Source organism: Oreochromis aureus, linkage group 9 (assembly GCF_013358895.1).
Source record: "Oreochromis aureus strain Israel breed Guangdong linkage group 9, ZZ_aureus, whole genome shotgun sequence".
Lineage (NCBI taxonomy): Eukaryota > Metazoa > Chordata > Actinopteri > Cichliformes > Cichlidae > Oreochromis > Oreochromis aureus.
The window spans coordinates 14,408,917-14,524,901 of NC_052950.1; the positions used below are offsets into that span (position 1 = coordinate 14,408,917).

The following is a 115,985-nucleotide window of genomic DNA, read 5'->3' on the forward strand; positions in this document are numbered from 1 at the left end:
CTCTTATGTTTTATTATTGTAAAGGTGTTTTTTGTTTTTTTTTGTTTCAAAGTTTTAAAGCAAAATGTCAGTTTTTAATTTTCTGTGTGAGCTTTTTAAATGTCATTATTTGGATTTTTAGTATTTTACATTTACTTTATTCCTGAAGACACTTTTCGATTGTGTTTCATAAGAGACATCCTGGCCTCCCAAGGTGCAATTCTGCCATTGTACAAACATGAGCGACTGTCCTGATTCCAAAGGCTTTCTCAACTCTGGCTTTTTGCCTTTCCCCACTCTGTGGCTCAGCATTATAAGACTGAACTGTCAGCTGGCATCATGTGCTAAGATGCTAGCATCAGACAGGACGCTTTCCACACCAAGGACTGGTAAAAGCTAACAAACCAACAAAAAGGATGGTCCAACAATACAACTGTACATAGATATTGCAACTGCACAGCAGCCAAAAAAGAAAAAAAAAAAAAAAGAACTTTTTAAAAAAAATGGATGGATTGTGTCATGTTTATGGGGACAGCCTTCAAAAGGTTGAAATTGGAATTGTTCTTTTGGATGTCAAAGGGATTTTCATGGCGCAATCATATCCTACACAATATGTACTCTTCAACATCTGGGTTACATAGGAAATGCACCCTGAGGTTTTAATAAGAAGAAGCCCCTATGGCTAAAACTTTAAATAAACTAAACCAAAAATGTTATTGATGTTTTATATATAGAGAGTAGTCGCATTAGTTTTTGTTACTGTACTGTTTGAGGTCTCAACTGTACCGTATCACGGTAATAACATGGTTTTGAAACCTTTTTTTTATTTTGTCACAGACCTGTTGTCATAGTTGAAATGACGTTTATTGTAGATGGTATTTGAACAACTTCTGGAAATAGTTCATCAAGTATGTTTGTTGCTCATTGTTGTGATACATTAAAAACTGTATCTGCAAACCAGTTTGGTCTCATCAAATATTGTTATTTCATTTTCACTAAGAACGCTTTCGTGGTTTTGCTGTGTTAATGTCGTCTCTTTAATTTTATTCAGTTACATCAAATGCAAAAAACAAAACGTCACGTGTTGCCAGACTAGAATTTCTTTAGTCTTTATCACTGTACTTGTGTCTTTTTCTTTTCAGTTGGATTATATTACAGAGGATGTGTTGGGTTTGAATCCCCCATCTGTGTGGAGTTTGCACATGCTCTCCAGGTATTCAGACTAGGTTAATTGGTGATTCTAAAATGTCTATAGCTGTGGATGTGAGTGGATGGCGACCTATCCAGGGTGTACTCCATCTCTTGCCTCGTAGCAGCTGGGTATGTGCTCCATCCACCCTGCAACCCTGAACTGGATAAGAGGAAGCTGATGGATGGACATGGTGCTTTGAATATCATTTGTTATAAGATTGGAAAGGTAAATTGGAAGAGTCTTTTAGCAATTATTGTTACAGTTTTAAATAAAAATTATTTTCTCTAAAATTTCTAGGGCAGTTCTAGATGCATGTAGCAATTTAGAACAAAACAATTTATTGACCACACATTTTGTAACAGGTTTGTAATCCAGGTTTCATAATATATTAGAATACACCTTTCTCAAAACTTTAAGGTATGCCTATGCCTAGGATTGTCATGTCATCTTACAATGTCATACTATTAGCAAAATACAGTCAAATGAGAAAGAAAGTACAGCCTCTTTAATTTCTAAGATTTAATGAATCAGGGTATAATAAAAAGAAGAGTTAATGACCAGGTTCTAAAATCTGGTAAATGCAACCTCACCTGCACTTGCATTACATAGCATATATTTATGCATTATTCATTTAACAAAAGCTAAGCCAAAATATAGCAGCATTGTGTTAAAAATTAAGTATACCCTTACTGCTTCCATAGGAATTAAGAGGTTATTTAGCAGCTGGGCACTTTTAATCAAATGAATGGAATCATCAGCAAGTGTGAACATCTGTATAAAGAGTTTTAGTAGTTTCTTGGTCTGAAGCATTCACATGTGTGTTAAGATACAAGGAAGAAAGATGTCATCAGTAATGTTAGAGAAGAAATTTTGGCTGCACATCAACCTGGGAAGGGTTTTAAGCCCATTTTCGAAGTCCACTATTCTACAGTGACCCAGATGGAAAGCATTCAGACACTTGCCAATCTTTCCAGGAGTTTATATCCCCGGAATTTCACCACAGTGTCAACCACTGCAAGGCTCAAAGAATCGCACAAAAAAAAGCACAAGAGCTACATTTTAGACTCTGCAGGGCTCACTTACCATGTTGAATTTTCAAGTTCATGACAGTACAATTAGAGAAAACACTGAACAAATATTGCTTGTTTGGAAGGGTTTCCAGGAGAAAGGCTCTTTTGTCTAGAAAGAACATGGCAGCATGCTTATGTTTGCAAAGTTGTCTCTGAACAAACCACACGATTTCTTGAACAATTTCCTCTGGATGGATGAGACCAAAGTGGAGACGTTTGTCCATAATGCACAGCACGATTATTGCTGAAAACCAAACACAGCACAAAGACCTCATACCAACTGTCAGGCACCTGGTTACCTGTCTGTCACTGGGTCGACCATGAACTTGTCAAAGTATTCTAGAGTCAAATGTGAGACCATCTCTGACAGCATGGCTGAAATTGGGTCATGCAGCAGCAAATCTACAATCGCTGAAATGGCTATTTCAGCCATTTCAGAATGGCTAGAAAAGAGAGGAATCAAAGTTTTGAAATGGTCCAGTCAAAGTCCTGAAGTAAACCTGATTGAAATGCTGTTTCGGCACCTTAAGAGAGCTGCGTATAAATAAATTCCTGCAAACCTCAGTGAACTGAAGAGTGGACCAAAATGCCTTCACAACAATGCAAGAGACTGATAAAGTCGTACAGACAGCACTTACTTCAAGCTGTTGCTGCTAAACGTAGTTCTACAAGCCACTGAATCATGGGGGTGCACTTAATTTTTTAGACGCTGTTTCTGCATTTTGGTTTAGTTTTTGTTAAATGAATAATGACACAGTGTGATACACGGCTGTTCATCTGAATTTTAAGACTTGATGTGTTGCGTCACCATCCCAGCAAGAATCATCATCATTCCAATCACTGACCAAAATCCGAAATCATATCAAGGATATTTCCTGTCATTATGCTATTTGTGATAATCTGACTCTAAGCAGATGTAGGGGATTATGCTGGAAGTGTCTGGTAATCTGGATTTGGTCAGGTGCTGTTCTCAAACCCCTACAGTCCAAGTCCACAACAATAAATCATGATGATCGATTAAAAGATGTGCAGCCACAAAAGAATGCCAAAAATATTTTTACTTGGGGGTTTCAGGTTGATCCCCTTCAGTTTGAAACATTAGCAATTAGAGCACAGAATCTAAGAGAAACATTTTTTAGCTTTGATGTCTGGATGGGTGGATATATTCTTTTCTAGAATAATATTAAAAAGTAAAATGGATACCAGTGTCAGACTGGATGCTTTGTTTTTTTTTAGATGTGAGGTCAACAGAAGCTGTCATATTAAAAATTGCACCTCAGGAACACCTCAACACAATATATCACACCCTGCCAGCGAGACGTGTCGGCCATCAGTGTCAGGGTCACGGAGAAAGCCGACATTCACAAGTTGTTAAATCCACCTAATGAAATTTCACTAGGGCGGCAAAAATGAAGGGGGAAGATGGGGATCTTTTCAGTCAGAATCAGTTGTGGCCTCCATTGTTTCACTTCACACACTTCAGTGTGCAGTGAAAGAGCCGCAACATGTAAAAGCCTGAAAAACAGCGTTTCTCTCCCCCACCCTCCCTGCCCTCCCCCTTCTGACTTCACCCCTCGCCCTTGACGAATGTGCTCAGCTCACAGGGTGCAACTGTTCTGCTGAATGGCCCTTTCCTGTTGCTCACCCTTAAAGCGCAGGCGGTTGCCGATTTAGCCCACCCCGCTTCCATATTATGGGATTGAATTGCGTTTGACCTTTGTGGAGAACAATGGCTGAAGGCCTTTCATTTTTCTGGCCTTCTCAGCGCCTAGAAGAAGGACCTCTTTACATTGTGTTTTCACTGTAGTCTGCCAGTAATTCACAGGCAGGATGACAGGGTAATCTGTGCACAGTAACATGTGTGTGTATGTTTGCAGTACTGAGGGTATACACAAGTGTGTTATTGTTTACTTTTTATAGGCCAAACAAAGCATAAAGCCTTAAAGCAGAATTTTGATGTGACCATAAAGGGGCCACCCAAACTGACTACCTAACTGCACTGTCCCAGAATGAAGAGGCCCACTGAATTGAAGAGTAGTTCAGAGTAGTTTAGACACAGCTTTGCTAAAGAGGCCACAGCAGTGAGCGCTCTTGCCCTGAATACACGATAAAAGGTTTACTGTAAATTCTAAATGGCGTTTTCTGAAACCCATACATCACTCATGACCATTAGGTTCCACCCTCACTGCACAGTGCACCCTTCTAGCCACAGCTTTCCAGATGATACAGTACAGAGGCTGCAGTGGAGGCAGATCTGGCTTTGAATAGCCTGCAGCCAATGGATTTTCTCTGGATAATACAATGTTTGGGACAGAGAGGCAGGGATTAGTCCAGACGGATACATCCACCACCCCCCACATGCCCAATCTAATTAGACTGGAATCAGTTTAAGATGAAAGCAAGCCCTAGCATCACCGCACTAAATACTGGAATTAGTATTCCCCGCATGGGAATTTAATGATGGAGACTGAAAATCCAATCACATTCAGTCGCAGTTTAGCCCCCTCATGCATTGGGCCTGGACAATGATGAAACGAAAGAACAACAACAATGATTTGTCTGTCAATAGATATTGACCAGCACCACATCTAAGGCCACTTGCACATTGGCGTTGCTATGTTGTCATCATTTAATGAGGATAAACAGCTTATAATCGGATATTTAGACAGTCTGTTTCTGATGTAAACCTTTGTGACATTTTGACTTTTCGAGAGATCATAACCAAAATGAAGACAGAGGGAGCGTGTTTTACAATAAACCCGTCAAATTTCGGTTCATTTATTGAATAAATATGTTCATGTAGCATCTGTCGAATTCAAATCTATACCGCATGTGTAAATTTCCATTTTCCAAGTCCCTATGTTGCGTTTTGGGCCTTCAAAAACAAGGGAAAGTTAACCTCTGTTGTTTGTCCTCTCTCATTTGTTCTTTTTACTCAGAAGACTGCATTTGCACATCAAATCCTTTAACAGGAATTTGTGAGGTTAGCTATTAATCAGCTCCTTACATCAAAGCCCTGATTGCTGCATAGGAGTTGAAACTATCAAGTTATTATCAGGCAGACGGCATCGGTTCTTTTTTAGTCCTTATTATGTTGCACACTTTGAGGCCAGACTTGCTGATAAAATGGAGCACATTTTGCAGCACACACACATATGAAACATTCTCATAGTCTCTTGACTTTATCTTGCCCTTATTATTAGTATTTCCCTACCTAAGTACATGCAGTCAGGGGAACTCTATTTTAAAACCGCTAAAATGCAAGCCATATTTCAGCGTCAGGTTGGTGATTAACTGCACAGACTGGAAATAACTCCCGCACCTGGGTTCTATCCACCACACAATATCTCCTACACCTGCGATTCATCCACAGAAGCATTACACCTGAGAAATCAGGAAACCATTGTCCCCTGTGCACAAATACTCAACATGAAATCTTATTATTTATTGCTAGCTGTATTTCGGGGTATGCACCAAAACAAAAACTTGTTGTTTTCTCGGTAACAGGTGTAATACAACTTTTTAGACTTATTCAAAAACTGATTCTGCAAAACTTTGCTATGTTTAACCCACAGGGGGGTGGGATTCAGTGGGATTTTTTTATGTTTTTTATTTTTGCAAATGAAAATATAAATGCTATTTATACAGTTGGCAGGGCTGCATCAGTGGGGAGGAGGACATTGAAAGAGGCGACAAAAGGCCCGATTCGTGTAGCAATGCATTCTTTAATGTAAAAAAATAAACATTAGCAGCATTTTCTCTGGATTTAGCCAGGTGTCAACAAAAGCCTCGCAGAAACTAACATATGAAAAAAAAAGGCAATCTAATCTTTTTTCTCTATATCTTTCCTTTGGCCTTGTTGCCTGTAGTGTTTACTGCTGCAATACCTTATTTCTGAGGTACAAAAGGGAAGAAAGAAGGTGAGGAAAATGGAGGGGGCAGGAGTACACCTGCCTTATTATTGCAATGTGGATGAAGGATACAATCACTGCTGGCATTTCTACAAAACGCGCAGCCAACTAACACATTTTTTTTTTAAAGTGAAAGAGAAGGAGAGGGAGGTGTGAGAGAAGAAGCGAGGGAGGCCCAGGAGAAAAATAAAGAGACGCAGACAGACAGGCCAACAGGTTGACAGAGACCGAGTGTCAGGGACAAAAGACGAACAGAGAGAATGAAAGAAAGAAAGTAGGTGATATAGACAGCGAAATGAGCAAGTGATAGAAGTAAAGTGAGAGTGAGAGCAGGAGAGAAAGAAAAGGAGGGGCGACCTGAGAGAAATCAAACATGGGCTCAGTGCAACTGAGGTACGTCGGCAAACGAGCATGTTATGGCAGCCCGCTGGGACTTCCCCGGCAGATCGTGCCGTTTCCCAATCTGTTCTGAGGAGCTGCACAGCCCCACATGGGGATGTGTGAAGGCGTCAAGATGGGATTGCTTAAGACAGATGAAACAAGGTGTTTTTTGATGCCATCTCGAGCGGACAAAAGCCTGATTTCCTGTTTTGCCTGTGACACAAAGGGTGCTGTGTAGTTTGCTGAACAGTTCAAGGCTTTTTGTTGTCAGGGCTGTAAATAACTAAACACATGAGATGTGAAGTTATGGAGGGGTTGGATCCACATGCCAAAAACTGAAAAATATGTGACACATTTTTTGGCACTTATAGCGCTTTAACACCTGTAACAAACAAACAGTATTACAGTCCTCTCATCGCATTTCTACATATTTTCATTCAGAGTGGTAATGTGAACACTGTGGCGCAGGCCTGCTTAATTTCAGACAGCCACGGCTCTCTTTGCATTCACTGGACCTCTAAAACAATAGCACAGTAATAGAGATCATTGTGTCAGGCTTTGTTATATTACTTTACATTTTAAAGGGTGCTGAGCTGCCAGGCTAAGGTTTTTACAAGGCATGCTGAGTCATTGGGGAAATAAGGGAGCAATGGAGGAGGGAATGAAGGAATTTTAAGGGGGTGATGGAATATGTCTCACTTTTTTTTGTTCACGGTCGCACACAAACTGAAATCATAGCATGTGCAGTGGACGAGCTGGTGGTGAGGAAAAAGAAGCTAAATGCGAAGTGACACCGTGCAATCCCCAGGTCATTCACAGGCCCTGCTCTTAAATCACAATGCACCACAGCTCGCAGAGTCGCACAAAGAAAATGATAAAACAACCAAATGAGAATGCCTTGTTATTTATGGAATCGCCGCCGAACAGTTGAGGAGATGCGTTGACATCAAATTGGCTCAGATGCTGGCCATTATTAAGGCCCTCTTTGTGTATCAACTCAGCATCCTGGCAGGGACATTTGTAACAAAAAGCTTTTTTAATGTTTAAATGAAATTTTTAATGAGACCCTGTGTTGCTTTTCCTTTCGAGTCTTTAAGAGCCCTCTAAATCATTAAAACTTGCTCTTTCTTTGATTTCAAGGTCATTTGAAGAAATAAGGCAGCCTTAAGTGGCCCTCGGACCAAAAGTGGCCTATATGCCAAAGACCGCAAATGAATGTAGCCTAATGCTTTTTAATTTGCATTCATCTTTAAAAACACAGAAGAGCTATCTCCAAGTTATAATAGGCTGAGATGGCAGTTGGAGGCCCTCTAGTCATTAGTACCAATGCAGCTCCTCTAAAATGAAGGCCTTTCTCATCTTGTTTTAACTTAGGCCCATTACTGCAAAGATGCATTAGCCTGTTGTCCATTTCTTGTTTGGCTATTCCCGTGTTATGCCCACATATACATGTTATGTTATCCATATGTTATATGGATCCACCGCCTTTTCCTTCCTGTGGGCGGAAAAACACGCATGCGACACAGCTATTCAACAAACACACGCATAAAGACAAAAGAGAAACGGGGACCTTAGGAGGAGACAAAATGCATTGTTTGCTTAATCACATGTTATGAGATGACTCTCTGTAATTATGTTGTCATCTGCCCGCTTCAACACGGGGAAAACTGGGCCGCCAAAGCATGCCTTGTTCCTCGCTCATAATTCCACACTTCAAGCTCTCAAAGTCAAAAGCGAGGATTCCTTTTTTTTTTTTTGGGGGGGTTGGGTTTTTTTTTTGCAGTCTTTCGTCTTTTCTTTTGTGTATTATTATAACACAACTGTTTAGAAACTGAAACTGTGTCACTTTTTTCCTCCCGCAGCATTCATATAAAAATCTATTTGACAGGCACTATGTGTCAATTTCTAGTGCATATGAGTGTAGAGCAACAGATGAGCGGTTTAAACATACTATATTGAACTGATGAGATGGCAAATACCAGGCTGTCCGATTAAACACATCGAGATGAGTCTTTCATATTTCCTTTCGCTCCTCCATCTTTTCATTACAGTTTTGCTCAGTTCCTACCTCTTTTGCCTTTTTCATTTCCTCGCCATTCTTTTTCTTCTTTATCTGCCTTTACTCTGTGTATGTGAGTGTCCTTCTCTCATCCTCCCCCCCTTTTTTTGTCTCTCTGCAACGATAGGTGGTGTGTCGGAGAAAAACTGAACATCTCCAGTGAAATTGGTTTTCTGTGGAGAAACTGATGGATCACTCTGTGTTCCTGACGGGAGTATAGGGGATTGTTTATGCCATGCAGACAAATACATGTATACACACACACACATACACATATGCAAGGGTGAGAGGATGAGGGGATTGTTTATGCTGAAGCAGAATGAATTTTATGGGGAAATACACTTTTAAGCTGCAAGAGATGTAATCTAGATTGTAGCATGACCAACAATGAATTACTGGGTTTTTTTTTTGGAGGCAACAGCTGCAGCAGCCTTCCTCTCACCCTCCATTTCCTCAGCACATGCACAAACACTGGAACACACACGGCACAATTCAGCAGCGCTAATGCCACTGCTCTTAAATGGCTTGATGCATCCTGTAAATCAGACAAATTCACATACAAACATAGATTAAAACGTGAACCAGGGGTGGTGGAGGGTGGTGGTGGTGACAGGCAGCTGATCTTCACAGACAAAAAAAGGTTTCTCTTTGTCATATTGTTGTTATGTTAACCTATTTCAAAAATCCATAGACCTAGAAGTTAAACAAATGACTTCTTCCCATTTTCAGGCTGAACTTATCATAATTTCTCTAATACCAGCAGCCTCTATTGCAAGAAATGAGAAATTATTCCATTACGAGCCACCTCTCCCCTCCTCCTCCTTCGTTTCCTTCCACAAATATGTGCATGTAGTATTAGACACACACAGCCTGTGCATGAAAGAGGAAGACCTTGCTTCAAATATAAATTTCACACCAACGAGCGCCAGATGCCTCTTTTAATCGCACACACGTGGACAAAGCCTATAAGACATCCTTAACACTAACATCAACAAGGCAAACCTTGTGAAAAAGACTTCAGCTTTATCATTTTCTCTGCTGACCTCTTCACAGCTTTGCAGCCCCCAAAATATTTTCTGTTATGTGAATGGCTACACTCTGGGCCTTGGAAACAGAAAATCTGCACTGACAAAAATCCAAAACTCTCTTATCTGCCTTGTTTGTGGTGAAATGTGACTGTAGAGATGATCGATTTCAGTAAGGTTTACCAAAAAAGCACAATGATAAAAATTTGCAGCGCTAAATATGCAGCTTCTTGTGCAGCCAGCTCATATAAATGTGTGTTTAGAGGGAAAAAAGTCTTTATTCAGTGATCAAATTCATTCCCTGTGTCTTTTCTCTTTTTTCCCTCTTTGTCCTGAGCTTTTATCAGCACTCATGCAATAACTCGAGCAGAGAGATGGAGCAAATGTATTCCACCCATATGTATGAACGAATGAATGAATATGATTACCAAGTCTTGGACCCTCTCAAGGACATAGTGGTATGCTTACTATGTGTGTGTTTGTGTGTGTGCATTTTTTACTTCTGCATCTTTTTGCGCTGCTTGTAATGCAGTTAAACACAGTGTTTACCGTTGTCCATGTCTCACTTATTGCTTTGAGTGAGATTTTTGTTTTATTTGTGCCTGTCTTCATGCGCAGTTAAAGGCTCGTGCATGATGGGTGTCCTCTACGGACTCTGTGCTTTCTTTTTGTTGCATAATTACAATCTACTTCATCCCCCGGTGCACACGCAAGCAAAAAACCCATCTTTTCCTGCTCCCCTGCGCTGCCTCCTCAGAGGCGGTCACAATCAAATGTAACCATTTGCAGGTGACGTACCCGGGAAATGCTGTCCTGTAATTGTGTCACTCTGTCTTCCTGTGATGAGGTAGCTGGTGGCTTGCTGCCTACCAGCCTGCGACTCACCAGAATTACCAACTGAGGGGAGAGAGGGGCGGAAGAAGGAGGAGGGGGGGTACCATTAAAATGCAAAATCACCACTGCGGTGCAGTGCGGCGCCTTGCACCCTCACTTTTTCTCCAAGGCAGCCATCTTATGATGGAATGAGTATGTGTTTGATGGTGTGCGAATGTGTGTCCCTTTGACTCTGTGCATGTGATTGCGCGCGCTCATGCATCTATATGTCCATGCGTTTGATAGAGTGTAGACTTGAGCTGCGGCGAGGAATGGTGAGATGGTGTGGGGTTGGCAAGCGGGTGTGTGTGTGTGTGTGTGTGTGTGTGTGTGTGTGTGTGTGTGTGCACGTGTGTGTCTGTGAGTGTGTGAGGCAGGGGTGATAAATCAGAACTAGGTAAAGGCTTTTTAATGCAGCGGACCCCTCTCCCAGCCTCCATCTTCTGTCAAGGCTCAGTAAAAGATGAGAGCCCCCTGGGGAACAGCACTAGCCATGCACCAGAGCAGGGCTATGCCTCAGGTCTCTCGTACACATGCACACACTCTCACACAAACACACACACGGTGACAAAAGCAAATCCACTGACTGGGCCTTGTGAATGAGTGAATACATGAATAACTGAATCTACAGAATAGTTGAATATATAAATAAAACTTTCCACAGGAGCCACATTTATTGATGAACACCTCCCCCCGAATAAATGTGTTTTCCAAATGATTTCCAAATGAGTTCCTAAATGATTTATGGCTGGTGATATTGCATTTAGATCAGAGAAAATATTTTCGCAGAAAACAGAATGAATATTTGGTTCATTCCTGCCTGTGCTCCTAAGGTCAAACACAGTCTTTGTCCATGATGTGCCTTGAGTCTTAAAGCGGCCCCAAGTTTCAGGGGGCCGGATATGAAAAATATGTGGAATTTGCCAACATCTGACAATACTTAGTCGGCAATATATCTCCTGTCTGATAGAAAAATGTGTTCTGAATTGCAGATATGCTCTCTTTTCTGGCATACCTTTTTAATTTGACTTTGAGGGAAAACAAGCCAGGCTCCTAGATAGACAAGGAGAGATATGACTGCTGAACGTTGTGTAGGCCTTTGCGGATGGGGCAAAGAGGACTCCAGCAGCTTGGCTTAGAAGACGAACACAAACACTTGAGAACATAATACTTGACAACGAGCCCAGAGTGTCTGTTAGGGGCCCTGCAGAGAAAAGTGTGCCGTGTTTGGGAAGCAAAAGAAATGCCATGATGCTGATTCTTAGCTGGAATTTTGGAAACCTGTGATCCTAATTTATGCCCCTTACTTTCATTTAAAAAAATCTACTTAAAAAACCATCTAGTATTAGTAATCTGTTAGCGCCTCAAAAAACCCACAAAAGTCTTATTCTTGGAAAGCCAACAACTTGTAAACATAAGTTTTATTTCAAGGATTCAGTTGAAGTTATTCAAACAAACAAATAAAACCCCACATTACAAGGTACAGACCAACAGCCTTCTAGGTTTTTTGACCATTCAAGGTGTTTTTATATACACTAAAGTCAAATTCATTACTTTTTGGTACATATAACATTTTGCTATCACACACACACACACAGAGTTCAGTATCGTGCCAGCAGACACACATATTAGAGAAGCCAGCGACTGAACCACCAACCTTCACATTAGTGGTCTTGCACTGCAACCCAACAGTTATACACAAATACAACCCCAGAATGAACTCTTGCTTTACAAGTATTTATAATGATATAATAGCAGTACTTTATTATTTTTTTTAGTTCACACAAGACTACTCTGAATTTAGAGCTAAAGCATCATACATGAACACATAACATTGATGAAATCATCCGTGCACTTCACCAAAAATTCAGGGAATGGTATCGCATGAAAGCATGGCAGGTAATTGTTATTACAGCGGTGAAAAACGAGCTAGACAACATCACACACAGAAACCCCTCCACGGCGGACGTTTGCACCTCATGTAGTACAACAGAACAGCATTACATTCGTTTCTTCTTCTGCTTACTGCTCCCTGTTCACTCAAGAGTCTAGCACCAGACCGGCTCTGACAATGCACAGCTCTGCTCGCAGCCATGCGCGCACGCTTAGCTGGCTGCAGTTTGCATTGTACTTTATGCCGAGACGAGGAACCTAATGCGCATGTTTGTGCGTGTTTATTATTCCGTCTTGTGCATGTGTGTCTCTGCGCATCTGTTGGACATAGCAGGTTAATGCTGGCTGACACATGCGGTTCACTGATCTCCACGAGGAGTCGGGACTCGCAGCAAAACCTTCATACGCAGGTATCCATGGCAACCACAAAAATTATATTTCTTCCTTCCCCCGGCAAGCTGGAGATTCCGAGATGCTGAAATGCACAAATACATTGTCATTACCTGGCTGCCTCATACTTAACAGGGCTAGGCTTTTTCTGCCTGCTGTTGTCTCATTGTTCAGTGTTGCCTACACATGTAATTTAGAAATTCCTCTTGTTACCTTCCCCCCAGACAGAAACTCCATACTATCTTTACATGATTTCTCTTTCCCCACATCAGACTCCTTTCCAGGAAAATGCTTATACTGTTGTGTTTTTGCATATTTTCCTCTTTAACTTGGCTCAAGATCTAGCCCAGTGATTTTAAATATCTAGTTAGGAATGCAGGACATGATCAGATATTCATGCTTTTTTGCACCATGTGCTTGGTGGTTCCTATTTAGGGCCTTGGAGTAGTAAATTTGATTGACATTTGAGGGGAAAGCTCTTTTTTCTCCTCACCATGTTGTTTTGTTGCTGACAGCTAACATCTGCAACAAAAAAAACTAAAGAGGATATTAATGGAAACACATCTATAGTTTTAACAATCTCAAACCAGAGATGAGTCAAGTCTAAACATTATATCCATCTTATAATTAAAGGAATGGTTTTCAGTCCAACCTCAAAACCACACGTACTGTAGAATTCCTTTTAAAAAGAGAAATATTGCACCAATAGGTGATCTAGTACTCGAAGTAAGCACATTCCCGCTTTTTCATCCCTTTGAGGGGAAATTGGAATAAGCACAATGCGTCCTGCACCAAATTCCTGAAGAAGCAGAGGTTCAATCACATTTGCAGAAGTTATCGAGACTTCCAAAGAGCTCAGCTGGTGCCTTAAGCCACAGGAAATTCACTGGGACATCTGGAGGGATGTGTGCAGATTATTGCCCATTTAGTCTGTTCTAGACATCAGTAGGAGGACAGAGATGGCCCAAGCACGCATGCACAGCCTAGAAGATGTATACACACACGCACGCACACAAACATAAAAACGGGCTTGGTTTTGAAAGATGCTACCGCAGGCACACAACACACCGGAGTATAATCCCCCATTATGAGACCCTCAGGTCATTTGTCCAGATCTCTGCTACACCTGTCCCAGCATCCAATCACAGGACAGGTACGGTAAGGCTGCTTTGATCTTTTTTTAAGTAAGTGGATGTAAAATATAATCCAGAAAATTTGAATTACTTGGTTGTTATATTTGAATCTCAAATATAAGTCTCTGATCGTTTTAAACCACTGCAGTTTAATATTTGTCCTTCAAAAGAAAAGAAAGAAAATACTGGGCTTGTAATGTATGCCAGAGCACAATTAGCTTGGAGAATATTTAAAAAAATATATATTAATTACAGTAGGAGCACAAAATGTCCGACTTTAAAAAAGAAAGGTAGATTAACAAAAAAATAGATACGCAGTATATCAAAGCATGTAATATTGAGTTTACAAGAATACACCCACCACATCCCTGACTGTCTGCATGCATGCTCTGAGCGAGATGCGCATTTCTGATGCAGTGGAGGAGGATACAGCTTTTTAAAGTAATAAAGTAGCACAACCTTTATCGACATGCATCATAAGATAGAACGCTTTTTTGTGTATTTTCTTGATCTTTGCATTTGCTCTTCTGTGCAGTACGTATTGGTTTGTACATATACGTCATGTATATATATATATATAAAACCCAAATTATCCTGGGTCTTCAGAACCAAAAACAAAAGGCCAATTTTATATATATATATATATTCCCAAACCAGAGCCGCCTCGTCTTTCTTTAGGTGTGAAATGCAACCAGACGAAACCTCAACACCATGATAAAAGCTCAGGAAATTACTTCCTTATTTTAGGTGTGATTGATTGTCCCCCTGACCTGTTAGACTGAAGAGGTGGTTAAGAAGAAGAGGCAGACTAAGATAATTGGGCCCGGTGGTATCCAAAGCCCGGCAGGTGTTGAAAGAACTCTCATAATACAGGTACCTGCAGCGGCTGCAGCCCTGAACTTCAGCACACCTAGGATTTCACTACCTTGGAGGAATTTTGCTGTTTTATGTTTGGCATGTCTTTTATTGAATAGATGAAATATGAGATACTTGTAACTCCTATTGACATATTGGACATGCCACGAGAAAAAAAAAAAAAACAACAAATAAAAAAAAACACAGGTGTCAAAAATCCTCTGAGGTGTCAACAAATAAATGGTGCGGCTTTGTTTCATCTTTTCTTGGCATGAAAATAATGTCATTCACTCTTTAAAAGCATTGTCAGTTGTTGGAAATATCTCCCAATACAAGAGGGATGTAATTCCCTTACCTGTTGAAAAGCAGGTAAAAGCTTTCACCAGCAGCAGCAGAGGGATCAGAGATGAAATTCAGCTGAAGTGAAAAAGCACGTGTTTTTACTCTTTAATTTAATTAGCAATTCAGAGGGCTCGGTGAGTCCTTCTAGCCATTTCAAATGAAGAGGTAAAAGCCAGACATCAGCTTAAATGATAACATTCTTTCTCAGAGAAAAATATGCATGTACTACCCTTATTATTATCTGCAAGCCAAGGGCTCTGTTCCAATTAAAGAATACCACAGATGGACCATTCAACAAGCATGCACACAAACGGACCTACAATAGGTAAAGTAAAGTACCCAGTATTACAGAGCCCAGAGAAGAGCTTTTTACTTTAAAAACTATTTAATCAGGAAAATCAACGCCTCACATCAAAGAAATGGAGATGAGGGACAGGCGGATGAAGAGGCTCATCAAAGGAGAAGATCTAGTTAGGGATTCAACGCCCTAATTCCCTTTCTCTTAAAACCATCGTCAGAGGGGGCACAGGGCCAATTTGCTCCCTAAATGGCTGCGTGTGAATGTGCAGATTGCTTTGCATAGCCGCTGGGAATCTGGGCTTCTTCCTCTTTTTCTTCTCCACATGGAGCCTGTGAATTAGAAGAGATCCAAAGACAGATAGGCTTAACTGAGCCCAAGCTACCTTCCGTAAGTCCAGAGCCCTGTTCCAACTTCCAACTAATGCAATCCATGGCCTAACTCAATTAATAGACTTTAATGCAGTGTTTCTTCTTTATCTTTTCACTTTCCTGGGGATTGGGGGACTTCAATTAGAGTTGTAGAGTAATGTCAGCGAAAAGGTTCGGATTTTAAGTCTGTCTGAACGTAAAGACAATGACCCGGTGTCCCAGTGGCATTAAGGTTGATCATATATGCATCCTTAATCTTAAACATCTCCTTAATCTCACTTCCTGGGACTTGCTGCACATTAATGTAATGCAGTGCATAAAATATTGACAACTCTCTCCTGCCCCTGACTTTATATGCATTAGTGTAGGATTCATTAGTCAAAATGTCCTTGATGTAAAGGAGGACTTTCAAGTATCCATGTGATGAGCCCTGTGTTTTTTACATAATGTCAAACTAATCTTTTAGGATGTGCCCCCCCCCACCCACCCCCCCAAAAAGGTGTACATTTTATTTTAATCTGGTGAAGGGCTACCTCAGTACTTCTGTAGGTGCTCTAAAAGACCCAAACCAAACCACACACACACATACAAAAATAATTAATTTTGGCCTTGCATTACCACCAAGGACATATACTCTAAAGACCTGCAGAAATACTGGGAGAAATCAAAATCACATTGGTCAGTAATAAATTATTTAAAATCAGCCCTTCCAGTGCAACCAGCTAGTATTCTTCAGGGAATTCATATACCACACGAGGACAGATATTTAAGTTTACCCTCTCTGTCCAAGGGAAACATTAACCTCATCTGAGTGCAAATGTCTTTCTGAGCTGGTAGATTTGAGACGAGCTCCTTGGCAATAGGCTTTCTATCACGCCTGCAGTTCCGATTGATCGTCTCAGCAATCAGCAATTAAGTACTAGTGATCAGAGCCTGGGAAGGGAGGAGGGGGTGGGAAGGAGAGTTAGGAGGTAGCCTCCCCACCCCGCTCCTGTCTTGTCAGCCCAGGAAAGGCTTCACTCAGCTGGGGTGAGTTTGGCCCGGGGCTGGGCTCACTGGTAGAGGTTAACTCCAGCATAAATAAGCATCTTTGGACTCATTACAGGGATTAGAGAGTAATTCGCCTGCGAGGAAGGAGACGACTGCCAGGGTTTTGGTACAGTTTACTACAGTCTTATAGGGGCGAGGGCCCTGGAGATTACAGAAAGAGAGAGATGGAAATGCAGCAAAAGAGAGAAAGGCCAAGGGAAAAGAGAGGCTGGCTGTCAAGTGTGTGTGCGTGAGTCAATCCAAGCCCCCGGCTGCCCCCTTGATCTTGAGCATGTTGGGGTGCTGTGAAAACGGATAATGGGAGTTAGAACGACCGGCCTGTCTAGAGAGAAGTGTGCTGATTGTTATAACTTTCCCTCATCTCTCTCTCCTCCACTTAACTAAATAAACACCCAAGAGGTAGCACTCTATCAATTTTAATGATGTTGAAATACAATTTAGGCACAAAATACACAACAAATGCTAATTTGGCCATGATGAGAGGCATCAGAAATTCCTCCCATTATTTATTCAGCTGACTTTTTGCATTTTTCATCAGAACAAATATTCCCATTTCAACACACACACACACACACACACACACACACACACACACACACACACACACACACACACACACACACACACACACACACACACACACACACACACACACACACACACACACACACACACACACACACACACGTCAGCACAGAGCCAATTTGGAGCATAAATCAACACGTTCACTCATCAAATATATGCTCTGTGTCGTTCTCTGCAGTCTGTCCAGTGCACCAAAGACAAATAGTTCCTTCCAAAGTCCAGTTGGAAAAGCAGAAGGGGCAGCAGACTGTCAATATGTGCACATATACATTAAACATCGCAGGCTGATGCGTGTTCAGAAAAGACATCATGGAGATAAGTCTAATCATAAACTTGTACATGACAAAATCTTTAAAAACAAAACAAAAGCCATCTTAAATTTCATAGCACCTTCATTTCATTTCTTCTGTGTGTGAGATGATTATCACCTGTCAGTCATCTCCACCTCCAGCTTAACCAGCTTGGGCTGCCCTGCTTCTGCCCCGCACTTGGGACAAGTGAGATAAGGGTCGGCAATGCTGTGGCTTTTAACGCAGTAGTAGCAGAAAACATGCTGGCATCCCACCGTATGAGGCATGGTTGGCCACTCTCCGCACAGTCCACACTCTTTCCACAACTCTTGCCCTTCCCTCGCTCCCTCCCCGCTTGCACTTTTCTCCCCAAACACAGCAGACAGTATTGTTGCCTTCAGTTTCTTTGTATTGATAAGTGGGAACAGGAAGATGAGGAACTCTGCAAAGCCATGCCAAAGTAGTTCTCGGTTCATGTACTTGTAGTTTACCTCCCGGGCCGCATTGGGCTTACTGAAAACCGTCTGAGCTCCTGTGATCCTTTCGGCGAGGATGGGATGCCGGCCATTCCTTAGGAACACAAGGAAGTTGATCAGATTTGTGAACTTAACAATACCAGCAACAAGCGTCAGCCCATTACGGAGACCCTGATGGAGCAAACCGCTCTCTCTATCAGACACAGATCCTTGTGAACTCAAACCCAAGTACGGCAGCAGCCTGTGGGAACGCTCTTGGAGCCAGCGGGGCCCCGCAGTGAGCACGGCCAGACCTAACTTCTGCCTGGGGGATAAAGGCCTGTAACGGGGAGACAGGGAAAATTTGCTGTGGTAGCGCAGGCTCAGTAAAGATTGCCCCACTGTGGCACTGTTGGAATAGAGTGTGAACCTCCATAGGAGCAAATGAAGCAAAACCCTCAGTTCAGGCTCCAGAGGAGTGAGGAAGCCTGGGCGGCAGTTTTGGAAGCACAGCGAGAACTGAGTCCACACTAGCTGCTCAAGGGCTGAGTCTAGCTCGAGGGCATCCAGCTGACTGATACGCAGTACCGGGGTCTGTGGGTTCATATCAAAGTGGGGGCCGTGACTTCTAGCTGTCTTTTTCTGGTCATTCTCACTTCCCAACCCTGCTGAAAAAAAACAAACACCCAAAAAACAGTAAGGACATATCAACATGTTCTTTTCAATATTTTAATCACTAGAAAAAAAGACAAAGTGACTGGGCTCTTGTTACAGCCTGAATGTAGTTTCTGTTCATGTTGGCCCATCGTTCTTAGATATTATGATACTATGATTCACCAAATATTACTCTGACAAAGCAAACTTTGTGAAAATGACATTTTCCTGGAGTGAACAAGGACAGCCACACACAAATGGTTAGACATGCTTTAAAAACAGAAATGGAAGAGTAAAAAAAGGACTGACAGTCGTTTTTTAAAGCCATTTCCCCCCAACACTGATAAATGTTTAAAGCCTTTACACCAGTTAATATGTTATTAATGTATAGACAATAGCATATTTAATGTATTCAAATCATGAACAGAATATACACCGAGGCTCAACCATTAAAAGGACAACTCGGTCATTGGGAGGGCTGAGGCTCTGGAGGTGAAGCCCATCCTGTTAGGAAGGTCATTTTGTCTTTATACACAGGAAGGGAAATCACTTTTCACATGTAAAACCCGTCCTTAATGCAACCTTAGAGCCTCGCCATGCAGAGGAGCAGGGGGTCTTAGACTGCTTTCCCCTGCATATAAACACACAATCCCCCCCTCACACACACACACACAGGAGCAGAAGCCCAGGGGCTCCTGGTGCCCGCTCCCTCTAGAGATAGGGGTGTGTGTACAAATCACATCACTAGGGATTAGGCTAACGGCACAGTCTCTGGTACACCGTAAACATCTGCCAAATGTGGAACAATTTTCTCCCCCCTCGATTCGACTCCATATGGGATCTCGCCATTGTGACATCTGGGCTATTTAGTGCTGCATACGTTTCCAAACCGCTCACAGTTCTCCAGTTTTATCTGCCATTTCCTCAAATGAAATACTTAAAGAAGTGAAAGACTAACTAATGCAGGGAGAGACAGAGCAAGAAGGCCACAGAGAGAGAGAGAAAGGGAGAAAGAGACAGAGAGGCCTTTTTTTGACAGTGACTTTTGTGTCTTGCCGAACAGGATTTGTCACGAGGCTTTAAAAGAGATTTCAGCTGGGTAAATATGGCAGTTTTGACAGAAGGAGAGAGATGATGGTCACTTTAGACGTTTTGAGGAGGTAAAAAAAATAAAACTCTAACGTGCGCAGGCAAAGCTTGGGTTTATTGTGGTGGTGCACACGACCATCTATGTATTCAAGATGTTTCAATAGGGCTAGGATACACGGTCCAACTAAGTTAGAATTAGCAAATGAATGAAAGGAGTGAATTCACGCTAAAGTAAGCAGGTATGACAAATTCATTGAGCTGTATTTGAAATGCTGCCATGTTTAGTGACTAGAACCTCGCCTGTGACGGGAATAGAGTTTGGATAAAAAAAAAAAAAGGAGTTAAGGGAAAGAGCAAGAGACATAGTCTGAGTGTGTTTGCTAACCAGTAAACAGGCACTATTTGTTTAGCCTAATCTGAAAGTTTTTTCCCTTGATGGGAGAAAATGAGCAGATTACGTGTCCTCATGTGTGTGTGAGAGACTATGTATGTATGTCAAGGATAGCCTTGATCTATGCAGAGCTCTAATGCAGCGCAAACTTAATCTATCAGCCCACAGTTACACATATACACACACATGCACGCAAATATACCGCCAGGTGGTGGAAATCCCTGTCACAGCAGCAGCTCTCTCAGGAGAGTAAACCCGGCCGGGTCCAATAGTCTTTTCAAAGCCTTTTATCGAGCAGTTTACAAGTTATGAATGAATATGTTTTATTTGGGGAAACACAGTATTGACAACCACCTATCAATAGTAATGTGACTATTGTCAAGGGTCTGTCAATATTAATGTAATTATGATGTAGAGGGATCAGAGGGATGCTGGAGTTGGGGGCCAAGTAACATCTCCTGCCCACTGCCATATCAATAGCTGGGATTGCTATTGACAGCTTCCTTTCAGACTTGCAGCACTTGCCAAATATATAACAAGCAGACACTTCAGTCAATGCCGGGCTGCCTATAAAAATTAAGCATTTGAATTTACAGGGCTTTTACCGCGGACAGCTGGAAATCCATGTTCCTTATGTAATAGTCAAAAGTCACAGTCAATGCCAGTGTTTACAGAGTAATGACACGGTGTGGGTGCGAGGACAGACAGCGCAGCATTTGCACGCACAAGGAGAAAATATACAAGGATTTGAGCAAAGAGACTCCTTCCATGATGTATTCACTCACACACACACACACACACACACACACACACACACACACACACACACACACACACACACACACACACACACACACACACACACACACACACACACACACACACACACACACACGATATATTGACTTTATAATTCTCTTGTGGGTCAGCCATCCAACTGACTAAGAGACAAAATGCCCTCTTTTGGAGAGTTGATAACTGACAACCAAGAGAGTCAGCAGGCAAGTTAGAAGAGGTCGTTGAAAAAAAACAACAGAAAAAATAACAATTAAATTAAAAAAAAATCACCTGATATTTCTGAGGTCTTGCTGTTCTATCAGAGCAGTGAAAAATGTTTTCAAAAGATTTTCCGGGGTATGTTAAAGGGTATTTTGATTCAGGTCATATGAGCGTTTATTTTATTTTTTCCCTTCCCCTTGTTTCCATAGCTTGTGCATCTTGTTCAGACAAAGATAGCGCACTGACTCAAGGCTGACTGCCATAGCTTACAGACAACCACAACAACAACAACAACAACAATATCCAATCTAACACGGAACACAGTGCAACACCGCTTCAAGGCAAAAGGGGCCATGACCAGTGTGAGGAAGGAGAGATGAGGCAACAAAAGCACACAGAGCATCAGTCTGAAGCCTTGCAGCTGCACTGGGTCGTCTGAAAACTAGACAATGGGCTGTAATGACAGCTACCCAACGAAAAAAAAAGACAGATAGGCAAAGACACAGACAAAGATGGATACGTCAGACAACGCGTCATGAAACTGCCAACTGGGAACTGTGAGCTAATGTCTACTGATATAGTGAAAGAAAAAAAAACTTGGGGAAACGATAGCCAAAGAGGGGAAAAAAAGCGTGGGTAGGTGGGCAGATAAGCTCAAACCTCTCTCTAGGAGCTGACCTTGAGACAGACAGTCACAATCATGGAGGAGGGAACATTTCTGAAGCATATGCGGTTCAGCCCTACTGAGGTGTGGGCATCCAGGGAATACCCTATAGACAGAGGAAGGCTGCACTTTCTTCTTGACCTTGGCTTTGGTGTCTAGGGAGGTGTGAGACTGTTTAGGACAAGGGGACCAAAGGCTGTGGGGGGATGCTGGGAAGGTGAGCGTCTCTTGGGGATTGCACTTTGCTTTTTCTGTGCTCATTGCACACCGGTTGGAAACTGCACAGCTAGAAGTCTGGATGTAGCCCCTCGTGTAGTGTAGCGCTGAGATTCCTAACCACTTAGCTGTGGTTGTTAGTATAATGTATTTGCTGAAATAATGCATAAATGTTCACTTGGCTTTCTATGATGCTTGTAGCGAGAAATAGGCTATGCATTGGCAAAGCATGCTGGATTACAACTTTACATTTTATTCTCTCGCTCATGTAAATTAATTTGTGTAAAAGCTCTGGTGGATAAAACCTATTTCTCTGAGCGCTCCAGTCAGTCAGTCCCCCCCCCCCCTTCTCGTTCCCGCTCCCTCGCTTTATTGCCCTTCTTTCGCCAGGAACGAGTGCGGGGCCTATTAGCCGAGGCTTGCTAATGTCCTCACTATGAAAACGGATGAGAATGTCAGATTTAGAACTTTTAAGAGAGTGATGTCATACAGCAGACCACAGGCATTACGGGGACACTAAGATTACCCAGGCGGTAACCAGACTAATTGTTATGAGTCTGTTTCATGAAAAATGAATGTGTGCAGATGCACAGAGGGGTCTTAGGGCTGTGTGTGTGTCACACACTAATGCTTTATCAAGGCTCTCCTCTTTCTCTAATCACCCAAAACTCCTCCAAGCCATTGGGGTAGGAGCCAAGTTAATGCCTGAATACAAAAAAAAAGGAGAGAAAAAAAAAGAGAAAAAAAATTACACATCAGTTAGAACACCACATCTGACACACAAAAAATGTGCTCCGCTTAATCTGGTTTGCTCAGAAGGTGAATTATTTAAGAGAATTAATTGATTTCATGAGTACGAAGGTTGAGTATGCTAAGGCTGTATGAGTAATAAGTTCAAGGGTTTGCAGAAAAACAACTTAAAAAGTCATGAAACATTTAGAGCACAGAGAGAGGCACAATGAATGCGGAAAAAAAAAGCAGAATGGCTAATAAATGAGAGAACCAAAGTTGTGTCTTTCAGAGGAGTCAATGAGAGAGCAACTCATGCAAATAAAAAGTGTTATCCTCAGGAATATTTGATCTGCACATTTCTTGACCTCTCTTTATGCATGAAAAAACACAGACAATAAAAGAGTAAACATTTTAGCTTTTTAAAAAAACAAAAAGGAAAAAAAATGTGATGGTTAACTGAGGGCAAACCAATAAAATCTACAGGAATGTGAGGGCTACTGCAGGATGTGTTTGTCAATCAAACTCATGGTGCTGGGGCTACATGTAAGTAATTTACACATATATATTATTATCAGACAACTAAACATGATATATAGACTATATTATAATTAGATTAGCATGCTGGAGTTCCAGCAACACATATGTAAAAAATGCAAATTTTTGTGCCTTCCAGTTCCTTTTAGTCTATTTGAACTTGTAAAATATAGATTGAACAGTAGTGCTAATCTTTTATTACTTTAAATTGAAAATGTGAACATTCTTTTTCCAAAATTCATTAAAAGGATTGACACTTTACATTGTAGCTTTTAGACTTTGGAATAAATTAATGTTGGATTGATTTTTTCCCCCCTCCTAATATGCGGTGATAACTATAGTGCCTTTAAGACTTGCCTTCATCTGGAAACTGTATAAAATAACCTTATGACCCCAGAGTGAGATCACAGCCTAGTTTAACTTGTGCGACTGCCTTAAAAAACACACTCATCAAAGTAAGTGTATGGCTCCAGAGGCACGCACACCACATCACACCACAATCTCATGCAATCAGCCGGTCCACATTCTCCTCATAATAGCATTGTCTGCTTAATTTTTTTTAAACATTTTTTTTAAGCTTGAGCCCATCAGTCTTTAACAACAACAACAAAACCCAAATCTGCTCCATTTTGATAATAAGGCAAGAGCATTATGTGATAATCACAGGAGGGATTAGGTTTTGGCAGAGAGTGTGAGAGCCATACAGTCAAAGCCACTGGAAAAGAGAGATATAACCAAGAGACAGATAAGAGTAGAGGAGTGATGATTGGGATGAGAGAAATGAAGTGAGTAGTCTCCTGAAAATCAATAAGATCAACTTTGCCTTGAATCTCAATGTGGAAGGTTTTGATCTCTGGCACTGATTATTTAGGGGAATAATGGAATTATGTGCGGAGTTGCACAACATACTCTTGAAGGTGCACACAGTCACAAGGTTACCATCCAAAGTTTCAGCTGGTATACACACCTGAACCAGACTCCCGATGAATACTAATTCAAAAACGGCAGGCTTATTGAACCCTATGCAGTGGTCACTATACACATCAACAGCCATCAACAATCGATACAATTTTAAATGAAAGCGTGCAGGAAAAGAGGGGGGACAAGCAAGCGGCTAACACAGAGACAAAATACTGATACAGCAGCGAGGAGCTGATAACATGTGACGACGAGCCTTAACAGCTCGGGGAAAAAAGCAGACATGCCGCTATTGAGCTTCATGTGAGCATAGAAGAAAATAATGCAGGCTTATGTTTTTTTTCAGCAGGGTAATGAAGGCATATATTGATATATTTACCCATCGCTTTTCGGGGTCGAATTCAATGTAACCCAGTCTTCCCTGAAATGTCAACAGCACTTGTATTTCCGGGTTGTACATTGTTATCCCGCCTCCTAAAGATAACTCACCAGTAGCGCGTGTGTACGTCACGTTTAAGAAACCCGTGATCAAAATGAGCCAATCGCATAGCGTAGCGCCAAAGCACTGGTTAAAACATGCATACCGTCTGGGGAAAAATAATTCAAACTCCTCAGTTGTAGCAACGGTACATAGCGACCAACTTGTTAAGAAAAGCCACGGCAATTATTTACTCAGTCTTAAAAGTCAAGTTCATTCAAAGTGCCGGGGTCTTGTTTTTTCCAGGTTACCGTGTACTTGCCTAAACTATAAGATTTTACCAAACCGAGATTATGACTGTTTTTAGCTAGCTTTTTGCAGGTCTCCATGCAGATGATTTAGGAAACAGGTGGCAGGAACTTTTTGGAGCAATGCGTGCAGCTTGCACACAGCCAAGGAAAAGCTCAACGTTGTCGGAAACGCTTAGTCACACTTCTCACCTGTTTTCTTACTCAGGTGAAAAAGAGCTCAAAGTAGCCAATCAGAGTCCTGAAACAGAGCTAAACATTATTAAAGAACTACTAAACGAGTTCAGAGGGCTTCACGAGCTGAGGTTAAGATGCTTGGAGGAGGACACCACTAGAAGGGGAGAACTCCCACAGGTGAGTAGTTCTTGTGCCACATGTGAATCACACATTGTGGGTAGCGTGGCCGAGCGGTCTAAGGCGCTGGATTTAGGCTCCAGTCTCTCTGGAGGCGTGGGTTCGAATCCCACCGCTGCCATTATTGTTAGTTCTGGCGTAACATCCGGTTTGACTCCAGGAGAAAGTTAAGAAGTATACCGTCAGATTTCTTGAGGGAAATAATAAATCCAGACTTTCTGTTCCCACTTTATACATCTACGTTGAAACACACAAATCCAATCTAGGTATTTAAAATAAAGACCTAGCTGCTTAATAGTATTGTGTTTTTTCCTATTAACACTGGAAAACAAATGCTAGTCGTCTTAATGACGATTCTGCGCACGCCCTTCCAGTAGTCTGGACCCTGGATTGTGAAAGATTGTTTTTATGGGTTCAGACAATTGCATAAAGTACGGGTTAGCAGACACAGTCTCTACAGCATGTTTAGATTTAGGCTAACATCTATTGTCATTAGGCTATAATCCATCCATTACAAATCATACAGCATCCTGTCCACCTTGACTCTAACATCAGAAGATGACCTTGTCTTGTCAGACAAATGACAGGAGGAAGCGCAGCGGTGCTTTCATAAAGCCGCAGCACTTGTAACAGGTGGCAAATTGCATTATGTTTCCATCTGAGCGGCAGAGATCAGGAACACAGAGCCACACTCATATTTAAAAAAGAGAGGTTTCTAATCATCGGGATCGTCATGTAACATCTTTTAGCAACAGAATGTAGCTCGTGTGAGCTGGACTGTGCATCAAAGCAAAAATAACAAGGTTTCAGAATAGGTTATGGTCAGCCGGCCCCAGTCGAGGGCCAGCTTAACAAGGTTATGATGTTCAGAACCCAGGAGCTCCCAAGTCCTAAAGGTTGATGGGGACACTTAATCATAAAGCGTGTCCGCTGAAAATACAACATCCATTATTCCATGAACCCATTGTAGGTTTATGATGTTTCTTAAAATGTCGAAATGTTTGAGCAACCTGCCAGTTCAAGAATTCATTTTTTTTTTCTTATGCTTTAGGGCACTTATCACAGCTAGCTTTTCCAAAAGTGAAAAGTAAGTAAGAAACAACAACAACAACAACAAACAAACAATGTCAACCCTAGAATGTTACCGTACTGTCACATTTGCCATCTTTGTAAAGTTACTTTCCCCGAAGCTAAACATCAGTATAATGTTATGCATCAGGGGACAGTATAAACTGCTTATTTACTTTTGGCTATAGGGGACAGATGTTTTTCAGCACAGATGTACAGGTGGTCCTCTAAGGCAATATACTTCTTCTTAGGTTTGTGGCACTTCCTTTTATCAGAGGGACAATCATTGTATGTGTAGGGTATCTGGAAAACTGCAAAAGCTCCTTAAGCTAAGTGCACACCTTCCAAACCTGGAATAAGAAAATAAAGAGTACATTTAGGTTATCAGTTTTTGTAAGTAATAAAATCTGAACATTGAAATGCCTTCTTGAGTCTGCCCTACACTTTGAGTGCATGGTCACTAAGTATTCCTTTTCTTATGATAGAGGGCAGAGGTCATCTATTGTGAATCTTAGGTGGGCTTCTGTGTGAAAGCCACAAGGATCTGGCCTCTTTGTCTGGCATATTCAGCATTATATAAAGGTTTTGGAAAATGAAAAAGAAAAAAAAGTTTTAAATGTCACAACCAGTTCAGTGAATAAAATATGTCAAGGATTTAGATACTCAAACAGTGCCATATTAACAATAAGGCTTACTGACTTCATGTAAGTAGAATCAAAATAGTCACTGGTGGCTTTTGACGATCTCTCTGTTTCTTTTTCTCTTTTATAAGCTGTTGTGTTTTGGCTCGTTCTTCAACTGTTTTATATGTCTCGGGTACTTGTTGGGATAGAATGAGAGCCTGTGGGCATCTCACCACCAACATGTTTTGCACTTGTTGTCTTTAGATGTATTTGTTTCAGTTTGTCAGAAAGTTACAAAGACCCCCAACCTGCCCGGCCATACAGTTGTTCATCATTTAATGTGTGTCAATGCTAAATCAGATTCTTCATCTGCTCTAAAGACGGGTAAGATGCAACTAAATAAGAAACACAATTTTACATTGTGTTTGCCTGGATTTTTGCCTTCCCTGTGAGGTGTCATTGGGGATATAGTCCCTGTTTTAACATCAAGAGGGAGTACTACATTTATAAGTGACATGCTGGATTGAGGGGATATATGTTGCTTAACTGCACTGTGGTTAGTGTTTGTGCACATTCCCATTTTGACTTTTAATGAACTTTTTATTATTGGATATTTTAATAATCTGCCCTGTTTATGGTCACCAACTCAGGCCAGCCACTCACTAATCTGTTACAGAATTAAAATTTTCCCAGAGAGTCTCTAGGCCTGTATGACCGGGGCCTAACAATTACCATAATCTGTGACTACTGTGTTGGATTATGAATGAGTTGCTGAGTTGCCTAGCTCAGCAACTAATTAAACATATAAACTGTCAGTTTATTAAACCACAATAATTAACCACTATCTTATCCTGTTGTACTGTTACTCTTACAGAAGAAAGTGGACTTCCTGCAGTCTTACGTGAATGACCTCACAGACCACATCCAGGTGCTTGTTCAGACCATTGAGGATTTGCAAAGGGGAGCTGGACAGAACCATGATCGTGTTTTGGCTGTAAGATTTTATAAATGGCTTCATCTTGACACAGATGTAACTGCGCCCAGTGCTTTTTTTTTCCTGGCTCAGAATGGGCTTACAAGAGGTGACTACCCATGGCAGTAAGCATGACTGATCTGCGTACTCTAAAGGCAAAGTTACCTTGTTACCTTATTTGACAAAAATCGATGCATTTTTCTCTTATTTCTGTTCATTCGATCAACAAAAATGCTATTATGCCTGACTAAAAAAGACCAAAAACCTCTCAGAAAATAATTTTATTACATGATCAAGGGTTGGAGGGCTCTTTTTGTGGCTGACTTAAACCTCCTCAGGTTGCCAAAAATTCCTCTGCGCATGAAAAGGCCTCTTGTCTTTGTTTTTAATATATATCTTCTGTAATTTTAGCAATTTTACAGTGTTCTTTTCTTCCTTAATGTGTCTTAGAATCTATCCTTCAGACAGATAATGAACTATTGCTTTTGGGTCTTTGGAAAAGCTGCCTAAAAAAGGAAAACTTTATTATAGGAGGAACTAACAACATCACCACCACTTGATGTAGTGACCTTAAGTCATTGTTCCATTTTAGTTACGGCCAGGCTTCTATCAATATTCTCTCCTCTGAGTGGATTTTACACACAGAAAAGTAATTATGGCTTATTATACATCAAAGTACTTACCTGCCATTATGTAGAAGGTCAGAGGGCTAGCTTTGTGTGCTCTCTACACCGTTACTACAAAGGTCACGCTAACATAATGCTTTGCATTTCTGAGCATTCAAAGCTGCCCAATTTTAACTTTCATCATTTTAAAACTTAATTCTCTTCACTGACATTGCTTAAGCAACACAAATACCGGCATCTCTGCCGTTTTTCTTCCATAGCACTTTCTCAGATTCCTTTATTGAATAGGTTCTACAATATATGTCTTTCTTGCAAATTATAGCACAATACATGCCTACAGGATAGTTTGAAAAGCAAAGACATTTGTTAATTTTCACATTTATTATCAGTAATGGAATTTTAGGAACTTTACTAATTTATTTTTCCATTTCTCAAGCTGATTAAAAACATACAGCTTAAAGGGAAAAGGTGAAGAACAATTTGTAAAATTTATTAAAGCGACATTCTCTTAGTTGCTGAGAGTCCTTCAGTCCATCCAGTCGCAGTTTTGCTATTGTTTGTGACAACAGCAGCTTCGTTTGGCAGCCAAAGAGACACGCTGTGAGGGAACATAATAGTTTGTTGCCGCTATCGACCCATCTTCTGAGCCTTTGAATCTCCATTTTCACCCGTCTTACACGATGCTCTCACTGTCTGTTTATGCTACTTTGTATGTTTTCAGGGTCTACATCGGTAAACAAATACAAACAAATGGAGCGTCTCACTCAACAGTCTATTAGGATAGTCAGGGGACAGGATAGTCAGTGTGTTTCTGCTCCGATGTCCATAATGCGAAATCCAATCAAATGAAGAGCATTTAGAGCTACTTATGGACCGTTCCACAATGTAAACGATGCAATGAGCTCTGTAATAGGAGCTTGGCTAACGTCTGATTGAATCGTAGTGTATGGTCTTGTTGATACACAATAGGGCTGAACTCTAATGGACACTAAACAGAGTTTGTTTTGTGGCCATAATATCATAAAATTCAAGGATTGTATTCTGAGTTCTAGACTGTTACAATTAGCCTTTGGTCTGTGCCATCTACAGACAGACGGACATGTCCCTTGCATACAATACAAACTTGTACTGTGTGAAAAATACTGAACCCCTGCTTTAACTAAAGGGGTTATAGGACAACCCAGGATTTTATATAAAGAAGAAATAGTCTTTTTTACTGTGGTTAACCTTAGTTAAACCAGTTAAACTGTACTAGGAAAACATCTGCAGTGACAGATATGTCTTTAATTTGAGACATGTATTTGTTAGCAAGTACAAAAATGAAGAGGTAAATTGGAATCAGCTGGCCTCTATTTGATCCACTCAGCTCGTCATGACACAATTTGAACACCGTCACCCTCAAAATGTTCCTACAATCATAGAGAAAAAAAACACCCACATGATAGGACAAACAGTTCAATAGCCTGCATTGGAAAACCTGCAGTCTTCTTTTGTGGTTGCTTAAACTGGAAGTCTCCCATTGGCCACGCTTGTTAATGTTTATAAACGGTGGTTAACAAAGGATTTTCTTTGTGTTATTTGTATCGGAGGAGAGAGCAAAATCAGTCACAACAAGTGATGACAACAAATTTGCTCACTGAATGCCAGCAATGTCTCCAGCTGTGATGAGAGGCTCCAACTTTTTTTTTTGTGTGTGTGTGTGTGATTCACAAAGCGACTATTTATGACATTCCCATAAACCACAGAACAGGGGCTATTAAAATCTTAAAGCCTGGGAACCAAATGATAAAATTGGTCTCATGACTTAATTCTTGCTAATGAGAGCATAATTTTTCCTGTCATGTGGAGCTTTCTTCATAGCAGGACTCTCAAGGCCCAGTTTTCTTCCTGGGTTGTAGTTACATGTAAATGAAACACGTAAGTATGCAGGCTACAGCGTATATCAGCCCTGCATTAAGAATGACCACAACTTTAGAGTTCTGACATCTGGTCTACTTGAAAATACATACATACCAGTGCATTAAGACTATCTGTCAAAAATATGCTGACGAAAATGATTGTAATACAAGTACTGGTGTAGTGTGCTTCCTAACTGATTAAGCTGTGGTTAGCTTGTATATGATTCATGCTGCGAACTTGGTGCAGTCAAAGCGTTTCAAAGAACACCTGTCCAACCCTACATAGCAGTGACTGCTGAAACTTAATTCAAGTTAGCATTAAAAACAGTCTATGATCTCTGTGACCTTTATCAACACCCCCAAACTCCACTTCCCCCAACAAATACATGCACACATGCACGCAACTCACGCACTCTTCAGCATTCGCGTTTGTGGCAGGTGCTCCAAGGGAACAAGGCAGTGAAAGTGAGAAAGCGAGAGCAGGGGAGGTCATGGGGGTCGCGGTGGTTGACTATGCTAATGCTGTTGTTAATGACTTTGCTGTGAGTGATAATTTATTGTCTTCATTACCATATTAACTCCATAGCACCCCTCCACACCCCAAGAGCCCTAAGTCTCTCTTTCTCTCTGTCTATGCAGTAATGGATGCCCCTGTTTGATCCTTGGAATAATGAACTAATTAGCTTAATTAAAATCAATATAGGTGCCAATACCAGGTTAGACCTTTCAGGGACGCCATCTCTATCTGCAGGAGAAGGGGTTTTCAGAAAGAGAGGGTGAAACAGGATGGATTGCAGGGGGTAGAGGGGCCACACATAAAATAAATAAAGAGATGATGATGAGGAGGACTGACAGGTAGACAGATACACAAGGCCATATGCACACTACATCAATGCTGTTATGTTTACACCTGTCGACCTACAGTGCTTTGGTATTTTAGGACCCATAAAACAGATCCACAATGACCCAGTTTTAGTTTACAGATGGAGTTTTGGAAACAGCGATGTCAACACCCACGTTTGCTGCCTGCAGTCACCGTGTGTCCATCCCTTGTGTCATGCACAAAGCTCACAATCCTTGCCCATAAGAAGACATAGACATCAGCTTTAACTAGAGGTGTTAAATTAAACTAGGATAACAAATTATATGCCAACGTCTGTTTGGTCAAGGAATATGCGTTTATTTAAGCGTTTTTCAAATGGTGTTATCAACTTTGCCAGTGTGGATGTAGTTAAAAGGAAGAAGAATGAAAAACATTGAATTTAAATGAGAATGAGTGACAGGTTCGAAAAGGTAAAATGTAAAAAAAAAAAAAAAAAGTGACAAGGGCGCGGACAAAAAAATGCATGCAAGAAGGGGCAGAAAATATCGGAGGAGTGGAGGGAGCCATAGAGAGGGGGGACTAAACGAGAGAGAGAGGGCGAAAGAGGTTCCTAATGCTGATTTATGAGTGCTTGACGGTCGTTAGCTGGAATAAATGGCTTGTAGGAGTGGCTGCAGCATTACTCCCTGTACAGGATACTAAGTGCATTGTAAGGTCAGCCATAAGGCCAAACTTACATATGTAGTGCTCTGCCCTTGTAAACCTTTGTTAATATATCAGCCACAGGATGGAACTGTAACAAGTCCGTCTGATGCACGGAGACGACAGTGGCTTGCTAAACTGTGTAGAAATGATTCTACTTGAGTTTTACTTTAAGAGCAACCGATAAGTTTAGTCAACACAACTGGTTGGGCAAGCCAAAATTAAAATCAGCAACTATTTGATATGAATGTGATTTGCTACAGTTTAGTCTTCTTTCATTGGGCAGAGGGAAGGTTTACAACAATGCATTTATAAATCATGCCAACAAATGCAGTTGAGGGATTGGTGTCACTTCACTAGTTAGGAATAAAGCTTACTCTCCCAGTCTTTATGCAACAAATTGGCAAAATAGGACATTTTATATTTGAAAGATTACAGAATTGAAGGACAAGTGTCATAAAGGGACGTCTCGGCACATACAGTATATTGGATAGGCTCTGCCAGTACGTTAGTTGCCACACTGTATCCCGTCAATAACATGTTCAGTAAGGCAGCAGACGTGTGCTTTTGCCTACGTGCTGTAGTTGCATCATTTGAATTAGGCTCAAGCAAAATTAAAGTAAACTTTTTCTTCTTTTTTTCGTCCGTGCTCACTAAACATGCAGGTCGTGACGTAGCAGAACTACACGCTGGCATGCTCCTTCCAGTCACAATCGGCTTGAGTTGCTTGATTCTATTATTCAGCCTTCGCTTTGTGTTGTGATCTGGTGACTCACGAGCACACGTTCCCGCTTTGTTTGTTTTTTGTCTTTTTTCTCCTCTGTTGCTTTTAGTTGACCCAGCTCGGGAGAAAAGAATCGGAGGGGAGTGGAAAAATGGAATGATTGCGTAAATTGATGACTATTTTCAGACAGAAAAGGAAACAAGAAAGGGGAAGTGTGTGTGTGTGTTGGGGGGGGGGAGTATGTTAGGGAACAGGAGGTGTGGTGAGGGGCAAATGATTGAGACAGGAGGGGACAAGAGACTGTGATGAGGTTTGAGGCTGAAAACAAAGAAAAAGAAATGATGGAAAATTGAGGCAAAAAGAGGAAGAGTGACAGTGGAGAAGAAGGAAAACAGTCCGGGAATGACTGTTGCTATTTTGCGCTTTCCTTGTATTTCTTACAGTAGAAGTCCTACTGCTGACCATTTTTGGTACTTACCAGCCATACTCCAACTACAAGTGCATTCTCTTTACATCGTATCTAATACAAATTTTTCCTGGGCATAGCGAGGAAAAGACCTGTAGTGATGATAGGACGTTTGTTGACTAGTTCTTTGCCTTCCTAATAAGAAATTGTGACACCACATTTGAAGTTAGTTTTGCTTGTTATGCCGAGGACATCGTGTAGAAGAATATATTGTATAAGTCCTCTCTGTGTTTGTTTTATAACTGGCCGAGGAAGCTAATTGATGTGATGCAACATCTGTGTAATGTGCTCTCTTTTTCTTTCCTGCTTGCCTCTTTTTCTCTCACTCCCCGGCTCTGATGATTTTCACCAATACTTTAAAAGTATTTTTCCTCGCCACTCCTTTATGATATTGTTATATTATACATAAAACAGCCAGCCAGGCAGACACACACATATATACCTACTGCTAACAAATGAGTTTACTGTGGTCATAACCTTCACAGGGCTCATTATCATAGATTGCAGGCCTTTTCATAAAGCTGAGACCACAGGTGACGGATTACTAACGATGGACACACACACACACACACACACACACACACACACACACACACACACACACACACACACACACACACACCGTGATCTGTAATGAGACCTTATTCCGGACACCCAGCCCAGCTGCCTGTAAATTTCAGCCGTCACTCTGCAATACATACTTAATCAGCTAATGTTGTTTTATTTCTTATTATTAATTTCCTCCTGTTTCTGATTTATCTAAAGCACCCTGCATCGCACCAATATTTTGTCTCCTTTACAGTTCAGAGAGGCAGAGAAAAGGAGAAAGCCGCACGCTTATTCATGTACTTAGGGGATTGCATCAGTAATGAATTGACTGGCTTTTTAGGCATACATAACACAGCCTACTACTCACCTTAATAATGTAAGCAGGTCGTAACTCCTGCTAACCCAAGGGTATATATAAGGCCTGCACGCACAGTCGCACACACTCCTAAACACACACAGCCTACCTATATTAGCCGCTGACCTCTACGTTTTCCAGGTCCTCTCATTGTCACATTGCAGGGGCATTGGAATATGAATATTTTATGATCTTGTGTGGCTTTTGTGTGTGTGTGTTTGTGTTTAAATTTATATTTTTATAGATGTGGTTTGGTAAACAGATTGATTACTTAGAGGACGGACCGCTTGGCTTTTTATATTACTTTCTTATAGACCAGTAATGCTCTCCTGGTATTATACAGCATAATATCCAAACGTGCCATCACACATGTGAGCGAACACCTTTTCTATAATCATCATTCACCAATCAACATCCTTAATTTAAAGTTTTCTTAAAGTTCATAGTACAGTGGTGGCAAAAATGAGGAAGATCCAGACTCTGTGTGTTATTTAATGATTAGCCTCCTTTAAAACAGCAAAGGCGACCTGTTTACTTGTCTTTCACCATTAGGCCTTAAATACTACACATTAAATGAACCGAATCTTATCTTTACAGATGCTTCAGATCCTTTTTTTGGATGGTTTAACTTGATATTTTATGCACTCCATATGTGCTCTACTGCTCCATATCTTATCTCGCATGCACACAAACGCACGGTTATACACATAAACACACTTAACATATGCATAATTGAAAAACACACACACACGCACACACTCATGGCCAAAAGCAAACGAACAGACACACATTAACTCACACACGGGGGATATGTGTTGACCTGTGAGTCATTGCTGTCAGCATTGATTTCCTTTTCCCGGAGTGACCCCTGTCACCACGGCGATAGAGTGGCCGATATTTTACCAGCGGTGCCGGGTCTCTCTGTTTCCGTGCAGCCTCCTGCCGCTCTCTCCTTCTCTGCAAGTCTTTTTCATGTCTCTTTTTCTTTGCTCTTTTCAGCTGTTGCTTATTGCCCTTGTTAATTTGGCCCTGTCCTGTCTATTTCTTCCCTCTTTTTAATAGTCTGGCCTAATAAAAAACGCTGGACAATCAGAACTATTTACTTTTCTTTTGAACTCAGTTAATTCCTTTGCCCCCCTTCTATGCTGTTCTCTTTTTTGCACAGTGTGAATTGACCTCACAATAACTGTGCTGACACATTTTTCACTCGTCCTTACAAATTTTCATTTGAAAAAAAGAGACATGCAGACAGGCAGACAGGATAATGGCAAGGGGTATTTTGAATTGAAACTATATCTGAGAATTGTGTGTGTGTGTGTCTGTCTGTGTTTTTGCATAAGCTTTTGTCTGCATATGCTCTGTCTTGCTTTCTCTGTCCTCCTTTCAATGCACTTGACTTCCCACACTGTATTGCTTTAAATATGTTCTTTTTAAAAAAATCTCTTAGGAGAGAAGTCGAATTATTAAATCAGTTCTATCTCCATTTTAATCTTGGATTCTGGGTTTGAAAATGAGGAATGATTGTTTTCCTTCAATTTTATTTATGCAGTTGCTGTATATTAATGTCTTCTTTCCTCATGATAATATTATCATGCTGCTGCGGTCAACAAGATGCAAATTCTTAGCAATTAGTCAGGGGTGACACACTTCACACCTTTACCCCTGGGCGCTGTCGGACTTCATCACGGTTTACACCTGAGAAAATCAATTTCTACAAAACTATTTTCCTTTATTTAGCAGTGCATATCTAATAAACAGAAATTTAGGTTGTACTGAAGTGAATATTGAACTATTTGGATATGTTAGAGTTCAGAGAGAACGTATTATTTCTTGGGTGTACTACTTTAGCATTAAAATTCATTTCAAGGTGTACGGTACTGCATTATAATGCTGCAGTTACTGCAAATACACTAAACAGAAATAAATAATCAGGATGTCATTTTCTGTCTATCCTAGGTGTCTGGGGTTGGGTTGAAGCCTTTGTTGCTGGATGAGGTCACTGGACCTGTGGCTCACATCCCTCGCAGGTTTGTATTACCTTTGCTTCTCATCAGCGAGGCAGATTTTTTCTTCGGAGAAGTTTACTTTTGACTGAAATAATGATTAATTTCATGATTCGGCCACACAAACTCACTCACACACATGCGCAGGTACCCCACTGTTGAGAAAGGTAACAGAGCTGGCCTCAGGGACTGTGTCTATCCTGAGGGAGCTTGAACTCTTTAGGGAGTCACTGCAACACCACTGTCCCCATGGCAATATGCAAATCCCTATATGATATTTCCCACCATGCAATGCTCCAAAGCCCCTAAAGACGTGTTCTGTTTTTACGTTAGATCTTCCCGGAGAGACAGATTTTTATTTTTACATTCTGACAAAACTAATGAAAGTAGCATTTTGGAATCTTCGTGCTCATACATATTTATCTAGTTCACACTTTTTCATTGCCAGCTAGGCACTTGGACTCACTTGACCAGTACGAAGTTTGATAGGAAAATCAATTGAGTTGCATTTGGATACAATGAAAACAACCATCCAAATAAAAACTCATTCAAATTACACCTTGCTGGAGCTCTACTCTGTCACCTTTGGTATTATTGTATTATCACATATTTCCAAATCAGCTTTCAGTTTCTGTCTCGTGCTGTACATAGAATATCATTGTTTTTGTTCTTTGCCTTTATAAAACAGCTGCTGTAGCATCACACAGCTGTTTGATGCTACAATACAACTCAATCTCTCGATGTCCCGACACTAAGAGATTGGCCGTCTGCAACTTGCGCAGGTGGCACAGCAGCAGCAGTAATTTCATTAATTATTTATATCTTCTGACATGCCATTGTGATCTTAGGTATTAACCCAAATGCTTTTCTCTAAGCAAGCAGCTGAGCTGCTGTGCACAAATTCATAGTTACCCTTTGGCAACAGAGCAGTTATGCTTAGAATGAAGTCAGCATTTTTATCCACAGCAGAAGAGTCAAAATATAGGTTAGTTTCATCTAGAGAATGACAATATGTTTTCATGGTGTATCAAGTGATTATTGCAGGAAGTAGTCTGCTTTGATTTTTAAAAGCAATGATGTATGCAGTAGAGTTATTGAAATGTATTGATTATGTTATTGAAATTACCAAAAAAGTGAATAATCTACCCAAATTTTAACTAAAGACATTGTCCCCGTTTCTACTGCCTGCAGTAGATCATGTGTTCCTGACCTCACTACACAAGAGCTCCTCCTCATCTCAAACTCGAACTCAACCCCTGCTGAAAAGTAATGCCTTTGTCCTCAAAGGTGACATTATAATATTTACTGACATAAAAGAAAAACAGTTAATTTCCAAACACATGGGTATTACTGCAGTTGATATTTATTTTTCACAAGTTGTCATATAATAGCTAAAAAAACACATCCAAATATGGTCAAAAGTGACAGTCAGTGGTTTGACAGCCTGCAGCCCAGCCAATTAAAGCACCCAGCTAAGCAGGAATCAATGGTCTGGCACAATGTGGCACAGCCGAGTTTGTGGCTATACGGGGTTTCTATGCCGTTCCTGTAAAAGGCACTGAAGGGTGTGATGGATCCTCAGTCAGCGTACTTGCTGTCAGAGATGCGGGGCTTTGCATCACACCTTGAGCGTTTTAAATGGCTGCACATATAATAATAATAAAAAAATTAAATAAATGAAATGAGTAAATCAGGTCTCCTGAAATGAAATGACAGGCAGGTTGAAACAGCGGGTGAGTGTGTGTGTTTCTTGCCACCAGCGTCAACATTAAACGCATCAGATTGAAGCCACCCTCCAGGGTAGCATCACTCAGCCAGGTGTGTGTGTGTGTACGTATGCGTGTGCGTGGTGAAACCTAAGTCTTTTATCTACTTTTCCGTTTTCTCTGTGTTTTTTTTTTGTTTATCTACAAATTTATTTATATATTTCTGTTGAAATGGTGTACATAACACACACACAGACACCCCCCCCCCACACCCACACACACACACACCCATACACCCACACACACATTGATCTATCAGTGTATTAATGTGTGAGTGAGTGTCAGTTTTTATCCCAATTATTTTTTAAATTATTTCCCCTTAGTATAATCTCCAGCAGAGTTTTTTTTACACAGGAGTTAACTTGAGTGCTGTTTTCCTTTGCCAAAAGCAGTCAAATGCTGAAAGTTAGTTAGGAAAGAGAGAGAAAAAAAGCTTTGACAGAATATCCTGATTCTCATTTGGGAAAGGTAGGAACTTCACTTATGTGAAACTTAGGCGGTATCCCTCAGTGAGACTGTTCTAATTCAAAACTCCAAACTTTTCTCTGTTAACAGAGTGATGAGATACACGGGCTTCAAGAGACTAGGGGGCGGTTCATCATTGTTATATTATTATTTTCTTCTGGCGCTGGTTGTTTTTCTGTTGTCCAGCTGGTTTTCCAAAAAGCTACACACTCTTCACCATTTTCTTCAGCACTGACAGTGTACAGTAGACTCTCTACCTCTGTATCTATCTCTTCTGTTTCTCCCTCTTTCTCTCCCACTTCTCTCTCAGGACGGGAGGAGGATATGTCTCTTTTTCTCCATATTGACTTTCCCAGGTCAGGCTCCTCTTCTCCTATTAGGCCAAGCTAACTGATCAATACGAAGGCCTGGTGGGCTGCTGTACGGACATGCAGACATGCACACACAGCGGGCCGTGCCGCGGCCAAGTGCCACGCTCATTAACAAACAAACACACAAAGCAGAACACGCGCAGCGCTCGTATCTACCCATTTACGAATATAAGCACACGCACCTCTTAACGATACAGCTGATTATTAAAGCCACGGCTAACATTTCTATATGTATGAAAAAGTCGCCGACATTAACAAAAGTCACGAAACGAGCACATTGATTAGTCAGTCGTGCGCGAATATATAAAACTTCATCCAGTTGGTTGCTTTTCTGTCAAATACTGAGATGCATGAAAACTCCTCCTCTCCTCTAAAAAATCTTCTCTCTTCTCCTCCCCTGCTGTTCTCCCAGCTGATGAGTTGTGACATCTGCAGCGCTGCGACATGGATAAGCAGCTGCCAGAGATGGAGCTAGGGAGGAATGATGGAGAGAAGACAATGCAGGAGAAGGGTGAAGAAGGGGGGCGGGGGTGGTTTAGGAAGGGGTGAGGGACGCTGACAAGCAGCAACAGTTAGATGTACAGTGGGGTGGGGCGGTGGGGGGCATGATTGCATTGCGTGTGCATGTTCCTAAATGTGTATATGTGCATGTCTCTGGGCGTGAGTGTGTGTGTGTGCATCTGTGAATGAAGCTGTGTGGGCATATGAGCATATGTGTCTGTGCATGGCAACGTGCCAGGCAGTGCCATCTGGCTGCTTGACAGAACTCCTCTCATTAACGGGGAGGTTAATTGCTGTGGCAGCGCCCAGGCTGTGTCAAACACCACCCTGGGGACACGGAGGCAACAGACTATCTACATGTTGGTGTGTGTACATGCACCGACACGTGCGCGCTTGTGTCTTAAGCATAAAACGCGGAGCGGGAAACCCCAAGCCTTTTTTTTTTCCACAACATAAAAAGGTTAAAGCGAACCTGCTGTACTATATATGAACCCCATCGTGCGAAGACAGTCACAAGGAGGACTTGTGTCCTTTTTTTGCATGCCAGGTTACATAGATGTTCAGATTATTCTTATGAATTATGCCTTGTTGCTGTAATGATGTAGAAAGAATTGGGTTTACAGAGCCAATGTCTATAGCCCTGGGGGCAAACACATATGTATACACGCTCACACACCCACATGCACAGCGTGTTGGGGGGGAGTGGTGGCAATTTGCATTTGTTATTACTGCATATTCATGACTAATTTTGTTAGCCTTGCTTAATAGGGCTGAATGACAGGTTGAGAAATCGAGAGCCTGCTTTAATATCACATACAGTCACAGTAATACACACACACACACACACACACTCTTCAGTCACATTCACTCAACCTGCTCTCTCTGTCCACACAGTAATCATAACAACACTTAATGCTTTTAATAGGAATTCTCTGTTCCTCTGGTGGTGTGACATTGTGTCATTTGTTTACCACAAGTACTTATTGTATATTGCAGTATAGCAAGCCATGCAGCCTTATTTGTTGCATGCATAATAATGACCTGCAATATTATGCACACACGCACGCATATGCGTACGCACTTGAATGGCATGAATAAATTTGCATGTTGACTTGTTGCAGATCAGGATTTGCTGCGTGTTTTCATTTTGATTTTCCCAAAAGAAGCAAAACTGTTGGAAATGAAGGATCCTCCTCTTCTTAATAAATTCAGTTCCATCCAGTAATGGTGCAGAAAATAGAGGCTTATGTGTCGTTAAGTAATACAAATTATACGTATTTTATTATTTTTATTTTTTTAATCCTTTGACTCTGCATTAGTTGTGTGTTTATGAGTTCTTGGACAAGATAAGCACAGTGTGGTTTTTTAAAAAATCTTTGTTTCTGCAGAGAGCATATGCTTGCACGCACTCACATTCATTTTCTAAGTGTCTCCTTACATTTGTGATTTTTAAGTGTGTTTCTATCAATTCTATAGGAAAATAGGCTTTAAATTAGCTTGTTTTTACACCAAAGTTTCGCATCTTTGACTAAAAGGACCTAAAGAAGTCATCTTATCATAAATGATAGCATTTCTTTTCCTTTTGGTCTTAAATGACATGTTTTGGGACAAAAAACATCCTTCTACACATACCTATTTTTTACTTAGGCTTCTATATCACAGGTTGTGTGTTGTAAATTATCACCTTAGCTCGGTGATTATTTACAACAGAGGAAAACTCTACTTACGATTAAATAAAAAGACATCAAGTGGATTAATAACAGCGGAACATACACTTTCCCATTCTCCTATCGAGGCAGAACCAGACTATAATCTAAAGTCAGCTTTCACTATTTCCTCTGTGGCTTTTACTCCATTTGACTGAAAAGTTGGGTTTTTTTTGCCAAAGTGAAAGATTTAACTCTCAGCGCTCTCTATCCACTCACATGTCACTTTTGTCAAATCTTGCCTTTCCTTCTCCACTTGGTGTGAAAGTGTAGACACGCTTGATCAAATGTGAGTTTAACATTTTTAATCTGTGCAAAGTTTCATCAGAATAGCTCATCTCATGAGGCTGGTAAATATGAAACTGTGTGTGCGTGCGTGTGCCTGCGTATGTCTTTGTACGTGCCCGTGTGTTTGTGAACAGTACCACACAGTGCCGTATGATCTGGGGTTTTTTCTCTCTCCTTCCATCTTGGGTGTGTGACAGCTGTCACTGGTGACTCAGAAAGGTGTCTGGGCAGAGTTAACGTATTTTCACCGCTGGGAGACACACAGACTCATACACACGCATGCACACGCGTGCGCACACACACACACTGACAGAGAGGAACACATATCAGCTCTGGTTGCTGTCACCTAGCACAAATTTCAACAGGCTCAGCATCTCTTTGCTGCTTTTGAATTAGATGTTTTTGAATTTTACACCTTATACATGTGCTGCATGTTGCTTACACATTCCTGTTTTATCCTGCATCAGTTGTTAAAACAATTTGATTAAGGATCAAAGCTTATACACGGTGATGGAAACAATTATATACACTGCCATATGCTGTGGCTTTCATCTCTGTAATTCACATCACTTATTAATGCGCTCTGTACTCACTATAAACCTGAAAAGAGATATTTTCCCTCTGTGTTTTACATGTATCTGCTTGTTCAGTAGTTCACGATTTCCTTCCTCTTCCTTATGCTTTTCCGCTATAGCAGTGGTTCCGTGGACCAGATGACGTCTGAGACGGAGGATGTGAAAATCCAGCTGCAAACCAATGACACGATCATCTCGGATCTGGAGAGGGAGCTCGCAGAGAATATACAACAAAAGCAAAAGGTAACCGACTTGACTTGACTTGATTTTAGCACATTCCAAAGAATGAGTTACCAGGATCACGCCACAAAAATGCAAACAAGACGTTCTGTCGTTTGCACGTAATTGTCTGTAGTTCCCCCCAAAAAACAAGACAATGTAAACAAATCTTTTCTTTTTTTTTCTCAGAGCAATTGTAAGGTTGAAACAATTAGATGGTTTGCTAAGAAATTGTTCCTTTTTTTGCAGCATTTGTTCAGAAGGCTGTTTAAAAGGTGGAGGAGTCTTTTTTTTTACGATATTGGTTTGGCAGCTGTGCTACAAGCGCTCCATGTGCAGTCAGGTTTAACAGGAAGCCATGGCGTGTGTGATGAATTACCAGCATATCTCAGAGCCCTGGGTAACAAACATGGCATCGCCGGTCGGGATTAAAAGGGAGAGATTTTTACAACCTTCCCACACCTCCTTACAGGGTGTCACTAAATTATACCCACTGCTGTTTTACTGTCTTCTGTGGCTTATGGTTAAGGCACACGTAAACACACACAGGCTCGCAGAAATACACACATGCATTTGTGCTTGTGGTAAACCCAGACTTGTTGGTTGTTTATGTGTGTGTTGGCTGGTTACTGTTTGTTTATGCTGCTTGTGAGTTGACTCATTTGCACTGCCGCTAATTAGTGGTTTGTGTGATTACAGACAGATCCGTAGAGAAACAAGTGGAGTAACTGGAGCTTGTTCTGTTAATCACATTTTCAACAAATGGCTATATACTTTCTATTCCACTTGTGTTTCTGTTTAGCTGGTGCTTCTGCAATGCAGATGCGCAAACATATCTACTAACAGAGGACACACAAACACACATGGAGCCTTGGTACATGTGATCGCCATAACTAAAAAATACTGTTTGTTAGCACCAAGACACTATCAAATGAACGGCTTTCCAGAACACGTGGCCAAATTAAGTGTATCCTCATAAAACTATAAATGATATATATTTACAGTATACGTTGTATTTTAATCTGCAATATGTGAACTTCTAACTATGAATTTGTCTTACACAACCCAGGCAATTATCGCTCGTGCTCTTACAGTTGTAATTACATGGACTTCTATTTTAAAATGAGACATTAAGAATTGATATAAAAATGTAATTTTATTCATTCCAATTCATTTCAGATTATTGCGAGACATTTATGAAAAAGTAATCAAAAGCAATTTGGAAAAATTGTATGAGGAGTATTAGCCAGTGAATAATTCTCAATGAAAATAAACCTTTGTCTCTTTTGGGGAAAAAAAAATCAAATTTTAATTCCTTTCTGGCGAAGACTGCGACGCAGGTGCTGGAAAGCAGTGAGAGGCTGGTGCACCTGCAGAGCGAGCTGTCTTGTCTGCGGCGGATCCACGAAGACAACATGAAGGAGATTGCTGAGAAAGACATCTGCATCACCAAACTGCAAGCTAACATTCAGCTCCTGCAACAGGAGGGGGCTGACACGCGTGCTCAGGTGTGCAAAGGCTTACACGTGTACTATTCGGGACTGCTGTTTGCACACGTACACACGCATGTGCCACGCATATTTCACATGCAACAGCTATTAATGTGTGGTGTAATAAAACATAAACTTGCTCACTTACTGCCAGTCAATTTAGCCATCTTTTTCCATGACCCACTTTTTCTTTTGCTGCCTTGCAGGATGTTGTCTTGCGATGGGTCTCTTGATGTTTCAGATTAGTTTTTTTAGATTATGTGACTGGTACCTCATTTGTTCCACAGATTGCAGGGATGTGACTGCCTGCACATTTCTTTTTTTTCTTTTCTTCTCCTGTCTGTCTTTAGCTCTCCAAGATGAATGTAAGAACAAATGAGCTGCAGGAGGAGTTAAAGAAGAAAAGAGATGCTACGGAGGTAGAGGGAGGATGAGGAGAAAATAAAAGGAGCGTTAAAAAAGCAGATGAGAGGAGAAGGCAGGAGCAACTGAAGACAGAGGAGTGGATAAAGAGGGTGTTAGAGGAGAAGATGATGAAGAAAGAGTGGAAGAGGGGGTTTGAGGAAGATGGAAAAGACTGTTTAAAAGTGGGCTAAGAAGGCAGCTGTTTTGAATTCTGAGGTGAGTGTATTAATGCACTCTGTAACTAAACAAGAACTACTCATCAGCGGGTAAAACTGCAAACTGGGTTGCCAATAAGAAGTTACACACCTTCATCAAGTTTCAGGATGATTAGATTCTTTTGATCATTGATATGATTTACATGAAGTTTCTCTCTTTACAATTTTATACACGTTTATATCAAAATCCTAACTTAGTGTTTCAGAGTTAGGACTTTTTTTTGGACGATGGACATCCCTTTATTGAGCAGACTTGATATGTTTACCAAAAACAGTACAGCAGATAGCATATTTACGCGTATGCACATACACACACTTACACAGTCCTAGAAAAAACCCCCAACAAAACACTTCACCTTAATTCAGACCTCAGACACTCTCTCCTCTACACCTCCCCCCCTCCCCCGCTTCCTTCCATCCTGCCATCTCGCCACAACCGCTCCAAATTAATCTGCAAAATATTGATTTGAGGACCAAGGGGGTGGGGGGGTGGAGGCGCACGATTGCGGCCGCATATTAATACGAACAAGCCGCTCTTCATCTCTCCTCTATACTTTAAGATCCTCATATCTTCATAATTGATTAATGTTCCTTTGTGAAGTGGGGATGAATAATACATTAGTGGGCCTGCTGCACCCTCAGGCTGATGAGAAAATGTTTAATTTCAGTAAATGTAGCGCTCCTTCTCTCTTTCTCTCTGTTTCATTTCCCTCTCTCTGGTTATTTGTGAGTGCTGGAGTGTGTTTGTGAGTTTTCACTTGCTGACGACCGGAGGAGTGCTGTTGATTTGCTTCTTCTGTGTTTACTGTCGGCTTTAAGCGCATGTTGAGCATCACAAACAAAAGACAGCATCTGCATTTGCAAACACGAATGAATAAATTGGTGGTATGAGCTCAGCATTGTTCTATTAACTGATATAACTTCAAGAGCTGTGTCACTTTTACAGGGCTGCTTGCCTTGAGAGAGAAATCATCCCCCTCTGACTTTTTTTTTATGTGTGTGTGTGTGCGCACATTGCATCAAAATGTGCTGGAAAGACTTTTTGTTATCAGTCAGCAATCACTAAGGGCATGGAAATGTGCCATAAACCCACCTGATGAGGAACAAGTAGCCCCCTCCGCAACCTGGAAAAGTGCGAGGAGCCTGACATTTGTCAGCTGCCCCAACTGGCACAGCCTGGCTCCACTCAAGCTCATCTGGTTAACAGTGCTAATTATGCTAATCAGAAACCTAATGATGATGATGAGGGGGTTTAAGAGCCACAGCATAGCAAGCTTGGAGTGTTTGTGTGTGTTGGTGGGGGTGGTAGTGAGGGGTGGGGGTGGGGCTGGTGGGGCTGAAGTGCCTGGCACCTGATGGTGAGCATCTGTGTGTCGAACAGATAAATGATGAAATCAACACGCGCAGAGGCGCCCACAGGTCTCCCTTCATGCCTACTTAGCTTTGCCTCGTTTTCGTTTGAACTTATACCAGCGATGAAGGGGATCCATACACACGCACAGCCTCATACATACACACAGAGCGCTAATTGAATAAATAGCACTCCTCCGTTAACAAGGATCCTAATTAGTTATGCTAATCAGACTAGATAACCCAATTAACCCCACAGTGAGGCAGGGTGGGCTCCTCTCTGTGTGTGTTTATGTGTGGGTGTGGATTTATGTGCCTGAGAGCATATCAGAGACACTTAAGAAAACACGTTTGCCTAATTACTTTTCAATGGCAGAGACGAGCGTTTATGCTTTTTTCATGTCCTTATTGTTCTGCAGTTAAATGCAGGATAATAAGCTTTCCACACTAAAGAAAATAAGGATTGAACAGTGTTTGTTTTTGGGCTTTCATATGTGGGGGATATCTGCATTTATATGTATTTCTCTTTGCCTTCTGCCAGCCTGTCTCTCAGTTAGATCTACATTGACATGTATATTTTTACAACTATTATGGTTGTTTAAACAGAGTGTGTATTTGTTCAGAGAATGTCTGGCTGTTCCATTAGTTTATGTCCTTGGAAATACAATTTGGCCTCAAGTTCTCTCCGTTTATTTAAAACCTTCAGTCAGCGTTCCCCTCCTAATAGTGAGCTGTGTTTCCTCTCGTTTAGCTCCACCACTCATTATCCGGGCCATGTGGAAGAGACAATGTTTAGAGAGAAGAGAGAGGGGGAGACTTGGAGAAGGACAGCGAGAAACGGAGGGAGAGGGAGAGGGAGAAAACGGCTAAAAATAAGAGCGAACCAGAGAGAAAAAGACAGAGGGAATTAATGAGTGACTGAAAGAGAGAGAATGTAGATTGTCTCTGAACCTGGCCGCAGCTGCTCGTGCTTCTAATGAATGGATGAGGGGGGGGACACCCGGACAAGACTGTCTTTGTTGTGCCTGTGCCATAGAAAGAGTGAGAGCACAGCAGATTTATGTCTTACAGGAAGTCTCCTAGATTTGTGGTGTCACAAACCGCCTACCCCAAGTCAACTTCATGCTCTGGCTTTTAATTAATAGGCAGCATTCATGTATATGTATCTGTTTGCCTCTGTGGCATGTGCCTGTTTTTGAACATTTAGCCATGTAGTTGATCATGTGTGGTTTGGAAATGACTATTAGTTTTGACAGAACAGTACTCATCCTGTCTTCCAGTTTGGCCTCTGCATCTGACATTGGGAGACCTTTAATTAGCTTCTGAATAATTTTGCATTAGATTTATACTTTGTTTAGGGCCCTTAAAAGAGTGGCAACAACGACATTTTCACATACAAAGGCCTGTCTTTTGGATTAGCCTTGCTTTTAGTTTTAAGAACAGTTTCAGGGCTACCCTCACATTTGACTTAAGCTGCTTTAGAGAACAAATACTGTAAGGTATTAAATGCGGCACCCAACCTTAGCATTAGGTCGTGGCACCTTTGCTAATGTGCTAATGGAATTCACTGCGGTGCGCTTAACTGCTGGTCTTAATGTCCAAAGCGTGCACTTTTGTAATGGGAAGCCCAAACAGTAGAAGCTACTCCGTGCAGTGCAGGTCCAGAACGGGGGGCGAGATGCTAATATTAGCTCGGGCTCACATCAGCTGAGTCATCTCCTCTGTGTCCTTGGCTTATTAACTGATTTAAGACTGATTAGATCAGTCATGCACAGACGTGCGCAGGCACACATGCGCACCAAATTTGAATATCAAAATGGAATTGCTTGACCAGTGAAAACTAGATTAATTCAAAATGTTTGCATCAAGGTGTAGGTAAAACGGATGACTGTGCATATTTTTAATGCACCTTGCAGCATTTAGAGCCATTTATGACATTAACTAAAGCTCATGTTATGCAAACACATTTTGCAAGTCAAAGCCACTTATGTTGAGAATACATGATGCTCCTTTTTTCCCTCCTTCGCCTTGATTTGACTTCATGAGATCATCAGCATAAGTATTGATTTTGCACTCCATTAAATGGAGTTTGAGTTTGCTACAATGTGTCTCGTCTTTTCACAATACCATGCCTCAGTAACAAGAGTGTTGAACTGTTTTACGGCATTGTTATTTATGGGCCTTTTTTTAATCACTAGCTGCAGAGATACTTCAAATAGCTTGATAATAAGAAAAAAACAACAAAAAAAGATGATTAATTTCTGCACGGACACATTGTTGACCCTATACACCAGAGCAGCATTAGCTTAAATCCCTATTTATCACCTGTAATTGTTCCTTGATCTCACTTCATCAAGGTTATGTAAACAGATTAGATGTTGCTTCGCTCCCAAGAAATTGCCACAAATAGCTTTTCTTCTCTCCGGTCTCCAGAAAGCATCAAGAACTTGCACTGTTTCTGCCTGGTCAAATCTCCTGACAACCTGACAGCATGGGTGGCGGTGCACATTTGGCACAGAAACCTCCCTCGTTCTCAGTTTTAATTTGAAACAAATAATTTCTGTTGTTGTGGTTGATGTGAGAAACGACTGAAGTTTTCCACCTACTTGATCAGCCCTGAACACGATGTTACAGTTACACAGCTGTCCTGGTAAATAAGAGAAGGTTGTTAGAGTTGGTTGAGTCAGCCAGTGTTAAATGTGTATGCCTGTGTGTGCTCTCGCACAGGACTGATTGTTTCTACTTCTCTCTGTATATGTGGCAGTTTCCTCTCGAGATGTTAATTCCTCTCCTCCCTGTTGTTGTCATGCTTCCACCAGCAGTGTCTGCACCGGGGAGACGAAGACATATTGGTGTTAATGAAAAGCCCTCCTAAACTATCCTCCCCGCATGAATGTTTAAACATGCTTGTCATAACATTCATTCGCTCACACATGACAGCTAGCATCTGCAGCTGCCTTGCTCGCCCTCAATATTTTATCATACCATCTCCCCTAACCCCACACTAGCACAATGGCTGTGTGTTAGCAAACTGAATTATAATGACTGAAAACAGGCTGTGTTCAGACCCACTGCCAGCACAGGCCATGCATAATGGATTCAGTAACACCAAAGGTCTCATAATGGTACAATTAGTCAATCTTAAATATGAAAGTAATAAAGAAAGGCAAAACAAGAAGCCTTTTTGTTTTTTTCAAGTAGCAAAAGAAAAAAAAAGAAAAGGGGAAATGTACACAAAGATAATGAGAGAAAAAAATGCAAAGTAAGGGGAAAATGTGTAAAGAAGGAAAGAAAGAGAGAAATCCTTGTGTCCATTTACAGTATGCTATTCCAAAGTCCCATAACGCTGCAGGTCAGCAGTTGTGACCTTGGTGGTTTTGACAGAAATGATTCACCATGGTAACGGTTGGTCTGCAACCCTCAGTACACCCCCGCACCCCTCATCATTCCCCAACCTTCCTTACCGCCTCTTTTCCAATTTGATTGGATGCACAATTGAAATGTCATGCCTCAGCAAAACGCATGCACACGCACCCGATTAACCACAGTGAAAAAGTGGGGGGGATAAAAGAACTGGACATGTTATACACATCAAATTATAAATTAAGAGACAGGTCCAATGGAAGAAAAGAGGGGTTTTGGTCGAGCATCGAATCGCTTGCATTTCAGGTAGCAAGGATAAATATGCATATATGTGTGGTTGAAATCGTAATCAGAGCTATAGGGTTAATGTTGTGTGATGCACCAGGGGACATGGGCACAGTGCATCAAAGCAGTGAAGGGAGCCATAGTCACTAAATGCAAAGTCAAATGAATATTAATGCAGAACCAATTACCTCAGAGAAATGTTGTCTGTAGGTTAACTTTGCTAACGCGTGTGTCTCACCTTTACCGCAGTAGAAGCATTGGGGGATGGGTTGTTGAGGGGCAGCGCTGATGTGTTAGTTTTCTTCCTAACAAGCTTCTCTGTCCCTGCTAAAATAGAATTGTTGAGCAAACAGCTTCTCCTCTCCACTTATCTTATTTCAATACGATGCAAGGTCCAATTTTTAAAGAGAGGGAAAGTGCAAAGTGAGGGTTACAATTAGGGTGTTACTTGACTGTGGCATTTCTTTAAAATACTTCATAAGCACCACAAAAAATAAAAAAATGTATGTATTTTGCATGTCATACAGCAATGCTAAGTCTCTTCTTTGTCTTTACTTCAGTCTTTAGCGGTGAGCCACATACTTTCTTGTTGTATGAGCAGCTTAGCACAGAGCAGCACTGATCTATGCAGGTGCTGATCTGCACAAGTGACTGTGCCACACTTAAAGCCCCTTCTAAATCAGTGTTAAAGCCTTGATAATAGACCTCACTGACCAATTGATTGGCCTTCATATGTTTACAGCTCACTTTAATTGCCTCAAAAATACCATTTATCAGCCAAGTGTGTCCGCATATGCATGTATGTGTGAGTGCAAGCATGCCCGTCCATTGACAAAAAGGCTTATTGATTTATCAGCATCAGGATTTGTCCCGTTCACCATACATAAAACCCCTGCGTATGTGCTGTTCAAAATGGGAAATGGCCCCATTGATTCCCTTAAGTTGGAGCCCAAATGCTAAAGATTTTTGGATAAGCTTTCTCATTACTTAAGCTGAAATCAATAGGGGAGAGCATGGGTCTAATGAATGAACGGGCCACAGATCAGATGGGGTGTGCTCATCCCTGGCCTGTCCGGGTCGATCCGAGTATGTGTGTGTGAGTGCGTGTGTGGGAGAAAGAGAGGGAAAGAGACATACGCATGCACTCACACAAAAACGAGCTGACTATTTGGACATCACAAATCTTTTTGTCTGCCTAAAATTCACATTTTAGATCCATTTGTGTCTTTAGGTCTTTCTGCTCACTTGACCCACTTCTGTGCCTTTAGCTTCCACTGCTTCTCGATCCACATTGATGTGCCATAAATATGTTCTTTTCAGAACCAGAAGTGCCGCCAATGTGTTAAAATCATGCAAACCCTTATCCATGTATGGTTTGGAAATAGTTTAAGCCTCAAAAAAGTCTGCGTATGGAATTTCAAACATTTGTTTTTAATTATTATTTTAATTGTTCTACTTTCCCTTTGCACACTTTCTTTCCCTCTGTAGTTGGAGGCCAGCAGGAAGCAGGTGGAACGTCAGAGGAGGGAGTTATCAGAGCTTCACCAGAAGGAGGAGACACTTTTGTGTGAGGTACAAAGATAAATCATACACCCACATACACATGCATGCACGTGCACACAACACACACACACAGACACAGAGGAACTAACTCGGGATTTAAGATTTAAATACTCAGCATCTACAAATAAAATCTAGATTAGTCATAAATCTTCATGGGAATGTACAGTAATATCGAGTGCATGTGGATGTGTGTCAGCCAGCCAGCTGGTGGAACCAAGAATGTGGCTCACACACGCATACACAGAAACTACTACCCCTCTCAGTCGCAGCCCCTTTGGCTAACTATTTGGTTTTTCCACTTTCCACTCTTTCCACCCCTTTGAAATATCAAAACAGCACAGAGTGGTGTATCTCTTGAAAATTGTTTTTGGCCGAGTGTGCAGACGCTTCCTCTCAGAGTACATTTACCAGACAACTTCTAACAGTTTCACTTTGTGTCTTGGCCAATTTATGGAATTAACTCCATAAGCCGATATTACAAACAGTTGTCACTGCGATTAGTTAAGCCAAGCAGTTGTTAGCTAAAAATTAGAAACCTGCAGACACCTAACGCTGATGAAAAATTAATTAAATCATTAATTAAATAGATTTAATTAGTAATATTGCAGTTATTAAACATCACATACACATGAAGCAGGAAACTTAGGAGGAATTCGGTGGATTTATAAACTGTGGCTTTAAGTAGGATGAGCAGTCAATAAATTGTGCATATGAGCACTATCAACAAAGAACTCTGGATGATCACCACTAACCCAGCCCACTTTTAAAACAGTCAACTCCCTATCCCTTCCCCTAGTCTCCACCAAGGTGTCCCGCCTTTTCAACTCATAAATATGGAAGGCAAAAGATGATGAGATTCAGGGACAAGAAAGGAATCAAAATCTATTGTAGCGTGTCCTTTTCCCCGTGTAAAGTTTGGATTAAATGTCACACATTAGCATGTGAACTTTTAAATGAGCTTGTTTGCTCTCTACGGTGTGGGGCATGTAAATACCCATCTTGAGAATGGAATGGGGATTTCGTAGTGGAGGGGGTGGTGCTGGTGGAGGTTCTCAAGAGTTGCGGAGTGTAGGACACATTTGAGGGTTGCAACGGGCAATTAGACCCCACCAAGGGACGGGTGTACCAAACAGGTCTATTGACTGCAACCTGAAGTGACAGACATTAGCAGATGGGAAATCTCACTAAGGGATGTGGCTTCTAGTGATTTGTGCGAGACAGATGATTGACATGAGAAGACTGACACACACTGTCATGTTTATTTCTGGGCAAAATCAGGTCAGAGTGAAAAGAAATATGTAAATGTTTAGAAAACCATGGTAAGTTTGTTTGATCAAAAAAAACAGTTTAAATTTTTATGTACTTTTTACTTTTGCATTGTCATTCGACAACACGTTTAATATGCACTGCTCAAAAAGTTAAAGGACCACTTTGAAAACACATCAGATCTCAATGGGAAGAAATCATGCTGGATGTCTACACTGATGTGGACTGTGTAATGTGTTATGAATGAATGAATGAATGAATGAATGAATGAATGAATTGTTTGATGGAAATGAAAATGATCAACATACAGAGGGCTAAATTCAAAAACACCTGGAAAATCAAAGTGAAAAAAATGTTAGTCGATTTTGTTGAAATTTCTTGGGAGCAACTCAAAATGGTACTCAGTAATTGGTGCTTGTATTCATATCTGACAATACTGGACCACGCTCCTATGAGAGGACGGATGGTTCCTGAGGGATCTTCTCCCAGATCTGGACCAGGGCATCACTGAGCTCCTTGACAGTCTGAGGTACAACCTGACAGCGTTGGATGGGCCATAACATAATGTCCCAGAGGTGCTGCATTTAGCTCAGGTGAGGGTATCAATTCCTTCATCCTCCAGGAACTGCCTGCATATTCTTGCCACATGATGCTGGGCATCGTGAACTAGGAGGAACCCAGAACCCACTGCACCAGCATGTCTGACAGTAAGTCTAAGGATTTCATCCCGATACCTAATGGCAGGCAGTGTGCTGTTGTCTAACCTGTAGATATCTGTGCGTTCATCCATTCCTCACCACCAAATTGCTCATGCTGAACGATGAACAGGCCGCATAACGTTCTCCACGACTTCTCCAGAGCCTTTCACGTCTATTACATGTACTCAGTGCTTTGATCTGTGAAAATTAGAGGGTGCCAGTGGTGGACTTGCCAATTCTGGTATTCAATGGCAAATGCCAATCGTGTTCCACGGTGCCAGGCAGTGAGCACAGGACCTACTAAAGGACAGTGGACCCCCAGGCCACCCTCATGAGGTCTGTTTCTGATTGTTTGGTCAGAGACATTCACACCAGTGGGCTGCTGGAGGTCCTTTGTTGCTCCGTCAGTGCTCATCCTGTTCCTCCTTGTACAAAAGGAGCAGATACCGGTCCTGGTGATGGGCTAAGCACCTTCTAAAGTGTTAAGGCGCTCCTAAAGTAACTACCTGTGTCCTGGAATCTCCTACATGCGTGTTGGAAGACACAACAAGCCTCGTGGCTATGACACATATTGACGTGCCATCCTGGAGGAATTGGACTACCTGTGCAAGCTCTGTAGGGTCCAGGCATCAACTCCAGTATTATTTATAATTACCAGTAGTGACACTGACCTTAGCCAAATCCAAAAGTAGTGAAAAAACAGTCAGAAAAGATGCAGGGAAAAATGTCAATGACTTGGACCTTTAAAAACTATTTGTGGTTGTCTCATTGTTGCCCCTCTAACTGCACATGTTGTTAATTTTATTTACACCAAAGCAGCTGAAACTGGTTAACAACCCCCTCTGCTACTTAACTGACCAGATCAATATCCCAGAAGTTTGACTGACTCTGATTAAAAAGCGTTCCTTTCATGTTTTTTGAGCAGTGTATAAGTTCGAGTTGAAGTTATGGAAATAGCAAACATATGGTAAAGACCATAAAAAACAAGCATATGTCGCTAACACACACAGAACCTCAGGGTTGAGAGCTCACCAAGTACTATTGTCAGAATATGTGTGTGTGTGTTGATGCATGACCGTATTGTGTATCATATTTGATAACCAAACACCATAATATATGTGCACATATTTCATTGACTATGATTCCCTTTGTTTTAAAATGTGAGTCTGCTTATTTATTGACATAATTTCCTCTCACTGAAGGGCTTGTGTCTATAAAACACATTAAAATCATATTGCAATCTTTGGTTACCCAGGAGTAGCGTCATAGTTCTATTATACTCACTGAACAACAGCATCACAGCCTGTTTATCAATCCAATATCTCATAATGTGCTCTCTGCCTGGTCATTTTGAATATAAAAAGATCTCATACTCCCATTGTACCATATTTCCTATATTTAGTATTAATCTCTTGTACTGACATGAATCTGACACATCCAATATGGCATTTGATTAGTTGTTTTTGTTTTTTGTTTGTTTTATTTATTTTTTCTGAGTCTCCAGGTGATATTGGATACATGTGCCGAGCTAGTATTATGTTGGTTGTTTCATCTGAGTATAAAAATGATTTAGTGTGTACTCAGCAGGCAGTGTCATTGACTAGCTTTAATTTCACTGCAAGGGTGGGCTTTATTACTCTGCTACTCTCTAAATATGTGTATGTGAGTGTATGTGAGAGAAAGTGTGTGTGTGTGTGTGTGTGTGTGTGTGTGTGTGTGGGTGGGGGGTACAAAGAAAAAATAGAGAGTGCAAATGAATGTTTCTGTGGACATACATTCTGTCTCTTTTCATGCTTATTATCTTTGCGGCATGCAAGGTCTGTGCACACACGTGCTGAGACTCTCCTTCCCTTGTGTGAGATGTAGTTATGACCTATAGTTAGATTTAAAAGTTTAATGATCATGTGAATAAGTCCAAGCAAAATGCCATGATGTCGTTATTTTTAGATGAGCAGAGCTTTCCTAAACTTAACCAAGTAGTTTTCGATGCCCAAAGCCAGCAAAGGTAAGACAGTAAACTGCAAGTAAATATGAAACCTGGGCCCAGAGAAAACTCAATTTTCAGTCTCAGTGGTCAAAAATCAGGTGTGTCTGAAATGTGTCTGACCTTGTTACTCTTGGAGTGGACTCCGAGTCGAAACACCCCCAAAGCCACGTGAAAAAGTTTTCACAGTACTCTATGAAGTCCTGGGAAAACTAAGTACACCCCCCAACTCAGTAGCTCTTAGAGCCACCTTCATCAGAAGTATCTTGAATGAATGTTTTTTTGTGTTACTTAATTAGTCTCTCACATCATTGTGTATGAATTTTGGCCCATCCGTCTTTACAATTCTGCTTCAGTCCATTTGCAGTGATTTGTTTATGCACAGCTCAGTTTTGGTCCTGCCACAGCATTTTAGTCAGGTTGACGACTTTGACTGGGCCTTTTTTCTGCCAATTTTTGTAGATTTGCTGCTGTCACTGTTCTGTTGCATGACTCAATTTCACCCGAGTTTAACTATTAAACAAAAGGCTTAACATTTGCCTATAGAATACGTTGGAGCAACAGAAGGAGTTCATAGTTACCACCTGCAAGGTGCCCAGATCCTGTGGTTCCAAAACAAGCCCAAAGCCTGTGGTCACCCCTATTAGGTGTTTGGCCTGATAGGCTTTTGTGTTTGCTTTTGGTCAAACATGGCACTGTGTACAACTCCACTTGCATCTCATCTGTCCAAAATACATTGTTCCAGAAGTCTGGTGATTTGTTCAGATGTAACTTTGCAAACCTACTGCCATGTTCTGCCATGGAAGGACTGCCAGGAGAAGAGGCTTTCTCCTGGCAGTCCTTCTAAACAAACCATACTTGTTCAGTCTTTTTCTAATTGTACTGAAATGAACATTATCATTTCACATGTTAAATGGGGCCTGTAGAGATGTAGCTCTTAGGTTTTTTGCTGTTTTCCAGAGTCTTGCACTGTTTGACATTGGGGTGATTTTGCTGGGAGGTCCACTGCTGGGAGGATTATAGCGTTGTGTTAACATGCATCTGAATGCTCCAGACCAGCAAACTTCCCAAATGTCTGCTTTTATTAAGCAGCTGATGATCAGCTAATCAAGTGGTAAATGGTAAATGAACTACATCTTATGTAGTGCTTTTTTACTTTACTGGAGTACTAAAAGCACTGATGCATTTGATTAGCAACACCTGGCTACTATTTACCCCCGAAAACTTTCTTTTCCATGACTGTACGTTTCCAAAAGACTTTAATAGATTTTAGACAGTAGGAACATGCATCCATCCAGGTCCAAGTCTCTGGGGCAGCAGTCTGAGATGCTCCAATCTCAGTCTCTACCTCACCTGTTTCTTGAGGGAGACACAGAAGCATTCCCAATCCAGCTGAGAGACATTACCTCTCAAGTTTGTCCTGGGTCTGTCCTATCTGAAGCATGATAGGGGCATTAGCAACAAATATTGATATTCCATATTAATCTTTATTTGGAGGACATCTTACATGCACTTTTGTGCAGTGACAATGAACAGTGAACCCTTTGAAATAGGCTGGCTTTCATCAAAAAACATTTCAAAAATGTGATGAATCTCATTTGAGCCACAAGAACACAAACCAAATGTGCTAAACACATGCTAACACACAAACAATTATACTGGTTTCCATCTTTAAACTCATCCCTGATGTGAATGTTTAATAAATAAAAATCACCAGCTACACTGGTAAATAAGGAGAATTTAATAAAAAATTAATAACCACTTCAACTTCCAAGTACAGCAGTAACCACAAAAAACAGTGTTTGTGGTCCCACACAACATTTGGACTATTTACCGTATGCTTCATCTCAGCCATTTTCTTGTCCAATGTGACCAGCTTACTTGAAGTTGTCCACAATATTGTTCAAGGCTTGGGTTCTGAGTGGGCTACTCCAGAAACTGAGCTGTTAAGTTGCCTATTTATTTCCTTGTCCTTTTGCCTCACCCAGCATCTAGCTTGAGCTTTAACTGTTGAGCAGCTCTATCCTGTAACATATCGTGATAGACTTGGACTTCATTCATTTTCCCCTCAGTAATGAAAAGTTCTGTAGTACTTGAGGCAGCAAAACAGCCTAAAATTACACTTCACATGCTTCACATTTGGGATAGAACAATGAAACTTTCTTGAGTTCAAGGTTTTTTACATTTCTAAGACAGAGTTATACATAAATCCTGCTGTATATCTTTGTATATATCTCCAAACATGCTGTTTTTTCATCGTCTTCTGCATGCAATTAGCATTCACTGGACGAATCGGCTAAACCAGCACTTGGAGCCGTTCTCACATAACACTCTGGCCAAACTGGTGGTCCCGGTGCAAGAAATAGAGGAGCTCCACTTTGGCGTGACAAACCTTACTTCTGATCAAATGCTACAGAGCTATAATCATGTTTGTGCCACTGAATTCCTTAACCTTTCCATGACCTCGGTGAATGCCAGCGGCCCAATCACAGAACCTAATTGAATCTGCTCGGCGGTACCCCCCTCACCCCCCACCCCACCATACCCCAACCCAAATAAAATTGGAGGTGAAAAATGAATACAGCAGTATGCGGTAAGAGAGAAGAAGAAGGCAGGTGACACCAGTGGTGGTGGGGTTGGTGGAGTGGGGTTGGGGCGGTGGATCATACTGCGGCTTTATAAATACACAGACGTGCTCACAAACACACACCCAGACACGTACACGCAGTCACACCTTTTTCAATCCTGCAAGAGAATGGGGAGTGGGAAATGACAGAGAGCGAGAGAGAGAGAAGGCGGGAGCGAGGGAGAGGTTGGGCCTAGGTTTCTCATTACCCCCCTGGCCTATTTGGAGGATATTCCTATAAGATAATCTGATTTATTTGCAATTTTCCTTTAAGCGGCTTAGTGTTTACCTCCAAGATTAATATTTTTCTCTGTTATTAATATCAGACTGTAATTAGGAGTGATGTGTCTCGCTCGGCACGGTTCTGTGGCCGCCAGGCAGCTGGCTGGATGAAACTCTTGTTGCGACTCACTTGTTGTGATCCTGTTTCACGAGAGGCGGAAAAAAAAAAAACCAGAGATGGAAGTTTTAAAAGAAGAGACTGCAGGGTAGGGATGCAGAATTACAATTGGGGCATACCTGTCTCTATGTCGAAGTGTATGCGTAGGTGAGTGCGGGTGCAGGACCGTACAAATATGGGAGTTTATGTGCGCGCGCGTGTGTGTGACAGTGTGATGGCCCCCTCTGATTGATAAGGTGTCTGTGCCGGCTGCAGATTGCTCTTGCTGATTGCTTCTGAGAGCTCCAGCTGATTTATAATCAGAGCAGGATGAAGGATTGTGCTGTGGATTGCTTATCTGTTTACCCCCTCACAACATAAACTGACAAATTATCATGTTGAACACACACCCACACACACAGATGCAGACACACACGTGAAAGGGAAAAAAAAAACACATAATAATGTTGACCTTCTTATTAAATATACAGGGAAAGAGAGAAAGCGCGCGCGAGAGAGAGACACTGTCATACAATTTCACAGACACACACTGGCCATACGGAACATAAACAGCTCTACTCTTCAGCACAGTCATATTTTCATGATTGCACAAAGGAGTGCAATCAGTCTCAGTTGTTTATATACGAAAATGTCAACATGTCAACATCACATATCAAGTTACGTTGCAATTAGCATGTTTCAGGCACTTGGATTTTTTTTATTCGCTTCAATCAAAAAAAAAGTATTCAAGTATTATTTGGAAGCTTCTTAGCCGGTGATCTCAAATATTGATTTGTATTCATTTATGGCTTTTTGTTTCATTTGTGCAGGGCTTTTTTTTATTCCTTGTTGCTTAACGTGCCTCACTGTGTGCAACGGCATTTCTTATATGCACAATCAAATTCTTAATCTCTGAACCATGCGAAAACTGACTCGGGAAATAACAAATATGCCGACTTTTATGGTACTTAGTGAAGTGATTCTGATTGTATTTAAACTGTTGTGTTTAGTTGTAGTAAGAATAAAATAGCTGTTGCTTTTGACAAAGAAACTGGCATATGATGTGAGACTAATTCCAATTGGCAAGGCAGGGTACAAGCCGGTAGTTTTAAACGCTGACAGGTTTTGTATGCCCTATGGCACTGTGACAGCTCTGTGTGTGTGTGTGTGTGCCTCTGTACCTTTCTGTCTTTCTCCCTTTCTCTTTTCCCAGTCTTACCTGTCTGTCTGATGACGCTACTTTCTCTCTTTTCACCGTGCTTGTTTGTAAATGCACGGAGACAGAATTATGAAGGGAACACAAAAAACACAAAGTACAGGAGCGTATGAATTCAGACACACACATGTGCACGCACACACACACGCACACACTGACGAATGGCAGCAATTAGATGGGGAAACCAAGCATGTGAGGACAGAGGAGCGCTGAGGGGCTGCAGCCTGCTGTATGGAACGTGCGTATGTGTATGTGTGTGTGCGCATGTTATATGTTTGTGTGCATTTGGTAGGTTTTTATCCCTCTAATGCACCATCCATCTGTCTAAATATCAACACTGTTTCATATGTCACTGGACAGCGGCTGTATTAAGGTGTATTCGAATTTTAGCATTTGCAATCAAGGACCAAATGTGAAAAGGTCTGGACTGCAACAATATAGCTTTACAAGAGATAATTAGTCATTGTATAAAAGGTGAAAAAGAAATGATTGAATATTTGACAGCAGGCACATGGGGTAAAGAATTCAAGTTAAAAAAAGAAATAAATGTGAAATATATGTCATCTCTGTCTTCCTCTGGTTTCATGTCAGCCTACTGAATTGGTCTACCCACTGACACTGAGACCTTGGGCTTCCTTAGTTCTTCTTTTCTCTCCCATTTGGAAGAATGGCCTTCTCGCTTCAGTCAGAGCAGCAGTCACTTCTCATATTCCCTTTAAATGTGAGGATTCAGCTTTTCAGGAAATTCCTCAATGCAGCCTTCCCTCTTCAAATTAATCACATCTCTATCTACTCCAGTTGCTATCTAATAAACACTCCCCCCCTCGCCTGGATCTGTAACTGTCCCAGGATTTCTCTGATTTTTCATCGCCGGGTTGCATGTGGAAGTCAGTGTTAATTAGCTGCAGCGGTTAAGTAATGAAAGAGCTTCAAGGCAATTCAATTTCAGCTGTTTAAAAAGATTTGAGACACAATGTTTAACTTGTTTGGGACTAACTTTTAGTGCTGACACTGGTGACTTGTTTCCCAAGCATTACAGCTGTTAGGTAAAAAATATAATATAATATAAAAAAAACACCACCAAACCTTATGAAAACATATCATATGTCTGTCTTTTTGTGTTAGTTTCTGTATGTCTGTGTGTGTGTGTGAGAGCGAGTAAGAGAGAGTAGAGTCATATTTGAAAGGAGAGCAGAGGTATGATAGACAAAGCTGAACGATTCACTTCTTGCTTACATCACAAATCATCCCCATATTATAAGGCTTTACATGCAAATATGAGGCAGAGTAAATGTGTGTGTGTGTGTGTGTGTGTGCACATGTGGGAGAGAGGGACTGCACACTGGTCTGCAAAATAAAGCAAACTGTAATTTGCATATAAACTGAATGCATTGTGTGACTTCATATATGTAACCCATGTTTAGTATCAATGTATATCATGAATGAGTGAGTAAGTGTATGCGCCTGTGTGTGTGTGTGTGTGTGTGTGTGTGTGTGTGTGTGTGTGTGTGTGTGTGTGTGTGGTAACCCTGTATCACTGGCAAGCTCATTTCTCTCAGAAATCAAAGTTAAATGGGTCATCTATCATGAGAATATGTGACTGGGTCTCTTGTCTCTGCTCTGTGTGTGTGTGTGTGTGTGTGTGTGTGTGTGTGTGTGTGTGTGTGCATGTGCGTCTCATGCACACATATGCAAGGTGTGTGGTGCGAGAGCAGTCTGCGTGCACCGCTGCAGCTGCTCACACGTGTGTATGCGGCGGCCACTTGTCTTTGCCTATGCTATGATTAATGGTTTACATTGGGCTGTTCAGCCATGCATGTTTCTTGGTTTATCGTTTTATGCTGTCTCCAATTAAAGCTCCATAACTTGAGTGATGGCTTCACGCCAGTGTCCATCAATAGAGGCCATCAGCAGCCTCATGCATTCAGGATATGGAAGCCACACACTAACTAATATCCTTTTGTGTCAGAGCCAGTGGGCATCCTTTTTGTGTGACTCTACAAATATATACACGTGCGCGTGCTGTGCACATGAAATAAAAACAGTAATTAAATTTGAAGTGATCTATTCTTCCTGATAAATGTGGTTTTACTGTTTAAAATCTTGAAAAATGAATTACCAGTGGGATAAAATAATATTATAATTGTATTTTTTTATGTAATCAATGAAAACCATCAGGTGATCAATTAATTAATCATCCTGAAATTGTTTTTTCGATAAGGACAGTCTTTTGCGCCATGTCTGCATTCATGCACGATTTTGCATCTTTGTGTCTTTTTGTGCCAAAGAAGTGCTGGGGGCTACATACATCTGGACGTGGGAGCTTGTTCATGTGTGCGCCGCACAGACACGCATGCGCCGCACAATATCATTTCACGCAATATTATTTCTCATATAGCTGTAATGACATTAGGCCGATATGTTGATTATACTGTCGGCAAACAGCAGCCTGCTGATTGGGTTAGCATATAACCTTATATCACATCTCTCCATTCATCCCTGTGCTTTTTTTTTTATTGCCCTCATTTTTCCAAATCACTTCCCACTTCTCCAGTTTCCAGGGCGAGGTTCCAGGCTATGCAAGCAGGTGATGAGAAGTAATATGATGACAGGAAGGCACAACAACGTAAGAGTAGAAAACCCAGAACCTTAGAGCAGCCCAAGTTCTCTGAGTACAGGACAAAGAAGCCTAGTGGTAGGACAGAAAAGCGTTGTCTAAAAACATAAGAATATATGAATATTTAATCGCGCTGACAAAACCCAGTGAGCATGCACAAATTGTACACGTTATGGTTTCTGCTCAGCTTTTGTTTTTTGATTTTTAACAGTTGTATGGATTAATTAAAAAGAAGAAGAAAAACAGGGAGATTTTTTTGGTGTGGGCTACTGAGATTGTTAAAGAGACTGAGATTTCATTTGCAGTTGGGACACTTAGTGATGACACATGGACCCTTTCGTATCTGCACACACGAAATAAGGTTTTTCATGCATTAAGGAAGTTTTAATCCCCCCCATAGAGGTTTTAGCCAAAGCTAGGATGCTAAGATCACTGCTCATTGGGATTTAATTTACTCAAGGATAATAGGAATATTCGTTACTGTACATAGACGAATCTTGTTTACATTTGTGGTATGAACTGCAAGCTGTGTTTGGAGTCCACTGTGTAGCAGCTACAGCTTTAATATGTGTCCATAAGCAGCAGAATGCAAAGGCAAAAATCAGCAGAAAACACATTGTAGTTGTATACAGTCAGCTCTATTCCCCTTCTCCCTAGCTAACATGTACACACAAACATACATATGGTGTACTCTCAAACACAGACTGCATTATTATCTACAAGAAACAAACATTACACAAAACACCTCTGGCGACATTTGTGATTTGACGAAAAGAACACTTTTGGTGCTGTTTGGTTCTTAAACACAGCTGTGTGAGCACATCTAACCGTCAAGATTTTAGTGCAAATTACTAATGGTGGGAATCAATATCTGTACCACATGCACGGGTAATGATTTAGCCATGCATAGCATACAGCTGGACAGACAAGGAGCAAATGGAAAAAAGATAACAATAACAATAAATTCACATCAGCCATACCTAACGCATAAGATGCTACGCCATGTCAAGGCTAAATGACACTAGGAGAAAAATGAACCTAGGTTGTCTGGAAATTAAAAAAAAGGGGGGGTCTGATTTAGTATTCAGTAATGGCTGAAGGGGATTGGGGGGAGGGAGAGAAAGCAGACTTATGTATAGGGAAAAGGGGTGGATGTGATGAAGCTGGAGAAAATTAATCAGTGTTATCATCTCCCGGCAAGTTTAGTTAACACTATTTCTGCCAGTTACAAAATATTCCAGCAATTAGTGATTTCCCATCGTGTGATAGTGTAAAAAAATCAAACTTTCTGCTCTTTCTTTTCATGTATGGATAAAATATTGAGTGATTAGCAATACATTAGTCACTGGTAAGTTCAGAACCGTACTCTGGTTTGAATCTTAGTGCTTTAGTCTTCCTGTGAGGGAACTTCTGTTGTATCTGTGTAACAGCCCATTAAATCACCGTGCATATACACTGCACACACACAACAAAAGCACAGTCGCTTGTTGACCTCACATTAGATAAGCCGAGTGTCATCTGTCCAACTCGCCAATGTTTGTTTGCATTTGTGCGTGAGTTTAGCCTCGAGGCAGTCGCCGTGCTTGCATGTACATTATAATGTAATCTAAGTGTATAAACATATTAATGTGTGTGCAGAGTGAGAAAATCACTGTGACAAAATCATAGTGTGACATTTTTCAAGAATTTGAAACTTTATTTTGATTCTTTTTAAAAATCTACAACACTTTTGCTCATAACTGCTTCTCTCTATCAATTTTGACAATGGAAGAAGCAAAGTTGAAAGTAAACTGACTAAAACTTTGACTCCAGTTTATGACAATGACTAAATAATACTGCTCTTTCTGCTCCAGACCAAGGCCAAAATGGTGCATTTGAAAGACAAGCTCCGTGACGGTTTCAAGAGAAGGGCGGAGGAGAAAGAGGCGAGGATTAAGCAACTAACTGACGAGCTGAATGGAACGAGGCAAAAGGTAAAATGCACGCAAAGGGTACACAAGCACATACTTCAAATGCTTCTTTTATGTTTGTATAAAATTTAAAGAGATTTTACAGATTCTTCAATGAATGAGTCCTATTTATCCATAATGAATTGCTGCTTCGCAGTAAGAGCGTTTGTGAGCGAAGGCTGCCAAGAAATGGGAAAGAGTAACTTCAAGAGAAGACATGCTTAGTGTTTTTAACACGCGGGTCATAGTCTTTTTTGGTCAAACACATAAGTACACAAATAAACATACAGTACTGAAAAGCTTTTGAGTAAATGAATGATATTGCACTGTGAACCCTTGGCTAACATTATTGGTTGACCCCTGGGATTCTGTTAGCTAATTTAACTACGCCATCCTAGCGCTTCAATCACTTTTCCACCCACTTATTTTATACCCTTTCAATTATACAGATTACCATTGCTAGTAGAGCTTATTGAGCTGTACTTCTGATTCAAAGGCACACCGGCCCATTGAGGCACAAGCACTGACTGACGTGCACACACACACAAGTACACACCACTTGATCTGCATATCATTATGCTTTTGATCGAATGCCAAGGTTTTCGCTGAGAAAGACGTCAGAGTCAAATGAAGCGAGCATGTACACAACACCTGTAGGATTTGTGTGTGTGTGTGTGTGTGTGTGTGTGTGCGCTCGTGTGCGTTCATGCTCATGAGAGAGGCAGCTGTGAAATCTGCACCTGTTTAATTGAATTAGCCTCGTTAATGTATTCACACAGGCTGCCAAAAAAAGCGTGGCATTAACAAGCTCATTAGACCAATTAGTTAATTAATTGTCTGTATGGCAGAAGCTTCCCAAAGAGCTGCGTCTTCATTATCTGATAGCTGCTGCCTGTTGGATCACTGCTTGAGAGCTGATAATGCACTCTGTGTGTGCGCTCGCTTGTACGTCTCATCAAATGTCGTATATTTCTGCATATGTGTGTGTATATACTGTATGTACTCTGTGTGCGTGCGGTTATTTGGGGTGAAAACGTGCGTGTGCGCGCGTGGATGCTCATGTATTCATCTGTCTGTGTGTAGCATGCTCATAATATGGTGGCCAATATCAGTGTGCATATTGCAGTGAAAGGTTATGTGGGGGCCGTCACTCCCACAGGTAAAGACAGAGCAGTCCTCCCAGCCACTTTCTAATCTCTCTTTTATTAGAAGTTAATATCTCGCCTGCTCTTTCTCACTCCACACTCCCACCTGCTTAGAAATGGCCCCGCTCCATCTTTTTAATTCAATTATATTAGCCACCCTCTCTCTCTCTCTCTCTCTTTCTCTGTGCCCATAACTCTGCAACTCACATCTCTCCCTAACACACTATCTATCTCTTTTTTCCTTCTCTGTCTCTTCCCATCTTAGCCCTCCTTCCTTTGTCCTCAAATGTTCCATTTCTATTCGTAATCCTAGATGGAGGATAGACTTTGGCCAATCAAGGATTTGCGCAAGCCATTCTCCCTTTCTCCTCTTCTCTGCCTTGGTGGCAGAAATGTATGATGGCGAGCAGAGGGGGAGAAAAAAAAAAGGACAGACGGGAGGAGGTGGGAGGCAGGAGTTGAGGGGAGGACCCCAGGGGCGAAACTTTGATTGCTAAAGTAATGAGACTTGATCAGATTGAGGTTTCTCTCTCAATAGGAGCTCTACTAATATGAAAGTCCAGGGCTTAAGCACTCATTTGAAATAAAATCACAAATCTGATATTCTTTCTTCCGGACTCTCAGCCAAGGTCCTATACTCCTCCGCTGGAGAATTAAGACTTCACAGAGACCACATGGGAACTTTTAATCATCTCTGATGGTGGCAGATTTGGAGATGGGGAAAAAATGACCCTAATGTATTAATTATGTAACAATATTATGGAGAAAGTCAGCACTGTAAAGACCTTGAGCTATAGGAGGGATTTTGGCAGACACTGAGATCTTTAACTAGCTGGATCAACAGGCCTGACCCGCAGTGAGTGGGAATAAGAAAATGTCAACATCCTGTTATACAGACTCATAACAAATTAGATGTGACAACATAGGCTTTTTGAATTACCTTGTTTGTAGCCCTGTGAGTAACTCAAATTTGGATGTTTTTCCAAGGTAAATGTGACTTCGTTTCCAAGAAAGGCTTGATTGCTGCTGCAAAAATAATACTCAGTCTCTACTTGTTCACGAGAGCAGAAAGCACCATGATGTTGGCACTAGATAACAGGAATAAAGGCTATCAGTCACTTTACATCGCTCTTCCTTTTGGCTCCTGGGCACTTTACCATGAATCCAAGCTTCTTTTGTCGCGGCTATCACCGCTATATAAGCCTTTAAAACGTTATATTTCTCAAGTTTTAATATTGGATATTAGCGAAGACTTTGTCTAGTAACTAAGCTGACACAGAACACTGCCTTTAATTGTGTCTTGCATGTGAAATATGGCTATTGTCGAACAGTCCGGATTGCAGTCATAAGTAAGTATAGTAAAACATTTACAGAAGCTGACTTTTAATTAGATCTTATTGCTTTTACTTGGTTTAACATTGATGGCAATAATATTTAAAATGTGTAAAAATGTGCTCTTTTGCCAAATGTCCATTTTTCATTTGAAATCCCTCTTGCGCTGTAGATGGTTTAACATAAAGAACTTTTGCTCTCTGGTGTAATATGTTGAACTTGGCTGAAGCGCTGAAATGAACACGTTATTGTCCTAGTTTTTGTAAAACTTATTTCCCAATAGTCACACAAAAAATTGGGGCGAATAATCCAGATAAAAGAGAGATTTTAATTCATTATTGCAATAATACTGGGTGGCCCATTGCTTATAATTGTTACCATCCATTAGCAAAGCTGTAGATAATTTAACTGCATTGATGACCACCTTTAACTCACTGTTGCGCTGTGTTGGGTGGGACATATTAATGCTAGGAAGTGTTTCTGGGAGGCTCACTTAAGGAGGCAGAGGTAGGTTGTGACTGCGCCAAGACACATGCCCCTAACCACAGTCTGCTCTTGGTGGCCGTGCTCACTTTGAGTGTGTCTTTAGCTCCATATGTTTTTTGTGGTTATATCTGCATCTTGTTCTGACCTGATCTTAAATCATCCAGTTTGATAGAAATAAAAATATGCAGGCGTTTCGACTAGTGCGTGCACGTGCATACAAAGGTATTGTATGGTATCTCAAAGTGTGTTTACGAGGTAATGCTTGTGTATGCTGTGACTCTCTGCGGAGCTTCCTTGCTAATCTAACACAGGACCATTTAACAGAGTCCCAGTGAATAGAGGCTTTGATTTAAGGGGGATCTGAACCACGGGCCCACACACACTCACATTCATGTTTGGGGTGAGGAGTTCACCCACTGTCTGCTTCCTCTGAAATTATTGGTCTTTTTGTATCAGTAATTGCTCAAGCGCAAATTCATGTACAGTAACGCACACCGCACACACCAACAGTTACTTAGAGCGGCAGTGTGGTGCAGTGATGAGCAGTTTTGCTTCTCCTGGTCTCCAGGCTTTTCTATGTGGAGCTTGCACGTTCTCCTGGTGCTTGCCAAGGTTTCTCAGATTCAGATTTTTCCCACAGTCAAAAGACATGCATGCTAGGTAAGTTAGCTAAATCCTAAATTGGCTGCCCGTATGAATGAAATCATAAAATGCTCGTTAGAAACATGCAGAAGAGCCTTGTCACGAGACATTGTGACACGTGCAAGAAAACAAGTGGTAAGGAGACAGTTCACCCCAAGTTCAAGTTGATGAAATTCTTTCATGCTACAATAGGCTGTGGATTGTAGTGTGAAGGTGGCAGATCCAAATGCAAAAGACTGAAGGCAGAATAATAAAAGCTGATAAACAAAACCATAACCCAGAGAACTACAACAACACAAGGAAACACAAGGAAGCAGAAGAGCACACGCTGAAGGCACAGCAGGGAATAGCCAAAGAAGACGAATACTAATCTGAATATTACCTCTTAACAAGACGAACAGAACAAGGCAACACAAGGGGACCAAGGCATAAACACAGAGCGAGACAGAGGGACAACTGGAAATATGAAATACAGAAAGAACTAAAACGGAATGGAAAAACCCACCATTAATCTATAACTTAAGAATTCACAATCCCAAAACTAAACACAAAGAAACACACAACTTACGTTCTACATTAGAATCAGAATAAAGAAAACTGAGAGAAAACACTGTGGGAACTAAGCACAAATGCTAACTAATGAGCTAAAACATAAATACACATAGAACAAATATGAGGAAATCATAACTCAAAATTTAGGAGCTTAAGTAGAGTAAAGAAGCCCAACTAAATAATAAACCAGAAGACGCAACTCAAAAACCTGGCACAAAAAGCCAGGGATCATGACATCTCTGGCCCGTACTGCTATTTATATGGTGTAAGTTACCAATCACTGGGAATATTGGCTGTAGAAATGCCTGCCCTCTCTTGAATGTAATGAATGCAAACAGCACTTAAAAGTCGTGCTTAAAGAGCCAAAAAATACATTACAGAAATACAACTCAGCAACAGTCTTTCCAGAAATCCTGACCCGGTTGCTCAAAAAAATCTAAAATAAAAATAAAAATCCACAAAGTGTCAGCACTACTTGAAACGAACATCTTGTTTATCTTCTGTAACTGAAACCACCACATCTTGTTGGTAGTTTTGCAAACACTACGGGAAATCTTCGATTGAGGCGAAAGGGTGCCTCCGAGCACTTTTTTATTTGCAGGTAGAAAACCTTCAAACTGAGAAGGAGGCTCATGCGAAGCCCCTCGACCAGGATGTGGTTAGTTTGCGAGTCACATAGAAGTCTCTGAAGAGAACATTTGTCATAAAGGAGAAAACTAGAATGCCATCCTCAAAGACAGCCCAGCCACACGGCAGAGCACGGTGGGTAAGCGCGCTCTGTCTTTCACACGCTCGCACACAGAGGAGAGGAGATCTTCTTAAACAAGGAGCAGAACTGGGCACCGTTCTCTAAATCAAATCCAGCGAGGTACATCGGGGAATTCTCCTCATTTTTTACTTCCTTCACAGTTAATCATCAGTCCTTCTTCCCCTCCTCCTCCGCCTTTCCTCTCTTGCCCTCTCTCCATATTTAATAACTCATCCCCACCATCTTAGCTCCGCAGAGGGTAGCCTCGTACATTAAAGAAGCATGTTTGTGTGAATATCGCTTAGCCATTAGAAGGAACAAGATGGGGGGGAGGGGTTAAATGTTGGCTTGATTTTCTTTTCTATTAATTATTTTTCTTCAGATCATTCTTTTTTTTTTTTTGCTTCCTTTGTTGTCTTTTTCCTCTCTCATCTCCCTTGTCCAGCGTCTCTCTCTCTCTCTCTTTTGCCCCAATGAGAATCAGTGGTAATGAATGTGAACATTAAAGAGTCGTGCGCATGATGAATGGAATGGCCTTTAGGTTTCTCTCACTGTCCTCTCTCTCCCTCTCTTTATTTTTATTCTCGCTCCCTCTCTGTTTCATTCTCTCTTCTTCTTTTCCTCCTCCTCCTCCTCTCACCCCTCTAGGTATATCAGAGTGGCGCGTGGCAGTGATGTGTTTTAGGCTTAAATTAACCTATTTACTGTGTCCTTGGCCAAACCAAGTCATTTGTCTGCTCCTTAGTGTTTTAGCATGGTGGGTGCCTGTCAGCCAGCTAAATGAAATACATTCGACATAAAAGAAGCGCGCTCTTAGATGCCGACTTTATGCCCTTACTTTTCTAACACTAACTTAATTTCCTTATTACCTTTTTGACATCACTGGTGTATTCAGGAGGCGCCAGCAGCTTAAATGCGATAAGTGTAACACTGTATTTTCATTTCATCATGTTACTGATGTTCTGGGGCCGAGTTTGAAAATTTGCGGTGTCAAAGGTTTAAGTAAGTGTCTGAAAATAAACAGGTTGCTTTCTGTTGCCGGTGTGATTTTGTACGTTGTAAGAAAAGGGGCCGTGGCCCAGCTAAACATCATGTGATGCTTTTTTTTTTTCTTTTAATGAAAAGCTTTTTGATGCATCTGATGTAGAGGAGATACAAAAGGATCACAACACAGTGAGAGCCCTGTCTCCAGGTTTCAGAAGCACTACTCCGGTTAGCGTCCTACAACTTTATGACGAGTAGTCAAGCAGTTTTATTGGTCCCGAGTCAAAGCGGTAATTGTAGGGGTCCCTAGCCTGGCACAAAGCCTTTATGATGTTCCCTTTCACTTGTACGGAGACAAAGCAGAAGCAAACGTCTCTAAATTTTACTTTCATCTCCCACCTCTCTTATTTGTATTTGCTTGCAGTGGGTCGCTCATTCTTCTCCTTGTGTTTTGGTCCACCACAGCTTTCTTTTCGTTTGTCGGTGTGCTTAAAGGTCCTAACCTCAAACAGTACTTTCAGATCCTCATCCTTGCCTTTCTTCCTGTCTCTGCTAACCTTGCAGTTACAAATAAGTGAGGGTATGTTAAGTGATATCACGGCTGCCCTGGATCAGACCACCGCCAACCTGAATGCACACAGACAGCAGATCTTAGGCCAGCTGCATCACACAAACAAAGAGGTTGAACGTCTACAGCTGGAATTAGCTCTCGAGCGTCGCACCGGTGAAAAGAAGGTAATCAGCTTCGTCTCCAAGGTCTTCATTCAAATATCAAAATGTGAATTCTTGTAAAATCTTTGCTTTGTTTGACTTTGTCGTTTTACAATTAAACCGAAGCGTGTTTTTCCCCCTCAAATTGTTGACAGTTGGTACGTTAAAGGCGAGTTTTCCTCCTCACCATTAAAGCAAGAGTTTCTACAGAAAGTGGGCACGTTGGAAGAAAAAAATGGTTAATCTAGAGATACGAAATTTCTACTGGATGGGAGATTAAATATAATATTCACTTTAATGTAATGCATTGTCTTTCCCCACAATGGGACTGATAAGATGGGTCGCGTAGGTGAGGGATTCATTTAAATATGAAATTTTCAAATGTAATATTCACTGTGACAGGCATTGTCTATTTCTACAATAGTGCTGATAATAAGGTTTTAGATAATGGGTAATAGGATGTTCTGATATTTAGAGCCTTATTAAAAACACATACTTTTGATGAAGACAGACTTGGCAAAAATTTTGATTGTTCCGCTAAAATGGGATTTCGGATTCTCTACTGCTGGGACTGTGGCGAAGCTGGGAAATCACGTGGTCACGTGCTACATTGCTTCTTAGACCTGTTTTTTTTGTCCTCCTCTGCCCTTTATGCGATACACCAAAAGCATATGTTAGTGCTTAGTGGTTTGCGTTTAACCTTCAATTAACCAGGTTGCAAAGATACCTTTTCCCAAAGCCGTTGGGAAATTTCAAGGGCTCGGAATTGTAAAAAACAGAACACAGCACATGAGGTTTCAGTCCTTGTCACTGGGATGCCTCTTCACTGACAATACGCTTTTTTGACGTATTTTTTAAGGTGAAGGTTAAGTTCAGAATTTTGCTGGCTATCCGCGAGTCTATTGTTACAGTAGTCAGCCATTTATTAGAGTGCCCATTTAAAAATGCTCCTCTGTAGCTCATGTTATATGGGAGTTTGGGTAAATTTAAGAAATTTAATTAGGGGGTGCACATGAGTTCATTTTCACGATGAAAGCAGCTGCACTGAAGTTCAACTCCTTAAAAACAAGTCACCGAAGCTAAGCTGTCACATACAGGAGAGTTTTAAATAATTTCTAAAACGGTTTTCTGCTCATGCGTTTTGTCGCGCACATACATTTCATGCAGTTACGTGCACGTGCAACTGTGTGCACATGTATATGTGTGGGTGTGTTTAAATCTTTTATGTTTGTGCTGGTTAAGTCAAAGGATGGACCGTAGCTCTCTGCCCAGGGATCTGGTTTCTGCTTCACATCTGGCCTTGCTTTATGCACAAAAACTGGTTTTCTCTGATGTATTACAAGCCCTCTCTCGCACACCCACACAAGGGCGCACACACTTGCAGCTTTGCATTCCCTCATGCACACTTCATTCCGTCGTTGTGTGGACGGTGGCTGCAGTAGGTGTGCGGGAACGCGAGCGAGCGCGCCTGCTCCCTCTCAAATATAAATGAAACGGAGAACTTTGCATTAAGTGTTTTTTTTTTTTCTTTTCGCCGCGGCTCTAAATGTCCAAACATTAGCACAGCTGAACAAATACTGTCAACACTCTCTCCTTCATCTTAAATGTACTCTGCTGATTCACTCTCTCTTGCACTCGCTCGCCCTCTCACTTACAGTTGCACTTCTTTCCTCCGAATAAAAAGGGAACGCAGTCTGCTCTCGCTGCAGAGAACAAGTACTCTAGTCACTTTAAAGTCTTAATTATCCGAAATTCTTGGGAAGTCGACGTGGACACGGCATTTATATTAGATTTATATAAGAAACCACTGAAACATCTGTTTAACTTTTTTTTCTCTCCCTGCGGTATCATTTTTTTCTGTTAAAACAACATTTCACCAAACACCGATACTGATATTTGCAGGACAGCTACGGTTTGCTGTTGACATTTTTTTACTGTATTTTTTAATTTTTTTGTGACTAACACGACATACATGACACAGGAAATTTGTCAAATAAAAGCAGATGTGTGCCCTTTTTTATGTAAATGTCCAGTCTTAAATTTAGAGCCTTATTAAAAACACACACTTTTGATGAAGCCAGGCTTGTCAGGAATTGGACGGGCACAACTTCCTCCTTAATCCCTTTAATTTCCTACCTTTTTAATCCCGAATCCTTTTTTTCTATCTAACTAACTCGCACATCATCATCAACATCATGTGAACAGCCACATGTTGTTGCAACTGAGACATGAGGTTGAAGTCTTGTCTCCCCCTCCCCATCCACCACCACCATCACCACCACCTTGTGTCAATAATAAAATCATTAACATCACAAGCGGCTTTTTTTGTAGAAACGATCTACTTCACCTTCCCAGGACACACACACACACACACACAGACACACGCACACAAACTCTTCTTTAAAGATCACAAATGTGCACAGGAAACAGAACGGGGGATTTCTTCAGTTGAGGATTCATGTTCGCGGCAATTTTGCTGGACAGTAAAAGCCAAATCTCGCCATAGAGCGATATGTGAGGCACGACCTTTCAGACCCTTTACCGTAAATCTTAAAATATTTGACTCTATGTGCGTGGAGACTAAAGAACAGTAAATAAAGCTGTGTTTCAAAACAGAGATGTGTGCACTATAATCCTCGCATGTGGCTATTTATTTTTAATCTGCTGCTAGCTCTCCTGCCTAGTGTGTCCTCAGCTTCCTCACTTGGACTTTAGTTTAAAATGCAAGGACGCACACGTTGTGTACGAAGCACTTTTGGAAGACTAATTCAGATGCCCTCCTATTTAAAGTGCAAAAAGAGGTGAAAGCAAACACAAATGAAAGGAGTAGGAGCAGTACAGTGGAAGGTAAGCGGCGTTGACTAAAGTTGTTCGAGCCTTCAAGGTTGGACAGGGACAGACGTGGGTCCTGGTCACAGCGCTTTACAACTGTCAGAAAAGCTTACAGATTTTTTTCTCCCTCTCGCTCGCCTTGCTTTCTCTCTTGATCTCGCTTATTGCTCATTTCTTTTCTTGCCTTGCCACATCTCTGTTTCATCCCCACCACCCTCTTCACTACCCCACCCACCCCCAACTGTTCAAATATTATTTCTCCCCCTCCTGTCGCTGTCCCCCCCCCCCTCCGCACCTCTTTTTTTTCTCCCTCTCTTTATCTTGTCATTGCCTGTCAGTGGGGATTCTATCTACGCCGAGTGTTGTGTGCGTGCGTTATGTGTGAACACATTGAGACTGGGATGCACTTAAGAGCTCATTGATTTAAAAATACCTTCGATATTGGAGGTCCCCTCCTGCAGATTCGTTCAGGAGCTTATCACACACACATAGACATCCAGGTAGAGATATGCATAAACCAAAGCTCCACTCCAAAGTTTCTCCTTAAACTTTGTGATTGACCTAGTTAGCGTGTCGTTTTGACAAGTTGTCTGTTTTGACACGACGTCCTCCGGTGTTTATCAACATCCATTCTGCCTATCACACGCTCACATTGGGAATTCATGCACGCGCACGCACTCAAAGATAAATCAAGCTACGATTTAACAATTGGCAGGAAGAGAGTGTGCAGTGTTTGCTATGGGTAAGTGGAATGACTTGTATTTGTAAGATGAATAAAAGCTTTGGTCAGTTTTTTTTTCTTCTTCTGTGTGCACATGTTTTTTTTATCTGATGTCTGTGGAATGCAAAACACTATCGGTATCACTCCGGTACCAGGGTACTACCTATTTGTATGAGTCGAAGTGTTTACATGAATGCTCCTGTGTGATTTAACTGGTGCGTGGATAGCGGTGTGTATACACAGGACTTTTTTTCCCCTTCTTCTTCTTCACTTGCCATAGCTCAGGTTTAGTGCGTCTGGTGAGCCAGGCCACCGACAGCCAGAGGTGAGAGGCCAAAGAGCCAAGTTAACTCCATCAATCCCCCTGGACAGTTACAAACAAGCCCTCAACTCTGGTCAAAACGATCCCTAGATCATGGATGACAGACAGCAGGTGGGGAGGGATAGAGAAAGAGAGAGCGAGCATTTGACTCAATTCCAAAAGAAAGGCTCTTACAAATTGGAAGTGAAAACTTGTCTGCTTCAACTATAACAAATAAGCTGTTAAAATTAGATCGAGACAGCATTCCTTCTTTCTTATTGTTATTGTCAGCATTGTCAGTGATATTGTGGTAAAATCACTCACAACACAGGATTAGATATCAAGTAATACAATCTTGCCTTCATGTCAATATATAAAAGGTTAACTAATTTAGAGCATCCTATTCCTCTCGGTCTTCAACTCCCAAATACTTGGCCGCTGATTTTGTTTTTTTGTTTTGGAGATGATCAGATTCACGCTTCAGTCGTAGAAAGGTTAAAAGAACATCTTAACATCTTTAAAATGTTAATAAACCATTGCAAAAATATCGCAGAGTTAAAAAGAAACTTTTTTGGCTCGACAACCAAACCTGGCCGTTCTCACCGACCTCAAACAGAAAAAGACCGTGGCGAGGTAGGGAGTCGGTGAACACGTACAGAAGAGAAATGAGAAAAAAAATGTCCAAAACATTTCCCCGAGGCAAACTTGTAAGGAATCACACCCACATGAAAGCGCACGCAGACATGCAGACACACACACTCACGCACTCATTTGGCATCGAGCAGAAGTGGGTAATTAGGGAAGGTCACCAAGGAAACAGACAAACACAAGCTACTGTGAGACGTAGCGTGTGCTCAAGAGAAGCATCAACAACCGTCGCCCTGTATGCAGTGTCATCCACCCATCACCGCCACCATTACCTGAAACACACAAATATGAAAACAACAACTCGAATATTTTATCTCGAGTTCAGTAAACGGTGACAGAGTCGCCGGCGAATGCAGGCGACGTCGTTCTTAACACGACGTTTCCTCGTCCGAATCTTATGAGAGCGGCTTTGGTTTTGCGATTAAAAGAACAACAACAACAAAATGTGTGTTTGATGTGTGATTAAATGTTTTCATCTTACAGATACAGAAGAGGGAGGTTAAGATGTGTACACTGATGAAGGAGCTCACAGAAAGTAAGGGACAACACTCAGAGTGTCAAAAAGAGGTAAAAAAACCCATCAGTTTCATTTTTAATGATTATTGTTAACCACACTGAAATTTGATAATGAAATCACTTTTTAAAGCAGTCTGTTATCATTTCTGTTTTTTAATTGCTCGTTGGATAATGTTTTTGTAGTTGTGGAATTAGTATTGTTTCATTACATGTTCATCTTTGGAAATTTAAAGCTTTTTCCCCTGTTGCGGATGCTAATTTATGTGCAAATGTAACAGTTGCTTCGAAAAGACAGGTCTTTGGAGAAGCTCCGTGAGGAGAGGGATGAGCTGAGAGTCCTGATGGAGGACCGAAGCAGAGAGTGCGCCCACCTCGACCGGAGCAAAGCCAAACTGGAGGCTGACTTGGCTCTGAGCCACGAGAAACTCCACACCTCACACCTTGAGGTCCATCTCTCACTGTCTGTTTAATCAAAGGAACTGGAGAGGTTAAAATGCCAGGATATGCAACTTATTTAAATGCATGTTTTTGTTAATTTTGTTAATTTTCTCTGTGTTTAGGTTCGAAGTAGAGATGAGTTAATTCTGCAGCTCAGAGCCGAAATGAAGACAGCTGAACAGAAGCATCGAGGAACACAGAAGCAGGTGCGGTGGCTCGTCTGCGTTCACTTTTCAGGTTGTGCCATGCAGTTTTTAGAAATTAAAAAATACAATTTGGAGAAATGGAAACTCCATGTTTTTCCCTTTAAAGCAGCATATCTGGGCGTTTTTAAGCAGTATTTTATGAAAAAGGCGGTTTCTTTTTTATATTATGTTGTGGTTTTTGGGTTTGAAATTTGTCTTAGGGCTTTCAATTCTCTCCTCCAATTTTTTTTTTATTTTTCTTTCATATGCCGAGGCTAGGTTCAGTGATCACCCCTATTTTTTCAACACTTCCTTGCTTTACACCCACAGAGTTGCACACATCTACTCAAGGGAAGTGCCCAAACCAGCAGCAGTCTTCTACTGCTGGCTGCCGAGCGGCTCCATCAGAGCAATGGGAGGTGTAGCACCTTGCTCAAAGGCTCTGCGAAAGTTGGAGCTAAGGAAAAGGGAATCGTTACTCATTCATGTTTGCTGTGCCTACATTTTCCCAGCTGGTCCTGAGACTAAACTGGGAAACTCTCTGACTCAAACCTGACACTCACTTTTTGGTTACTGCCACCCCCTCACTGTCTTTTCTGTCTGTCTGGGTGTGCATGGTATCCCAATGTAAAGCTTTCCTCGTCTCCATCCGTTTCAATTTTTTTATCCTTTTTTCTCTTTCTTTTGGCTCAGGTGACAGCTCTGGAGGAAGAGGTAAGACACTTAAACTGCACGATCAGAGCGCACAAGGAAGAGGCCTGTCAGTTAAGCGAAAAGGTCAGCGATATCGAGCACCTTAAAGAGCAGAAGGAGAAAGAACAACAGCAGCTACAAGAGCGGCTCCGTATTAAGGAGCAACAGGTAAAGAGAATCTCTCTCCTCTCCTCTTCACCTTTGCTCACTTCTTGTGAAATCTATGGATCAGTTGAACTCTGACCAGGAAGTCGTGAAACAGGCTCACAAAATTGAAGCGTAACACCGGAGGGGGGACCGGCTCCGTGCTTCACAGCCGACTGAAGCAGAACAACTCTGAGCTCGGCCAAATGCACAGCAGGCTGAAAGACCGAGAGCCGGAGGTCACAAAGCTCAAGGACGGTTTAAGTCGGAGGCCCGTAACGGTGCAGAAGTCGGCTCTTTTGTGTGCTCACTTGTCTGTTGGCTGAGACATAATCCAACAGAAAAGCATCTACTGCGATAATCCAATGAGGAACATAAAAGGAAAAATTGGATGCACTTATGCGTTTGAGTGCGAGCGCTCTAAATCACGGTAGACAATCAAGTAGTCAGAGTTTTCTGCCAGGAACGACAAACCGACTCGCTTGCGGCAGACAAGCTTTATTTTGTAGTCATCTTACATATATTCCAATCTACATCATCTGAGTTACTAAACAAGACACGATGACCCTACTGTTTGTGAAACTCTCACATCTAATTGGAGCTAAGCATGAATACAGATAGGGAAATGTAGACCAAGAATAAAGTTATTATCAATTTAGGGTCAACTTGGGTAGTCATGTGACGGCAATGAATACTCAAACATCAGGCCAAATGAGGCTTGTCAGGTCATGAGGGTCAAATGTGTTTTCCATCATGTTTAATGAGGGTTGTTTGTTTCCCCAAAGCACACGCTCCTGATTATGGTCACAAGAAAGCCATAGTGTCCCCATTAAGTCTTGTTATGAGGCCTTTCATCCAGTAACAGAGAGAAATGCAAAGTCCACCCATTAGTGTTTGGCCTGTAGGATAGTGAATTCATTAAAGGAAAGAAATACAGTGACACAAGTAGAGCAAGTAATAAATACAGCTTTGATATGTAAAGCCGACGTACGACGTCTCACTTTATAGCGTGTGCTTCTTCTCCGTGTGATTTTTAAAAACTGTTACCTCAGACAACCTCGTCAAACATTCACCATTCACCACCATCACGCTCAGATAAAACAGAGGCTGCATGGGCTGAGTCAACGCTTTTAAGCAGTCCACGCACGCGGCCATACACCTACACAGGTTGTTCAGTCTTTCCACTCTAAAACAGAGAGTAAGAGTCGATGACTCCTCTCCTCTGGTTTGTCTCTTTCTTCCTTTTGCATGAGCAAGTTCTCTGCTCCGTCGTGCCACCTTCAATCCAGTGTTAGTCCTGCGGGCCCAGTTAATCCCTGGTTAAACCGAGCTGCGGTGAACCGCTGAAATCTAACTAGTTGGCTGTCATTAGTCGTAAAACCCTCGTGTTCTGATCCAGATTACAGCGGGATTAATGTGGATGAACTCAAGCTGAGTGTTAGAGCGGGTTTAACTTTCTCAACCTCTCCCCTTGAAAGGTGAGCTACGGTAGGATTCCTAGTGTAACGGCAGGATTAAGCCCGGTTTCACTTCCTGAGTTCCCCTTTCATTATGACAGAGGTTATTGTAGAGCAGTGCAGTAAATTACACCATGTTAAACAAACTAGCACGTGTCTGTTCAAGTAGCTTTTTAAGGCACGTTTAGTCACGAAGCTTCGAGTAATGACTTTGGTTTCACTGTTTGAATTTTAGCATAATGATAATGATGATGATGGTTGCTGCTGTAGTAGTTTATGTAATATAAAAGCTACGTTTTGCGAGATTATTTATGGCTTCCTACTTCACATTAGTTTTTTCCACACATTCACACGTGCCACTGTGTCTTTTCAAATTTGACTGCTTTCACCGTCTTTATTGAAAAACAAAGGTCAACTTCAGCATCTGTACTCTGTGATTTTGCTCTCAGGCTGATGCAGTTGAAAAGAAGCTGAAGAAGGAGAAGGAGGAGGTGGAACTTCTCAATCAGCAGCTGAAAGAATCCAAGGATGAGCTCAAAGAGGCCAATTTGCACAACCAGGAGCAGAAAGAAACGGCTGCGATTTTTAAGCAGAAATACGCCGCAGCAATAGAGAAGGCGCGCAGGGTGCAAGAGCATGTGGAACGTCTGGAGGAGGAACTACGATATTCACAGGAACAGGTTAATAATGGCCGATATAGCCTTTAAATACGTACATGCGTTTTGCCTAATATGCCTTTAATTTTGAGTCCGACTACCTGTTTTAATGGCAGCTAAGAGAGTCGCAGTTAGCAGCTTCTTCGCTGAAGGAAGAGCTAGCTGAGCTGGAGCGCCGGTATCAGGAAAAGGTTGGCCAGTGGGAGAGTTCACAGGAGGCTCTTGACCAACTAACAGATGAACTTCAGGCCAGTCACAACCTGCTAAGAGAGAGCGAACAAAAAGTGGAGCACTTCAAAAACCTGATGAGATCTCTTCAGGAGCAGATGGACACACTCAATCAGCAGGTTCGGGAAAACATTTACGTAATGCGTTACAATATGCAGACCCGGCAATAACAAAAGGATAAATCCAGACACAAACACACGTACAAATACATGAACATAGTTAATCCTTTATATCTATGTGGACAACCTGATTTGCTTGCATAACAAATAGTATTAACCTTTCTTGCAAAAGAGTTGTTTTCCTTCCACTTAATGAAACATCTGAAAACAGTGTGATTCATTGTATACACTAATTCTGTGTAATCATGTCACGTAACAAATGAGGTTGACTGTGAGATCAGTGGAAAACTCGGTCATAAACCAGTTCAGCCTTTCATTTCAAACTAAGAAACTAATGCTGTTAAACACTTTACTGTCTTACTATGTATTTTTTCATGGATGCACCCACGTCCTTAAAAACTAGGTTTTGAATACATGCCTTGTTTTTTTGGGGTTAACTCAGATGGGTGTCTCTCTATTTTCGCATGTGCACCCAGGTGCTTGCCAGCTCCAATCAAGCTGTACAAGTGCATGCGTGGATATATTGCTCTGTGTGCTTGTGTCATTGTACGCACGCATGTATATATGTGTGTGTGTGTGTACAAGTGCGCATTTGTGCATCTGTGCACTGGCGTGTGTCACTTAATCTTTTCTTCTTCTTTTTTTCCCCCCTTTCTGTTTTATATTTACTACGTCAGGCAACAAATGAATCATCTTTATTACGGAGAAATTTAATTTGGATGAACTTAACTGCTGCCGCCAAGGTCAGACGGGCAGAATGTCATTTTAATCCAATCAACTTTAATCTGTTGGTTATAAAAGAGTTAGGCTGTTGAAGAATGGCTGTATCTCAGGCCCTTTATTACACTGGCTAATGACTTTGATTGTAAGGCGCCTATCAAGAGGTTAGGAGTTCTTATGGAGCTTCACGTCCTGCTAATGCGCTACCTCATGTCACTGTTGGGCTTAGCTAACCCTAAAATCACTATTGCCTTTATTCCCTGTTTACGAAAAAATACAGTGTGGAAAAAATGAAACTGTTTTAAATGAACGAAAACATGACTATAAAAACGGTTTAGAAGTCATAGCGTTTCACATTTGAGGGATAAATGGGGAAGAAAACCATGGACTGGCTCAGATTGTAAGTGTAGTATCTTAATTCTATCTCTACTGGTCAATTTATATTCGACTAGAGAATATTTCACTATAACATAAAGATGGACAGTTGAAGATAAGTAAGATTTCTTCCCTTTCCTATAAAGATGTCTACTTTTGAATTACTTACATAATTTGCCTGTATAAAGGACAGCAGCTAATAGGCTAAGATTGAGGGTAGTGATACATTAAGCAATTTATGAAAAAAAGCGAGAGCATTACTCCTGGCGATGTTCTCGGGAGTAGAAAACAAAGTGTAACACTTTCACTGTTTTCCAAAGAGATATACATTTGTAATTAAGAGAACAATGCAAATGTTCATGAGCGCGATTGCTCATTGTACTTCCTATGAGCTAGAGTCACGCGCTAAGTTCCAACTTGTTGTTTTACAGTTTGTATAATGTGCTTGGAACACCAAGGTCATGTTTCTCTGTGCAAATCAATACACAAATGAGTGTAACACAAAATAATGTGCTTCCTTAATGGCCCATCAATGCCACTGCCATTTATTAGTAAACCAAAATGAGTGTAATCTGTTGAAATGCAATTCATTCAATTCATTCGCCCTTTTGTGTCTTGACTTGGTGTTTTGCTTCTATTTAAGTTTCTGTTTAGGTGGGTTTAGGGTTATAGAACTGATTAAAATAAGATTTAAACAAGCGGGATGTTCTTAAAAAATATGTTTTTTCTAACTATCTATATCACTTACTCTCCCTCTCTCTCGTTACTTATAGAAGCTTGCTGTGGAGTGTGACCTGCAGCTCTATCATCGGAGCCATTCTCATTCTGATGAGGAGTATTTGAATCTAGGAAGACTCAGACAGCAGCTGCAGAAGGTAATATCCTGCATGGCACTGCTGGGATTACGCATTCTGTGTATTATCATCACAATGAAACATTAAAATATATCTGCCACAGTTTCAATACTTACAGTTGTGTTCAGTGATAACAACTGAGAGATAAAATTTGCTGACATTCCAGTATTCAGAAGTAACGCTGATAAATGTAAATGTAGGCTTATATTTAAAGTTTGTTTTATATTTACATGGACAAACAGTTTTTGCTACATTCCAGCACTCATTTTTTCTTTGTGTGTGTGTGTTTCAGCGCTGTGCGGCACAGGTTGAACACCTTGCGGTGTGTGAAAACACTATTCTTCAGATGAAGTCAGAGCTGGAGACACAGTAATAACAGAGTCTATAAAACTCTCATTCTCCTCTGCTGATCCTGGTTTCTGTCCTTGTCTCTCCTTTCATGCCCTTCTCATCAGTCTCCACCCCCAACTCGCTCTCATTTTCGCAACAGTCTGCTTACTAAATGGCACACAGTAGATATATTATGTTACTTGGCAAATGTAAAAATCTATTGAAATCTTTCTGTTTAACTTTCAGTAATCATTAATATGCTATCTGGTTTACATATTATTACGCTGTGTTAACTTGGGCAGTACATTCTTTACAGAGCAGTTTGCTCAGGCAATTATTCTTTGCTCTCCTTACCTTAGAGTCCAGGAAAAGGTGGGTCTGAAACAAAGTCTCGCTGCTTCCCAGCAAACTCACCGGAGCAATCAAAAACAGCTGGAACAGGAAGTGATTCGTACAAAACAGGAAGTGGCATCCTTAGAGCTTGAACTGGCGAACACCCAAAAGGTATTAAAGTAATGCATATCTGCTGACCTGTCCTCTAATTTAGTGAGAGCTATATTAATTTGACCTTTGTCCCGTCTGCTTTTAAATTCAGACGCATCTTCCATTGTCCTTAAATGTTCGCGATGCAGTCATTTCAATCTAAGGACATGTTTGAGTTCCCAAAGAGGAGTACTTCAACCACCTCCATGGGCACCACACACCCACCACTCATGTGATTGTCCTGCGATTGTCTGGCAGAAACAAATTGCCTCGCCATTAATTAAAGCACCAAACGGTGCCAAGGCTGGTGAAATTGACTCCAATTAAGAGCTCAATGGGACACTAAATATTCAAATTACTCAAAGTGGTGACTGTAGCCTGGCAGAATGCCAGCATTCCTGGCAGTCTTGGACACATCATTTGTATGTGTGTGAGTGTGTGAGTGTCTGTGTTTGCGCGTGTTTGTGTGTACGCTCGCTTAGCCGTGTGTGCGTAGGTGGAAATGGTAATATTTGATTTCGCACATTAATTTGTGTTTGTCACATATTAGCAAAACACATGTTACTCTTACCAAAATCATATGCTCGCACACTTACAATTACTCCCACAAACACACACAGGGGTGAGTGCGGCAGGTTCTCTTGCTGTCAGGTCTTGCCCATTCATCCACACAACTTCCCTGTGGAATACCACATAATGAGTCCGTGTCATGTAGGTACACATAACTTGAAGTATACATCTACATTCATCACATGCATAATGCATGTACACATTATTAACTTTTATCATTATGCATATATACATAATTATACAAGAGTCTAATCCTTTACATGAGTGATCAGTCATACATACAAGGGCTGAGTTCAGAGCCATTAACACTAAAACATTTTTTTAAAGTATATTGTATTTGAAAATGTATTTTTTGGGTTACTAAATGTGTGTTTTTTGGGGTTGTTTTTTTTACACAAACATAGAGTTTATATTGGCTCATAATGTTTTTTTGTTTTATTATTGTATTATTATTATTATTATTATTATTTTTGTTATTATTATTATTGTTATTATTATATCCACCATCATTTCCACCACTTTCTGTCTTTTCCAGCTTTAGATAAAATGGAAATATATATAGCTTTTATCTTTGGTTTTTATTCAGGATATGATGCGATACCATTTTGGAAATTCTTTAAATGTAAACAGCAAGCAAAGCAAATAATAAGTGATTTCTGATGATATATTTAGAGGTCTATTCATGGCAACTGTTACATGGCAACAGCACATTATAAACACAATCGTGCAACATATTTAAACCGAACAGACGCTGGATGTTTCTTTGGCCCGTACTTGCGCTGCAGGTGCAGGTGACACTCCTCAGGCAGTCAGATGAGGCCAGACAAGAGTCTGCAAGAAAGAGCCGAGAGGTGGATGTGGAGAGAAGAAAGGCCCAGATGCTTCAGGAGGCGTTACACAAGGAGCAGGAGAAGCTGCAGAGTGCTATCAGAGAGAATGAGACCCTGAGCACTGTCATCGGAAAGCTGAGGAAAGAGCTGGAGGAGCTGCGCAGCAGTCACCGAGTGACAGGTAGCAATCAGTCCATAAACTGATAAGCTGCCGTTGGTCCTGATCCATGTATCCAGTTAGTCATAAACTAATAATTTTCTGTCAACTGTATATTCATGTTGATTACATATACATATTTCAGTTAGGACTAATATATTTATAAGAAGAACGCTATTAATATTCAGTATTATGTCACTGTTTAGGGACTTCTCTGCTGTTCTGCCTGCATTCGTGGATGTCTGTAGTCGGAGAGAGCAAGAGCCAGACCCTAACATAAAACAGTAGGGTTCAATGACAGTGTTATTGCACGTATTATATGACACTGTCTGCATAGCATGAAAAGGAAGAGTGGGGATGAAGGTGGGTTGCAATGCGGCATGTAGATGAGGAGAAACTGTAGGTTCCTCAAGACACTTACACAGTGTGGCCTTTATGAGATTTGCCAGCTAGATGCATTAGTTGAGCCTCCAGCTGTGGGCAAGCATGGAGATCAATTGGTCTGACAGGAATATGGCTATGCTTGACTTTGTGGCCTGCCTGAACTAACACTATACTCAGTATAACGTGAAAATTAACCTGTATTTCACCAGTGCTTGATTCAGCATCCACGTTTTTTTAACAAGCAAGTCAACATGACCAAAAGCAAAGATTTTATGTCAGTTCACTGCTTGATCCATTCATCACCCTACCTTTATTATTAGCACTCTATGAACATTTCCCCGCTGCTAAGGTTTTGGACATTATTGGCGATCAGAAGCCCATCACATACCAGAGGAGCTACAGTACGCAGCCTGTCCTGCCTTTTGTTGCAGAACCACCCGCACTGCTGTTAGCTCAATCAGTTAGCTCAAATTAGCCAGCAGTGTGGTGATTCTGTAGCTAGCTGTCTGCACACCATGTTAACTCAGACACACACACACACGCTGTAGATAGAGGTTTGATTTAATGGTGCACTGCTTTAGCTGTATGGTAATGATCTGGTTTCTGTGTGTGTCTGTACATGTGTGCGTGTGGCCAATGGTGGCCTTTGTAGTAGTGCGTCAGTGTAGGAATGGTGATGGCTGGGTCTCTCTGGGCACAGAAATGTCTCATTAAGAATTAACGTACACATCGACGGTCACGCCAGGCAAACACCTCACATGCGCACGCTCGCAGCCATTTCTTCCAACTCCCACTGCTTTAATTAGCACATACACACTGGCTCTCCAAGGTACAAACACACACACACACACACAATCACCTATTGTCCGCAGAGAGATGAATCTGAGGTCTCTCTCTGTGGCAGACAGTGGCTGGCTTGCTCACTGAACACTGCTCATTAACAAGATAGAGACAGAAGGACAACGCTGTGTAGCCTGGCCTTTGTCTGTGATCAAAACGCATTCCCTCAACTCTACTCTACACACAAAACCACATATTATTCAGCTTTTACCTTCAGCAAATACAATCCAGCAATGCAGAGCCTATTGTAATGACTTAAGAAGAATAAAGATGCATTATTATAACAAAGGGGGCATTGTTTACCTGGATATAGCAGTGGTCTGAATAAACTGGGTGAGGAGTCAGCTTGAGAAATTACTGTCATGAACAAAGGGCCTTTTTATTAACATGAAGCCCTTGTCGAGGTTCTTTCTGTATTATGAAAACATTTCATTGAGTGGTGATGATTTTGTTTGTTGCTTAATAACAGCAGACCTCATTTAAGATGGACTGGACTGTGAATGTGAACAGGTTTGAATGATAAGAAAAATATGGACAGGCACAAAGAGGTATATAATTATGAGTCAACAAGAAAATGTATGCTAGAGGTGACTCTAACCAGAATAATTTAATCAGGAATGCATATTTAAGATGCTTTAAATTACTCTACATAACTTATTAGCCTTTTATAACCCAGTCGTCTGTAAATTGTTGTGTAAAATAACAAAATTACTCAGCTGGTAAATTAAAAATCAATGAATTAGCAACACAGTAGCTGCCAGTATCAGGTTTTCAAAAGTAATAATCATATCAGTCCAAAGTCATTTTTGACGTTGCTATTTAGACAATTAACAAGATAAACTGCCATTTTTGGTGTTTTTAACAAAGCATTTTTACCTCTAATGCTGTTGATATGCTTTCTACAGTTTAATATATAAATGTAGTTTGGGAGTAATGGATATTATATAAAGGTCTCTGTGGCCAGACAGAAGGAAAGAAGCAGGAAAAGAGAATGAGTTGGAAACCAGGGAAGTGTCACATGGATTAGATTGAAGTGTCTGAAGGCAGCTGGATTCAATCAGACTGTGTCAGGATAGGATGAAGAGACTGGAAAGAAAGGAGTGATTAAAAAGGATAGAAAAAAAAGTCCTTAAACTTGGCGTATGGGTGCTTGTGTCAAATTTACTGTCATTCTGTCACTTATGGCTCTCGGAATAGGCTGGGGGGGGGGTGTGATACATGCGGAAAATTGCACTATTTCGAACATACAGTGCACACGAGCCATTACAGAAAATGCACATAAAGGTGTACCGAAGGGACGATTGTATTCGTAATCTGTTTTCCAGGAAAATCAGATGTGGCGTACTCTTAAGTAGGTGTTTTCATAGCATCTGCTCGTGAAACACGGGCGGGGATGGATCTTTAAAATATTCAAACCCGACTAGTAGAGTCATCTTACATCTTAAATAAGATGTGTTGTAAGGTTGGTTATAATGCAAAATAAATGTGATGCCGTGTGACAACAAATGAAATAACAGCATAAACAAAAACACTATATCCTTATTTCCACACTTCCACCAAAACAGAAATGTGATATTACCACCCCTCTGTGCTGCTGATGTGCATCTGCCTAAAGATGATGAAATCATTATTGCACGTTTGTGTGTGCGCTCGTTTGTACGTGTGAGTGTGTGTGCGTGCATGTGTGTGTGTGCGCGCGCTGCTATCCAGTCTGGATCCCTGGACACACACGTGCACAGGCCTCTCTCCTCCAATTCACCTCTATTACTAGCTATAATCCCATTTCACACTCTATCGATCCCCAAAACTGTTGTTCACCGGAACCAGCAGCAAACACTGGCATTTCTCCCCATCATTTCACCACTATTGTTCTTTATTACACAAAGAAGCATACCCACCCCTTACCCCCCCTCCCTCTTTGTCTCACAGCAAACTCAGCCCCGCTGAAATATGAATTATAAATGTATGGCTAATAAAAGAGAAGGGGGGCGGGGTGAAAAGGAGAGAGAGTTAGAGATAGAGAGAAGTGGTTGGTAGAAACATCAGAGAAAATGACTCCTTTACAAGAGTCTATTGATCAGTTTCTATCAAAGGGGGATGTCAGACATGAGATTACCTGGCAGTTTGAGCATTAGGTGCCGTGTGTTATAGCCCCGGGCCCTTGTACCGCTGCCAGAGGATTGTAAATAAAGCGAAGAGGAGAGAGCAAGAGGGGAGTGTGTTGGGGTGTACGCGTGTGTGTATGTGTGTGTTAGTCTTTGTCTTTGTGAGTGTTCACTGTTGTGTGCATACAAGGTGTGGTTTTTTTTTGGTCTTCTTGTGGTGTATTTGTGTGCATGACAGTGTGCGGCTGTGTGTCTGCACCTTTTGGCTTATACCCAAAAGCAGTGTTGCAAGCCCATGAAACTTCAGAAAGAGAGAGAAAGAGTCTTGGGAGGCTTTGGGACATCTCTCGGGAGCACCTTAGCCGGCTCCGAATCCCCCAACAAAGCCAAAGGAAGCTCCCATGAAGCCTTATGAAGCTTTTATGAGGGCCAGGCAGGGCCGGGCCTAGCCCCAACCACTGATTCAGGGTTAGCAAGGTTTTCATCCTTCTCATGTTAAAGGTTAGCGGTGAGAGCAGGGTAATCTGACCGCAGATCTGTGATTATAGGCTGATGCTGCATGATGGGCTTTGAAGCTCCTACGAAGGCACTGAGAAGGAGAGATCGGGAGAGAGTTACATTGTGGCCTAATGTCACACCGTAAGTTGTGAAGACAAGAATCAAAGAGCTAAGAAAGAGAAGGACTGAAGATCTTAAATTGTGAACTACGGACACAACTCATGAAGCCACTAAAAACAGTTTGCTAAGGGCCTCAGACCTCAGGATATGGATCGCAGTTCTGCTTTTACTACTAAGATAAAGAGAGAAGTGTCAAAACCCACACCCCCTCTGCAGATCCTCATTTTATGTGGAAAAAAATTGTCAGTATTTGGTCATCAAGTCTTGCCAAGCTAAATATACACCGCATTCAAGTAAGGACTTGTATGTGTTTGCACCAGCTTCCTTTGTGCCCATTTTTCCCCCTCGTATTTCTACAAATTTGTTTTTCGCTTAATTTTCAGTGTGTATTTCAGTTGCGTGCGCACCTTTATTTATGCGAGCTCGGGCACAAATAAGAGAGTTTGTGTAAACGGTCAGCGCATGCAGTTAATTGCTCTCTCTGTGGCTTCCCCTGGTGGAAGGTGTCACTGAGGTCACCTGAAAAGCGAATGCCTTGAATACGAATTTGATCCCCATCTCAAGTTTTCACATCTCCACTTTATTGATTATTGAGATTCATAGCAAAACTTTCACCTTGAGGTTCGGTAAAATAGCCAAGGCAGGGCACATGCATGCACATAGATACACAAATAAAAGCGCATCGTTAAATATTTAGCAATTCCAGTTGCAGCTTCAATTTTCCTAGGGCTTTAGTTTAAACAGTTTTGATGCAACAAAACCATAAATTAGTCATAGTTTCATTAAATGTGGATTTTCTTTTCTGTATTGTTTCCTTTATGGTATTGGTTTTGGCTTCCTCCTGTTCAGTCTTTCCCACCACTTCTATCCTAGTGTTCTGTGTGGCCTTAAAAAGCTTACAGAAATACACATTTCCTATATTTCTATTTCACACACCCAAATACACACTCAGAAAGTCAAGGTCCGCTCCGTAAATATTCAACAAACACCCGCACGCGCACACACGCGTACACACATAAACACAGACTCAGGAGCGCACACACCTCTTCATATTCAGCGCACAGACCTTCTCAATATTCACTAGCCTTGGTCACCGATGGCTGACAGTTTATGTTATATTCAGTGAATACTGAATTTAGTGAAAAGGTTTTAAGAGCTATGAAGAAACATTGACTCACAAAACAGCATACAGAACAAAAAAAAGAGGGGAGTGTGGGGGCAAATCCTAAATTTCAAATTCAAACTGAACAGGGCCTGCAAAGCAAACCTAGCCAAGAAACCTGACTAGTGGTTTATTATGCATCCCTCAATGTGCTAAACTACTAAGTGTAGGACAATGGGGTTTTATTGCATGTAGATGGAAGAGACGGCTGAAAAGGGTATGTGATTGAAGGGCTGCAGTCAGGGGTATGAGCTCAAGTGGCCTGCTCAAGGTAAAGAGTGCCATCTATTGACGAAACCAGGGAGCACCCCTTTTGTCTCTCAACAAAAGGTTGCTTCGCCGACCAACTGTAAGCAGTGCACTGTGTTCATTCCTCCCTTCCCTCTCCGCCTCTGAAAGGCATTCAGTGCCTCTTCTGTGGCAGAGTTCTTGGTTCGCTTTGAAGGTGACTCGCAGTTCATGTTTTCCCACTCTTGCTGAACTTGACAAGAATCAATAAAGACCTCTGTGTATGCAGGTTTTGTAAATCATCCAGTTAACGTTTGCCTGCTAGGAGATGTAAAGTGTCGTGCAAGTGTGTAGTCATCTCGGAGAGTTATTTCTTTAATCCAGTTCAAAAAAACAAAATCGTCTCTGCATCGAGAGCCATCTGAGGCAATTTTATGACTATTTTTTGCATTTTTTTGGGTTGTGTGATTATTTGAATTAGGCCTGTTCTCTAATGAATCCCAACTAAGTGTGTCGGAAATGAACTGTTGCTCTTTATCGCACACTTTTCTTCTTCTGTCTCCCCTCTCTCTCTCTCCTGCTCAGTGGAGGAGTTGGCAGCCCGTGCAGAGGAGGTGAGGCGGATGGAGGGGTGTCTGAATGAAGGCAAGCTAGCAGAGGAGAAAATAAGGTAAGAAGCAAAGAGAAGGAAAAAGGGAAAGCGGCTTCCGTTCTCATCCCATTTCCCGCCGTCCCTCGCGTAAGCTCGGTAATCAAAAACATTTAGACATTTTTACGTGCGACGCACAGTAGGCTTTTTTTTTTTAACCGAACATGTGTTGAACAGAACAGCCCTGAGCTCTAAATGCATACATTGTTTGAGCCTGCAAAGCAAAATGTTACATTGTTCCTGAACATGTGAACTGCTTTCCCTTTTATCTGTTCCTGGATTAATGCGAGAGAAAATATATACAAACATGTATTGATGGGAGAAGGTGAGCAAGCAGATGTTGGGTCGCAGAGTTCAGAGTTCAGAGGTGAGACCTCTGGTTGACCTCTCTGTTTCACCAGAGCTGCGGTGATGACATCAGCAAGCATGTATCACCCAGTCGAGTGTGTGTTTGTGTGTTGCTGTTTGTGCACGCATAGTTGTGGTTGCGGCTTTGGCTTCGACATGACCTCACCGCTACGGTCTCCGTCTCGGGGAGTTTCTTGGTTAAGTTGAGCCATGGAACATTTTGCTCGTCAACTGACAATTTAAAACTCAGTATGGAGACTTTATAGGTTACATTCTGAATTATTACATTTTATTAGATTTTAACCAATTTTAGATGCTGTATGGTAAAACAATCGCTGTGCCTGCATATTATATCCATTTGCAGAATCATGCTGTTTACTGTTAACCGGGTATTATCTAATAACTGCAAAGACATGAAAGGTTTTTAAGCAACAGCACCATGCTAATGGCTTCCATCTGTGCTGTGGGAAATCCCCCTTCTTTCTCCACAGGACGCCTCCTCTCTTTCTTTCCTTTCTCTCTCCCACTCTGTTCATCCTATCATATGTTCTCTCTACGGACCGATCTGTCAGACATTTTCTCTTCCTTTTGTTTTGGCTGTACGGCTTTTGCTTCAACTTTTGCTACCAACGAGTTGCTTTATTAGTCTCAGCTTTAAAGTTGCTGAGGAGCATTTAGTGAGGGATTCTGAGTGTAGTCGGCTACGATTTCCTTTCATTATACAAACGTATATGGATTTTTATTCTTCATTTTATCGCCTTCTAATCATCTGAGAAGAAAATTAATTAAAATTGCCTAGCTCTTTCTGGTGTGCCTTTATAACTATCAAGGTTTCATATTTCATAATTTTTTTGATCATTACTTTTTCATCATTCACTTCTTACCCAAGGAAAACTGTAGGATCTAAGGAGAGCACTGGTGGCCTAGAGATATCGCCTTCTTGTTTCTCTCTTATTTTTGTCACCCTTCTGCTATCGGCCATGTCTTAATGCAACAGCTATCCGTGACATTTTTTATAAAGTAATCAAATATAATCTGAAATGACAAAACAAGTTTCCCCAGCCTTTCAAATCTAAAAATGTGATCTTCTATCATTTGGGATTTGTCTTTCTGAGAGGATAAACCTGTAATCATGTGAAAACACTTTAGGTTTTGGGTCCTTGGGAACTGCTGCAGTGTAAATAATTAAAAATGAAAGATAATTGGCAGATTAAACGATAATGAAAATAATAAGTTGTAGACAAAACAGACAAAAGTGGTACTAAGTTAAAGTTGCATTTTTATTTTAGCACTTAATAGACTGATTAATGAACTTAAGTATGAAGTATAAAGTACATTTATCACCAGTGTTAGAAAGATTTAGTTGGGTAAATACTGGACTTTGTATTAAGGTTTTGATATTTTTGGATGAGTCATTTTAACACAAAAGCCAATAAAAACTAATAGACAGATGCTGACTTTGTGGTCTTTCCCTGCCTAGTCATTCTTTTTTTAACTGTAAAATCAATAATATGCTAACTTCAGATTATGGTCAAGAAACTTTTGGCCGTAAAAGGCCCGGATGCTTTTACTATTCATAAAGTTGTAATTTCTCATTTTTATATCGGCTTTTTAGAGGTATGGGTCAAGAGTGGGGGTGGTTTGTTTATGTGTGTGTGTATAAATAGATATATATATATATATGTGTGTGTGTGTGTGTGTGGAGTGTTGGCGGAGGGGTGTCGACGCTCGAGAGCGGCCCGAAGTGAGGCTGTGGAGGGAGGTTTGTGGAAATGGTAATCATTTGTCGTATTGATTCGGCTGTAGCCAGGGCAGCCGGCACACACAGGCTCGCTCGCACACACGTACACACACACTCGTAGACACTGACTGACTCGCGCACGCACGGACGCACGGTGCGTGGCAGGAATAGACCCCTTCATATTGATCCCCTTCACATTCCCTTAGCTCGGCTGCCACACACACATACTCACACTTCACGGGGCCTGCGTTAAACACTAACACGGATCGGGATTTTCTGTCTCTGTTTGTTTTTGGGGAGCGCTAATGGAAATAATGTATTTGTAAAATACATTTGAATAATGAAATCAGTTTAAGCAAAAACTAATTACTCACTTAAGCTGTTTTTTGTTTTGTTTTTCCTTGATAAGCCTCGTCTTTGGATGATAATAAGCTCGGCTGTTTTGGTTTCGCGCGCAGGTCAATGGCTGCGGGGCTGAAGAAGGAGCTGACAGAGGCTGTCCATCACAAACTCACAGCAGAGAGAGAGAAACAGGATGCACTGGACCAGGTGAAGAAATACGCACCAAACCTCAGTGACGCAGTCTTCCCAAATAATTTCAGGTGTTTGTTTAAAAAGGGCTCGGGGCACAATGCAGGTGAGGTGTTTGCTGAGAAGAAAATGGATTGATACTGTGTGTACATAAATTACAGCTATGCCAGGTTTTACCGCTTCATTATTTAAATGCGATTATCTAACTCTTCTGCCAGTCAGCGTATTGATTTTTCTCGCTGACCCATCTGGATGAAACATTTAAGCCAGGTGTACTGTACTACATAAACATGAATACTAATACTCATGATCTCCTCTATTCTCCCTTTCCCTTGAAGATCTTCCTTGCTGTTCCTTCCCTCCCTGCAACCCCCCCCACCCTTTGCCTTTTTGATGATTAGTGGCATATATCCGGTGCTAGAGCCAGGATTATCTTGTCCAAGAAAGGGAGGGGTATATACGGGACCTAAACCTAGCAAGGTGATTTGGAGCGTTAATTCCTAGGTGTAATATTCCCTGATATTCCCTAATGTTCTAGCTGGGAGCTGGGGGGAATCTCAAGGGAGAGCAGTTGTCAGAGCTGAGCTGCCGCTGTACAAAGGCAGAATGGATAATTAAGGCCATACCCAGTGTAGGGAAGTGATGTTCATTTAGATTTGACAAACTCCGAATCCAGCTGTAAGCTTCCCCACACCACGGTGCTCTCTCATGCCTTGATTATGTGTTTTGTTCCCTTTTTTTGCCTTCAAGTTTCTTCCTTTATGTATTTCATTTTCTCTTTCATGTCTTCTTTTCTTTCCCACTCTTGTTTTTCTGTCCTCTCTCACTCATGTGCTCTGCTGTTTTCTTTTCGTTTTGTTCCCCTTCACTCACTTTCCTTCACCTTACTCCGTTTTTTTCCTCCACTCTGTCCTTGTGAATAATGCAGTCCACATAACACGGCTCTCCTTTCTTCTGTTTAGTGCACCATGGCTTGACAATTGTGATAGCCCAGGGCCAGTAAGACACCAACTAAGGCCAGCTGATTGGTCAGTCAGAAGCCATGTCAGCGCTCGCGAAGAGTTCTTCATCTATTTCACGACTGTTGAAAACGCTTTCATGTCTGCCTTTGCTGCGTGGCTGGCTCTCTTTTCTCTGTTGTCTGTGATCAAAAATTTTGCATGACATTTGTCAGAGGTATGTCAGACTATTGATTGAAGCAGACGTGCCAATGACTGCTAGTGCAAGAATTATCAAGAAAAAAATAAAGGTCTCTTTCTTCTATAGTAAAAGTCGCAATATTAAAGGATTTTTTTCCCTCATGCTGATACGTTTCGGGAAATTCCTCAAAAGTACAGAAAAATCTTATAAGATAAATAAGTCGATTTTCTTCGCCCAGTCCCCATGGTTTTAATTTTATCTGCCCTTTATCCATCAACCTCACTTTGCCATTCTCACTATTTGGAGATGAAGTTTTCTTATTCTTAAGGAAAAATTTAGCTATCATCTAAAAAATCTCAAATTTGAAGAAGTAGGAATCCTGAAAACAACACACCTGACTGATTAAAGGCAATTAAAGGTTCACTAATGAATACAGTAAATTCCTTTTCTTTCTATCATTAAAAAATACAGTTTCAAAAATAGACTGCTGTCTCACCGTAAGACGGCTCTGGGTTTGAATGCGGCGGCTGGGGCTTTTATGTGCGGGTCGCTGCATGTTCTCCCTGTGCCTGCATGGGTTCTCATCAGGTAGTCCAGCTTCCACAGTCCAAAGACATGCATGTTAAGTTAATTGGAGCTTCCAAATTAGCCGTAGGAGTGTAAGTATATGTCAGTGGTTGTCTGCTTCTCTGTGTAACCCCTGTGATGTGACTGGCAACCTGTTCAAGGTGTTCTCTTCCTCTCACCCTATGACAGCTGGGAGAAGTTCCAGATCCCCGCGACTAAATTGAATAAGCGGTTAAGAAAATGGAGGCATGGATGGAACATTTTAGTTGTTTTTTCTTGCTCATTGTGATTTATACGAAGCTGAAACGTCTAGTGTTTGTTCTGCAAGTCTTGCAAAGTCAAGTTTAGTGTACTACTAGAGGTTTTTCTTCACTTTACACTCTTGCAGTGGGGGCTCTTCATCAGCTGATAGTGCTGACAGTTCTATTGCCCAGTGCAGGGCCTGTAATCCTGGAGGACCCACGCAGGAAACTTTGGGGTTTCAATGATGGAGCTGTTCCAGCGATCATCAGGGGGTATTTGAGGCGTTTAGACAATGATACAGATGAGCTTGGCGAGCTGATTAAGACCATTCTCTGAGGAAAAGCACAGAGTGTTGTGCCATGTACTGTTTGGAGCATTGCAGTGAGATGTTGGTACACATACTTAGTGGACCACAGTGTGACCGTACCTGGCTTCAAGACTTTTTGTGTGGACAGAGACATTAATCTTAGCGGTTAGAAGAAACGTGGAGGGATTGATATGCTACCTAAGAAGGAAAGTTTCTGTGGCTTGGATAGTGAACTGCTAGCTGTTGGAATGCATCCATAATACTTGCCAAGGGAATTCATCAGCGCTGTAATTGTTTGAATCTCATTGGAATCAACACACTGTTTGGATTTTTGGATTCCTCGATGAGCTTATGCAGAGGTCATCAAAATGACTGTGGCTGTAGTGAATAGCTTTGGATAATTAATGGAAAGTACACCGCTTACTGGATATGCAGCTGAAAACCTTCTCTAACATCTGTTTCAGCTTCGCTGCCACAGGGACAGCTAGCAAAGCACCTTATATAACCGTACCCACGTTGATTTTAGATTTAAGTTCCTTATTTTATCATGTTTACTTTTAACTGATTCACTTTTTTATCTATACAGTAAATTTTCAAGATACTTTTCTTTGTGATGTTTATTTATTGAGCTAAGCGATCTTTCATGTTTTAGCTGTTTGTTTAGCTGGGTCCCATTGCCTGTGAATAGAGGCCTCCGAGGGCATTATCTAACTCACATTGTAATCTGTGCCTGAGTTTGCAGTCTTCACACAGATTTGTAATGGACTAGTTAAACTGTAGGTTACTAAACTGCTTCAAATTGAAGCTTTTGTTTTTGGAGTGAAGTACACATTAAACACACAATGAAAGCTGTGAAATGTCAACTGCAAATCATGTTTTGGTCTTGAATTTACTGTTAAAATTAGATAAAGTGGACTTACTTGGCTGATCCAATCCCACACTCCAGTTCCTTTTTTGTTTTTCTTTTATCCCACAACTTCGTGGATACAGATTGCAAAACTGTGGGCACACTTTACAAGCTAGCCTGACTCTACAGGGCCTCCAAAGAACTGGGCTAGCTGTTTCCCTCTGTTTCCATACTTCATGCTAAGCTGAGCAAACAGGCTGCTGGCTGTAGCCCTATATTTAATGGATTAATATGAAAGTGTAAGAAATGTTCTCATCCAGCTCTTACTCATCGCATCATAGTATTTCTTCACAGCATTTCAAGGCGCAACAGCCATGAGCATCTAATGACTAAGATAGTAAAGCAGACACTGCAAGCCCCTATCAGGTGACCTTAATGGACTGACAAGTTAGATGAGTTCAGAATCTTGCCAATATCAATAATGGACTTCCTCTCTGGCCTTTTAGTATTAGTAGAAACAGAGTAGAGCCTTCTGGCATGGAACCTAAAGTCTACTTTAACCGCTTTAGTAACTAAAGTGGTAAAAGTTCATGCAGCATAAGTAGTATGTGCATATTTTGGCTTGTGGCTGAAACACATTGCTCAGCGAATAAAAATGCTCCCAGTACTACAGGTGTTGTTGTAACTGCAACTGTAACTGTAACTGAAATGTTTCAGTATCCTTTGGGTTTAAGTTCAGTATGCTGTATGAGCAACTACAGTGATTACATCTGGTTATAATTGATTCAGTTAATCGCTCTTATACTTTTTAATGTATGTATTTGTATGTGTTAGGCACTCACTGGCCCACCTTTGTACACAATCCTTTGCATTTTTCCTTTGCATGCTTCGTGTCCTCCATCATTTCAACAACCGATGAGCTTTTCAGTGAATTTGACTCCAAACTGTGTTTAAACACCTGTGTGATGGCCGTTGTGACTATGACTCCTTCATTAGGTCCCAATCTCGGTTATTGAGCGGCAGAAGATGAATTATCCAATGGTGAAAAAAAATTAAAGGGTTTGAAATGGTAAATGGTACTCTACAGTGGCTTGTAGAGGAAATCTATATTACAAATTGCCTTGGTGCACAGAAGCTGAACCTCAGATAGCTCTGTCTTTTTCTCTATGTATGTCTTTGTATGCACAGTGTATACTACGTAAGCGTGTGCAAAAGAGTCTTGTTTGTGTTTTCTGGGTTTGTTTACTATCTTATTTCTGGTATGAAGTTAACGATTTGCATGTTAGTCAGTTTTGCGCTTCCATGCATGCTGCTCAGGACATACACACACTGATACACACACACACACACACATACACACACGAAGAGATACATGCACACTTTGCTTAGTCCTGTCCCTCTGCATGAGTCCAGTTCAAATACGAATCAGGGTAAAAATAAGGCATGTTTTTGTGATTGATCAGATCATCCCTCTTTCCCTCTCCCTCACAGTTACTCAGCCATACACACAACACACACAATCATAGTCATTAGTGTGTTTACCTCAACTTCTTTGAGCATGAAGTTAAAGATTTCAAACAGTTTTAATGAGAATTTGCAGAGAAGTTTTCAGATAGCAAAGTTTATAAGCATGTTTTCATGCTCTTAAACTTTTTTAGTTGCCCAAATATCTTTACAACTATTGATGTCATCTGTACAAATACAATTAGACAGTAGATTTTAATCACTCTGAGTCAGCGGGGCGCTTGCCTAGTGATTAGAGAGAGAAGTCTGGTCCCTTGTTAATATCCTTGAGAAAAACATAGAATTGCAAAAAAAAAAAAGGGAACAAAGAGTCATCTGCTCCTGCTACCTCCTGTTACCACCTTTTTCCACAATGAATCATTAGGCAGTATTTAACTGTATAAAAATTCTGTTATGAAGTATTTTTTTAGGGGGGTAAAATACAAAATTCCATCTGAATGTGCAAAAATACTTTGTAGATTTGTGCCAATCTGTGTGTGAATGCACAATATAAATTTAAGTTGTGCAAAGGTGTGTTGAATGTCGCTATAATGTGCAGTTAGGTCCATATATTATTGGAATTTCCCTAAATATAATCTTTTAATAGTTGTATGACTAAGGTTGGCATGAACTGCATTAACCAATGAGGATGTGTCACAGGGTGAGAGGTGGGTACAGTCCTTCATAGGGCTAACTCAGAGAGACGGACCACCATTCATGCTCACATTTACACCTACAGCCAATTTATAATTACCAATTAACCTCACAATCATGTCTTTGGAGCGTGGGAGGTGACAGTGCTAAACACTGCATCAACCAAGCTGATATTGCACTGCAAATAAAAGCCACACCAGCTCGGCAACAGCATTATTTGGAGATGAAGTTATATGGAAATGGCAGGAAAATGAGTATGAAGAAGGCTTGGAAGCATACAACTTCATCTGTAAAGCGTGGTGGAAGCAGTGTGACACACTGACATACATATCTTCCAGCAGCACTGGATCACTGCTGTTTATTGATGATGTGACAGAAGACGGAACTGTATAGGGATACACTATCTGCTTGGTTTCAGCTGTACTGGAGCGAAGTTGACTAGATGGCATTTCAAAGGAGAGATGGACAGTGGCCCAAAACACAATCTAAAAGCAACCCGGGAGTTTTTAAAGGTAAAGAACTGGAATAATCTGCATTAGCAGAGTCAGTCATGTGATCTAAATCCAGTTGAACTACATTTTATAGGATAACTGTACTGAAGATCTGGGAATTTTTCCCCCCAAAAGCCATTTTTGTCTTTTTATGTCAATCCGGCCGTCATTGTCTGCAATATAATATTTTAAAACATATTTAAATTAAGGGTTTTATTTATTAATATATGGTTTTGGTTGATTTATATGTGATTTATACATCAGTGAGAACAAACAACCCCTGGATCAACACAGAAGAGCTTTATGCAAATGTACTGTTTATAAGGTTGGGGAAACCTGCAGTCAGCTGAGACTGAAGAAGTCACTTGGATGAGTGATGAAACGTTTCTCCCACTGAAAACGCACGTCCAGATGACCAGAATCAACTGTCTGGGACTCGACTGCTAGAATTAGGGCCTTATTCATTTGTTTTGCCTATATTTTTTTTTTATTTGTGGGCCTAACTGCATAGTAAAAATTTTCGATCAAATCATGTCATCCAGTACTCGTGCCTTCTCACCCAAGGGCAACAAATACTGCTGTTCTGTTGCTGGCGTCACAGATATGCGCACAGGTGTCTTTGGCATTAGTACCTTGACACGTCAGCCATAGCAATACTGGATGTCGAGAAGTAACGTTTTTCTTTTAAAAAGTCCACATTTGAAGGTTTAGGCACCAAAGACTGGTCGTTTAGATTCATGGTTTGACAAGACAACCATATATGATATTTTGGAAATAAGAAGAACTATTTTTTTTAAAGCAATATGGAAAGATTTTCTTATTTGAGCCAGAGAAAGTCACAATAGGATCACCCAAACTTTTTTTGGCAGATTTTTGCAGAAAAAAAAATGGAACAGCATGTTGTATGTGCAAGCCTATAAATATTGTTTTGGTTTTTGCTTGCAATCTGGCTAACTGGATGCACGTTGCAAAACAAGCATGTGCTGTATTTTAAATTTTAGAGACACTTGAGATGTCGGTTCGCCGTAACGGTTGTAGCTGTTCACTGATCTCACTCATTATACCTGATAGAAGCCCCCAAGCCTGGACTAATTAGCTCAGAACGACCTGCGCTAGATCACCATTTTCACACACAAACATACACACCAACACACATGGCGAAATGAGGACAGACAAATGAAGCTCATTTGTTTAGTTGATGAATAAAGAGAAGTTGCCCAATTGTCTGACTGTTAAACCATGGGATGGACTTTGTATTTGCACAGTGTGTGTGCATGTGTGTCCCATCACCATCCCACACAGCTCATTAAGCTACACTGCTGTAATTCATTTGAGAGATGGAAAGGACAGTCGAGCAGGAAAACTAACCACGTTTTTTTCCCCCTCGCATGTTGTTTCTATAACTTTTCACGTCCTTCTTAGCTGTCACACAATATCCTTCTTTACCAAAGAAGGCTGTACGTTTGTGTTTCTGTCTAGTGAAACAAATGCAGGAACTCGGTACAAAACCATGAAAAGTTCCTGTACAGACGGGTTCATAGAGGTGACATATGGCAGGAAGAATTTAGTCTCAGACTGGAAGGAAGAGGCGATAAGAAAAAGGTGTATTGAAAGGGTTTTTTTTCTCCTCTTTCCTGTCACCTTTGGTTTTTGTTTTATTGATAATGTGTTGGATTTCTTAAGCTTTTTGTTCAAGCACAAAATAGGTATTTGCCTTGTTAGTTTCTCCAAGGCAGACTCACATCAGTCATAGCGCTTTTATTTTATTTTATTTCATTTTTTACTTTATAAACAGTTTGTCACCTTGGTCAAGATTTACAACACTTTTAAAAAGAGTGGAAATTAGTTCTTTTTTTTAATAAATCAAACATGAGAGTGTTTAATTAATCACATAAAAGTAAGGGAAAATACTAATACTGTAATTATTCAAGGTTAACATCTAATTATTTCACCTTGGCAACAAGGTTTAGCTCTGCTAAATTCGCCCTCACAGATTCCAAGAGTTGTGTTGTGTCACTCTATTACAAGCTGTGTTGTGTGATAGCCCCACGTCGCTGAGTTTTCAGCTACCGCACTGAACTAAGAGCATCCACGAGGAGATTGACCTTGGCACAGTTTTATTTATTTATTTTATTTTTATTTATTAGTCGTCGTGTCTGGATCTGTGTGTGTGTTTGTGTGTGCAGGAGAACATAATGAATTATGTATAAATGCCTTGCAGTTAGAAAGCAAACCACGTACTGCAATGTATGCTATATTTATCCATCCATCCATTTTATGCCGATTATCTGGGTGCAGGTCATGGTGGCAGCGGCCTAAGCAGAGACACACACCTTTGGCCGCATGTTCCAGCTCTTTTAGTTCCCAAACCAGCTGTGAGATGTAATCTCTCCAGCATGGCCTGGGTCTTCCCCGCGGCTTCCAAGCAGTCACCTAGGAGGCGTTCAGGAAGCATCCTAGCCTGTTGACCGGACCACCTTAACAGTTTCCTTTCGATGTGAACGAGTTATGCTGAGGTTCTTAGCATATTTTTAAGGAAGAGCCCAACCACCCTTTGGAGGAAGCTTATTACCACGGTGATCTCATTCTTTCGGTCACTACCTAGAGCTCATGTGCGTAGGTGTGGGTAGAAATGTAGATCGAGTGGTAAATCAACAGCTTCGCTTTTTTGCTCAGCTCTCTCTTCGCCACAATGGACCGCTACAGCATCCGCATCACTGCAGACTTCACACCAATCTGTCTGTCAATCTCCCGCTCCCCTCTCCCCCAAGATGCTTTGGGGCAGCGCCTCCTCCCCGTAACTCTGTGCTTTGCCAAACTCATCACTGAAACAAAACAGCACGGATGCACTTCAGACCCTAAAATTGCTCTTTTGTTTTGCTGCTGTTATTTAAGCACTTGTGCGACCCGGTCAGCCGGACAGCTAAACATCACTCATTGTGCTATTGCGAATCCCTTCAATCCATAATGCATTTAAAGTTTTCTGTTGTTTGAGTTTTTCATCAAACGTAGACTTTTTTTTTTCTTTTTTAGACGCTGCACGACAATATTTGCACATTTCTTTTTCTTTTTTTTGTCAGTAATCCTGTTACGCCTCAAGGACTAGCTTACCCTCCTTTATAAAGGATCTGTGGAATAAAAGTGCAAAATTGAATTATTTCTAAGGTTGGATGTTGTTTGATATTATATTAGTGCTGGCATATTGACTGAACTTGGTAAAATATTTCCATTGTATGCCTTACAAGTTTAAACTTATTTTCTACTGATTCTGAAGGGGCTTGTGAAACTTCCGCCAAGGCTGGTTATGTAGCTGTGCCTGCACAGGCTAGATGCAAGACAGAGGATTTCAGTAATGGCAACCACTGATAAACAACCCAGCAGCATGCGTAGGAGAGTGTGTGATGAAAGGAATCGGGGAAAAGGAGTCAGGCCACGCAGCAGCAGACGAAGGTAATTAAAGAAGCCATCATCAGCATCATTAATATGCTAGATCTGCTGTGGCCCACTGACTAGTCTAATGGAGAACATGTCATCATCGTCACCATTAGGGAGAGTGGGACACACATAAACACACGCACACACTGTCTTAATGTTGGGTCACGCCACGATTACCACCATTAAGCCTAGAGTGAGAAGGCCTGCTTAGGAAGCCTCATTCTCTTTTACCATCATACATGCACGCATACAGTGCACACACAGAGCCCCACACGCACTTGTGGATCTTTAATTCAGACCATGTGAGTGATAAGTATGCATATTTAAGTGATGTCAGGCCTGTTGGGTCTTTTAATTAGACAGAATGAATGAATGTTTTATAAAAACGTGTTTAACAATAAATGTGTTCATTAATTTGATGAGAGGATGTGCTCTGATGAGCTGAGTGGAACAGAGTAATGGCTCATATTCGGCTCTAGCGGTTTGATGGTTGTAGAAGCAACAACTAGGCTATCTGTTTCTGATTTTATACTCATTTTTATGTTCCTCTCATTACCAAGAAAAGTCTGCTTTGACGCATGTTTATCCCCTGACCTTGGACGGTTTGGTGGCTTTTAGTGAAAATACACTTTTGTCCAATGCGCAATGTGATACCGGTCCACAGCTCCACGGAGAATAGAAAAGATGGAAAATCTATTAACTTCTAAAGTCTCTACAATCATTTGCTCTCTTTCTTTTCTTTCTTCCTTTTATATTTTCCATCTGCAGGTATGCTTTCAGGTTTGTCATGAAAGTTCATTCAGATGTATAAGTTCAGAAAAAAATGTTTGAGTCCAGCAAAGTCTAGCTTGCATCTATTGAAAAGCGTAGGCTGGAACGACTCGGGCTTTTTTCTTCTTCTTCTTTTTTTTTCCTTTTTGGTAGAATAAATAAAAAAAATAATTTATTAAAAAAGGAACGGTGCAGCAGCTGTAAAGATTCAAAATCTTTCACCAGCGCAGGAGTAGTCAACTCATATTCTGGAGCATAAAGCTGAAAGGACAAGAGGTATCACCAAACTTGGTTATAAATGCATTTTGTTGCCCCTTTTAGCCCCCATCATCTGCTAAAATATTTGTGCAACAAAACCAATCTAAATGTTAAGCAGGTGTGCTGACTTACTCCTCCCCACTGTTGCAGTGGCACCTCCTTGCCCCCCCCCTCCATCCGTTTTCTACAAATGTCCCTCCCTCTTTCTCACAAACCCTTCTCTCTGCCTCCCTTGACACTGGTGGAAACAGAGTGATGATGTGTAATTTAGACCTAATCGCAACATCAGGCTTGTGCTGCGATTTACATCCCTCCACTAGCTGAGCCAGTCAGACAGTCAGGAGGGAGATGTTAATGTGAGACCGCAGGTAATTACTGTCATTACAGCATGCCGCAGCTCCTGCCAGTGTACGCGCGCGCATGTGTTGCGTGGGTGGGTGTTATTTGATCTTTTGAATGGTATAGCTTGATATATTTGCGCTTATAATTAATATGGGTGTGTTAATATCCGGGGGTTTTGCCATGAAGGCTTAAACAGAACTTTTTTCACGTGAATATGCGTCAGAGCACGAGACAAAACACAAAATGAAGTCACAAACAGCAGGGGATTGACAATATTTACTCCACTGTTAATGTAATTACAATCGATACCCTGACTCAGTTTATTCTTCAAAATTGAATGATTTGCTTGATGTAATTTCACTGATCCCACGGTTTCTCTTCGGTGCTTATTTGCTGAAATGCAACCCTTCCTTAATCCAATCCTAATTAAAAGCGCAATTTTTCATCATGTTGCGCAAACTGAATTATTAATTATGTGTCACCGGCGTCTTCACGGCCTCATTGCTTACTCTTATGCATGTCAGTTCTGTTTTTTTCAGTGGATGCATAAGGTATTAAACAAACGAGTGTCTCATGGATTTCCTTGTGTTGCAACAGATTTGAATTTTGGATTACAGTGGAACAAAAACAAAACCCGATGCGTTGTCTGCTGCTTCGTATATTCTTGCGCAGGTGAAAAATTCATCAGCTTTAGAAGTTGTAAACTTTTGAACTGGTGCCTCTGTTTGTAGCCCTGGGCCGACTGACTTCTGTCAGATAAAGTCGTTAATAATTTAAAAACCTTGACCTCAGGCAACTAAAAGTGTGGTTTTTTTCTGTTTTCCTGCAGCCCATCTGGATATGGGCAAAACATATTTGATGGATGCTCAGTCATCAGGAAACAGATGCCGAGTTATGAAAGTTTTTGGACGCTACAGACAATAATCTCTTTTATTTTTAATGCTGATAGTGTTTTAAAGGCTAATCATTGCCTCCTTCACTTTTCACTACCATTATTTGTCCTGTTATGCTCACTTGAAGTCACTGGATGATAAAACGAATTCTAATGATTCTTAATCACTTTTCTGTGTTTGATTGCTCAGGAATACAATTTCTTTCGCAGCAACAGAATCAGTCTTATCTTTGTGTTAAATTTAACTCTTCTTTAACTTTCTGGAAACACGTTGGCAATATAAAATAATAAAATATATATTTTGTGCACGTGTGAGATTCAAAATACACATGCAGACATGCACACGGATGCACACCGTGCTTGATTCATCTCATACCTGCAGTTGATATTTTGACATTTCGGGTTAATCATTTGACATTTTTATAAACTTAAATCACGGCCCACATATTGGAAACTTTTTCTGTGTTTGCTCAAGTCTTTGTGGGAAGATGGTATGGCATATCAAGGTGTTTCTATGGCGATAAGGGTAATATGTCAGGGTCCCCAGAGTTTAGGCCTGGAAAGGTCCTGACTGATAAGCAGAATGAAAAAGTCAGCAGTTTGGCCAGTGCCATCCAGTCCCTGTTCAACCCACACCCATCTTTTCCCTTTCTCCAATCTCGCCTCCAGTCTGCTTCTGCCCCTCCACCCACCCACCAAATCCTCCATCTCCCCTCCCGCCTGCTTAATACCTCACCTTGCTATTTATACCTGTGTCTGCAAATGCCATCTCTTTCATCCTCCATTATTCTCCATTTACCTAATTTTTCTCTTGTGTTGTCATTATGCTCTATTTTTGACATTTAGTCTCACCCCTTTTTGCACCCCCTCTATTTAAAGCATTACTTACCCCGCTTTTTAGCTTTTCTTTAATCACACCTTTGCTCCCCTCCACCCCACATTTATATTTAATATGATGTTTGCATCTGAGCGTGTGCACAGGCGTGTCTGTTTACAAGACAGAGACATGCAGTCCATAAATGTGTGAAGCTGCAGGATGTTAATATTTTTTAAAAATACTTTAAGCTGCTAACCTGTTTAAATTACTTGGGATATGGTTAGAGTGAATATTGGTGTGTACGTCACTAATCCGCTGGGTAAAGTGTAGAAAAGGGGCGGTATATTTGCAATAAGGAAATGCTGAAAAGATTGCAACAGCTTAAGTTGTGATGGATAATTCTTGGCTACTGTATCGACTGTAGGTGATCACGCTCCGGTCAGAGCTGGAGGGGACGCGGTCCGACAATGCAAAGCTTCTGCACGAGAGCCAGCTGGTCATGACTAATGTCAACCTTTGGATCACTGAGCAAAAGTATGGACACGTTCCCAACATGTTTTTTGTGAATTAAAAATATAAAAACAGAGGATTTAAGGAATAAAGGGAAGTTAGTAATGTTTTCTTAGTTGGCGGATACTATAAAATATGTGTGTATCATATTGTGCTGTTATGTGTAGCTACAGTTCAAGGTCAATCTACAAAATACTTATAAAATATTGATTTTATATATTTAAACCTGTTTAATGGTGCATTTTGATCTGTTTGTTTATATTCAAACAACTAAAGGACATTAACAAAATGTGTCTTCCTTACTAAGGGCTTCCAGTGAGAGCGTTATTGCCCAGATTAAAGCCCAAAACAAAGCTCTGCTCATCATCACTAAAGAGAAAGAGTAAGTATATTTGGCACAGCGATATTTTTCAGTAGCTAGATTTGTTTGCGTTTGTAGACAAGTATGTCCGAATGAATGTGTTTCAACCCTGTACATTGCTTTATTTAGGGAATATGACTAAAGATGGTCGGCGGTGGTTTGGAAGTGAGGCAGCATGAAGTGTGTCAGTGTGTGTGTGTGCATATACTGAGGTGATTCAGGTAGACTCCCTGACATACTCACACCTGACAGTGTTTCTGTTTAGTCATGTCTCATAAATACACACATATGCGAATACACACAAACATGGGCGTGATGTATTCTTCATGCCAGAGAAAGCTGTCTAGCTATAGTGCCATACGTTTATAATCCCCACCCAGCAGCACCGTAGTCCATGTTCTCCTCTGTCTCCACTCACACCGTGTCCTCATTCGTGTGTGCTCGTGTGTGCTTTGCTTTATGTTTTGTCATGTTACCATGTGGCTCTTGTGCATAGCAGACTCCATACACCTTAGTCGAAATCACATCTCCCTCAATGGTTCCTCTTCATAATGAACACAGTCCTTCAATATTCCCTAACCGGAAAATATCTCCTTCCCACCCCCCCTGCAAATAAAACAATTTCAGAATTCTTAATAGGTCTGAAATTGGTGGGCACAGCAAGATACTGAAATAGATAGTCACTAGGATAAGTGATAAATGCTGTGCAAAAAGAATTTTGTTATAATGGACTACAATATATGCGTGTATGCGATGATGTCTGAACTGCTAGTTAAAGGCTGCTCTGGAAAAGAGAGAAACACGGGCATCGTTGGTGTTGCTTGAAAGACTATTTTGTCAGCAATGTTAACAAGAGTCTCTTGATGATAATAGGTGTCTGCTATTCTTCCTCTCTATGTATATTTCTCTGTTTAACGCGTCTCAGCGTCTCCCTGCTTTTGTCAGATGTCTTCAGGAGGATAATGACACACTGAAGGCGGAGGTAAAGAGACTGAAAGAAGCGGTGGATGAGAAGGAGAAAGACATGGAACTCTTCAAGGTGAACAGGGGCAGAGTGGAAAAGCAATGAACTACAAATAAGGAGATACAAGAGAGAGTCAATCATAAACAGGTTTGTTTTTTATAATTGTTTGCAGGCCCGTCTCCGGGACTGGGGAGTACAGCAAGACAGGAAAACGTGAGTCATCTACATATATGTGGGCACGTGTATGTGTGTGTGTGACCACACATTTAAAGGCATACGTTTGTTTGCATTCAGCAGCTGATCAAAGTTTAGCATGTAACAAAAGCCACCACGTTTGGCTCTTTCGCACACAATCTGGTCGGAACAAAGCTGATGATGATAGTAACAGCAGGAGTGCCAAGTTGCGAATGAAACGCCCCGCGGGCCCGGCCACCTGTGCGTAGCAGTGCCCGTGTGTGTGCGCACGTGCTGCTGTGTTATTTCTTCTTCTTCAATCTGAATATGTTATTCATGCTGGGCCTTTAACAATGATTACACTTCAATCAAGTGCCCATCCTCTCCTGCTTGCCACCCCCGTGGCTGCCAAATAGCATTCATCAATAGAGAGGAGATATATTTATTATGTTCATTAAGCCAATGAAAATGAATGTGGCACAGATGGGATTGGGTGTAGGATGGAAGTGAGAAAAGAGGGTGCGCGCGTACGGGAGAGGGGGTGTTTGTGGGGGCACCTGCCTGCAGCGGTACTCCCCATACCCCAAGTGTGAGCCCCCCTAAGGTACCCCTCATTAACAGCTCCCCCGCCCACCCCCCATGCTAACCTCACCCCGTTTTTTTTACATGTGCTCATGTTGCACCCCTCCCCTAACAAACCACCAGACTCTGTTTCCAAAACGGATCAGATTTGTTTTGACTGGGGTAGGTTTCCAGTGCTATTCAAAGCTGTCAGTCATTTTAATGATATCATTAAGGGGCCGCGACAGAAAGATGAATCGCTTTTCTTTGTCTTTCCCTCATAATTGCGAATGAGCAAGTGAGAGGGACAGAGTGAGAGAGGCAGTTCATATAGATGTATGCATAAGAGAGGGTTTTGATTGAGCGAATATAATAACACGGAACGAGATAAAAACAGTGAATGAAAGCCTCTTCCATGGTGTCACCCCCATCCTGCCCCTCTTCCTCCTTTTCCCCCCTTTTTTATTCCATTCCTTCATTATGTTGATTCCTAATTTATTTTATTTCATTAGCATGCCCACACCTTCCCCCACACTCGCACCTACCAAAAATGCCATATGTGTTAAAATTGCACTTCTATAAAGCGATAGATAATGTCATGATTGCAAGGCAGCCGTATACATTCAGAGTGTAAATTTCATTACTGGTGGGACAGGGGGTATCTTAACAATGTCTGTCTGCTGTCACTATCACTGACAGCAGTCAACACGGGGTGAAGGTTTTGTCATTAGATATGCCTTTATTAAAGAAATTTATTATGATTACCTGACCTACTGTTATAAAGCTGCTTGAATGAGAAGGCCTTTCATTGCATTTGTTATTTTGTGAAAAAGTAAAGCCCACAGGGAGGCGCGGAGAGGCCTAATGGAGGGGACAGAAATTGCGTTAGCGAAACGAAACGAAATTTTCTGCATTTCTCAACCTCAACAAATTACGCAAAACTCAACAAATTACGCAAAACTGAAGCTTTTTTCCATGCAAATATCAATCTTAAGAGTCAAAAATGGTATTGGCATATTTATTTGCAATTTCTGCTCAAAATCCACCTAGTGGATGAAGGATAAGGAAATCTCCAAGCATCAGCCAACTCATAGCTCAATTTGCTGCCATAACAGACGGGAAAACTTAGATTTAGACACACAGATCTAGTAAGCGCTTGTTAATAAGGTGATGTTTTGACAAAAAGCATGTCTGTATGAGCAGACATTTTTGTAACGGTGTTTACACTACATCGTGTCTATCCAAATCCATTTAGTAGCCGTTTCGGTAATCCTCGTCAGCAGCTGTTTTCCAGATGTTGTAGAATTGTAGATGTTCAAATATATATTTTTCTTCAGCACTGTAATCCCTTAAAAGCCTACTAGGAGTAACGCTTCTGAACCGAGCTGTTTCTGTTGTATTTCAGGCCTCCCCATAGGACAAAATGACTGGGTGTGCATTGAAAGTTAGTGAGGGTGGTCTCTGCCTATGCAGCTGCTCTTGCAAAAACTCGGAAACTATTCTAATGGTCGTCAAATTATTCATCTGAGGTGTCAAAAGTCGTCCTGGTGGGTACAGGGAAGGTCCCATTTTTCTGGGGGAAAGAGTTAAAAACTAGGCAAAACTTTATCTGGTTACCTTAGAAACCTTGTTATGAGGACAATAATATCAATGCAGGGGTGTGGCTCAGGAAATAGAACAGATTGTAGAGTTGATTGTTTGATCCTAAACAATGTACAATCTACAGTCCATATGTCAAAGGTTTTTGACCACGGAGATCAAATTGCTTCTCTTATCAAACTAACACCTTGCCTCTCGTTTCCACTGTGTAAATAAGTAGCCGAGTGGCAAAGTATAAGGCTATTTTGGCATTATGGGTAAAAGGGGTATTGCTCAAACTAAAAACCAATGATAGGAGTTGTTAAGTGCACAATTAATGCCCTGGATCGGTGATACTAAAACATTTTGTTACACTCTTGTTGCGCAGTAACATCATAGTGTCAATTAACAATCTCATTAAAACCCCTCATGATAATCACTTTGTCCAAAGTGTCTTGTACCTCCCTCTAAAGTGCTGCGTGTGGCCTGATGGGTTTCCATGCTACTTGCCCCTCCTTTCCCTTCCCACCTCTCCTGCAGAAATGCTTATTAAGAAGAAAAAGAAGAAGGATAAACTCTGACAACAGACATTACAAACCCAAAAATGATTTCTGCTAATATCTGAAAATATGATACCAGTACACATTGATATGCAGTGAGTGGCGGAAGCAGAGATTGATGCTGTTTGCCTCTGGCAGCACTGACTCAGTGGCTGCCTGACACAACCCATGTGGGGGAAGCGCTCATAAAGCATCAGGCTTCATCAGTTGCACCGCTAACGATGTGCTTCCAATTAAGAGCACCCAGTGATCACAGCAGAGGATTTGTACAAACACGGAGAACCAAAGTGACAGAGAAGCAGAAAGCGGCGATGAGAGGGAGGCTGTGTGAAAAGAGAGCCGAGCCTTGCATAAAATTTACAGCAAAAATGAGAGCAGTAAATAAGAAAGATGAGTGAGATTGGAGCAGGAGAGGAACCACGTAGTTTATTGCCTGGTTTAGAGAGCATGGCCGCTTGGCTTTGACACTAATGACTGTAATTATACACACACACTGATTGGATTAGGCTGCTAATTACACACATCTGTGTTTGCGTGTAAACACAGGAACACATGTTTACACGGGCGTCAAGCCAAGCGCTCGGCACTTCGCCGGTTTCTCACATCGACTGCATAAATCTCACACAGTTGTCTCAGCAGCGGAGATGATTCATGATCTGCTGAAGACCACATTACCGTGTAGGAAAGCGTTTAAATCATTTGAGGAAAATGTGTAGATGTGGCGCTTTGGATTTTATGGAATTGGCTTGTGGTTAAAGTTTGTGTCTTCTGTTATTTTTTTTTTTCTCCCCCTTCGCTGTAGCAGTGGAAACTCATGGAACTCGTCTTTCAAGCGGCATTCGCAATTGGAAAGATCAAAGGAAATTTCTGCATTTCTCTTATTAATGTTCTTTGTATCATCATTAGGGTGTGAAATTAAAAGATCTGCAAGGGTCAGTGGCAATTATGTTCAGTTTATAAATGTCATTTTCAGGAAATTAGGTTTTCTTACTTATATTGGCCAAGCTAAATTAGTTAGTTGGCTAATATGCAGGGACTCAGATTATATTTTGTCAGCTGGGGAATGTATGGATTTGTTTTTTTTATATGTATTTCTCTTGCACATATTTGGGGGAACTTATTCATGTTATCTAGATTTATTTGTAATTGTAGTCTGTTAAAAAATTAAAAAATTGCATTGTTTTTTTGGAGCAACCATTTCTTTTGTTCAGTCTCTAAGCTACATGCTATAACTTAGAGTTGTATGATGATCCAGAGAAATACAAAATAATATTACATCCATATAAATGATTCAAAAATCAGAGGAGGAAATAGTCAAGAGACTGCTGGATACCGTTTTTAAGCAGCGTTATTACTATCTACTGTTTTTGTTGTTGCCTTTGGTTGAGGATTACTGCAGATAGCTGCAAATGCACGGGAGCCAAAAACAATGTCAATTCAAATATTTGTGTCTTCCTCAAGTGTCTTCCACATCTTAAATGGTTTCAGTTGCGGCTAATAAGGGCAAAAGTTTATGACTGCGTGCGTGTGAGCGTGCGCACGCATCTACAGGAACAATGAGGCTATTTATTAGCGTTTCAATGAGTGCGCGCATCTTCTCAGCTGAGGCAAAATGGGACCGTCTTCCCATCCGCTGCTCTGATAGAAAATCCCAGCTTGCTCTTTTACAAGAAAATTAACATTGGGGAGGTACAGTGGTACTTTAATGGGCTAAGAACTCTTCAAAAAAGTATTTAGAAGGTTTTTTTTTCCAAATGCTAACTGGACAGGTTCACTGGGGCATGAAAGAAAGAGCGTAAAGCGGGGGCAGCAAGCTCTTCAGCCCGTACAGAGCACCATTATCCACCGTCGTTAATTTAATAGACATTCCTTAGACAGCCCTCGGTCTGAAGATAGGAGACCCTAACATTTGTTTGTCATTTCCCAAAACGGTTTTAATAAACAGTTAAAATCTTAAATGGCTTCTTGTACTCTTAATGTTCCCTGGCTGCGCTTGCGTTTGTTTTGTTTTTGTTTTTTGCTGCTTTGTTTTTTTTTTCCCAGCTTTATATGCACTTTCTTATATAATTTAATGATTTCTGGAACCCATTTGCTCACCCATCTTTGAGTTTAGTAATAAGTTATAATGAAGATAGTTATAATGAAGATGATGCATGCCAACTTCTTTATGCTCCAGATTTCCGAGGACATTTGACTGAAACTGTTCAGTCAGGCAAATGCATGTCATTGTGCAAGAATAGGTAGAAGCAAGTGTAAACTTAATGTGCTTTTTAAGCTAAACTACAGACAAGGCAGTTAAAGGAGCTGCAAGAAGGAAAGAGTTTTATTATTCTGTTTTTTCTCTCAGACCGCTAAACTCCCTGTACTGTTTTAAAGAGTTTATTTTTCATGTATGTTTGTTTGCCTGTGTGCATACACTTGTCTTGCAGCATGGAAAAGAAGGGGTGCGTTGCTCTAAACCTCAGCAAAATCGAGGACATGCAGACCAGACTGCAAAGCAACCTGGAGGCCATCGGAATGCTAAATCAACAAGTAAGCGCTCGTCCACACGCACACACACGTACACACCGGGTCCTGACAGTCCTTTTACCCGACAGATACAAACACACACCCACACACCGGCCCACCTGCTGTTGAGCTCACACAGAAGAGGAAGCTTTCATGCGTCCAACTTCAAACACACAAGCGCACTTACACAGAGGCGCACGCAGACATCCATTTCCTCTTCCTACGATAAAAGTGAAAAATCGGGTGCGGGGTGTAGGGGGGTGTACGTGGTGTGGGGAAGTGGGTTGTGTGTGGGGGGGGGGACAAATCGTATCGGGAAAAGGCAGTGACGTTCCTTTCCACTGGTAAATGATTTCCCTTTCATGAAACTGAGAGAGAGATGTATATCAATACAGCCGTGCTGATCTCTCCATGACAGCATAGGGAAATGGCCCGCTGTGATAAAACAATGTGGGGGAAAAAACACAGAGGAATATTCTTGGGAAATGCTGACATTTTTTACTGTGTTGAGCTTCACAAGAGTCAACAAATCACCAAAGAAGAGACAAATCAAAAGTACTCCTCAGCCCCCTCAGTTCTCCAAAACTCCAGGGCCTAGGGAGCGGCTCACCCGACTTTTGTTAGTTTGTGAAGTGGCCTGCTGATTGACGGGGTATGACAAAAGCTGGTACTTGTTGAAGTTTTAATGCAGTGTTGTTTCAGTGAAGAGCAAATGACATTAGCTGTGGGTTTAGGATAGAGGAACGTGGAGAAACGCTGAGGAGAACTCAGACAAGAGAGAAAGAGAGAGGTGTTGTTTAACAGGTCAGGTGTGTAATAGCACCTCTTAATCTCTAGTGTGAATCATTACACACATCGATCCAACGTGGACAGTATACACACACACATACACGCAGGCAGTCAGGAAAGGAGAGGATGTAAACACCTCACTCTCCAGTGAACACACTTGCGCGCACACACAGAGCTATCAGTAAAGAAGTTGAATGGAATGACTCAGATTATGAAAGGCGTTGGGTTACAAATCAGGTCTGTGTCTCCTTGAATCAGTCGTATTTACTCATAGTAACAAACTGGTTGGACGCCGTCGCTTTCTCACTCGCCGAAAGGCATTATACGGAGCACATATGCATGATTTCCATCCGACTGTCAAGCCAATTTCATCCAAACTTTTGAAACGTCACAGAAAATTAACAGAGATGAAGACTAAAAATCGAGATTCTTTTCGGGACTCGATCAGCAGTAGGGTATTGTTCTTCTGCTGATATCCAGGTTGTCTCGTGGCTACACGCGACAATTAAAACAGGCATTAGGCTGCTGAACAGTTTTTATGCAACTCTTTTATAGTTCTGTAATTGCCATAATTTGCATTAAAACTATACAAACTGTGGAAAAATACACACGCACACAGGCTTAACTCCCTTCACCCCTACGTATACACTTCCTTGTGTCCTTTTCATCCACGTATATGGACACCAATTCACCCACGGAAAGTTAAGGTTGAGGAGACAAGCTGTGATTTTTAATTCACCCCCCCCCCCCCCTAAAAATTTAGAAAAGCATCCAGAGCCACAAAAGATGAGAAAAATTAAACCGGTCCCGTGCAGTTAATTATAAATGTCAGACTCTGTGTTTTTCATCTAGAATTGTTATTGCTTTTGGCATGACTGAAAATGGACGTGTTGCAGGATGCTTGCCTGTTGAGGAAAGTAAATACCTTTTAAGCATCTTATGATAGTTTGACACGTCGACATGCCATTGGTTCTTCGAGGGTTAAGCCTAAGACCCGCGCTCAGAGTTTATTGAGCATGTGTGTGTCTCTCTGTGTCTGTGTGCATGCGTACGATGTCTGGACGGGTAATATTAGCAGAACCATCCGGAAATGTGTCTGTCTCATCTCCGTTTGTGTTTTTCTCTCTCCTTCACGCACACACACACACGCAGACTCACACATGGCCAGACATGTCAATGTGACATCATTCTTTAACCGCAGCTTTTACACGCACACACACACACACTTAAAAACAGATGTGGATGAGTGCAACTGTCATTACCCGATGAGTCTTTTTTGTCTTTACATCCTTTAATTTCTTATTTTACTCGTACTCACAGCTAAAAATACATTATTTCATATCTTTTACTCTCTTTTATCTACCTTATTACAATTTTTAGACTGGCACATTTTGCATATAATTACCGAGCTTTTACAACAAATATAAATGCTTTTATTTTTTGTATTAAAAGCCATGTTTTAACTCACACTCCACGCTGCCTTTACCCAAATGTCCTTGTCACACACACAAAAAAATAAAACAAAAAATCCTCAATTTAGCTAGTCTATAATTGTGTTTCAGGGAGCCCAATCATGTCCTGACGATGTGCGATTTGTTTTGTGTCACGGATGATTTTGTGTCAAATCGACCTCTAATGATCGCTCAAATTGGCTGTTTTCATGTAGAAATTTACACTGTCGCATGACTCCCACTTGCAACCATTTCAAACTGTGAACACAATACAATCCTGAACCCACCCCCCACCCCCTTGCAATTTTCCATTTGCATTTCTGTTTCAACAGGCATGAAAGCAACTGTGAAAGATGATGAATTAATCACATAATGGAATGTCAGTTACTTGATGAGCACGATAGCTGTTCACTTTTGATGGTTGATATTTATTGCTAACTTTGATTCGAGTTGTGTGATTCTGCTGCTTCGGCTAAAGGAGAGCCGTGTTTTTTGGGGTTCCTTGAAACTTCTCAAAAATTTGCCACTGTTCCTTTGGCTACACAAACATATTAATCTCTTTGTCTGCACATGTGCTTCTCTGTGTATGTTTCTTTCTTTTTTTCTCTGTAGTTAGGCAATCTCAGTCAGGAGAATAAGCGGTTGCGTAGGCAGCTGGAAGAAGAGAGGTCCATGCATAGACAAGTGGAGAGGAGTGGGCCCCTTCCTCCTCCCTCTACAACCGCCATCCACCTCCCACTCTCTCTCAGTGTCAGCCCTCCTATCTGTGCCTCCCTTCCCTCATCCCTTGGCCTGCCTCGTCTTCTGAGCATAGTCCCAGTGACAGGGGACACTAATGGGACTCAAACCAAGCCGAGTACAGTCGGAGTAGAGAGACCAGGTGAGTCCAAGGCTTCGGATAAAGCGTCCTTGATTAGGCCGTCTTCCAAGTGCGCTTTCTCCGCCTCTGTGGAAGATGCCGGGTCTAAGGGGACAAGCAGGAATCTGGCAAAATGAAGCCCCCTGAAGACTTTGACCTGCCATGGCTTTTTGACCTTCAGCTTCTCACTGGGGAGCATACCCAGGATGAGGTTAATGTCCTGCAGGTCAAAGTCAAGTCCCACAGTTCTTTGTGCCTAAGGGGGTGCTCAGAAACAGAAAATGATGGAATTTCTTCAGCCATATTTATATGGGTACTGCTGTTCCATGCAACGATTTATGCCAAGAAAACGTTCACACTGACAGATTACTTAGATAGACTTAAAATTATGATAACTGACTGTGTCCTCAAAAATGTTTCAGTGCTTCAAGCAATTACATCTTCAATTAATAATATTATTCTGCAGCAAAACTGCAGCAGCAAGCACAAAGTTTCAAATGCACTTATTTGAAAATTCCCAACAGTTCACTTGAGCTATAACCAGATTTTTGCACCTTAAATGCACAAATGAACTAATCAAAACAAGAGATTTAATGTAGATAGAGTTAAACAGTAGATCTGAAGATGAGTCCCGCTTGGATAAATGAGAAACAGCACATGATCCATCCACAGGCGTGGTTCAGACGTTGATGTAAATGGCAGTAACGCAGCCTCTGATTATGCTCCAGCTGTGCACCATGTGTCCCGCGTCTGCTGCGGTGAATGTGGCCATGCGCCTCTATGTTTGAGTACATTATGTGTCTGTGTACTTCTGTCTCTCTTTGAGCGACTGTGGGCGAGCGCGTGATTGAGTGTATTAGCTGTCTGATATTATGTTTTATATTTTCAAAACTGTTTATTGATTTTTTTTCTATGCCCCGTATTGTGACGGTAGCAAAATAAAAACACATATTTGCACGCGGCTTTATATTCCTCCCCACTTTTGTTTTGCATGTCAGTGTGCCAAAAATATATTATTTCTGCCAGTTGGATGCTTGTACTGTAACAATAACTGGCAGTGGTACTCGTTAATTAGGCTTTTGTAAAAAATTTATACGACTGCTGAGTCACGCATCGATGCTGATATGGGTAAGTACCTTTCTAGGAAGTAAAATCGTTCCATTAAAAGATCTAAAATGAGTTTGGGACCTGGGATAACATGTACATCTATAGGGCACGCGTATGGGCTCAAAATGCGGTCATAAATATTTTGTACTTGTAAATCAGTTTTGTATGTGTAAAAAGAATTTGTGCGTGTGTAAAAAAGATTTGTATGTGTAAAAAGAATTTGTGCGTGCGTAAAAAAGATTTGTATGTGTAAAAAGAATTTGTGTGTGCGTAAAAAAGATTTGTATGTGTAAAAAG

At 41.2% G+C, this 115,985-nt stretch overlaps 3 protein-coding genes and 1 non-coding gene across 7 annotated transcripts in view; 3 read left to right on the forward strand and 1 right to left on the reverse strand.

The window, feature by feature from the left end:
• zfhx4 (zinc finger homeobox 4) overlaps positions 1-940 on the forward strand; it is a 79,709-nt gene extending 78,769 nt beyond the window's left edge. The window contains exon 12 of the mRNA XM_039617398.1: positions 1-940. This exon is cut by the window's left edge and continues 3,429 nt beyond it. The gene's annotated coding sequence lies outside the window, so the exon portion shown is untranslated.
• Positions 941-17,222: 16,282 nt separating this feature from the next.
• Positions 17,223-24,818, reverse strand: pex2 (peroxisomal biogenesis factor 2). 3 transcript variants are annotated; one of them, XM_031749962.2, is made up of 2 exons: positions 24,729-24,818; positions 17,223-18,820 (listed from the first exon to the last, which is right to left on the reverse strand). In XM_031749962.2, the coding sequence occupies exons 1-2, from the start codon at positions 24,730-24,732 to the stop codon at positions 17,832-17,834; spliced, it is 993 nt and encodes a 330-aa protein (XP_031605822.1). In that variant the 5' UTR covers positions 24,733-24,818; the 3' UTR covers positions 17,223-17,831. The 3 variants fall into 3 exon arrangements, with proteins under 3 accessions (XP_031605822.1, XP_031605823.1, XP_039472849.1); XM_031749963.2 differs by having other exon boundaries at positions 17,223-18,817; positions 24,729-24,807; XM_039616915.1 differs by lacking the exon at positions 24,729-24,818 and adding an exon at positions 24,399-24,472 and having other exon boundaries at positions 17,223-18,817.
• A 155-nt stretch (positions 24,819-24,973) lies between these two features.
• On the forward strand, positions 24,974-115,543 carry LOC116328258 (myosin-9-like). 2 transcript variants are annotated; one of them, XM_039617065.1, is made up of 26 exons: positions 24,974-25,429; positions 27,995-28,114; positions 36,193-36,263; positions 42,031-42,154; positions 43,459-43,638; positions 50,727-50,810; positions 63,441-63,560; positions 69,990-70,160; positions 75,122-75,205; positions 75,433-75,600; positions 75,715-75,798; positions 76,471-76,638; positions 78,521-78,751; positions 78,844-79,074; positions 80,943-81,044; positions 81,316-81,392; positions 81,713-81,857; positions 83,192-83,417; positions 89,316-89,400; positions 91,927-92,017; positions 104,691-104,800; positions 105,084-105,158; positions 106,083-106,176; positions 106,274-106,314; positions 111,404-111,506; positions 114,335-115,543. In XM_039617065.1, the coding sequence occupies exons 1-26, from the start codon at positions 25,199-25,201 to the stop codon at positions 114,716-114,718; spliced, it is 3,600 nt and encodes a 1,199-aa protein (XP_039472999.1). In that variant the 5' UTR covers positions 24,974-25,198; the 3' UTR covers positions 114,719-115,543. The 2 variants fall into 2 exon arrangements, with proteins under 2 accessions (XP_039472999.1, XP_039473000.1); XM_039617066.1 differs by having other exon boundaries at positions 42,034-42,154.
• trnal-uag lies at positions 25,469-25,550 on the forward strand. Its single transcript has one exon. It is a non-coding gene; the product is annotated as a tRNA-Leu (tRNA).
• Positions 115,544-115,985: the final 442 nt, after the last annotated feature.

What these genes read in the sequence shown, in the direction of transcription:
- LOC116328258 (XM_039617065.1), top strand. Translation starts at nt 25,199, where the DNA reads ATGCGTGCAGCTTGCACACAGCCAAGGAAAAGCTCAACGTTGTCGGAA. An exon ending in GGGCTGACACGCGTGCTCAG is followed by an intron (nt 43,639 to 50,726) that starts GTGTGCAAAGGC and finishes TTCCCTCTGTAG; the next exon opens with TTGGAGGCCAGCAGGAAGCA. An exon ending in TACGATATTCACAGGAACAG is followed by an intron (nt 78,752 to 78,843) that starts GTTAATAATGGC and finishes TTTTAATGGCAG; the next exon opens with CTAAGAGAGTCGCAGTTAGC.